Source organism: Sphaerodactylus townsendi, linkage group LG07 (assembly GCF_021028975.2).
Source record: "Sphaerodactylus townsendi isolate TG3544 linkage group LG07, MPM_Stown_v2.3, whole genome shotgun sequence".
Lineage (NCBI taxonomy): Eukaryota > Metazoa > Chordata > Lepidosauria > Squamata > Sphaerodactylidae > Sphaerodactylus > Sphaerodactylus townsendi.
In genome coordinates, this window is record NC_059431.1 from 29,036,307 (window position 1) to 29,150,951 (window position 114,645).

The 114,645-nt window shown below is 42.9% G+C and overlaps 1 protein-coding gene across 1 annotated transcript; it reads left to right on the top strand.

Annotated features, from left to right (window-relative positions):
* Nucleotides 1-50,836: 50,836 nt before the first annotated feature.
* On the top strand, nt 50,837-109,801 carry MAP3K1 (mitogen-activated protein kinase kinase kinase 1). The gene is made up of 20 exons (XM_048503351.1): nt 50,837-51,399; nt 83,291-83,441; nt 85,227-85,430; nt 85,674-85,874; nt 87,146-87,262; nt 88,873-89,021; nt 91,424-91,545; nt 92,381-92,462; nt 92,568-92,745; nt 93,954-94,244; nt 95,372-95,493; nt 96,571-96,662; nt 97,537-97,726; nt 97,940-99,194; nt 100,025-100,177; nt 101,046-101,208; nt 103,756-103,887; nt 105,231-105,373; nt 106,345-106,476; nt 106,978-109,801. Exons 1-20 carry the CDS (start codon nt 50,885-50,887, stop codon nt 107,125-107,127), a joined length of 4,542 nt encoding a protein of 1,513 aa, XP_048359308.1. The 5' UTR covers nt 50,837-50,884; the 3' UTR covers nt 107,128-109,801.
* Nucleotides 109,802-114,645: the final 4,844 nt, after the last annotated feature.

Here is a 114,645-nt window from a genome sequence, read left to right on the forward strand (position 1 = left end):
ACCTCCTGTGGGTGATGATGGGAACCCAAAGTTTCCTCAGCAGCTTGAAAAGGAATATGTATGTTCCAACCACATAGTTCTGAATGACATCTAAGTGCAAACTTAACCAGATTTACATCCTCCGAAGCATATTGACTTAAATGGATTTAGAAGAATGTAACTGTTTAGCAGTGGCATACTGGGCCTAAATGGTGCCTAGAGGCATGACTGCCTCCCCATGCCCCACTGCGCCCAGCTCCCCACGCCCCTTCCACTTACGGGAGCCAGCAGAGAGGCCAGGGAAGGGCGGCTCAGACGGACACTGAGGTAGCAGGCTGGCTCCTGAGCTCCTAGGATGGCCTGCGCTGTGGTGCCTGCCTGGGCAGCCTACCACTGAGTCCCACCCCCAGCCTCCCTGCAGGTGTGCTCCTGCCCTCCCCATGCCCTGGCCTGCAGGGAGCTGGCCTGCAGGGAGGCAGGGGGTCGGTGGCGTGTGGCTTGGGTGCATGCCATTTTGTCACATGGGGGGTGCTTGGTATCCCCCCCACGTGACAAAACGGCGTGCACCTGAGAGCATGGGATATTAGCAGTACGCCACTGCTGTTTAGGGTTACATTTTAAGTATTCATGTGGTAATTTCAATTTCTCTTTCCTATTGCAGACCCTCAATGCTCTCCTGCACTGTTCCTGATAGTCCACCTCTATAATTACCATCTCAAGGTTACCCACATTTTTTTACTGGAGCAGAATAGTATGTCCTAATTGCTTTGTGTCAAGTTCCACAGTCAGTGGGTCAGATCTCAGGGCTGGTTCACCTTCCAGCCTCCTTTATGGCATGGGCCTAGAGCAGGGGAATTGTAGTTCCTGAACATCTGGAGAGCCGCAGGTTCCCTACCCCTGGCCTAGAGTGAACCTTGGAAGCAAGAGTTCAGCATCACCCTTGGCCCTCACTCTTTAGCCACCCTTTTCCTCTCCTTGCAAGCTGCAACAGAGATCTGGCTTTTCCTTCCTGAACCACCCAGGAACAGCTTTTTAAAGAGTATCCTGGATGTAGGCCAGCACTGAGATTTGGCAATTCCAAAAGCCCTGGGACACAGCTTGCAGGAAGGACAGGACTCCATGGCAGTGGCTCCTTCCTCAGGGCTTCTGCCCCAGCCTCCCTTCTGTTTGCCTAAAAGGACCATGTGCTTGGCCTACACAGGCGCTCACCCCTCCCTCCCACCATGACTGACTTTTCCTGTCATGCCTTCCTCAGAAGTGGCTGTTGCTGTGGCCTCTGCTTCCTTCTGAGAGAATTCCTGGAGAATTCCCCTTGTTTATAGGCTGCCGGGTAGCTTCCTGCAGGCTCAGGTGGGCCTGTTTTGCTGTTGCCATGGGTTGCCAAGACAATTGTGGAGCTGGTGAGTGACGGGTCAAGGCTGCCAGCTCTGGACACTTTGGATACTCGACATTTCTAGATGCTGTTTTGGGTTGATCCTCTCTCAAAATACCAATTATCACAAAACAAACTGTAGAGGTGATGAACCAATCCAGAATTGTTAATTACTGTTCCTGTTTTCCAACTCATCTTTTAATGATGGCAATTTGGTTTTTAGTCGCTTGTTTTGATGTCATCTTGTTTTTATTGGTTTTAATGGTTGTGTTTTAAAGGTTTTGTTTTACTGTTTTAGTTTTAATCTGCCATTTATCTGGAGAAACAGCTTATATATCTTCTAAATAAATAAATAAATATATTGGAAGAATACTGAGCAAGTAAAGAAGTTGTGATTTTCCCAAATAAATTTCATGCACATCTCACATTATTTGAGCAGTTTCCAAGAGCAGAAAAATAGTACAGCAATGGCGTATCAAAAGCATTGCAATATCAGATAGTAAATGGTATCAGAGTTATAATAATAGCTGTCAAATACAAAACACCATTGAATATCTATTGTCAAAATCTGACAGGAGCTATTGCACCATACCTAGTCCTAAATCTATCCTTAACAAATCTATTATCTAGACCTAAATAAACTAGCATTTTCCTGCAAATATAACCTGAAAAGATAATGATTGTTTGCAAGGATTGGTTTAAATCTTCTTTTCTCCTAGAAGCAGCTGAGAAGAGGCCAAGGAGTTGCAAAAGCTGATTATCTTCAAATAATTATTACCAGATTGGCACTGTTTTCCTGCCAAAGATAATAGGTTTGGCAGTGATATTATCTACTGCATTTTCCCACTTTTGGATAGAGATAAAACATATAGGAAATGTGAGGGGAGGGTCATGTTTATCCTTCTCTGAGATAAATGTTTGCTTTTCTATCCAAAAGTTAGACCTGTTGCAAATAATAGACTTTCAGGGCCAATTCACATGAACCTTTGGCATTAAACTGGATGTTTCTTTTCTAGCTGGACTGGCACTTTTTGCGAGTGAAGATTCTGTAGTGGAGATTTGCTGAGGTGGAGTACGCTTTGTTCATCCAAACACACAACACCACTTGTTTCTAAAACACATACTGATATCATGAACACAGGCAGCTGCCTTATACCACATCAGAACTTTGGTCCATAAAGGTTAATATGATCCACTCAGGGCGATTCCGCACACAAGTAAAATAGGTTCGACCCAGTTCCTTGAGAAGGGTACTAACCTAGGTCGAAGCCACTGTTGTTCCCCACTGCAACCAGCTTGATCCCAGCTCGGAGGGCGGGATCATCCTGTGCCTCTTCGCCGCTCCGTTCCGATTGGCTACTGTTCTACAGCCATGTTTCGTCTATCCCCACAGACGTTATAAAAAAACTGCCACAGGAATGGAGGGACGAAGGTGGCGTTTTTTGATTGGCCGCTTTGGTATGTGGAAATTGTGTGCTGTTTGTGCGACCAGCCATAGCTTCGAACGCAAGAAAGAAGAGGGGGGGAAATTAGGCGCGATTTTCGCCGTGGCGGTTCTCCAGCTGTACGCATGCCCAAAACACTCAGCTGTGATTGGCTGAATGGGGGACTCCTGGCACCAGAGATTCCTCACTTTACTAGAATCGAGCTGAATTCGAGCGTGATTCCCTGAAAAAGTAGTAGTTCCCAACTGGAGTCGGAAATTTGATCGTTACACAGGGCGAAACTGGTACAAAACCATGTTGATCCCAGTGGTTGTGCGGAGCACTTAGGTCGAACGCAGCTCGAACTTAGGTCGATAACGCAAGTGCGGAATTGACCTCAGTCAGGCAGTCTCTCTCCACAGTCTCAGCCCAACATCTTTCGCTCTTCGGTGTTTGTCCTCATGACATTCAGGGACAAATGAGCAAAACTACTATATTTAGCACATTTGCAGGTTCTGTGAATTAATCTAAAAGCTACATCCATCTCATTGTAATCGCAATAAGTCCCTTAAAATGGCACCTAACTGTGTGCTGCTGGACAGAAGTGGAATAAATATGAGACAGTCAGGGGAAAATATATGCATATATATTGCCATGCTGTAATCAGCAGTGGCAATTAAAATATATGATAATGCTACTAATTTGTGTGCCTTTAATTTTAGTTTTAATAAACGCCTTGCTTCCTTTTGGGAGACCTGTATGGGTCTGATATAATCTGCCAGCTTTGCAGAAGCAATACCAGTTCTTTGCCTGCAATGTTTTATGAATTCATTTGATGAAAATGCAAAGGAAAAGGAGGAGTTTCTAGCAGTTTCTCTACCAGATGCTTCATAATGAACACCATTGTACAGACTGCCTGGCTAGACTTTAATGTGGCTTAATAGCATCCCTTGAAAGAAGAACGTCTCTCTGGTCTAGATAGATACTTCCTTGTGAACCTGCACAGAAATATCCTAATTCTGTCTTCTGTGAATTGAGTCATCTGTAAAAATTTGTTTCAGCTGTGTATTTTGAGGCACTAAATATTCAGTTCCTGCTCAGTGTAATAGACAGTGAACATCTATTTTCTGAACAGTGTCCTGAAAATTAATTCCTCGAGGTCAAACTTCATAAGTACAAAAAAAAAAGTTCTTTGGCTCTGAAGTCTCAAGAGACATAATATCAAAACAGAAAGTATCTATAAGAGCCACAGTGCCTCTTCTTGGCTAATGCATATTTTATATTGCTAAGACAACAAAGAACAGTTTGTAACTAACTAGACAGATCTCCAGTTGCGAAAACTGTCCCCTTCAACTTGATGTATAAACAACAAATCCTATCATCTGAAGGCTGCTGCCTGACCCACCACAGTGGCCTGCTCACACAATGATCATGTGCCAGCTTTGTCACATGATAGGACTAATATGCTATTGTCCTGTTCTGATAAGAGTTAAATGGGCAAACAGTGGGACAGATGCTTGACCAAGGTCATATCAGCAGAGTTTAAAGCGGAGCTACTCTGGTAAGATGAGAAGCTTTAGTTGTCTTCTTGCACTCACTGCAACTTTCTACCACTCTGGAAAAGAATACTCTTCACGCAAGATGTTCTTTCCAAAGGAAGGTTTTACTTTTGCAGTTGCAAGGTTACACAAGTCTGCTATACAAGACTATAACACTATACAGAACTCTTCAGCAATAACAAAGCTCAACACACACAGAACTCAACTCAGACTCTATCTCTCAGAACTTAGCATAGCATATACAATACATGCATCCAACAGGATACTTTTCCCTGCCCCAGCATCAGCCTCTCATTGCTCTAGAGTCACAGTTGAACTAACCAATCATATTAAAGGTCAATTATTGCTACTTCCTGCCCCTAGACTGATTGTCTCCAGCCTTGGGGTTGCAAACTTCTGCTAACCTTTTTGTGAACCTTTACTCTTTTTTAATATATCATGACAGGTCATCATCTCAACATTTGATTATTGGACTAAACCAGGGGTAGGGAACCTGCGGCTCTCCAGATGTTCAGGAACTACACTTCCCATCAGCCTCTGTCAGCATGGCCAATTGGCCATGCTGGTAGGGGCTGATGGGAATTGTAGTTCCTGAACATCTGGAGAGCCGCAGGTTCCCTACCCCTGGACTAAACAGATCAGCCATTGTCACTTTGGGGGCTGAACCATATGTCAAGGTGCTCAGTCTCATTGGGCCTTGTCAGCACTTCTGGAATTTTTAGTAGTAGACACCAGCACAAAATGGTGGCCATGTGCTTTTTTTGGCCCAGGACAAATCTGTTAGGCAGCTACAAGTCAAGTGCCCTAGAATGATGGCTGCAGTTGTTTCTGAATGGGTGCCCCTTAATGATGTCTCCTAGCATATCTTTTGAAGAACTCTGGCTCAGGTGAGATGGAGAAAAACCAGTGTTACAAGATTGACCCATAGTGAGTGGGGGGAACTTGTTTTCTACCAACCTCACCAATCTTTTGAGTGCCTGGCAAGCAGTACTTAGATGGGAAGTCCATTCTTGCATGGCCTGAGTTACCCACTAGCAAAAAATTCCTTGCCTCGTTTTCCCTTCCCCAGCATCTGTCATGCAAATAACCTGCCTCTCCCTCCATGAATAGATTAACAGGTAAACAATACTTGCAGCCAGGAAAGAACTGCTCCCATCTTCAGCCCTGGATAGGATGCTCCAGAGAAACAACAGCCACACTAAGGAGAGTGTGTCAAGGTGTCCCCCACGGTACAAAAATTAACCTGATTACTTCCTCTGACTAATTTATCTGTACAGACCACCTTATTTACATTGTCATTGTCTTACAGCTGTAATTTAATCACCTACCTTCCCCTTCCACTGCAATAGCATAGTGGTTAAGAGCAAGTGTACTCTAATCTGGAGGAACTGGGTTTGATTCCCCGCTTTGCCGCTCAAGCTGTGGAGGCTTATCTGGGGAATTCAGATTAGCCTGTACAAGCCAGCTAGTCACAGTTCTTCTGAGCTTTCTCAGCTCCACCTACCTCACAGGGTGTTTGTTGTGGAAGGGGGGAAGGGAAAGGAGATTGTCAGCCCCTTTGAGTCTCCTTATAGGAGAGAAAGGGGGGATATAGATCCAACTCTTTTTCTTCTTTTTGGACAAATCAAGCTGAGCCCATCAGGCTAAACCCTCAAACCATTAGCTTAACAACTCAACATTTCAGGTTGATATCTGTCTCTTGTCTTTCCCCAGAAAGGCAAGACTCCCATTTGTCCTGGGAGATTAAGCTCTCTTAGCATGGCTGTGGGGTGGGGGGGGCATCTCGGCAATAAAATAGGTCCTTCTCCAACACTCAGTGTTCAGTGTGTCTGGACTGCTGGTCTAGCCAGACTGTTCTGCCCAGTACTTCTGAGCCTGCCACTGGGTTCAGTTGTGCTGTGTGCTATCTGCTTTCTACCCAGCTTCCTCAAAGCCTAGCGCTAGTCACTGGACTGTGCTTCACGGACCCAAAGCCACTTCAGGATCTCGTACAGTAGTACCCCTAAGAATTCTCCCAATTCCCGCAATCTATTCCAAACCTATGCTCTCAATGCTGCTTATATCCTAGGTCTGTGTGTGCGTTCTGCTACTTTGATTATTGTGTGCTTGCGCACCCCTATTATCTTTGAATAATTTTGCTAAACTTTATTTGCTCTCCTGCGGATTTCTTGCAAAAGTGGACATTGATATACTTAGGCAACAAAGATCTTGAGCTTGCCCAATCTTTTGCTAAACCATGAGTTGCTAATTCCCCCACTCTGAATGGGATAGACCAGTGGTGGCGAACCTATGGTACTCCAGATGTTCATGGACTACAATCCCCATCATCCCCTGCCAGCATGGCCAATTGTTGAAATCCCAATTGGCCATGCTGGCAGACGATGATGGGAATTGTTGTTCATGAACATCTGGAGTGCCATAGGTTCACCACCACTGGGATAGACTCCCACCATTTCAGATAACACCAGAATTGATTGTCTTGGAGAGAAAGGCTAAACTACAAAACTAATCAGCAGGTGCCATGGTACTGGTGACACCCTGTTGACCTCTGAAATGGGAGTAGATATTGTTCTGAGACATTTGAAAGAGTTTAGCACAAATATATATTTCTCCAAACTACTGAAGGACCAACAAAAAAAATCCTTTATGGGGTAAGGAATAATTGTTTCTAGAGATCAATAAATCTTCAGTAAGAGACTCTAGAGACTAAGGATTTAGATAAAAGACAGTTAAGAGGCTGAGAACTTGGATAAACGCCATCCTATTGTAACAGACCTCTTATGTAACACAGCACTGTAGCTGGAAATGTCTCAGGCAGGGCAGAAGCCAGCTAGATCAGAAAGACAGAGAGAATCCATGCACAATGGCTGCTGCTTACTGGTGTTCCTTGTTTCTTTGGTATACGACTACTTGGGGGGCATTATGGGATCCCTGGTCACCCTGGGGGATCATGAAACTAGGAAAGTTAAATAATTTACTTTTGCATTATATTTGGCTGAGTCTAATAATAAACGAGAGTGGGAGGCAAAAGAAAACTGCTTGGAGTCTGTGGTGGTTCTTAGCAGTCTTGTTCTAGGGGAGGTTTATAAAATGGATGTGTTCACAACCTAATTGCACCCTGATTAGAAATTGTGAGGTCCTGAAAGACAGAGTGACCACAGAAGGTACTGGTCCATCCTATATTCTCCATGCCTCTCTGTGAAAGCTTCTTAAGTCTTGGAGGAGAAGGGTGGTCTTACCTAAAATTTTTGGTATGGGTCTGCTCCATGCAACCTCTGGTCCCATCCTCCTCCTCCTCCTCCTCCTCCTCCTCCTCCTCCTCCTCCTCCTCCTCCTCCTCTTCTTCTTCTTCACAGCAGCAGCAGGAGAAGGAGGAGGAGGGGGAGGGGAGGGGGAGGGGAGGGGAGGGGAGAGGAGGGAGGAGGGAGGAGAAAGAGAAGGAGAAAGAGAAGGAGAAGGAGAAGGAGAAGAGGAGTTTGGATTTATATCCTCCCTTTCTCTCCTGTAGGAGACTCAAAGGGGCTTACAATCTCCTTTCCCTTCCCCCCTCACAACAAACACCCTGTGAGGTGGGTGGGGCTGAGAGAGCTCCGAAAAGCTGTGACTAGCCCAAGGTCACCCAGCTGGTGTGTGTAGGAGTGCACAGGCTAACCTGAATTCCCCAGATAAACCTCCACAGCTCAGGCGGCAAAGCAGGGAATCACACTTGGTTCCTCCAGATTTAGAAGTCACCTGCTCTTAACCACTATGCCACTGCTTCAGGACTCTCTCAACCCATGCAGAGGCAGGCAATGGCAAATAACCTTTGAACATCCCTTGCATTGTAAACCCTTAGGCACTCTGCCTGGAAAAATAAAGGAATCATATCCACATGTGTAGCTGAGTAGGAGTGTGCCCGAGTTTTCTGCCCCACAGCGGCCCTTCCCCCTCCCCCAGCAGTGCCTCCCCCGCAGGCCCCCTTTTACCTTTTCCAGCCGGCAGAAAATAGCTTTCTGCTGGCTAAAAATGGGCCAGGTTGGTGGGGTGGGGGCCAGGTCTGGTGAGGCAGGGTGGGGCAAGGGGGGAAGGGGACGGGGGCGATTTTCGTGCCTTCCCAGATGCGGGCCCAGTGCAATGCGAGTGCCCCACCCCCTTGTAGCTACGTCACTGTGGATCAGGGCACTGATTGATCTAGTCCAGCATCCTGTATCACACAGCAGCCTACTATTTTCCCTTGAGGATCAGGAGATGAGGGACAGAGGCTAAGGAAGCCTGATGTTGAGGTATTCAGAGTATTGCTGCATCTGAATTTGAAGACTCCCTTTAGTTACATGGCTAGTAACCATTGTTGTAAATGGTTGCTGAAATGGTAACTGGTTATTTCCATTACTGTCTGCCTTCCTCCAGAATGGACTGAATGGACTCCAGTATGGACATCACCTGCTATTTAAACCCTCCTTGAATATGACAGGGAAGCACCAACACCTCAGGCCCAAACAGATAGCACCCTACCTCAACTGGGGCCAGAAACTGAGGCCTATTCAAGTGTCTCATCCTGGATGTTTCTCATCCATTAAAATTAGAATAAAAGAAGTTTGGATTTAGACCCCGATTTTCTCAATCATGAGGAGTCTCAAAGCAGCTTACAAATTCCTTCCCTTCTTATCCCCACATCATACACTTTGTGAGGTAAATAGGGCTGAGAGAGTTCAGAGAGAACTGTGACTAGCCCAGGATCACCCACCAACCTTCATACAAAGGAATGGGGAGACAAACCTGGTTCAACAGATTAGAGTCCACCAATCTTAACGCTGCACCCCACTTATTCAGAACAGCCGTCCTCCCACACACACTTCCAAGGACTGAGACTATAATTACAATATCTGCGGTACAGATCCAAGTTCAGATCAGGCAGCAGATTGACCAAAGAGGACAAAAGCAAACACATGCAAACACATGAAGCTGCCTTATACTGAACTAGCAGGGCACCCGTGCTTCGCTACGCATACTTCATCACAGGCTCTCTATGAATTTTGGGGTGACATTCAGCATACTTCTTTACAGCCTTTTTTAATGAACTTTGGGGTGACATGCAGCATATTTCCTCACAGCCTGTCTGTGGACTGATGGGTTTGTTTTCGCATATGTTGCAGAGCTTCCTGTAGTTGTCTTTTTCTAATGCAACGTGTTATTGCTCTCTTTCACCTAATGGGCTCCAAAAGACATCATTTGGAAGCAGCCGTTATATTTTCGGGATGCAGAAAGGAAGTGTTCTGCCATTGGATGCTGATGAGTGAGAAGACTGTGAAGAGGTTCAGGGTAGGGTTGAAGGGCAGGGAGCTGGACTGTACCGCCACTGCAGCACATTCCTGAGGACTCATCCCGCCACTTCAGAGCACAACACAAAGCACAGGGGGGTGATCGGAGGCCGGAGAGCAATAAACTTAATGTCTCCACAGTACCAAGCAATCTGATGTCCACATATGCAAAAACAGAGCCAAATGTTTAGTAGTCCAAGATGATAAGTGTGGTTTTGTAATCTATTTGTTGATAGTATTTGGCACCTGTAGCGATGTTGTTGGCAACAGTGAGGGTGGGTGGAGGAGTACATTTTCACAGCCTGTCTGTTAACTTCAAGATGACATTCAGCATACTTTTTTTGCAGCCTGTTTGTGAACTTTGGGGTGACATGCAGCATATTTCCTCACAGCCTGTCTGTGGACTGATGGGTTTGTTTTCAAATAGGTTCACATGCATTGTGGAGGGTGGTGGTAGAGTGCAGTTAGTGAAGGACATGAAGCTGGTGGTGTTGAACTGTCACCCTTAGAATGTTCGTGCAGCATGTCTGTGGGCTGAGTGGTTGGTTTGCCCTAGGAATGTTCATGCAAATGGCCAGAGATGAGCAGTGAAAACAGTAAATAGGTAATAAATCGAGTGAAAGTGAATATTTTGGGAAATTCTTTCTTAATGAGCACCTGGAGTATGTAAAGAACAGGTGTGCCAAATTTCATGGGTGTGGCTTCGGTGGTTTTTGAGTTCTGTTGATGAGTCAGTCAGTCAGTGAGTGGTATTTCGTGTTTATATATATAGATTAGCCCAGAGGTCTGCCGAGGTCAGTATTGTTTACTCAGACTGGCAGCAGCTCTCCAGGCTTTCAGGCAGAAGTTTCTATTACCACATACTGTAAAAAAAGAAAGGACCATCTAGGCACAGGGACTCAAGATAAAGACTGCTGGAGGATGGTTGCGATGTTGAGGACTCCGTAGATTATTATGTTTTGCCAATTACTGGCTTTTTTAATTCAAAAGGAGAGTGTTGGAAGTAGGTGTTGCCCTGGGCACCTCTGGTGCTCTATCAGCTATACTTGCTCCAAGTTGACTACCAAATCAGGTTCAGTGTTCTGTTATTAATACAGTGGAACCTTGGTTTTCATTGCCTTTGGTTTTCATCGGTTTTGGTTTTCATCAATTTTTTCAGTGAAAAATTTGTCTCGGTTTTCATCTATTTGCCTCGTTTTTCATTTATTTGGAGTAAGGTGCAGGGGTTTGTGGAGAAAAATCACCCAGACAAAGCTGTTGCAGGCCGTGTCTGCAACTTGTTTAATGACAACTTCTTGCCCCATTTCAGACAAATCTTAAAGAGGCATCAGAAACAGACCTCTTTGGACAACTTTCTGGTGTGACATTGGTCCACTGGCTCTGAAGGTGGTCCTAGTGTTATTGTTTGTTACTGTTTTCAGCATTAAACACTATGTTTATTCACCAAAAATGTGTTTTTGGTATGTTTTTTGGAGTGCCTAGAACGGATTAATTGGATTTATATTGATTCCTATGGGAAAGTTTGCCTCGGTTTTCATCGGTTTCGGTTTTCATCGATTCTTTTCGGACGGATTATCAACGAAAACCGAGGTTCCATTGTATCTGAAACCCTAAACAGTCTTGAGTCTGTATCTGCACGACCACCTCTTCCCATATGTCCCCTAAAGAGCATTACATTTTGCAAACAGGCTTCATATGTTCCCATTCATAAGCAGTGCTATGTTTCAAAGGTACATTGTGTAAATTGTTTATAGCATATACAGAAAGCAAGTAAATTAAGAACAGCTGTACGTACTTAATGATACTACAGAATTTAACAACCAGGAAAAACTTAATGTCGATCAGCTGGGTAAATGTCTTGTGTTTCTTTTTCTTTTAGAAAGAGTCATGAGGACTCACGAGGAGACACGGCAGCTATCAAATGTCATCACAAATTAATAAAAATGAACAGCCGTTAATAAAGAATCAATTCTAAAAAACATGTATAATCTATCTCATTATTAAGTCCAGAAGGGGAATGTGATTTCAAAGTAAAAAATAGCCTAGCTTCCATCTGAAGCAATTTGCGTCTTACATCTATCTGTTTAAAGAGGCCATTCTTGTGTACATATAACACACAGAATTTACGGTCATCTTCTGTATGCCCCTTTTCTATAAAATATTGCATAAGTGATGCAGCCAGACATTTATTCCAGATTTCAGAATGGTGCTTGACTGAGGCCCTTTCTGCACAGGCAAAGAATGGTCACTTGGGACAACAACGGTAAAAAACCAATTTTAGGGGGGAACTTCGCATAGATCCCACCCCTAAAGTGAGTCTGCCCTGCCTTATTTCCCCCAAAGCGGGTTATTCAAGAATCGCACTATCTGCGATTCTTTTTTTAAATCCCGGGTTGCAGCCGCATCCAAGTGAACGGCCAAGGCAGGGAGGCGCTTCATTTGGCTGCGTGTTTTTTTTAATTTCCCAGTGCCCATCTGCATAGCCATGCAGGTGCAAAGGGTCATAACGTCAGGCACCATGGCTGTGGGGGTTCACTCATGCATGCCTGCATAGCTACGCATTGGTGAGAGGTAAATAAAAATAATAATACTTGCCTTTGTGCAAAGGTGAGCGCCCTGGCCAATTCGCTCACTGACCACGGGATGGCCAACCATGCAAACGGCCCAGGGCCATGCCGGATTCATTTATCCCAGCTGCAACCCACTTTACATTTGCTGTGTGGAAAGGGCCTAAGCGTGTGCGTAAAACCCTGCATGATATTCTAGCATACTCAAGAGAACATGAACATTGCAAAAGATAGACACATGTCCTAGTGTTGCAGATAGTCAGAGGGCCTTTCCCCACTTGCCACGACTGCCCTATGCCGCGCGCTGCTCTCAGTGCGCGCCATTTCTGGCGCACGCCTGGGCTTCCCCATGACCCCGCGCTCTGCGCGGGGTCATCAAAAGGCGCAGTTTGGAAGAGCACCAGTGTAAGGAATTCCATAGACGCAGAAATAAAAGGCTTTGGGAGTAAAAGTCCATTTATTAAGACATCTTAGAAAGCTCAAGTACACGCAGTGGCAGGAATGACACTTCCCGCCAGAAGCACAGGTTATAATACCAGTCACCCCATCCCCCCTTCCTGCTTCCCATGGGAACAGAGGCTTCATCTCCCGCGCAAAGATAAAGTCTCCGCCGATGCATCTGGCCCATCGCCCGGGCTGTGGAATGCACTCAAGGTTACCTCACCATCAACACCATTGAATCCTTTACACTCTGCCTCCCCTAAAGAAGACCCCTTCCCAGGTTTTGTCTGCGGAAGAAGTGATTGGAAAGCAGCAATAAAGGAGTGGGGGGGCTTCAATGTTTTCGGAATAAACCCATTGATTATACCCAGAGGAATATCCCACCCAAGAAGCTTCACTAAATATTGCAAAGCGTTCTGCGATTAAAGCGAGAGTCCAGGATAGCGTCCGAATTTCGTGAGTGCTTGTGGCGTCAATAATGAGTCGGTGGGGGGCCTCTCCGGCCGAGATTCGTGCCAGGCATCCGGAAGCGGGGAGCCTCCTTGAGCAAGCTTCACAAGGAATGGAAGAACAGAAGGATGGATATTACCTAAGAAAGGGATTAGAGAGCAAAATCTAAAGCGAAGGCAGTGACATCATTAAATCACTTTAAAGTAATCTGAAAAAGGTTCCACAAATCTCTTGCCAAGTTTGGAATATTTATGCTTGACGTCTCTGAGATTTTTTTGTAGATAAAATACACCCAGGAGCCCACACGCAGTGAAATCCGAGCGGTGTTTATCCGCTTACCCAGTTTTACAGGAGTCCTTTGGCGTTGTTGTAAGGCAGTCTGGACCCGACTTCCATCCCTGCGGCTAGGGATGAAATCCATTGTTGAAATTCTGGGGGGAGTCCAAAGCAGCTGCGGTGTAGTTGTGGCAACGGCGGGGAAGGGCTGACCAGACACAACCTGAATTTCAAAGGGGTTTTCTTTTGTATTGCTACTATGAACCGCATTGTTTGTAAAGCGTACTCCGCCCAAGCGGAATAAGCTTCGCACCAATTGTCTTGAGTGGTAGTTAGGTGTAACAAGCGTAAATACTGCTCTAAGGGTTCTGTTACGTTCTCTCCGTCTCGCCCGTCACTTTTGAGCGTGGTAGGGGCGGCGGCGGCGGCGGCCCCAACAACCCCAAAAGCGCTTTCCAGAACTTTAGAGATGAATTGGGGGGCAGCTGATTGAGAACCACCTTAAGGGCTGGAGATAGAGGCGATAAACATGTTGAATAAATAGCCGTGCCAACTTAGGAGGCGAGGAGGGGATGGAAAGCACATGGAATAAAAATGGAGCTTTGCCAGAGAATAAGAATCTACCACCACCCACAAAACCGTGTGCCATGACTTTTCGAGGCAAATCTGTAATGAAAATCCATGGAGATGATGACTTCCCAAGGGCGAGGAGGCTTCACCGGGAGAGGTTTCAATAGTCCATGGGGCTTTCGGGGATGGTTTATGGCTTCTGCACAAAACCGAGCAGCCTTTAATGTATGCCTCCAATGTCTTTGCGCATTCTTGCGGCGCCACCCAGAACTGCCCGGCCGGGCTAAAGTGCAGAGTTTTCACAAAAAAGCCAAAATGTCCAGCCCGAGCGGGCATGGTGGCGAAAGCTTCAAAAGAACTTGCTACTTGCCGGAGGGAGGCACGTGCCAACATTCCCCCCCTCCGTAAGACTCCATTCTCCAAAGCGCCAATTGGGAGTCTCCTTGACGACTGGAGGCTCATGCAGCCCGCCTTATCCTCCAATTCCGCGCAGGAAAGGAGAAGCCTTGAAGAGACTGGGAAGCGGGGGGGGTGGAGGAGAAGTGGGCCGTTTGAGATCGGGTGACAACCAACCCCAACTGGGAGGGGGGTAAGAACAGTCGTGGAATGTCTCGTAGGCAGCCCCACCCCCCACCTCGAGATTGGCGCTGAGGAAGCGCGATCAGCCAGTTTGTTATTAGTTTTCCCAGGAAAAAATGAACTGTAAAAGAGAAACAAAGAAAACAAATCGGCCCAAAGAAGTTGTTTTACTTGGACATCTTGAGGGGGGTGTGGGAAAAGAGCTGCCAGGTTTTGCGTATGATCCGACCAAACTTGAAAGGGTGCTTAGCGCTTCCAGCCAGTGGCGCCAAGTGGAGAGATGCTCTGCTTTGATGGCCGCAGTCTCCTTGTCTCCCACAGTCCAGTTGAGTTCGGAACCAGAGAATTTTTTAGACAAATAAGCACACGGAAACAGTCTACCAGCTTAATTTTTCTGCAACAGGGCTGCCCCAAAGTGCTTTGTCCGGGCGTCCACGTGAACCACAAGCGGGAGATCCGGGTCAGGGTGCTTTAGGATAGGTTCGCGTGGTAAACGCAGATTTTAATAGTTGAAAGGCTGTTTGACATTTCTCAGACCAGAAAAGGGGGGCCGAGACCGGCCTTGGCGGACAGTGGATCTTTACCTTTAGTGCGTAAGAGGTCTGTGAGAGGGAGAGTCAGTTCAGCAAATTGGGGTATAAAATCCGCGATAGAAATTAGCAAAACCAAGAAGCGACTGGAGTTCTTTCATGGTTGGGGGGGCAGGCCATTGGAGGACTGCTTCAATTTTAGCAGGATCCATTGTTAAGCCCGGGTGAGATCCGGTAACCCAAATAGTCAATGGAGGTCTGATGAAAACAGCATTTGGAGAGTTTGGCAAAGAGAGAGTTGTCAAGCAAGCGTTTTAATACCTCTCGAACCAATATTTCATGCTCTTCTATAGTTTGCGAGTAAATTAAAACGTCATCTAAGTATACAACCACTCCCTTGTACAGTAAATCATGGAGAACTTCGTTGATAAGGGCCATGAAAGCTCCGGGGGCCCCACTTAACCCGAATGGCATTATTAAATATTCAAATTGTCCAAACTTTGTGTTAAACGCAGTCAGGTGTTCATATCCTTCAGCAATTCTGACTCTGTAATAAGCTTCTCTCAAGTCCAATAAATATCCTTTGCCGAGTGCATCTAAAAGGTCCTTGATCAAAGGCAAAGGATATTTATTGGACAGGGAGACCGCATTGAGACCTCGATAATCTGTGCAAAGCCGTAAGGACCCATCTTTCTTTTGCCAAACAAAACGGGAGCAGCGTCTGTGTGTTTGGTAGCCGGCCGTATAGACCCGCGAGCAACGTTCTTGTCTACGCAGGCACGAAGTTCCTTCTCCTCATTGGGACTCATGCGGTAGATTCTACCCTTGGGTAATTGTGCCCCTGGTTGTATGACAATTTTACAGTCAGTGTCTCTGTGAGGTGGCAACTGATCGCATTCCTGCTCCTGAAAAACTCTGGCCAGATCCTGATATGCAGGTGGGATGTCAATAGAATCGGGAGCAATCACTGAGGAAGCCAGAGAGGGGTGTGTGTCAGGAGACGTTGGGTTTTCTTCCCAATTCATGTGTTCACCACAGGGAGGGTCAGTGAATTCTAGGATCCTTTCTTTCCAAATGAATTTTGGTTCATGTAACAATAACCAAGGCATGCCCAAAACTATGGAGTGTTTGGCCACTGGCGCCAAAATGAAACTAATTTTTCTCCCCAATGGTCGGGCGCAACGGAGAGGAGAACCGGCTGTGTGTTTTGTACTGGGTCGGTCAGCTTTAAGCCGTTCCGAGAGGGGCTGCCCGATCCATCTGGGTGAAATGGTATGGAGCTTAGCCAGGGGTCGATCTAGACCTAGCTCCTGCTGCCACCTGGGGTCGCATTAAGCAGTGGGAGCAGCCTGAATCCACAAGGGCACCTGAGGACTATAATCTGCGAAAGTGTGTTTAAGCGGGGTTGGCCAGAAATGCTTGAACAGTAATGGGAGCGCTTGCCTTCACTCACCAGCGTCAGGAGTCGAACCCATGTCCATAGGGGCTGAAGAAAGGCAAACAGCTGCTTCCCTCACTCTGGGTCGCCTTCCGGTCACCGCTTTAGACGAGAAGCCAGTGGGAGGCGGCCCTGACACCTGCGTGGTGGTTTTGGCCCGGACGGAGTCGCGGCGGAGCTGGAAGGCGGTTAGTTTTGCTTCTTGGGACAGTTGGCGGCTAGATGACCTTGGCCCTCCGCGAAGTAAAAGGAACACAACCCAAGTCGGCGACGGCGTTCAGAAGGTGGTTTCGGTAGGAGCGGCTGGAAGCTTTGATTTGGTGGACAATAAGTAGTGGTTTTAGAGGCGTGGGCGGCCTCCTTGACTGGCGTATTCCAAAGCGAGGGACGCTTCACTTTGGAGACCCACAACTGGATCCAATCTGCAATGGTACGAGGAACCCGAATTAAACAACACCGCTTTCATCGTGAGTTTGCTGTCCACAGCATCCGAGAAGTATTCGCATTTCATCGCGTTCAGAGCCGCACTCAGGGAAGGAAGTCGAGGCAACGCCCGCCAGCATATCGCAAATTCCGCGGACAAATTCTGCAAAGCGGAAGCGGTTGCCTTGCTGGATGGTTTTGATAGGTGCTTGACATAGCTTCATTCTCGGCGCCTGGATCTTGAAAGTGCGCTCTTAAAGCTTGGAGGAATCTCACGGGCACTGTACGCGAGAGTCCTCATCCTGCAAATCCAAAACGAGTCCACCGAACCAGTCGGGCTGCTGCCCCATCCAAGGACTGAGCCGATGTCCCGTATTACTTTAAGCGTTCCAGACCGGTATAGATAAATCCATCATAGTCTTCCAAGTGGGTTACATTGAGTTGCAAGATGAAGTAGGGAAGTTTGGAAGCTGGATCCCATCAAAAGCAGGCTGGTATCGAGGCCGATAGTAGCCTCGTTCGGACGCTGACCTTGAAGCGCCTGCTGGGAGAGGTGGGTTGGCGCCTGGTTGAGCAGGTTGGGCAGGCAGCTGGTATTGTTAACGGGGGGGGGGCGGAATCGGGCGCTGGCGGTGCGCTGGCGTTTGGGTGGCAGGACTCCAGATGCAATGCGTGGCCTCCTGGCAACGGCATGATCAGTAACAGCATAGACTCCAACTTGGGACCCCCCCTGGTCTGCTGCCTCCTTAGTTCCCCTCTCCAACGCAGCTAGCTCCCTCTCCTTGCTGAGTCAATGATACATCTTGAGTGCGCATGCAAAGCAGCTTTTTCCCGTTCCAACTTAACCAGTTCGTCCCGTTTAAGGGCTTCAGTAGGGAGTTCTCACTTATGCGTCGCGCCAGAGCCTACCAGGAACAGCTTCGGCTGTTGCCGTTGTAAATCCAGTCTGGACTGTTCCCAGGACTTTTATCATGGACTGACCGGATTCTGGAGCATATTGTCGTTGGAGCCTGGCTGTCTTTGGCACGGTCCAACTTCGAGCTGGATCTTCTTTGCGTTGCTGCTTCTCGGTCCCTCTGCAGGTTTTCGCGGCTCTTGCTGCAACTGTGCCCGTTCCTCGCTCCTCCCATAGCTGGCGTTCACGGTTCCCAATGCCGCTTTTGGGCATCTCGCCCGAGTCGTCCCACTTCCTCATCCCAGTCCTCTCGATGGGAGAGGAAAACGGTCCGGGCTGGGGAAGCGCATGGCTTTCTTCGGACTCTTCCGCTGCGTCTGGAAGGCTTTGGAGGGCATCGGAGGCATCCGTAGCCGCCCGTGAAGCCACCGGTGGCTCCTCGAGGCACCTCAGGATCGCCGGTCGCTGGCCGGGATTAGGGGTCCGATTGGGAGGCGAATGCACGGATACCCCTCCCAATTCAGGTTTAGTCCCGGTGTCACTTTGGGGCGGGCCCCAGTGCTGTGCCCGCGGTGGTTCTTTAGGGAACATCACCAAAATCTGAGTCCAGGAATCGGTCAAGGGATTACTGGGTTGCCGCATGAAAGGGGGTCAAGCCCGTCTCCGCCATGAGAGGTTGCATCTGAGGTTGGGAATCCACACGAAAACGGGGAGAGATCCGATCCACAGGCGCTCGAATCCATGGACCCAGCCCTTTAAAGCGACTCATGGAAGTCCCCATCGTCAGCCGTCACGTCCCTCGTTCCAGCGGAGTAAAGGAAGACTTCGATGCTGATCAATGGAGGACGGGAAAGAAGCCACCAAGCTGAGGCCCGATTCTCCCTGCTGGTTCACTCCAGATCCAGAAGGGGAAAGGTCAGAGCCCTCTTTGAAGGGCTACCGCACCTTCCGCGAAGTAAAATTCAACCTCTCCCATCATGCCAAGACAAGAGGTCCACTCGCACAAGAATATAGATGAATTAGGATTCCTGCCACAATGTAAGGAATTCCATAGACGCAGAAATAAAAGGCTTTGGGAGTAAAAGTCCATTTATTAAGACATCTTAGAAAGCTCAAAGTACCACGCCAGTGGCAGGAATGACACTTCCCCGCCAGAAGCACAGGTTATAAATACCAGTCTTACCCCATCCCTTCCTGCTTCCCATGGGAACAGAGGCTTCATCTCCCGCGCAAAGATAAAGTCTCCGCCGATGCATCTGGCCCATCGCCCGGGCTGTGGAATGCACTCAAGGTTACCTCACCATCAACACCATTGAATCCTTTACAACCAGGAATGGCGCACGCTGAGGGGGCGCGGCAGTGTCAGCGTCGGGGCAGCTGCCTTGTCGCCGCCCCTGTAGTGGGGAGTGCCAGGGGACCCCGCGCTACTTGGCTACAGTAGCGCAGGGCAGAAGGTAAGTGGGGAAAGGCCCAGTGTTTGCCATTCTAATTTTTTTTAGTAAGATTAGCATGGTTAAACTCTGACTTGCGATCATAGAAAGATCACAAATGCCCACATTTGTAATGCCCTTTGATAGAATAAGAGGGAAGTGGGGCCCTTAAAACATCTGACTTAACAAGAGAATCTCTTACGTTATTTTTTCTGCAAAGCCCAAGTCAAGAGTAAGCTGAACAACCTGGTGCATCAGAAATAATACGCCAGTGCTTAAACACTACCCTTTTCGATCTTATGAGTGTGAGTGCAGTCAAGCACACTCATAAGTCTGGCTGAAGTCAGTGAGAGTTCACTTTTAAAGAGATTGCACCTTTCTTTCTCTCTTGCCCTAATCCAAGAACTGTTCAAAACACATGATGGATAGCCTGTATTAGCAAAATTATTTAATAAGTTCTCTCCTTCCTTTCTATTATTGGCAGAACATGTAGAATTACTTTTCAGTCTTAATAACTGAGAGTAAGGGAGACTATTTTTAAGATGTCCTGAGTGTTCCGATTTGTAATGTAATGAGAGAGTTTTATCCACCGGTTTCTTGTATGGTTTGAAAGCAAGCCTGCCCACATCTGTTAGGAACACTGTAGAAGAAGAAGAAAAGAGTTTGGATTTATATCCCCCCTTTCTCTCCTATAGGAGACTCAAAAGGGGCTTACAATCTCCTTTCCCTTCCCCCCTCACAACAAACACCGTGTGAGGTGGGTGGGGCTGAGAGAGCTCCAAAAAGCTGTGACTAGCCCAAGGTCACCCAGCTGGCATGAGCTGGAGTGCACAAGCTAGTCTGGCTCACCAGATAAGCCTCCACAGCTCAAGCAGCAGAGCGGGGAATCAAACCCAATTCCTCCAGATTAGAATGCACCTGCTCTTAACCACTATGCCACTGCTGCTCCTAGTATCCAAGAAATTAATAGACTCCTTGTTGCCATTATAAGAAAACTTAATGGTGGGATGTTGTTCATTAACCCAATTAACAAATATTTCTACCAGGGTCTCATCAGATTTTTTTTTAAAAAAAATCATCAATATACCTCTTATAAAAGAAAATATTAGAGAAAAAAGGATTATTAACCTGATTACAGATGTATTTTTTCCTCAAAGTATTTGATATATAAGTTGGGAACTGAGGATTTCAGGCATCTCCAGCCTTCCATGTCTTTGTGAATTTGCTTGACTACTTTCTCTGCAACTTTAGCATATGCACCAAAGCAGTTTACAGGCTAGGTAGGAGGATTCTTGCCTCTGACAATCTATATCAAGGATTTCATATCAGCTTCTTATCAGGACCTTTCATGAAGGAAATTGGTTGTACATGGAGTAATTATTGCCTAGAAATCACCAGACTGATACAATGCATGCCAAATGTGTGCATATCTGTATGCCCAGCTCTATTGTGCAAACCTGCGACCCCCAACCGGATCTGGGTTATAAAATCAAATCTGAAGTGCATGGAATATACACACCTGAAACTTATATGTTGCTTTTCCTTTGCCATTTTACATTTCATCCACTATGAAGAGATACAACACTTTCTTTTATCATTTTAATTATTTATGTTCAGCTCTCCTAATTTTATGCTGCCTCTTCTAGTACTCGGGAATGTCAGAGTCACTTAAAATTATTGTCAGACTAGCTTGTTTCTCTCCCAAGTGGGTTCCTTTGCACAATTCCATCAAGAACTGCTGCCTATATAATTTAAACTTTTAGAAGCAAAGAGAGAGAGGGGAGAGAGAAAGGTTTAAAATAGCAATAACAATAAAAGGGAATATTCCAAGAATCAGATAATGCAAAAGGCTAGAAAGCGCTATTGGTGGTTGGCAGCACAACATTTCTAGGAAAAAAATTATCAAAGCCTGGGTAATCGGCACAGTTTCTTAGGACGTTGAAGGGAAGAATGTGCAGGCCACAGGAGCTGAAAGGTAGATTGACAAAGGACTAAATGAGAAACTGTTTTCTTGAAATGTGGCAGAAGCAGCACAAGAGGAACAAAGGTAACAATCTACCCAACTCTGGTGTCCTGTAACCCCCATGCATTTCAACAGAAGGAAAGAAAATGACACTTCAGAGCAGAGCCTGAGGAAAGGAAGAAAATGTCGCAGCAGGAATGCAACAGATTCAAAGGCCTGATACTGTTAAGGTTGGAAGAATTGAATGGTTTATGAATGGGTATTCTTTTACTGGAAAAGAAAGTAAAAACTCATGGACACAGCCTAAACTTTATGATTTCCTGACTTTCAAACACTCTCTGTTCAGATTATGTGAACAGAAGCCAGATTTTAGGCTTGGAGCAAAGTATTTTGATAGAAATTGTCAAAGGCTTTCACAGCCAGAATCAACAGATTGTTGTGGGTTTTCTGGACTGTGGTCTGATAGTTTTTGTTCCTAACATTTCGTCCCCGTCTATGGCTGACATCCTCAAGAGGCATGTCATGGTACAATATGTTTTTCAGAAGAGTCTCAGAAAAGATAAACCCATCTTACCATATTTTGGTAGGACTGCTAACAGTCCTGTCCCTTTGACACAGTCTTTGGCCCTTTCCCCACTTACCTTAAGCCCTGTGCTACTCTCCTAAAGTAGCCCGGGGTCCAGCTGCACTCCCCACTTCAGGGGCGGCAAGAACGCAGCCGCCCCGACACTGCCTCTCTCGCGCCCCCTCAGCGCGCGTAATTCCTGGTGCCTTTTCAAATGGCGCCTTTTGATGACCCCGAACAGAGCGCGGGGTTGTGGGGAAGCCGGGGCGCGCGCTGGGAATTGTGCGCAGCAACCTTCCGACAAAGGTAAGTGGGGAAAGGGCCTTTGTGAGAGGAGAAGGGCCACTTTGGAAGATGGAGTCTATGGCATTATACCCAGTGGTGGGATTCAAATAATTTAACAACTGGTTCCGGTGGTGGGATTCAAATAATTTAACAACCGGTTCCGGTGGTGGGATTAAAATAATTTAACAACTGGTTATTTACAAGCACCATTTTAACAACCAGTTCTGCCAAAGTGGTGCAAACCTGCTGAATCCCACCACTAATTATACCCCACTGAGGTCCCTCCCCTAAGTCTCCAGGAATTTCCTAACCCAGGTTTGGTAACCCTTTCTGTGGTGGAAGATGGTAGGATTCAGGAAATCACACATAATACTTCTCTGCTCAGCACTATATGATCTCAGTAACTTGGATCAACTGTGTATGGGAGAGAGAGAGAGAAGTGTAGTTCAGTTACAAAACAGCAACAACAACACAATTTTCAATTTCCGGCCTTGTTTTTGGGCCTGTTTTCTGACCAGTAAGTCCTGATGAAACCACTCCTGTTTGAGGAACTTTGTGTACTTCTCTTTTTATTCTATTAAAACAGAATATTATTCTGTTTTATTCTGTTAAAACAAAGCAAAAGTTGACATAAACTCAAATACCTGGGTGGTATGATGTATGCTGATACGGTGACTCACAAAGATCTCTGCTAAAAGAGACACAGGCTCTTCTCTGAACACTTTAAATAGTTAAGGCACTATAAAATTCCTTGTGACGTAAAAGAATTTCTATCCCCAGTAACTGAGGAAGGCGCATGGACATAACTAGTCATCTAGATGAAACATGACATTTAAATATATATATACTTTTATGAAGTTACACCTTCTGAGATTTAATAGAATAAAGGAATTAAACAAAAGAAAGTATTCAAAATGTATGCTAAATATATATTACCTAAAGAAGGTAGTAATTCAACCCTGTGCTGACTTACTTCAGTCTCAACCTATTGAAATCTTTGATTGGCGTAACTCTGGGATTGCACAGTGAATATCACTGTTGCCCTGTTGAAAATATCTAACTTTAGATGCACCAACTCCAGATCTCCTGATGTAGAATGCATTTATACGTCAGCCAACTGTCTCCCTTTCAGAACAGGAGCTATCAATAATTCCATGCTGTGGACCCCTGATAGAAAATCAGCCACTGGCATCCGGAATGCCAGCATTCCCCACTGTTCTGTTTTCCCAGTTGTCAGCTCTGTTTATAAATTCTCCATTTATAGCAAATCCAACACCTGCCATCAACACCTCATCCTGCCAAATGGATGAGCATAACTCAGAGTGAGCCAATACAACATGTTCTAGTTATTGTTATAATTCAATATCTATGCTTGAATTGAAATGCTTGCTCTGGATTTCTGGGGATACTACCAGGAAATACTCAAAAGACAGTAGGCAGGAATATGTTTTTGAACAGCAGATCTATTAAAAGTCCCTCTTTCTGAAACATTTCGGCTAGTGTGAACAAGGTAGTGCATTATCATAGTTTACCTATAAGAAAGTGCTCTACAGTCATGCATCGAGTAAACTCTGCATAGTATTAGAACAGGGGTCGGCAACCTTTACCACCCAAAGAGCCATTTGGACCTGTATTCCACGGCCCCAAAGATCTACCGAGCCAGTTCAGCCCCTCCACTCACATTTCCTTCCAGGGCTTCTCTGGAGGGTTGGAGGGACACACCCACGCTACCCTCCGACCTCCAGGCCACGTGGAGCCGCAGTATAAGGCTGAAAGAGCCGCATGTGGTTCCAGAGCCCCAGGTTGCAGACCCCTGTATTAGAAGAAGAAGAGTTTGGATTTATATCCCCCTTTTCTCTCCTGTAAGGAGACTCAAAGGGGCTCTCATTTCCCTTCTCCCCCTCCCACAACAAACACCCTGTGAGGTGGGTGGAGCTGAGAGAGCTCCAAAGAACTGTGACTAGCCCAAAGTCACCCAGCTGGCAAGTGTTGGAGTGCACAACCTAATCTGGTTCCCCAGACAAACCTGCACAGCTTAAGTGGTAGAGCAGGGAATCAAACCCAGTTCTCCAGATTAGAGCGCACCTGCTTAGTATAGTTGTTATATAGTAGAATGCCAAGGTTTGCTGCTCAGAGCACACTTGATAGGAAGTCATCACAGATCACAGTTCTCTGAGAAGTATACGTGTCTGACACATTACTAGTTTACAATTTTAGAAGTTCTCTTAAAAGTGGTTAGATGTGTGCATTAAAAAATGTCAAGATAAAAATAGATTAGGAAACAAAAGCTGCATCTTGGTAATGGAATGTAGAAGATGAGCCTGGATCAGCTCCTTTCTTACAGCTGGATAGAGTGGAAAGGACCATGAAGGATGAAATACAGCCTGTTCGAAAACTACAATTTGTTCATTATTTAACACGTCTATGAAGCACTAGCAAAGTGAAGTTTCTGAAATGGTGGTAGGTATGTTTGATGAACATTTTAGAGAAGGCAAAACCTACACTAGTTCTAAGTAGAAAACCTCTAGACAATCATCGATACCAGCCCCTATCTGAAGTGAAGCAACCTTATACACCTACAGACTAGGATTGCCAGCTCCAGGTTGGAAAATGCCTGGAGATTTTCAAGGCAGAGCCTGAGGGGGGAGAAGTTTGGAGAGGGGAATATTTCAATGGAGTATAAAGCCAAAGATGAGGTATAATGCTTTCCAAAGTGGCCCTTTACTGCAGGTGAACTGATTTCTGTCACCTGGAGATCAGTTGTAATAGTGGGAGATGTCCAGCTACCACCCAGAGCAGCCATTCTCAACCAGGGTTCCGTGGTACCCTGGGGTACCGTGAGCATGTCCCAGGGGTACCGCGGCAACACTACCGCCCCCCTCACATTTTTGTGGTGTCTCCCACTGGTGCCAACAAGGACATGGAGCTGGCCTATGGGGCAGGGCCTGCTGCAAGGTCAGCATCCATCCCCCAGTGCTTCCCTTCACCCTGGGAGGGGAAGGTGGGGGGTGTGGCAAGCAGGAGCAATGGGAGGGGAAGGTGGGGGTGGCGGCAGGGGTACCGTGAGATATAAAGAGTGAGGTCAAGGGTACCCTGACCTCAAAAAGGTTGGGAAACACTGACCCAGAGGCTGGCAAACCTACTGCAGACACTTCTGGAAACACAATATTTAAACTAGTTCTTAAAGTAAAAGTAGGTGGATCCTAATAGGAATGGATCACCGTGAAGCAGTGGCGTAGCACCAAGGGGATGGGGACATGTGATGCACCAGGGGTGCATTGGTGCAGGGGTGTGGTGGGCGCACACGTGCCCCAGGCGCAGTTCCCCCTCGCTCTGGCCCTGCCATGAAGAGAGGGGGTATAAATAATAATTTAAAAATTCCTTTGAAAATTGTTACTCCTCGAGGACCACTGATAAACTGCAGAGTTCCTGGCTACAGTCACCCAGTTATTTTAAAAATACAGAAAGAGAAGAAAATGTAGATAGAACCATTTTACCACACAGACGACCATTTGGTTTACAACACGTTTGCAGCTGATGAGCAGCAAAATCATCCTTAATGCTTGGTAGGATAAGACATCAGCCAAGTATGGCTGCCAACTTGATTACATACATTTAAGCCAACGTGTCTTCAACCACTGTGTTTGTCATGAGTTGTGTTATTTTTATGCAGAAGTAGGAGAAGCTATTTATAATACTGCCATCATGAATAACCTTCCTTCTCTTGATAGCGGTTATGCCTTTTGAAGGCATAATTACATCTAATGTACCATTGGGCCTGATGAGGATTTCTGTGAAACTCCAAAGCACAAATGCTGTTCTACTAATATGAACTGTTCCATTAAAAGGGGGAGGGGGACTTTCCCTGCTCTGCCTCTTTAGATCCATGCATGGATTTCAGAAGAACAGAGGCAATTAAGGCAAAAGACTGTGAAGCAAAATTGCTGTAACAACTCACTCAAAGCCTTTGGAAATATGGTTAAACATAAGTGTCTTCCCCTTGCATTTATTATGCAATGCAAATTGGAAAATAAATACATTCAGAAAGTAATAAGGCAACATGTCATCGTTGCCGTTCTAATAAACCCTTTATCGAATTGCTTTCAAGCTAAAGCTGATGGCACATGAATTAATCACTCTGCTCCAGCCTCAGATCTGCCTTGTTCATGCTGCTACCGTAAGTAACATAACAAGCTGATTGTTAAATGAGTCTGTCATGTGTTGCCATCTATTTTTAAAAAGAAAGAAAAGAAAATCACATTCAGAAGCATGGGAAGTCAGTTTAGCCTTCTGAGAAAGGAATAATTTATTTCAGAGTCTGGATTAATGGTGAAATGGATTATACAGATCCAAATTCATATGCTGCTGCCAAATATAGAAAAGAAGGAAATCTTTAAAGTCAAAGTGTAGCTAAGCATAATTGCCAGGGGTTTTTTTTTAAATCACATTAGAGGAAGCAGTAATTAATCTGAATATGTCTGTTTGCTTGCTTGCTTTTTTCCCACAATACCAATTTAATGTTTTTGCTTCTGTGAACCTGCTTAAAATACATTGGAGATTACACCAACGGAAGAAGTCTCCAAGAGCCCTAGTTTCCAGATTTTTGACTACTGAGACACACTTCTTTTTCTGAATTGAAACTGAAGGCACTCCACTGTGTTACACTCCTTTTGTTCCCGCATAAGTTGCTGATCTCAGTATGACACCTGGTTGGAAAGAAGCACTGGTTGGAAAGAAGCACTGCTGAAGCAGTGATTCATGCAGACAGGCAACGGGCAACCTCCTCTGTCAGGTGGCATCTCTGCCCCAGACCAAATAACATTGATAGTTACTGAATGATCCAATTGCAAGTAATTCAGACACAATACTACAAAATCATATTTTCTGAACAGAGGTTTATTGGAAGGAGGTATGTAAAACCATAGGCCATTAATACACTTGTGTTCTTTTTTGCATTGATCATACATTTCTGTCAGGTTTGATTCTCAGTTACACACATATTCCCCTCTCTTTGGCATCACCCTGCCTTCACACCCGAGAATCCCTATGGGTTCCAAAAGCTCTGTAGCTGCAACTTTTCCTCTCCCTTCACAGGGAAAATGAAGGACACTATCATGTGTTTAGCCTTTCTTCGGTTTTCTCACTCCTCCTTGTTCATTCCACAGCAGTTCCTCACACTCTATAGGTCACCATTTCAGAAGTGTCAAAAGGTTTTTTTAAAAAAAATTATCCTGAAGATCTATTGCTGGAGCAACAGACCTTGTGAAATTGAGAAGAAATTGACTCAGTCTAGCAAACTCTCACTAGACCAAAGATGACAGGGAGAAAAACATTGAGGAGGAATCAGGCAACCTCCTCAAATGTAAATTGCATGGAAGGAACAAGGAAGTGATAGGTGGGCAAAATGGTCGCTTGGCTCAGAGAAACTGCAGAAGGACAATTCCTGTGCAAACAAAAAACAGCAGGAAAATCCCACTGCGATGCTAACTGCCACGTGCGGAGCCTGAGGAGGGTGGAATTTGAGGAGGGGAGAGTTTAATGTCATAGAACCCATCCTTCAAAGCAGCCATTTCTGCCAGGGGAACTCGTTTCTGTAGTCTGGAGTTCCGCTATAATTCCAGGATACGAGTGGACTCCACCTGGAAGTTGGCAGCCTGCGTATTAAGCATTTTTCCTCAGGACTGTGCTTTTAGGGGTGTGCTGGAAGTTACTGACTTGCATCCTATCACTCTAACTCAGCAAAATTTGAAGGCTTCTGCCAGCTTAAAGAAATCTTCCTAAATGTATTCAGCTCTTCCATTCGACCAACAGCCCTTGAAATTCATAGGCAAGTTTGGTAGTTGATTTATACAGTACATTTAGGACACCCTTTGCTTGCAGCACTGTCCTGAGCTAACATGGCCTGTTATCTTGACTGCCATTCAGCTTGCACAGACATGCATTTTTAGGGTTTCAGTGGAGAACATGTATCTTCTGAGGCAAACCTATTGCCTGTGGCTTTGGCTTTGAGTCAGCTTCTTGGATCATGAAGGTCATATCACCCAACAAAGCTCCTTTAAATAAACAGTTAAATGGCTTGTCTCATCCGTACACAAGTTATTTGTAGCCCAATCTATTACTCACTCAGTTACAGCCTGAAGGCCATTTTGCTGCAGGCTCCACCACAAGCACTTTCTCAACACTGCAAGCAGAAGCTTTATTTCTGATTTGACTGGATGAGAGATAATGCGGTTTCAGTGCACATGTGGACAAAAGATTCCCAGCAATGTTTAAATGGTCTAGCTTTTGGATGTTTTCCAGATTTTCTAGTCCATGCCATTTATGTATGTGGTCTGCCTTGCACTGAGTGTTCATTCCCTTTGGATCAGATTCTCAAATATACACATGTATCCCACTCTCCCAAACTCACACAAATCAGAGAATCCTTGTGGTTTTGGACAGTGGGTAAAATGTGACTTTTCCCCTGCTTTTGCAGGAAAAGCAAAGGAGCTGGCCATGCATTACTCTCTCTTGGAGTTTTCTCACTCTTCCCCGTCTTCCTCCGTCCTACTTCCACCATTTGAGATCAATCAGAAGTGCTTTTTTTAACACTAAAGATCTAGCGTTGGAGCAATGGATCCTGCCAGCGAAATAATGCAGAAGTTTGCCCACAAAAAAGGTGGCAGGCAATGGAAACTAGGAAGCAAGATTGGCAGCAGTTCCACCATTACACTACACAGTGATCAGAGACCTTTTAAAAAATTACATTAAAGATATGATCTCCAGGCAACAGAGATCTTCAGTTCACCTGAAGAATGTGGCTGCTCTGGAAGGTGGACTCTGTGAAATTATACCCCCTTGAAATCCCCCCCCCAACCCCGCTCTCCTCAGGCTCTACTCTGTAAATCTCCAAGTATTTCATAACCCATAGCTGGCAATTCTAGCCATGGAGAAGAGGCACTTCAGCCAAGTCCCCAAATGGTGGTATTATTGTTTTTTATGGTGACCCATGTTTGCTTTTTGGTTTCGTCACAGCAGACACCTGTAGAATCTGTCTCTACTACTGTTGACCTTGACAGGTATTTACTCAGTTTGTACCAAGGTTTCACTAGAGCGTAACCCTGGAGTTTGTTTTTGGCACAGGCTGAGCTGTGGGAGAAAAATACTTCTTGGCATACCTTCCTCTCAAAACTGGAAAAATGCAGTCTCCTTTCTTGGCGCACATTTTAATAATTCAGTGGTGTACTTAAAGATGCAGAGGAAGCAGTGGAACCACTGAACTAGATTTTAAAATCCCTCTGTAAAAATGTGAATAAGGCATGCAATAGCTTTCTTAAGAATAGGTCTATCTAGTCCATAAGGACCACACTACTATTCACCATACTGGCCAGCCCAATGTTTCTGGGAATTATACAATTCGGAAATAAAGGATACACCCTCACAGTTACCCCCAACAACTGGCATTTAGACATTTAGAGGCTTCCCAAATTCCTACTGGGGTGGGTGGCTCCCATTTCCTGCCACTGCTCCAGGGACTGGGGAGAGGGAAAAATAATAAAAATTGCCCTCAGACTTTACCATAGAATTTCCAGCAATTCCTAGAGAGGTATGATATAACTTCACATTTTATCTAGACATGACATCATGTCACTGCTTAATAATATCCCCCTCCATGTTCCTTTCTGGACTCCCACAGGCTGGCAACCGTAGCTATTCTATCTCTGAATATGAAGATTATATTTAGGCATCATAGTTTATGGCCTCTGACAGGCCTGCCACCTGCATGAATCTGTCTAATCCCACCTGCATGAATCTGTCTAATCCCCCGCTATTCCCTATATATCACCATGGCTGGTTACCACTGTGTTGCGTTCAGTCCCCTCCTGGGAGTGGGGGTAGAAAGTCTCCTTTCTAAGTCGTCTGGTCTTTTTGTTGTAATGCTATGTAAATTATTTTGGGTTTTAATAATGAGATTGTATTTATATAGTTTTATTGATATTTTATCTTCTGTACACCGCCTGGAGCCCTTCGGGGGTGGGTGGGTTGTATATCAAATTTAATAATAAACACACTGTTGTTCTAGCACAATGCCTTCCATGATGTGCTTCCCTTCCTCTGTCGAGAGCTGTAGTCACCTAGAGGCAAAGTTCCACAGGGATGTTACCAGGGCCTTTGGACAATCACTCTGCTTGTGGATCATGGCTCAGAACTTCTGCCAGTTAGATTCCAACGTAGTCTCGTAGAGGTCTAAAATAGCTACTTTTAGCTTACCATAATCAATGCCCTCAGCCTTTGGGAATGCCCTTAACATTGCCTGTGCTTCTCCCCCATCAGGAAGGGTCCTATAATGAAAATCCATTGTTTCCTGGACCATTAAGCGGCCTCACCCATGCATTTGAAAGCCTCAGAATAGGCATCCACCTCATAATTGGGTCCCAGTTTGATTAGGTGGGTGTGGGTTACCGGTTCAATCTGCCCAGGACCTATCCCAGCATGAGAGTGGCCGGCCAGGAACCTGCAGCTTTTGCTCAGAGTTCTGATGTACTAGAATCACTTGGACTTCTTGTTGCCGGGCTGTGATGTTCCTCAGCAATTGGGTTTGTTGTTCCCCCATCCATTGGCCAAATTGTGTGAAATCCATTTCTTCACATGTGGATTTGTTTTAGCGGTTTTCTCCACTCATTCACCCATGCTGTGCTCCTCCACTCTACTTCATACAGATTAAGTGGTTACTTGCTCTTGACAAAGTAGTCCATAATCAGTAATCTTTGTTTGGCCCTCAGAGACAGCCGAAATTGTTAAAAAGTTTAACCAACATAGAATGTAACTGAATTTTTGCTCTTCGTATATAGAGAAAAATCTCCAGGAGCTTAATTTTTTCCCCCGCATTGTTTCTGAGCAGCAAGTTTTAAAGTGCATTGAAGACTTCTAATGCTTTTCAAGAACAAGAGGAAAATGGGAAATGACAGTTCTGCCCATTGAAACAGGCCTCTGTATTATTCATGTACATACACCGAGGGATGTAATGCTGGTTTCTGAAGCCTTTGAGGGGAGTAGCATATGGTGGTATATTTAAGAAAAGGGTTGCTTCAAATTCTAGTCACGCAATGCTTTTATCATGAGCGGTATGGACAGAATGCATATGGGTGAGGGAATGCAAAGACTTCACAAGCCGTCCTATGAAATCTGAGGCAGTTGATGAAAGGCAAATGAAATTAAGTACGTTGTCCCCAAATCAGTTTACAGTATTTATGGTCAAACAGTGGTCGTTAGAATAAAAGACTTCAAAAAAGATTGGGTCAACTAATTTAGGATACCTCTACTATTAGCAACTAGTTATCATTGGCAGAAACTCCCACCAGCTTTGGACTATCAGACGTTCGCCTGGTTCAGTGGGTCGCCATGATTTAGTTAAGGGTACCCAATCTTTCTGAATCGAGGGCACATTTGGAATTTTGTCGTAGCATGGTGGGTGCAGCAAAAAATGGCTGCCGCAGGTGGTCCAATTTCAGCCATGAAACAATTGCCACAGCTTAACTTCAGTAACCCAGATTCTTGTGCTGTGGTGGTGGCTGCTGCCAAAACAACATTATAAAAAATCTGTTCAGCAATTCAGATCTCCACTAGTCACTCAGAGGTTTTACTGGACAAAAGCTGTACCCACTTCCTACTTTGCAGGCACCCGAAAAGGTGTTTACAGGTGCCATGGTGTGGATCCCTGGTTTAATTTAGCTATGGCTAGTTTGTGATCCAGCTCACAGAGGATTGCTCAAATCTTGGGCTGCATCTGCACAGGGCTGCGAAAATGCAGCAGCAGCAGCAGCAGCAGCAAGTAGGGCAAGAAGAGCTGAGAATGGCACACTGATGTTCCAGATTTGCTTGCTGCTGCAGACACCTCACCCTCACTCCTCCGCATTTTCTCCATTGTGCCTGAGTATTGGCACAGACACAATGGCAATTTCAACAGGCCCTGAAGAAGAGGAGGAGTTTGGATTTATACCCCAACTTTCTCCCTGTAAGGAGACTCAAAGACAAACTGCTTTCTCGTCCTCTCCCCATCACAGACACCTTATGGTTTAATTATGGAGGCTGGGGGCAGATCCTAGAACATCATCTCTGATGTAATGACATCACTTCCAGTTTTGCCAGAAGTGACGTTACATACCGCTGTGTCTGCTGCTTCACCTGTCTCTGCCCTCTGTGTTCTTCCTGGGAGATTACTGGCTGCGGATGGCAACTGTAACCCTGCAGGATAAGATAGTCTCCATCCTGGATGTCTGTGTGCACACATGTTATAAACCCCTCATTCACTTAACTTGTAACAAACCTACTTATTTTCCTTTTTGAACTGTTGATAAGCATAAACTGTTGATAAACAACTGAGGATCTGGAAGACATTTTTTCAGTCACATTGTTAATTTTTTAACTAATAATTATGCAAACCTCCAATAGGCTTAAACATGTCTCTACTGGCATTGACAAACACTAAACTTGAGATGCCGCTGATGATATAAACACTCAGCAATGAAGTTTTTGTTATCAAAGATCAGGATTGGGCCTGCCTACCACCTAACTTCTTTCTGTTGCAAAACCTTTCTTTTCTTAGTATTTTATCTCCTTGGATCTCTCTCTCTCTCTCTATCTCTCTATCTCTTTCCATGCTGCCTCCCTTTCTTTCCCAAAGTAATGGGGTTGTTGTGTTTTTAAGTATCTCCGGTCTGCTGAAGGCCCCGGGGCAAGCAGTTGTCTGAAGATCTGATTGGATCTGATGGAGAGCTGTCTCTTAACGAAGAAGAAGATCACGTGGCTCTTTTGCTTCATGCAGGCTGCATTCTCATAGAACTGCCCTTCCCTGTCCTTTGCTATCTCGCAGCCTATTGAGTTTATAGCGTGCAGCATTAACAGACCTTGCTGAGTATGAGACAGGAAGAAGTTATTTGCCTGGAACACATCAACAGCACACAAGCCTTAAGCATGACAGACTATGCAAGCTACAAATTCACTTTATGAAATCTTAATCTAGTGTTTATTTGTACTTTATAAGATAATACGTTTCTGTTCATAATAATTATTGTATTGCCAGCGACTATGGCTGGTTATACACTGGTGCTCTGCCCAGCTGCAAGAGTTTCTTTTCTTTGGGGCAGACTTTTCACTGCAGATGTGCCCACACTTATGGTGATACAGATCCCAGAAACCCCACAGTTCCTGAGAGGGGGCAAACCCCAATGTTTGCCCACCAACTTCCTCCTTCTTCACCCTGCAGCCATTTTCTTTCTTCTTCTCCTTTGTACCGAGCACAATGGTAATGGCTACCTGTTCCTGGTGAGGCTTTCCCACAGAAGCAGATCACACGTGTATGTACGTGACAGCGCTTTAGCATGCCTACTTGTTATAGGGAAGTTATCTCTTTAGACTAGGGTTTCTTTCTATCTACCTTTCACCTGGAACAATGCCTGTGATCTGAAGTTACTTGAAATAAATGCAAGTTTTCCTCTCTTTTTTGCATATATTTGTTTGGAGGAGCTTCTTTACCACATTCACACACAGGCCTGGGCTGATCCATATTTAACTGGTAACTCCAACAGGATTAAGGTAAAAATGTGAAATGAAAGGCCGGGATTGTGAGAGTAAAATTTCAAGCGTTGTCTTCTTTCTGTTGTTGCCAGAGCTGTCACCTGATGAAAAGAATTAAACTATTTTCAGTATGTTTCTGCCTTCCTAGTTGGAAAAACACATTTCCTGAGAACTGTGAGATGCAAAGTAGGACCTACAAGGAGGCAAAAACTGTTAAGTGCTCTTGGTGTGGAATATTTTCTTGTGGAAGCATTTTTTTCTCTGCTCACACACTCAGAGAATTTAATATGAATTATGTATTTCAGGGCATAATAAGAAGGAATCCTATCTGGCCTATTCATTGAGTCCACTGTGGGACCCCATGAGAATTCATGGACCCAAATTATATGGCATCTGGTCCTGTGGCAATTGCTAAATGCAAATGGTGAATGGCTTATAAATATGAGGAACTCAAGCTGTAATATGATAGCAATTTGTATACCTCTGGCACGGCTTTTTTTTTCTTTTTGCAGACATGATAGCGTTGACTGCATGTATGACTGCAAGCAAATTGGTCCCCAGCCAGGCCTGGCAGCCAATGAACACAAAATTTGCTTTAAAAAAGCCTTTGAGCTGCGCCCATTTCTTGCAAATCCTCTTGCCTATTTATGGAAAGAAGTTCTTACTAATCCTATCAGACAGGTTCTTAGACATGTTACTTTGATACATATGTATCCTCTGCCAGTTACAGTTAGGTCTTTAATGAGCAGTTTTAATGTTATGAATTTTGAGAAGATAATCCAAAAATGGTTTGTTGTCTCCTCTGGGCACATCCACAAGGCTCTTTCTTTGACAGACTGGAGTTGTATTTCAGTACATTCAGTCCTCCCAATCTGCAAATGCAAAGCAGGATTGCCAGAGATTGGCTGTGCACACCAACTGTGGGAACTTAGTCAACCCATTTCCTCCCGCAGGTTACTGCCTCTCGCCCTAGTATTATAGCAAGCAGTTGGGCTACAGTCCAGATGGGGGATAGGTGCTGATAAAGGACTGGGGAAAGAATGGACATGGGGCAGAGAAAGCTGTAGTTTCCATGGAACAGAGCAAAGCACTATGCTGGCAAACTTACCACAAAATGGTGCATCCCATACTAGGTCCTAGACAGTCCAGGCTACTGATAGATATAAGGCATGCCAAGCCTTGAGCACACTGCACATTCTGTATAGCCAGCATCCCATGATAGCAAAGTCCTGGTACAATGGCGACCATGGCCAACTGGAGTTTGGGTCAGGCTATTTGGTCTGGGGCTCAAGATCAAAGGAATCTCAAATTTAGAGACTTGAAAGGTTGTACTTTATATATTTTGCAGATTATTTTTTTTATGTGCATCATGTATTGCCATTTTGAAATTCTAATTACGGCTGTGGTGGTGGTAGAAAGTGCTGTCAAGTCACAACTGACTTATGGTAGCACACATAGCATAAATATTGTGGCTGTGTGAGTTATAACAATGTTGAATCTCTTTCCTACTATATGTACGTACTGATGTATTGTCAGTCCTAACATGGTATTATTAATACTTCTCCCTGGACCCTCTATATCACCTCTGCTCATTACACAGAATATGAGGAAATTTCAATGGCCAGAGCCTGTACCCTTTACTTTTAACCTTTGATTTCGTTTCTTTGGGACAGATTGTGGATTAACATATTCCATTTTGTCTTGCACATGAGATAATCAGTGTTGGGCCTGAATGCTTTTTCTCCTCCGTTATACATTCCTTAGGATCCAAGTACCATTTTTGCTGTCACTTTCCGATACTCAATCCTTCCTGGATTGACATGTTGGTGTCCAAAATAGATGGTCCTTCTGAAGACCTTTGCCTTCGGTGATCATTACAAAATAGTTCCCTAAAGACATCCACTGCCACTGACCTTGTTTGTGACATCATGGGGCTTAAAATGCTCAGCCCGCATTCAGATGTGCACTCTTATTAAAACTGTGAGTTTTGCACGATATCTGAGCCAAGGGGCTGGGGAGCTCGTTTCTATCTGCACCTCCTCTCTCTTCGCTGTTCTAGTTTTCTACCGGCAGGTACTTTAACACATAAGGGAAGTATTACAAAATATTATTGTCAACCTGCGGTCTGAAGTATTCAATTCATTTAGCCTTTATTTGGCATAAACAATATAAAATCACATCAAAATGCAAACGTGCAACATATAGCAAATGAAGTTAATTGATACATGCTGTTGCTTATGGGATATTTCCAGCAGAAAGTTCGCAGCCATTTTACAGATTGTAGCATCGGAGTTATTTAATAAAAACAATAGTCTGGTCTGAAGTAGTTCAATTTGGTTTCCTGACTCCAGATGATTTCATCTGCTACATGGGAGAACACTGCAGGATATGAAGAAAGGCCACATCAAATGCCCGAGACCCATTCAGACTGCAAAAACAAACAAACAAAACAGCACAAACAAAGCAACAAACCAATGTCCTTGTTTGAAGGTCACGTGCTGACACTCTAGGTTTGACTGCCAGTGTGAAAAAGATTCCAGCAGTTGCCTCCAGCCTTTATTTTAAAAGCCGACTGATTCGGTTCCATAATCTCTGCAGGTAGCTGTTTGAATTACCAGTACGATGGCGCAAGAGAGAGCTGACATGGTCTTGGCAGGAAAGCACCACATAATGGACTAAGGCATTAATATGTTCGCTCATGGGTTTGCTTATTGTCCTTGACAGTTATGCGGACCTTGGTGGTACATATTACATGCCTTTAAGAGAAAAACAGTGCTGCTGTTCTTGTTGGCAGTGAAGGCAGTGAATCTATGCTATCAAGCATGGGCAGAGTTACCAACCTCCAGGTAAGCCAGGAGATCTCCTGCTATTTCAATTGATCTCCAGATGGCCAAAATAAAATGGCTGCTGGAGAAAATGGAGGGTGGACTCTATGGCATTATATCCTTCTGAGTTCATTCCCTCCTCCAAAGTACCTCCTCCTGAATCTCCACTCTCAAAATCTCCAGGCATTTCCCAACCCATAGCTGGCATCGCTAGGCATGGGTCAGAAGCTAGGATCTCAGTTGGGCTGGTCTTCCAGGTTTAATTTTAAGAGGATGAAGCAGTTGCTTATGGACGGGTAGAAGAGGCATTTAGTGGGAAAATGATGCCTGGAGACAACCATTCTCCAGATGCCACCCTGCTACGCTCAGGGGGGCAGGGCTCAGGGGGGTGCCCCCCCTGAGCCCCCTGGCTCCCAGCCGGCAGTCCCTTCTGGGGAGAGCAGAAGTAAATGAGGCTCCATCGTTGTCTCCTTTGCTTTTATAAGCACAGGGGTGGAGCCCTGAGAGGAGGGCAGAAGGGACTTCCAAAGGGGAGAGCAGAAGGGACTGCCAGCTGAGAGCTGAGAGGCGGGGCAAGGCTTGGGGGTGGTGTCCTTGGGTTTCCTTGGCCCCACCCACATCAATGATATGGGCGGGGCCAAGGGTGCTGGAAGACAACAGAGCAGCAGGATTTCCTGCTGCCTTGCCGTCTTCCTGGTCACGTGGGGGCCAATTTTGCGCCCCCACATGACCAAATTAATGGTGCCCAGGGACAGAGGGTACCCCCCCCCCCCCGTCCCTAGAGCTGTATGCCATTGTAGGGTAGCAAAAAGAGATCAGCAGGTGTCAATATTTGCAGGGCTGGAGGACAAGAATTAGAGGCTGGTAAGGGTGGGCCATAGTTGAAGGGAAGGAGTACAGAAACAACCATTCCAAAACATGAGCTGACCTGAAGTTTATATGAGCGCTGTCAAGCTAATCAAAAGGCTCAACTGAAGGCTACTCAGAGACTGAGGACATTCATCTTGATCACAAAATGGCAATGTTTGTGGATTCATTCATTCACATCCTGCCTTGGCTTTAAATTATTTATTTTGTACTATTTAGCCAAAGCTTCCACCAAGGACCTCAGGGTGGATTACAGTCAGGGTAGTTAACAGTGCTCTCAAGTAAGACAGGTGGGGAAGGGGGAGAGATTGCTACAAGATCACCCTGTACACTGCATTGCTGAGTGGGGAGTTGAACCTGCACCTTCCAGATCTTACTCCATACTGCAGTGGCAAAAGCACAGCTTCTGTTAGTAATGTAACCAAGCACTCTGGGTTTGGCCAGTAAACTCACACCATTTAAAAACAAAATAGAGCTTTAATGAGAAAATTAGAAAGATGTTTATTTCATTTCATTTCATCAAATGAAATTACAGCTTGGTGATAACAGATACATAGAAAATAACAAAGCTGATTCCCTAAATGCTCAGTGAAGTTCTACACAGCACAGTTGTTTTTTGAAGCCTTAAGTTGCAAAGGATAGGCAAAGTACATTGCGGCTAAAAAGAATGACTAACTGTTTCATTGAAACCTCTTTTAGTCTCGTGACCTCTTTCAGCCAATCCTGGGGCTGCCCTGACCAAACCTTCCAGGCACAGAGCAAATCTCCCCTCTCATCTGGAATAAGTAGTTCCTCCTCTCAATTAGAAACTTTTAAGCTGCACTGAATGTTCTTAATTAGAATCAGCCTGGGAACATATTCATGATAAGCAATTATCAAAAAAACACCCTGCACCTGGTTGAATTTGCAGCTAGCTGAAACTAAACAATTCTCCTAAGATGCATACTTTCTTGACACGCTCAAATTTTGCAACCCCCCTGGTTCTCACACACTTGCTGGGGAATAAATCCTACTGAACTCACTGACTATAAATATTTAGGACTGTGGCGCATCACAGGGCATAGAGGCCAAGCCCTTTCTTCAGTGTAGTCTCCTAACGCTGGTATTTAGACTATTTGGACATTTACTGCCACTGATTGAGGAGGTTCCCCTCAGTATCCATGGCTAGTAGCCACCGATGGATCTTTCCTCCATAAATCTGTCTAATTTCTTCTAAAAACCATCAGTGCTTGTGACCATTACTACATCCTCTTGCACTGAATTCTGCATTTTAATTGCCAGCAGAAAGAAGTGCTTCCTTTGGTCTACCTGAATCTCATTCAGATGTACATATTTATTTATTTATTCATTTATTTATTTGCTTGCTTACTTACTTACAGTCATAGATCAATAGAAAAACATGGAATAAATCAACCCAAGTTCCAGAGTAATAAAATGGAGGACATTCCAAGGAAACCATAAAAATGTTAACTTACTATAAAAAATATGAAAAAATAAAAGGAAAATATAGTTAACTAATAAAACCTAAACATAAAGCTATTTAAGTCCAAAAACATTTCTTAAATGATAACAATATGTGACCAAACTTGCCATGAGTTTTAACTGCGTAGGCACAGAAATTTGCCACATACCTCAAGACATTTGGATTTTCATCAGCTAAGTTTTTCAATCGAGCCTCGTCCAAACAAGCTGAAAATTTGTGGAGGAGGGGGAGAACAATCTTTGCCCATAACTCCTTATAAAAAGGGCAGCAATGGAAAACATGACCCACAGTCTCAACTCCTCCTGTTGCACAAGGGCATATTCTTTCTGAATAAGGAATCTTCTTATATCTGCCTTCCAGAGCAGCACACAACATGGCCATACAGATAGCTAGAGTAAAGGCTCTCCTAAGGAGAAGGATATCTAAATACATAAGATGTAAAGCTAGAATCATAGAATATCTTTATGTCACATTGAATCTAGAGCCAGTGTGGTGGAGTGGTTAAGGGCCAGTGCACTCTAATCTGGAGAACAGGGTTTGATTCCCTGCTCTGCTACTTGAGCTATGGAGGCTTATCTGGGGAACCAGATTAGCTTGTGCTCTCCAACACATGCCAGCTGGGTGACCTTGGGCTAGTCACAGTTCTTCTGAGTCTCAGCCCCATCTACCTCATTGAGTGTTTGTTGGGGGGGAAGGGAAAAGAGATTGTAAGCCTCTTTGAGTCTCCTTACAGGAGAGAAAGGGGGGATATAAATCCAAACTCTTCTTCTTATCATCATTTTCATTGTGTATCTTCATGTTCTAGCATTTTGGTAGAGGGAGAGAAGTTTTTATCTGCTCTCTTTGCCCTATGTATAATTTTATAAACCTCTAACATGTCCCCCTACCTTTCCACCTGGTCATCTCTTTTGCTGAGTGATGCTCTTGCGTGTGATGATGTGAAATCAGAAGGCATGTTGAAGTCGACACTGCCATAGTGAATTTCCACAGCAATTGAGAGGAACATTACATGCAAGATGTACATTTCTTTTAATGATCCAATGAGAAATGTAACTTGGGGAACAAAGTGTTAGTTGTAACTGATTTTCTAAAACATCTGGGTGAATGTTCTGTCTCTCACCTGGCTGAAAACTCTTTCAGATATTGTTTGTGGAGTGTTTGCTGTATGCATGGAATATATTCCCAGCACTGTGATGCTACACAGCTGGTTTTTAGTTCACAGCTAGAGTGTGGCACACTACTGAGACGTGGTCTAGTTTTTGTGTTTACTGCCGCTTGGATGTCTGTGCTTTCCCTTCCATGTTATCCGGTGGATGCTGCAGCTGCTCTTGGTGACGATTTGCTTGCCTAGGCTGCGTTCTGGCCAGGGTCAGCAGCAAGATGAAAAAGGGACAGCTGAAGGACAGAGAAGAGGAATAGCACTTCTAGAAGGACAAGTTTAGTCCTTCTTAAGAGTAGTGATTGTGGGACAATAGTTTGCTATTCTCTAGTTTTCAAACCATAAGCAAGGGTAGCTTTAGTGTGGCTCGATGAAGCTGATTCCTATATGCATGTACATCATTTGCCATGCTGACTTGCAAGGAAAACTTGAATTTTCTCCAATGAAAAATATCTTACATGGTGTAATGTCAGATGATTTAATAGTTCTGCCTTTGGTGTTTGATTCATGACAGATGTCACAACATTCTTTCTGAAGCCAGCACACAATGCAAGGTGTTTGGGGAAAGCATCCTTAAATCCATAATCTTTGCAGAGATTTTACTTAAATCACCTGCAAGGAACAGCAAAGCTAAAACTAACTTGACGCTTATAATTTAGATAAAATACTGGGAATGCTGGAATGCAGTATTTAATTAGAACCACCAGGGCTGGATACAAACCATAGTTAATGACAGAGTTGAAAGAGGTTTATGAAAGATACTTTGCTTCTCCCCAACCCTTTCAGACCATGTGGTGCTTGATCACGTCTTACTAGCTGTTCTGTTTTGGAATTTCCACCAGAATTTGGATGAATTTTATCATCCTACTTAACAAGCAGGCATAAGGATAATGAACAGAAAAATAACCTAAGGCTGTCCTATTTAGAAAAATTGTTACTTAGTTGTTCTTCTCAAGGATGTTCATGGGTTTGGCTAAGATCCATATGGTTATACCAGTGTTCCTTTTAAATTATAGAACTTGATTTTCTGTTTTGGGATTTTAACCATTCTGTTTTATCCAATTTCTGTTTGGTTTATTTTATTGAAAATACTTAAAGTGTTCCTTATAGAACAGGGCAGCTTTCAAGAACAATTAAAAACTTAGATTATATATACCCACATTCACACATGCACACACAAAGCTGATAGAAATACAAACAACCATAAAATATCTCAGTAAATTTACCATAACGCAACATCAGCATCCATCAAACACTAATATTCATAATTCATCAGTTCATTAATTTCAATACCACCAACAAAACATGAAGTTTACAGGCTTTTTCAAGGGTTAGTACTGCAGGCAAGGAGTCTCACAAGCAGTATGAGGGATTCTTTTCCATAGTAGTAGTAGTAGTAGTAGTAGTAGAAGAAGAAGAAGAAGAAGAAGAAGAAGAAGAAGAAGAAGAGTTGGATTTATATCCCCCCTTTCTCTCCTGTAGAGACTCAAAGGGGCTTACAAACTCCTTTCCCTTCCCCCCTCACAACAAACACCCTGTGAGGTAGGTGGGGCTGAGACAGTGGTGGGATCCAAAAATTTTAGTAACAGGTTCCCATGGTGGTAGGATTCAAACTATGGCGTAGCGCCAATGACACTGGGTGGGGCACGACGGGGGCGTGGCTGGCCATTCCAGGGGCTGGGCATTCCTGGGCGGGGCTGTGGCAAGGGCACTTGGTCGCGCTTCATGATCCTTGCTGCCCGAGGGAAGCGTAGGCACGCCTTGAGGCGCAGGGCCGCCACCGTATGCCGGTGCACCTCCTGCTAGACTGCTTCAAGTTCTGTGCGCTACTGCTGAGAGGAGGGGCATAACTAAGGCAAAAATCACGTGGCAAAATCACCAATTAGTAACCCCCTCTCGGCACACACAAATAATTAGTAACCTACTCTTGGGAACCTTTGAGAACCTGCTGGATCCCACCTCTGGGCTGAGAGTTTGAAGAACTGTGAGTAGCTCAAGGTCACCCAGCTGGCATGTGTGGGAGTGCACAGGCTAATCTGAATTCCCCAGATAAGCCTCCACAGCTCAAGCGGCAGAGTGGGGAATCAAACCCGGTTCCTCCAGATTAGAGTGCACCTGCTCTTAACCACTATGCCACTGCTGCTCTGAAGCAAACTGAGAAATAATTGATTTCTGAATTAGACCAGTTGGGCTGTCCATGAGAAAAGGATTGTTGAGAGATTGGTGGTTAGATATAAAAGTATGTATTTCATAGACCATTCAATGGGACTTCATATGTTCTTCAGTCTTTTCTTTTTTAATCAAAGAAATCCCTTTTACATGGTGCATGCCTTCAGGAAAATATGTTGTGAATTTCCAGGAGATTGTGGGTTTTGAAATGTGTAGCTTTGGCATATTGGGTGCCAGTCTCTAGTTAACTATCAAGCAGAGAAAGTCAAACATAGCTATCTAAATAGGACTGAAGTTCTGCTCCTATTGTTTTTAATAGCAGTGGGTGGCTCCAAACAGCTTTTAAACTTGATCAGCCTCCAAGAATTCTTCTAAGTAATTCTTTTATATAGTAGAAGTGAAATTAAATAGCTTGATAGGCTGTATTGGCTCAGGGCACACTTGAAACCTAGGACAGGAGGGGTGGGAGAGAGAGAGAAAACACGAAAGCAACAGAATCAGGACAAGATTAATTGCAGGGGCCTTTTTGAATATGACTGAATGCACTGTGGCAAAAATGTCCTGTAAGCCATGCTCACTTTTAAATCTGTTTCAGATGGTGCAGTGATTCATAATGGGAAAATCAGAGGAAAAAGCAGGTTGTTGCTCTTTTGGCTTTCTACTGGAAGGCTGATTACACACAAAGGTCTCTGCTGTGCGCCAGGAACAAAATTCTGCCATGGCAAGATTTCTTGTGTGGAAGTATTTCCCCGAGCCCCGCTTTCACTCTCCATTCTCCCCATGGCAAGCGAGACCTCTTGCAGTGCAACTCTAATGTCCTGCACCCGCAGAGCAGGGCAGATTTGCCAGTGAGCACAGATTTGCCCCATATATCTTTCCTCCACCAATCTTCACCCCTCCCACTCCCTCATGCTGTCCTTCCACACTCTCCTCCTCAGCACCCTCCCAATTGCCAGCTTCTTCCTTTTAACAATATTAAATGCTAGGGCTTCTCTGGCACATTGGGGAAGGAATGATCGGGAATCTGTGGAGCTTGGGAAAAGGTGACTTGCATTGTCCCTTTGTGATTGGTATGCTACCATCACTCCCCCCTTCTTTCCCCACATAGAAGAGAGTCAGGGACTCATTGCTGAACAAACAGGGAAAACCCCTTTGCCTGACGGAGCAGGCAACCGCCTGCTCCATGGGGCAGAGGGGGGATGGCAACTGCTCTGGAGGGACATGCCCACGCTACCCTCTGACCTCCAGGGGTCGGAGGGCAGTGTGGGCATGGCCCTCCAGCCCTCTAGAGCAGCGCTGGGAGGAGAGGTAAGTGGAGGGGACGTGAAAAGCAGCATCCTCATGCACAGAGCCATCTCCGGTTCAGCCCCTCCACTCACCTTTCCTTCCAGCGCTGCTCTGGAGGGCTGGAGGGACACGCCCACACTACCCTCCGACCTCCAGGCCATGCGGAGCCGCAGTATAAGGCTGAAAGAGCCGCATGCGGCTCCGGAGCTGCAGGTTGCAGACCTCTGATTTAGTGTCTATAACACCTCTCTTCTCTTTAGCTGATACAGGCCTCTCAGGAAATACCTGTTGCTCTCAAACACACTAGATTTTTGTGTTTGTTTTGACACAGCCAGCTGGCTTTGTGTTGAAGATCTATAAGCATACATTAGACATTATTCCATATACATGTTGAAGAATGGTGCTGTGAGATGTGATTCTAAAAGCCCACTTCTCTGCAAAGCTGGTCTCACAGAAATGGATGGAAGCTACTCTCAAATCCACGCCGATGTTAGGATGCTCCTGAAATAACTTTCTCTCCACAACTGCCGCTACGTTCCAAATGTTGCATGACACCAAGCTGAGGCTGCAGGCCAGAGGCTTATGTTACCCAAACAGCTCCCAGTGTCGCCACTTGTAATTCAGAGGGAACTTACACGTTGGAAGTGGTTTAAAGTTTCATGTTACTCCAAGGTACTATATTTGTAGTTTAAATCAACCATCTGCAGATCAAGACACTGAGAGTCCTTGTGACTGCATTGTTTAGAGATACAGTATTTAAGGGTCCTAGGATAGTACTAATCCTCACTCGTTATAGGATAGTACGTGTACTATGTAATCTTAAGAACACTTTCCTGGCAGTGACCCCAGTCGACAGACTTGAATATATTCTCAGTAGACTCAATTAGGATGGCATTGTATACTGATATGAATAATATCAATATAAACCGAAGAATATCAATGTAAAATTTAAAGGACTTTTTTTTTTTTAAAGCTGGCAATCTTGCAATTGGCGGGGAATGACCTAAAAGTGAGGGTAGTCAAGCTGCGCAACATGCCGAGGAGCACCTCCTCATATCTAAACAAGAAGACATGAGGAGACCCCACTGTTACCCCAATGTGCAGTAAAGAGCGTCGCAGAAAGCATTCCATGCATAATGGGCCAATGTGATCAAACAAACCGTAGAAGGGAATGAGCAAACCTCATAGGGCTAAACTAAATCAACTAAATATTAACTAAATATTTATTAACGACAATCTTTTTATGTTGCCTTTCCCAACCACAACTCACAAAAAATCATCCACAGAAATCATATAATTAACAACTAACCCCTCCTATGGGCTGAGGGCAGATTATAAGCAGCTTCCCACATAATCAAGTCTCAATGAGATTTATTCCTAAAGAGGTGTTCTTAGGATTGCAACCCAAATATGCATGTGTGATATGTAAGATAGCAGCTTGATATGAATTCTGATTCCTGGAATATGTCAAGGTGCCTTATTTCAAGCAGACTACTGATCTATCTCACTTACTTGGTATGCTGACTGGCAGTTGTTCTTCAGAGATTCAGGCAAAAATCTTTCCTACCACCTATTATTTGAAAACCTTTAACTGGAGACAACAGGAACTGAATCTGGGACCTTCTGGATAATAACACACCATTGACTCATGCTCCCTCTCCATAAAAATATAATTCTGCTGGTGCTAATGTATATCACCTATGTACAAACATCCTGCTCTATAAGAAAAGCAAACAAACAAAAAAAGGTCCTAGAGGCACCAGAGAAAATTGTACAAATGTCAAAGCCTGTCTCTGCTGGGATAATTCTGTAATGGCCTGTGCCACTATAGGAGAAGCATAGCCTTCAGATATCCTAACTTCCTCCCAGGCTGGTGGCTTCATCTGCTGGGAAGCAGAGGAGTTGTTTGGAAGCTCAGCTGTGCTGGGAGGTTAATAGTTAATCATTACACATCAGAGAACAGGGAATGGACTTCCAGCAGACATTGTGCTCTGACTTACTCCCAGAATGTGTCCTTAATATGGGCATTTCCTAGCCCCACCTCAGTTGCAGCCTATCAAATATGCAGTGATGCCAACGTTGGTAGATACAGACTAAGGTCTTATGATACCATGTTAGTTTGTATAAATGGGGGGCCTTAGGCTAGTCCAGTCTAACATAGATTTTTTCTGATGCATGGAAATTTAGCAATAAACTAGATTACAGGCTTCTATTGTTATACTACACAGCATCTCTTCGCACAGCACTTATTAGATCTGAAAATCATGTGGAATATTACTCCATGCTAGTTAATATCCAACTCATTTATTTTCATGCTTTTGATGCTTGCTAATAATTACACAAATGTTTTGGAGTGTAATGCTGTGATGCTGGTTTTGATTGAAGTTGATTTCATCTGATAGTTTAATGTTGGTTTTTATGACACTGTAAAGAGGAAAATTAAAGGCTGCTCACTGGGTCATGGCATTGTAATTTTGTGATTGCTGTTTTAATTTGTTGCAACATGTCCTCAGGGGCATTTTGTGGACAGAAGGATATGATATAAATTATTTCAATAAATAAATGAACTCTTAAAAGTAAAGTGATGTTATAAACATAAGGAATTACTATTTTTCTAATTTTGCCTTGCTTTAAGAATGAAAAAGTTTGAGATATGACAGTCTGAGGCGTGGTGGGGGCATTCTGGGGCAGGGCGGGATAGGGTGGGGGCGTTGGGTGGCAGGGGCGCGGCAGGGGCTCAGGGTATGAGCGTACACCAGACACAGTTCCCCCTCGCTCCGCCCCTGCCTGTGTCAAGTTAACCCACTCCACAACATGAAGTACATTTTCTCTCTCTCCTGCCTCTGATAACATTAGCTGCTAACTAGGTGTAAGACAGAAAAAGAAAACTTTGTGTGCAAATACATTTCACCCAGTGGGGGGATCCAAAAATTTTAATAACAGGTTCCGATGGTGGTGGGATTCAAACAGTCGCGGCGCTGCACACATGCACCTCCAGTCCCTATTGGGCAGGGAGGTTGCTTTAGTAACCCCTTCTCAGCACTCAGAAAAAATTAGTAACCACTTCTAGAGAAGTGGTGAGAACTGGTTGGATCCCACCTCTGATTTCACTGTGTTATTTTTCAAGTAGTTCTACATTTTAGGTCATGTCAAAAAACTGCAATGAATATGTCCCTACAAGTTGTAGTTAATATGGTACTTTTTTCTTGATAGGATAGATATTCTATTTATTTTAAGAACTGCCCAAAAATTGTTATGTTCCCAGGCTGATTCCTGATACACAAACATGGTCCTTGTCAGTAGATACTTTTTATGCTGCCGGATTGGATGAAATACTAATCATTGGGGGAGCAAACTTTTTCCTTGTTAGATATGTAGGAAACTGTGCTGAACAAACTAGTTGGAAGATGTTGAAACTTTTAATTTTCCCAAACAGTAAGAGGATGAGGCTAAAGACAACTGAGACCCACCTCATCACTGTTTCTCTCAGCAGATGGGAGGAAAGGGCAGAGGAGACTATCAAATGACATTCCAGAGAAACTAAGAATGGGATTGGCATGCGCAACACTCAAATGTTGCGTTACATGATTGTTGAGTTGCAGTGTCAGGATGCCACTCTGTTTATTCATGGTTTTGCGCAGGACTTGTCAATAACAATAGCTCAAGGATGCAAATAGACTAATTACTAGATATGTGAAGCCCTTGATGTCTGAGTACAGCAGGGGAATCACAAAATTGTCAACAATAGCTCTGATTTTTATCCTTGGTGACATTGTGGTGCCTTCTTTACAGCAATAATAATAATGATTCAGTATTTTGAGATCAAATAATGAATCATTGTCAACTTGATTCGGTTTACTCTAAAGATCTCATTACAGGAGATGTGATATGTGAGTTTGGTTGGGGGTCTTCCAGTCCTGACTCACATTTCTCAACTGACCTAGACTCACCTTCAAAATTGTGTGTGTGTGTGTGTGTGTGGCACACACACATAGGGTAAGGGGAAATCAGCTGTGGAGCAAAGTGCAGTGACAGGAGAGGCTTCAGTATTCCCTCCCTGCTCTTCTGTGCTGCTTTCAACAGCAATGGTGTGCATATGTGGGTTTTGAAGAAACCTACTCATGGTTCAGGATCAGGGTGTAAGGCCAAGTACAAACAGGCAATAAATTTGGAGATAGAGTTCTGAAGTGATAAAATGAGTTGTATCATTTCAGACTGGAGTTGACACCATGTTTACATGCCTTCCGTGCTTGAAGGCATAGCTGGGAAAATTTTTCCTCTTCTTCCATTTTCTTTCTTTCTTTCTTTCTTTCTTTCTTTCTTTCTTTCTTTCTTTCTTTCTTTCTTTCTTTCTTTCTTTCTTTCTCCATGACGAAGTGTTCCAGAATGTGAACTGACTCTACAGTTCTAAGTGTCCTAATGTCGATTCTACCAGTATCCCTTCACTCTGCTGCTACATGGGTCCACTGTGAGAGTCCTATAAAAGTTCTTCAAGGCAAACTGGTATTGTGGCAGAAACTTAATTGATCAGCTGAAGTTCAGATGACCCCATTATTCACCCTCCACTGGGATTAATTCAGTCAAAATGCATGCATCCAACACAGCCTACAGTAGCTGATAACTAATCACATAACAATCGCCAAATGCACCAACCTGCAGTAAACTGTCATGCATATTGCAACTATGCACTGAGTACAGCAGCACAAACTTCTGCCATGCCAGTGGGTATATTCTGTGTTTGCAATGGCATACTAAAAGCTGGTTCAGGGTGAGCTCAGTGCATAGGAATACCATGCACAGTACCTACTTGTCGCAAGCAGTCAGGGCAGGAAATCAACAGAGACTAACGGAACACAGCTGCTCTCATCAAATTAGAGACCTGTGTGATTCTGCCTACCGAAAATCGGCTTGAGCACAGGAAAAGAAAAACAGGATACTGCATTTGTCATGTTGCTAGAATTTATTAATTATTGAGACTTATATCTGGGGTTAAGGAAATGGGCTTCCAGGTCGAAGGATACAGCTTACATGCAGATATGAGCCCTCCTTTAAAAAAAAATAAAATTAAGGATTGGCCATATCCACTGATATTTCATAAGGCAAAAGATCAAGAATGGATGTTGTATTAGACTAGATGTGCCCAGAATAAATGGAAATACCATGAAGAGGCAAATATTATAGGTTCTTAAAAGATTCCTAAAATAGGAGCAGTGTATATTCACAGACAAACTAATAAAAAGAATACCTAATTTCCGGAAATCCTCATCTAACCTAGTGAAGAGTTCTGGGGCACTTGACCACTTGCTTACTATTTGTGATATTTTGTTGGTTCTAATAAAAAGATGTTTGAGGAACAAGATAACCCAAGGGAGCTTCTGAAGCTGCCAATCCTAGGTTTCTAGCTGCATGGAATATATTTTTTATGCATTAGTGTGCTCAAAATCTTCTATCCTGGAGCCAATTTGTTCTGCCCAAGTAGCTGTCTGGTTCATTCATGCACATAGATTACAAGTATCTGAAAAAGAACAGGGTTCACTGAAACCAGTTTAATTCTACATTTGATTCTGCTACAAATATCTCTGTGCTTGATTACTGTATGAACTGATGGCTTAAGGATAACTTGCAAATTGACTTTGCAAATTGACTTTGCACCATTTTAGAAGCATTTGGAATTGTTGTTTTTCAAATTGTCACAAGACCCCAAACTGGATCAGGCACATGGAGGCCCCAGGAGCGCTTGCCACCCGCTCCCCCCTTTTCAGGTGGCAAAACTTTTGTTACCTGAAAAGGAACAGGGAAGGGCGCAAGAGCTCTGAGGGCCACTACTGTGCAGAACAGAGCCTCACAGCAAATTTTAAAGAAGACGAGTTTGGATTTATACCCCTTTCTCAAAAAGGCTTACAAACTCCTTTCCTTTCCTCTCCCCACAACAGGCATCTTAGGAGGTATAGGTGGGGCTGGGAAAGTTTTGAAGAACTTTGACTAGCCCAAGATTACCCAGATACTTATAATTTGTATTTTCTTCATTTATTAAGTATATTTTTATCCTGTCTTTCTCCCCAGTGAGGACCCGAGGTGGCTTACACCATTCTCCTCTCCTCTATAATCCTCACAACTCTATGAGGTAGGTTAAGCTGAAAATGTGTGACGACTCCAAGGTCACCCAGTGAGTTTCCATGGCAGTGTGGGGATTCAAACCTGGACCTCTCAGATCCTACTCTGACATTCTAACCACTACACCTCTGGGTCTCTTCTAAAATGGTGCTGGTGGCTACAGGATGGACCTGTGACCATTGTCATTTGGCTTTGCGGCATCACATCCCTGTGGAGCTCCCTCCCTACTTCAAACACTGCGCCCAAATCTCCAGGAATTTACCAAGCAGGAGTTGGCAACTCTAGCACCGTTAAAGCCAGTGGTGGGATTCAGCAGGTTTAACAAAACCTGTTGTTAAAACAGCACTTGTAAACAACCGGTTGTTAAATTATTTGAATCCCACCACAGGAACCAGTTGATAAATTATTTGAATTCCACCACTGGTTAAAGCCCTTTATGGTTTGTGACCAACATACCTGAAGGACTGCCTACTTTATGAACCTACCCAACTACTGTGGTAATCTATGTTTAGGTGGCTGGCAGCCAGAAGAGGGCCTTCTCAGTAGTGGCACCAAAAACTCTGGGAATCCTCTCCCCAGAGACATTTGGCACCCTGCCCCCTTCCGCTGCCATCTTCCACCCAGTCTTTTTTGTTCTTCTTCGCATTCCCCCAGTGATCACTCCTTCCCAATCTTTCAACCTGCGTTTGTGCGCAAGTTTTAAGCTTGTTTTAAAGAGCTCGAAGGCGCCGGGCATTTGTGTTTTGGTTTTAATGGTTTTTAAAATAAGATATTAAATTATGTTTTAATTTATTATCCACCTCGGTGGTCCCATGAGCAAGAGGGCAGGGTTAAAATCCGGTTATTAAATATATATAAATAGAATCTATGGCAGATTCTGCATGGGCCAAAAACAGCGGTGTGAAAATGATGTGAAAACAGTGTAAAATGGTTTAAAACAGTGTAAAAGGGTTTACACCATTTTCACGCCACTGTTTTTGGCCCATGCAGAATCCACCTATGTGTATTACATTCACACATAAGCCCCTTTTTAATGTAGCCTTGGGCTTAGAGCACTGGGCGTGCATGACTGAAACTATTCATGCGCAAACTCTGGCTCTTTTTGTGTGATTTCAAAACTTCCAGCAAGAAGCGACGAATATTTCCAAAGCAAAGGCTGCTGTCGAAGCACCTGGCCGGCCGGGGAGGCGCTGAGGAAGCCCGTCGGGTCACCTTTCGCCTCCGCCTCTCCTTTCTTCGCGCTTCCCTCCCTCAACCTGGGCCCGCCCAACGGCCCAGCCCCCTTCACGCTACGCATCTTGCGCAATCCGCGCCGCTCGCGCGGGGGCGACTTCTCTGTCTCTCCTCAGAGTCCGGCTGCGCGCGAGCGAGCGAGCGTGGGATGCGATGTGACCCGCCAGAGAAAATGGCGGCGGCAGGCGGACCAGCGGCGGCGGCTGCTGCGGCGAACCGCCTTTCCGCGTCGGTGGGATTATCTACGGGGAACGAAGCCACCGCCGTCGCCGCCGCCGTCTCCTCTTTTCCCCCGACGTCCGCCGCAGCCGCCCGGAGTCCGAAGCTGGTGCGAAACGTCGGGAACGGCGTTGTCGGAGGGCTGCTGGCGAGAGACTCGGGCGGCAGCAGGGAGCCGCGCTCGGACTGGCGGCGGAAGCAGCTGCGCAAAGTGCGCAGCGTGGAGCTGGACGGGCTGCTGGAGCCCGCCGAGTGCGCGGAGCTGCCCCTCAGCGCCTCAGCGGCGGCCGCGACCACCGACAACCCCTCGCCTTCCTCCTTCGCGGCCGTCCAGCCCGCGCCGTCCTCCAGCCGCGGCTTCCTCCTCGTCGCCGAGCAGCCGCTGGCCGACTCCGGGAGCCAAGCTGGAGCAGCTGAGAGGACCATGGAGCCGCCCCTTGCAGGGTGAGTGGGTGGTCGGCTGAGGCCGGGTCGGGGGGCGCGGGATTGCCGTAAGGTGACGGTACACCGGCGGCAGGGTCACCCCGGCTTGCATTTAGGCCTGCCGGAGCAAGAGGGGGGTGCGAGTGGGAAGGGGCTCGGTGCCATCTGCTTCCCTTCGTTTGCTCCGTGGGCAGGTAGCGCGGTCGGGGGGGGGGTTCGGGAGGGGGGGCTGCTGCCTTTGCCATCCTGTGCCCCACTTGCCCGGCTTTGCTGAGCTCGAAGGCGCCGGGCACTGTCAGCAGGAAGGCTGTCCGGGGTCGCTCTTGGGTGCAGGTCAACGCGCTTCTCAGCATTGTTTTGGCACCAGACTTCTGCATTTCTACTTGGTCGTTTTGTTTTAGGGGTGCACACAGAGGGACTCATTTTTTTGTTGTTGCTCTGAGCAGTGAGTGTGTGTTTGTTTAATGAACATTAAAGCTGCTTCTTATGTGCTTAGCGGCTGCAAAAAAAGAAAGAAAAGGGTCTTTGAAGTTTAAATTTATCCTACGGCTGGTGGTGGTGGAGGAAGAGGAGGAGGACCCAAGACCGGATGCACCAGCCATTCAGTTGCAGGGCGGCTTAAAGTCTCTCGTTCTCCCAGCGGCTCTTTTTGCAGGGGGTAGGACTCGGCGCTGGGGTTTGAAATGAACAGTGTAGGAGTCCGACCGCCCCCTGAAATCGTCAGGTTTGGTTTAGGAATGCTTGACAAATTTAGCGTGTGCACGTTTCCCTTCTTTTCTAAGCCTGCTTCTGGCTCGTTGCAACTTGCAAATGCAGAATCGCTTTATGCGGGTCTCCTGAAAGTAAAGCAATGTATAGATATGTCCCAAGTCAAACAAATCGCAGTATGTTGTCCGGTTACTTGAGTTTTAGCGGTTGGTATGCTGACCTTCGATTTGCAGTGTTCTTGGACACCGCATGTTTCAAGTGTGGTTATTAAAATAAAAAGCACATGTTTAACAATCAGGTGATTGAAGTGGCTTTGCTGCCTATATGAAGGAAGTTATTTATTTATTTATTGCAGTTTTGTGTTTATACATTCATTTGATTTGGTCTCAGTTAACATGTGAAGTGGTGATACCACCATCAGGGCGTTCTTGAGAAGAACTTCATAAGAGAGCTGCACACAGAGGGTCTCATAAAGAAAGGCTTGCAGTTTGACCATGAAAACATTTCATCAGAACATGTTTTTTCCCACTGACTTCAATTGGACTTTATTTAGCAGGCTTAGGTTTATGGCCTTAGTGTCTGTACTGATGCTATTTTTCAAATTATTGTACGACAAAATATTGCTTATATTTCCAGTCATAAATTAATAAATCCATACATAGTGGCTAATTTTTTAATCAGTACTCACTAGCTCAAGAAACCAGCAACTAATCAGTGGGAACAAAGGTTTTCTTGGTAACTTTATCCAGCTTGTAGAAAACAGATGAATGCTGACAGATATTCTGTAAATTGTGCTAAAAATAAAATACTCTGATAGGTGGCTTGGCCACACTTGATGAGAGCCAGGTCTGAAGTTGATCAGAGTTGAGTTAAGTTTTTCTTTACAAGTGAAGTGAAATGAACACAGTTCACATTATTGTACTCTATCTTTCAGTATCATTAGATTCATTATAGGTAGACCTCTGCAGTGAAAGAACCACAACAGGATCAAGCATTTTCAGAAACATGTATTTCAAATAGGATTCTCAGATTCTTATTTTGTTGGGATTTATTGATATTTTTATAGGTCAGCAGTTGTTGCGTCTGGCAATATCATTTTTGCTGAAATAGTGACTCTTTTTAGTTACACACATGGAAGGATTTTCCTGTAACCCCTTCTTAACCGAACCACACTTTGTGGCAGATTTCTGTAGAAGCTATTAATGTAAGTTCTTCAGGTTTATATTAGGTGTAATACAAGAATGGCTTTGAGAATATTTGATCCTTTTTCATAGTTCTTCATAGGACTGCCATAAAGCAAATGACACAAATTATGGTAATATTAAATATCAAGTGCATTCTGATTCAGTGGTGCAGGAACAGAGCCATTGATAACTAGATTATATAGCATATTTAACCTCCTTCACAGACCTAGAATCTATGTTCAGCTCAATATCATTTAGGTGTTGCCTTTGTGAGATGACAGACAGCATTCTTAGAGTTCAGGTACATTCCTAAAATGCAAAATGAATTCTTAAGGTAATACAATTTTAAAGACATTTCTGCTCTAAAGTAAACCATATATTTCACTTGTGCAAGCACGTTTGTACACTATAGTATGCCTTGCCTTTCCAACAGTAGAGCCAGTACATCCTGCAATCCTGTAAATGGAGTATAGTTCCACTGATACACAAAGGGAGTGACTGAGTCCAAAGCACAGTTTCTTTATGCTCTCATTAAGCACCTGAATTTTCATGTGCATTATTTTGCTGATATTTTAAAATACTAATCAGCCTGGGTCAGCAGCTCTGCCTGTTTGTTTGAAATAAGCAAAGATAATTTGCGGTGAAGTCCATATAATATTCCATTACTGTGTGTCTTTCCCTAGAGTTGACTTCAGTGTTACACAATTGATTGTAACAATTCTAGTATGTGAATATTTTAGGATAGATGTAACATGGCGGCTATGCATAAATATGAATATAAAAATGTATACAAATCAAGGCAATGTACCTATTTTTGTTTCATATGACTTAATGGTGCACCTTGGTTTATAAATTATTTTAGACATGGACTGCTCCTATGAAACAGGAACAGAATCAACATGGTCTTGTCAGCATTTGGCAATGTTTTGTGTGTAACTCCTTTAATTTTACCTTAAATATGAAAATTGGCAAATTCATTTTGTAGATCCCATAAAACGCTGAGACTGGGAATTTTTAAATCTAGTTTGTTTCCGTATGATAAAGAATTGATTGATCCTTTATACCAGGACATCTTGAATTGATGCTTAAAATGTAGGTAGTTTTTCAATCAAATGTTCTTCTGTGTGTTGTATAAATATATTTTATTATCTGCAGTTTTTTAAAAATAAATCTTCAAAGATTTTCAGCATAAAAATATTTGATTTTTCACAATTACAAAAATGTTTCAGTGTTCATTTTCAGTAAGAAGAGGTGTGAGGTTAACTAGGTGATTAATTAGCTGGTGTTCTCTGAACTAACAGAAATCGTGGCACTGCCTTTCTTTTAAGAAAAGCAAAGTAAGAAGTGCTGCAGTTCTTAAAGCATACATTTTCTTTTCACCAACAATTCAGCTTCAGTTGAACAGCTGGTTGAGGATTAAAAGACATCCATCCAGTTCAGTAAGCATCTCAGGGGTAGATATTCTTGCACATGTTCATGTGAATTGCTACATGTTGTCATATAGATTCCTTTATTAGATTAGTATGTATAAAAGTTACTTAGCTGAACATTTTAGTATCTCAAAGGTGACATCTTGAGGATGATTAAGGGAGATTGATTTTTCTTATCCTGAATAAGGTCTGAATCAAATTAGGTCCATTTTGCTATTTTCAGTAACATCTTAAACACAAATAATCATTTTCAGTGGTTGCTCTGTATTGAATCCATAGTTTTAAAACTATGAACAATACTGAATAATTTAAGCCTGAGTCTGTCTAGTCATTCATGCTGTCTGGAAAGTTAGACTGAAGAGAATTCAAGGAGAGTATACCTTTCAGTTTGCTATTGGTGATTTTTATAATTTCATATATACTAGTAGCATATCTCATAAAACTGAATATGTTGTCAAGTGTGGTTATAGGGATTATATCCTGTTGCACATCCCACCATGTTATAGAAGTGGAGGAGTTTTTTTAAAAAAATTCTCTCCATGGGGAAAAGATAAGCATGTCAGCCCTGTGCATCAAATGCTGGCACAATGCAGGTATGGCACTGATATAGCTAGCTGATGTTCTGTTCTCTTTCAGCTGAGAAAGAAATAGTAAAAAAAAAAAAACCCAAACAAACAACTTTAAGGAGGTAAGAGCATAGTAATTGTAACTAGAGACCATAACAATACCATCCAGTCCAGGAACAACATCCCAGTTGCATCCTGTCTCAGAAATGGGATCCTTTGTCAACCAATACATGGCAGTTTGGGCATGCTGCCCTGGAATCATCCCGTTGCCACCCACGAATCACAACATGGAAGGTGCCATAGGGAACACAACACTCTCCTCTGTTTGGGGGACCATGATACCCTTAGTTGGAATACTGAAACTACCACTTTCTTGGAAGCTTAACAAAATAGGGTATGAATTCTCATCTGCAAATGTTTCTATCGATTGGTAGACCCAAAGCGGAGGAACCGTTGCCTGTGTTGGACTCTAGGGCGGTGATGCATAACTTCACAGAAGGTATTCCTTGTGTGCAAAAAATGGAAGTGGGTTCTAAAGATGAGAGGGAAGCCTTTGGATCCATAACAAGTTGATTAGAACAGAAAGATTAGGCAGGATCTGAAAACATACCAGAGCCTTACTAGATCTACAACTAGGCAAACAGGGAAAAGGCACATCAAGGGGAATTTCAAAACTTTCATAGACTTTGTGATCAGAACTCTCTGTGTGTATCTGAGTATATGCGTGTGTGTGTGTGTGTGTGTGTGTGTGTGTGTGTGTGTGTGTGTGTGTGTGTGTGTGTGTGTGTGTGTTTTAATCAGGGCTTTGAAGACTCCAGGGAAAGGCAGAATAGTGTGGAATAGCACAGGCTTTTCAAGGCTAAGGCCCTGGTTCAAGACCTTCATGTCACTGGCTACCACGTAGCCCTGGAAGGAGTTCCAGGCAACAGCTGAGATTTTGTAACATCAGGCCTAGTTGCTGAGGATGGGCTGCTTGTGCTGATTGACTGTATCAGACTCCAATCATTTTGCTTCACCACCTTCTCATTTGGTTATCCCTTCTCTGAATTCCTGTGGTTAATTATTGTTGCCACTGATTCAGTCAACCTTTGCTCTCTATCTCCAGTTCCCATAAGGTAACCTGTGTTGCTTATCAAAAATTAGCAGTGATTAGGGAGACCCTCTCAGTCCCCTCTCATGGTTCACATGGTGAAAATTGCTGAGAACATAAGAAGAACTCTGCTGTACCAGATCAGTGGTTTATTGAGACCAGCATCCTGTTAAACAGCCACAAACCAGTTCCCCTGTATTACTACACGTCGTTGATGCCAAAGTTCTTTTTTGATGTTGCCTTCTGGCACCGGGGTTCAGAGGTTTGCTGCCTCTGAATGTGAAGTTTCCTTTTAATCACCATGGCTAGTAGCCACTGATAGATCTATCCTTGATAAGTCTGTCTAATCCCCTTTTAAAGCCATCAATTTGTGTCGCCATCTCTGGGACAAGAACTATCTCCTTTTGCTGACCTTGAATCTGTTATTCCTATCAACCTCATTGGGTGCCCCCAAGGTCTAGTATTACAGCAGAAAAACTAGAAGTTAAAAATGAATGGGCAGTCTCTGTCTGTCAAACCCAGAGAAAGCTGAGAAACAAACCAAACATTTAGTAAACAGCACCAAGGAATAAAGTTCTGAAGGCAAGTCAAATAAATGGATTAGCCGGCTGTCTAGGTCTAGCAAAAATCCAGTTCCTTTAAAAACTGCATTGGCAGATCGCAAAGCTTTCCCCTTCATTGGCAGATTGCAAAGCTTTCATGCCCTTGACAAGCACCACTGTGCTGGTCAGAAACTTGTCCCTTAAGCAGGTTGGAATAGTGCATAAGCTGAGAAGAAGAGAGTTGGCAGCCACACAATAGACACACATTAGTTCTTGTGGCTGTTGGGCATATTATAGGCTTAGGAGGTAGTTGGCCCTGTATTGAACATGGGATCCATCCTGTCCTCTATCCTACTGGAAAGCTGGCTGGAAAAAAAAAGATCCTTGGACAGTAATAAATAACATTCTGTGAGAGTGGTACTCAGCAAGTCAGGTCGACCTGGTAAAAACACTGTTTGGAGGGAGAACTTCACATGGCTGCTGCCTCCAAATCGAGGCAGTGCCACTCTTTCCCCCTCCAAACCGTGTTTAGTGGACTCGCTAAACTAGTGAGTCATTTGGAAAGCGACGGCGTCCACCCAGTGCCAAGCAAACAGCTGTTTTCCAGCGCACTGCTTTAAAAAAACCCTTACCTCCTCATCCTTGTGTAGCTCCGTCAGGACGAGGGGGCACGTCCCCTGCCCTCCAACCCCTGGGCCGTTGCCAGGGCCATGGGGGCGTGTCCCCTCATTCTGACGGAGCTATGCAGGGACGAGGAGATAAGCTTTTTAAAAAAGCAGCGCGCCTTGTGCAGAGGCGCTGCCGTGGGCCACAGCAGCTCCAGGGCCGCCTGCACACACGTGTGAACAGCCCCAGGCCATCGCCAATATCATGTACACTGGTGCCCCACCGCTCCCACGGCCCGTACAAAATCTGCCATAGTTTGAACCATGGATTCAAGAGAGTAGCACGTCAATTGTGCTCTTTCAGCTCCTAGACGTCTTTCCTATCCTTGGGGGTTCTCATATAGTGGGATTCACCTATTAGGATAGAGTGGCCATTAGACACCATTGCACATCCCTTGTAGGCAGTTGTGTTAGAAGCTGTTTCTGTTTTGACTGTTCCTTATGACTTTCACGTTGTAAGGCAAAAGGAGTCATAAGTGTTTACCTCTCAGTAGCAGTGGTTAGAGTGCCTGGTGTCCACCCAGAAATGTGCTATGCGCTATTCTCTTTGCCCTGTCTTGTATATGGGGAGATGGCAGCATGACATCATGTTGACATTTTTAACATTTAAGAGTTTTATCCTGCCTTTCCACCCAATTACATATTTATTCCTCACCTTTCTGCCCAATGGGGACACAAAGCAGATTACAACCTTTCCTGATTTTATCTTTCTGAAAACCCTGCGAGGTAGGTCAGGTTGAGTGTGTGATTGACCAGCAAGCTTTCATGGCAAAGTGAGGATATGAACCCAAGTCTCAGTATCTGGTCTGATCCCTGCCCACTTAACTGTTCTTACAGCCCTCAAGGTGGTGAACAATTAAAAAGGCATTCAAAAACACAGCAAGCAGGATTAGTAAGGGAACTCCAGATGAACCAAAAATATCTTCACCCATTGGCAGAACATAATGATAGAGGGGAATAGTTTTGGTGCCATGACCAAGACATCCTTTCTTGGGGGCTAGCCATCTAAACAGCACCCCACCCCCCACCCCCAGTTGGGCCTCCAAAGATGACTATGATGGTTGGGTAGGTACATGTGGAAGTACAAAGTCCTTAAGGTGCTCTGGTCCCAAACTGTACCAGGCTTTACATGTCAATACCACACTTTCTGATTGGCCTATTGAAAGCCAGTGGAGTTGGAGCAAGACTAGAATCATATGATCTATTTTACTTACTCCAGTCTGCTGCAGCATTCTGTGCCATTTATAGCTTCTGGACACTCCTTTAGGGCATAATACAATGCAGTGGTCTAATCTAGATGTAACCAGTGCCCACAACACAGTGGCAAGATATTTTACTCAGTAATGGCTGCAGCTGCTGAAAGGCTCTCGTAGCCATGGCCACAACCTGCTTCTCCAACAGGAGACCTGAGCCCAAAGCTGAACCCTGCTTCTTCTTGGGGGAGTGAAACCCTGTGTAGGGCAATGAGGTAGCTCAATACTTGAGTCATTGCTGTGTCAGTGTTTGAGCCAGAGGGATCCCATTGAGAGAGCTTGCTTTTTCTTGGATTCCCTGTCGAAGGAGGGGAAAGTCCATGTCAGTGTTCATGTCCTGGAATAGTGTCTTTGCAAGCTTTCTGAAAAAAGCAGTATTAGTAATATGTTGTACAGTGTTTTTTATGTGCCGTTTCTGTGAGTTGCCATCTTCAGAGTCTCTCTGTTTGGTCAGGAAGGAACTGGTACCATATGATCTGAACTATGGGTATATTGACTAGAGTTTTTATATAATGCTTAGACAAGCATGATTTCCTAAGTTGCACCATGGCTCGTAGTTGTGGCAGGATACTTGAGTAATAGGAGATATTGCCATGTGTCATACCAAGATTATCACCTAAGTAAATATGCGTGATTTATTTTATGCTTTCCATCTACCTGAACTCTGTAATGTGCTCTCCTTTGACCTCTTATAATCTGGCAAACTAGACAGGTTAAGTGTGTTCTGCTTTATGGAGAAACACTGTTGGGAGCAAGGATTGTCTCCAAATTGAAAGGAGGAATTTGACCCAAGCTGTTTAATTTTTTGGATTATAGTGTATGGTAGAACTCAAGCACAAAACTATAGATTGTGCAATATAGATTGAGTGTGCAACATTACTGTGGAAAATATAAATTGCCATGTAGACGAGCTAGTTCTTCCCACTGGACAACTGATACATTCTGGATGAAGCTGCATCAGATGCAGAAAATAGATGGTTGACACTACATAGTGTCAAGGAAGGTACACAAATATTTCATTACTTTTTGAAGGATATTAAGTGTCTGCATCTATGTGGTTTTTAGGCAGTCGTATCTAGACTTTTACACTGCCTTACTTTACATACAGTATTATTTATGGTAAGTTTCAGCTGTTCTTGCTTATTTTTATAATGTTTTTGTTCAAGGATACACCTTTGAAAACAAAATGTTTAAATTTCGCATCTAAAATAAGCATGAAAATTGAGAAATTTGGCAAATTTACTATTTCTGATGTGATATGTGCAAAATTGTATGATTTACATTATGTATGGAATTTGACTTGAGTCACATATAATCTTAGTATGTGTTATATATTCAATTGCCTTTTTACAGTATATATTCAGTAATTGTTAGTGATGTGGTAGGTTTGGAGGTGTGTGTGTTATGTTCTATCAGGTTGCTTCTGACATATAGCAACCCTATGAATTAATGACCTCCAAAATGTCTTCTTATTAACAGCCTTGCTTAAGTCTTTCAAACTGAAGGTGGTGGCTTCCTTTATTGAGTCAATCCATCTCTTATTGGGTCTTCTGATTTTCTTACTGTCTTGAATTTTTCTCAGCACTTACTGTCTTATCCAGTGAGTCTTGTCTTCTCAGGTCTGAAGATAGAATATCCTTAAGATAGTTCTTTTTTTAAAAAAAGTCTTTAAAATAATGGATTAAAATATTGATACTTGTTTTGAAGTTGCTAAACACATCCTGAACTATTAAGAAGGTCCATACTGAACATTATAACACCTTGCAGTCGAGGGGGACAAAAGTGAAAGAATATTTGCATTTTTCAGACAGTTCCAAACATCATATATAAATGAAAATATCAAAATGACATTTGTTGGGTGAACTGATATCTGATAACTGAATCCACATTACAGAACCCATTGCAGGATCTACTTGCACGCAAGAAAATCATGAAAGACATTTCCTGTAAACCTCTGGGCATCAGTGCTCAGTTCTGCTGATTTTGACATAACACACTCTACATTTTTGAAAGAGTCTTAGAGTTCAAAATTAAGACTGTAATGCACAAGCACATCACAATATAAAATTATCCTTTTGTTTTGTTTTATTATTACTAAAATTCTACTAGAAACCTAGCCTTCCTACTGCCTGTAGCTGCTATGAACCCTGTATTGAAGTGAGATGCTTTTAAACTATTTAGTTTACAGTAGAAGAGAGAGTCTCACTTCATAGAAGTTGGGAAATCTAAGGTTAATGGTGGTGGTAATGTTTCAGGAATCTTTAGAGATCAGATTTGCTGCTGCAAAAATAGAGTTAAAAGGGGTAGAAAATGCTGTTTCGATAGAAGATTCCCATATGATCATAAAATACTGTTTAAAATATGATGCTTTGTGATGTGGTGTGACCCAGTATTGTATATAAGTTGATAAATAGGATTTTTTCATTGAATAGTTTCACCTTTGATAGGAGAAACATGAAGAGAAAAGAAAACAGTGAGTGACATGACAGAAAATGTATTCCTCCTTTAAGAGTGATATCTCAAAAGACCAGTCTCTTTCTGCTGCCATTTGCCTGTGGTCTTTTTTTTTAATCTCCTTGCCCTCTAAATTCATCACAGTCCTGACTCGCCCTTACCTCTTTTGTGGATAGGCAGAGTAGTTCCTTCAAGAAGCTTATCCATCTTGCCTTTCTCTTCTCTTCTTCTTGAACAGTATCTCCCTTCTTAACAGAAATATTATGTGTAGTTATAACGGATGTATGCATGAATTATGAAAAGCAAAAGCCACTCATAATAGCTTGGTGAGAATCAAGCTAACCTAGTAAGTAGTTCAGCGTAATCATATCTCATCTTATATAAGAATTCAGTGCTGGGTATATTCCCCCCCCCCCCCCCATATTCATAGAGGATTGTGTTAACATTCCCCCTCTAAAAACATCTACACGTATTCTAAATTCTTTCTTTTTTGAGAGGGAAATCTCTTCATTTCTGTGGATGCTTAGTAGTAGAAAGTCGGAAAGAGACTTCAAGCATAGAAATTACCTGGAGAAATCATGAGTCAATTATGTTTGAAAGAAAAAAAAAGATTTTATGTTTTCTTTTACACCTCATTTCCCCCATCCCCAGTAGCTTTACCTTGTGCAGCGCTATTCCTTTGTAAACTTGAAGACTGCTGGAAGAGAGCAGCTACTCACTCATAGTAAGCCTGCTTATTTTTCGGTATAGGTTTTGAGCCATTAATGACTCTGTTTCTGCCTGCCCCATACTTCAAATGGTTGAGTCTTCTAGAGTGGCTGGAAAAAGCAGTCTTCTTTTGGATAAGAAACAATTACGGTATATGAACAGCTATGATTGAATGTTTCCTGTTAGTGTGTGGTGTAGTGATTAGAGCAGGGGTCGGCAACCTTTACCAACCAAAGAGCCATTTGGACCTGTTTTCCATGGCCCCAAAGATCACCCGAGCCAAAGAGGCGGCTCTGCATGGAGCCACCTCCAGTTCGGCCCCTCCACTCACCTTTCCTTCTAGTGCTGCTCTGGAGGGACACGCCCACGCTACTCTCCGACCTCCAGGCCATGCGGAGCCGCAGTATAAGGCTGAAAAAGCCGCATGCAGCTCCGGAGCCGTGGGTTGCAGACCTCTGGATTAGAGTATAGGTGTACGATCTAGGAGACTGAGGTGTGAATCCGCTGCTCTGTCAAGGAAGCTTGGTGGGTGACCTTGGGCCAGTAATACAGTCAGCCTAACCATCTCACAAAGTTGTGAATGTAACATGGAGAGGAAAACAATGTGAGGTGCTGTCTGTCCCCATTGGAAAAACGGTCCATTGGTTACTTGGACGCCGCCCTCATGCGCTCTGCTAACGAGCATACAAAGGCTTCTTTGTTGGGGGAAAAGGAGTTGGCGGCCATTGAACTCAGCCTCGTGGCGGGAGATTTTCCTGCCGTCTAGGCTTGTCCCCTCGGAGGTAAGAAAGGCACGGGGGCGAGGAGGTGGGTTGGAATGGAGGACCATGGTAGCAAATAGGAGGAATTAGCAGTTAAAAAGGAGAAAAAAACAAAAGAGTACTTGCAGAGCCTGAGTAAGGAGCTGCTCTCCCTGATGAGGCAGGAATTAAATTGGAGTCCCATTAAAGATGGGTGCCCAAGCAGTTCCCAGTAAGTGACAAGTTTCAAGTTCCTGCCTCCCTGAGAACGGATTGGGAAACACCCATCAAGATGTCCTCCACCTCCAGTAGAAGAGCAGAATATGTTTGGAGTAAGTAATGTGATAGCAAATGTTTTATGGGCAAGGATAGACTATAGTTAAAAGCATTCACACCCTTCACCCTAATTCTTCGTACAACAGCTTAAAGGAATATACAGGCAATGAAAGGATTGGGGTATGTTTTTGTAACTAATGAATTTCCCCCGGATTCTTGCCAGAAATTCCATGCATTTGAAATAATCTGGGCACATATTTCACAAATCCTTAAAATAGCTCTATGTATTTCTGCATCAGAAACTCTCACTATTGGGAGTATGTTTATTAATGTGTGGATTTGTACTCTATGTTGCTTTCAAGGAGTTTAGGATGATTTACATAATTCATCCCTAGTGATGAGAAGGCCTGGGGGAAAAAAACCTTCCCCTTGTTATTCTAAGGCTTTTTTCCAGTGGGAAAATTGGAAATTTTGCAAAGTACTGAAAAAAAACTCCTATGAAATATTGTTTCTGTTGGCCTTTTCACCTCTCCTTCCAACCACTGTGTCACATTTACCCACAGACTGGGTAAAAAGTAGCTTTTTGCCCTACCTTGCAGGACAGAGAAAAAAGATGGGGATGGGAGGTGGAATAAACTGAACCCAAACTGCAAAGGATAACTCGAAGTTTTATTGAGAACTAAATTCTCTTTGACCAGATAGCATAAAATGAAGGTATACGAGATAGCACAAGCTGCATCATCTTGCAATATTCTCTCAAGTAGTGGGTATATTTACAATTTTGCTTTTACACAACTAAGGTATCATTAACTTTTAGATTCCATGAATATTTCAAATATTGTAATTTTATATGCTAAGTAAGTTATAAATGATACAATTTATGTTGTTAGACCAGTATAGGTTTGACGTGACAGTAAATGTTGCATATATTTCAGCAGGGCTCATCTTTCAGTCTTATATTCACTGATGATAATAAAAATGGCAATGAGTGGCTTGGGCAAGAAACTCTTTTTCAGCAATTTTAGCAAAAATATTGCTGAACCAACTGTTAGATATTGCTTATTATTTTTTACTTACAGTTTTCACAACTGCAACATACTGTGCAGTGTAAATTAAGCAACAGAAATGTAAATTCAACTAGCTTCCGGCAGTTAGAAGAGTGACTGTTTTATGTGTTAAATTTGGGGTCACATCATCTAGCTGTTGGTTAATTATGTTCTATTAAGATGCTTAAGCTTTGTGAAGTTGAATCTTGAAATACTGTTTTAGTGCCTAGTTTTGCAGAAGAAGAAGAGTTTGGATTTATACACCTATAAGGAGGCTGAGGGGGGCTTACAAACTCCTTTCTCCTTCCTCTCCCTACAACAGACATCTTGTGAGGTAGGTGAGGCTGAGAGTTTTGAAGAATTATGACCAGCACAGGGTCACCGAGCTGAAATGTAGGAGTAGGGAAACAAATCTGATTCACCAGACAAGCCTCTGTCGTTCAAGTGGAGGAGTGGAAAATCAAACCCGGTTCTCCAGAATAGAGTTCACCTGCTCTTAACTACTGCACCATACTGGCTCTGTAGAACAATTCACTAAATTCTCTTCTGTTATATGTTCATTGGGGCCCCTGCCCACAACATACTAATTTATGTATTTGACTCCCAGTGCGTTGCCTTATCTAAAATTTCACTCATTTTCAGTATGACCCATTTTTAAAAGTCCTGTTATCTATATTACTATATTGACCCTTAGGTCTAAACTACACATGATGACATCCTTTGGTTGTATTCTGTTTGTATGTTTGTATTCTGAGTAGTGCAAGGCATCTCACAAGAATATGTCAGCCCCATCCAACGTGCTGGCCCACCGCTCCCAGGTAGATTTCCCAGGCTTATAATGGAAAAAAACCTCCCTGCTGCCAGGAAGCCCCATGGGGCAAACAGAACTTATGCTACCAAAAGGGGGCATGAATCTGAGAGCTGGGATGCCATGCTTCCAGCCCTCGATCCTTGGAGGGAGCCAACTAAAGTCTGCTCCGCCCCAGGGAAACCTACCCCCCCCTTTATATGTTCATTAATTACTTCTGTCAAACTGTGAACTGAGCAGCCTGTCTGTTTAAAATATTTACCCTCTTTTCCTCTGAAACTTTATTTTACTCTAGTACACGTGTGACCAAAATTGTACAAGGACTATTTTTCCATGAAGCTAGAAAGCCCCTAGCCTTTGGTAGAGGAGTAAACCCTCTATATAAATTCATTTGCTTTAATTTGTGCTAAGCAAGTGTGTTTAATGAACCCCCTTATCCATTTCTACAGGGGGATAAACCATTCGTATGTGATGTTGGAACCCTAAAATATCAGCGGGGGGGAGGGGGGGATAGATCTGAGAGCACTTGTCACTGTGTTTTATTTATTTGTTTACATTATTTATAGTTGTCTTTCTCACTGGGACTCAAGACTGATTGCACAGAGTGGGTTAATGCATAGGACATTCAGTAAACAGTGCAATAGGATTTGGGTTGTAGAATCAACCAGAAATCTAAAAAACAGAGCTGAAGTTAAGCATAAATGTTAACATTGCACATTAAATGATGCAAAATTACCTGTAAGGATCTAATCCACAACAAACTGTACACAACTGTATAGACCATGTTCTCCAATAGTTTATCTAAATAGCTTGGTGGAGACTTTTGTATAGTGATACCCTACTGCCTCTGTTTTAAAAAAAAGCTGTCTTGCATAATTCCATTCTCTGATGTGATAGGAGGACATCTTGTTTGTGTGATTCCCACCCCTTTTTTGGGGTGGGGGTGTCAAATTTCTTCGCTTCCTGTCTCCTTGCTGTGGGGATTGCCCAACTTCCACTTTCTTTCCTGCCTCAGACAAGGAGAGCATGTTAGACATAGGCTCCTACTGCCTTTTGCTTCATTTTCACCGGAAAACCTCTAGTTTACTTTTTATCTTTTTTTTCTTATATTCCCCACTGTTCCATTTTCCTTCTTGCTCTTTCTTTTCCCTTCCTGTTCTTCAGTCTTTGCATTAGGGGAAGGCACATCGTGCACCTTTCATTCTCAGCCAGAGAAATCATGGCCTTAATGAAGAGACCATGAGGGAGGAAGTAGAGGTTTATCACCACAGCAGTGGGTGGGGCTCTAGACTAAATTCCCCCTACCCAACCCACCCTTTCCCTGAAGCTACCTCACAGGATGCTAACCTGACCCCTTGGCCACCCAAAGCTGCTCAGAAAATTGGGGTGGATGTTCAAAAAGTGGGGATAATTTCACAGAAAAGACCCAATCCTCCCATATTGAGGAAGAGGAAAGGGAGGAGGGAGAATTCCTTTTAGAACAGTGGTTCTCAATCTGGGACCCCTTTGGGGGTCAAACGACCCTTTCACAGGGGTCGCCTAAGACTCTCTGCATCAGTGTTCTCCATCTGTAAAATTGATAAATGTTAGGGTTGGGGGTCATCACAGCATGAGGAACTGTATTAAAGGGTTGTGGCATTAGGAAGGTTGAGAACCACTGTTTTATAAGATGAGGAAATGACCTTAGAACTCCCAGAGCTGGCTGCTGGGTTTTTTAAGACTTGAAGACTCCAGAGTTATAGCTGTCTTAGATATGCAAGACTCTGCCACTGCATTGAACCCTACTGAACCAAAAATGACCATCAAGGGCAGATCTAAAGGCAATGAAGAATTCTTCCTTCACTCTGAAGCAGAGCCCAAAAACCTTCCCCCTGTCTGAATTTTTTGAAAGGCAGATAAGAAAGGAGTGTGTGAAACCTACTTCAAGCAAACAACTACCAGCCTTCACAAAGAAATTGTATGCCCTACCAGAGTTTGCAAACAAAATGCTGCAGATTCCGCTTGGTTGATGGTGCTGTGGCAGTTATTCAGTCCAATGACCTGCTCTCTCGGGACAGAGCGGGATCCCTTAAGGACCCTCTTGACAAACATTCTGAATTCTTCTTAATGACAGCTCATGAGGCCACCTCCATGGCAATGAGGGCCACGGCAATAGCATCTGTAGTAGCTAGAGCCACCATTGTTTGGACATGCAAAATGGTACAGCTAATTCCAGAGTCAGAAAAGAGATTGATGGAAGGCGCCTGCAGGATAGTTAAGGTCTCCTCCTTGGTAGCGGACACCACTGATATTTTATTCCAGGTATATGGCCTGCTCCAAAGCAGCCAGGCGCAAACTTTGGCTCAGGGCTTGGCAGGCAGATTTACATTCTGAGCCTATTGTGGCAGGCTCCTCATTCCAGGGTGACAGGCTCTTTGGGGAGCAGTTAGACCAGGCCCTTGTAGACACTAGAGACAAAAAGATAGCGCTGCCTGAATTCATTAAATCCAAGAGAAGGGGACCTAGTTTGTCTACCTTTAGGACCCACAGATGTCTCCGTAGAACTCCCAGGGATGGGAGAAAGTCTAGCTGGATCCAGCCTAATTCCTTTGAGAAGTGAACTTCTTTCAAGCCCTTTCATGCCAGAAATGACAAACCTGACCAAGACAACAGACAGACAAAAGCCTGACTATCTAAGCATCCCTGTGTCTGTGTGTTTGTGTGTGTTGGGGGGGAGGGGGCTTCTGCTGTTGAAGGAAACATAGTCTCAAAATAAAGCAGACAGTGGACCTTGAGGTTGCTTCCCAGTACTACAAACTCTTTTTTCCAGGTTTTCTCCACACAGAGTTTTCATCTCCCCACTGAGCAAGCGTCCAGAAAAGGCTCAAAATACATTATCAGCAATCCAACACCTGCTCTCCATTGGAGCGATTGAGGAAGTCCCATTTCCGGAGATACTGCAAGGGATTTACTCCCATTTCTTTACAGTCATATTCATATTACATATAGTGATGTAGGATAGCATGTTTGATTTTTTTTAGATTGCTAAATGTTACTATTGTATAGATTTTGTAGAAATTACAATATAGAATAATGAAACCTGAACAAAGATGGGGAAATTTCATTTCTACTCTTTCGTCTTGTTATACTACATCACCCTGTTAGCTGCCCTTCCTCCTGCCATTTATGGGACAGGACACATGTATTTAAAGACAGTCATTTCATAAATTAGGAGAACTTTATCGTGGCATTAATGCAGGTAACTAAAATGGTGAAAGTATGCTTGAAACTTGCTACTTAAATACATGTTGAGTCGATGTAGTGAGATTTCCAGATGACTGCCTAATTCACTCTTTGATTGTAATCTCACTTGGCAGTTCTGCCATGCATTATGTAGGTTGCACGCTGTGTTTGCATCTTAATTGCTTTTAGATTTGTTTGAAATTCAGTCCAAGAACTTAAGGTATTTATGCATATATTACATAATTTATCCTGAAGCAGTACTTACTTTGCTTTATATGCAAACAGTACCCATAAATAACAGGTTGTGAAATTTCAAAATGCAGATCCATCCTTTTCTGATCCAGATCCCACTTTTAATCCCAAATTACAATATGGGACCCATTTCAATCTTTTACAGCTTATGAGTTATATTGTACAAAGTCCACCTTCTCTTTTCCCAAGCAGCCTTTGTGACCTCTCAAAGCCGATGCAAAAGTTGAGGAAACCTTTTGGATAAAATTTCTTGACACCAGTCAGCTAGGAGGGGGAACTGCACAAAAACAGTTCTACTGTTCTCTTTTGCTGTGGGTGGGAGAGAAATAATGTCTTGCCTCAGACAAATACTACCTACCAGTCAAATCCAGGTAGCACCAGATATAACTGTTCCTGAACTTTCCTTCACTCTGACAGGTGGCTCCTAGTTCTTCTTAGCCATAGCACTAGGGAATAATGATGGTCTTGGGAAGTTTATAATACCCAGTGTTATCTTTCTAATACATGTTTTCTCCTATCCAATGGGTTAAGAGTACATATTGATTCTTTCCTCATTTTATCCTCACAACAACCCCATAAAGTAACTTAGACGAAGAGAATATGGATTGCCCCAGGTCACTCAGCAAGATTCATGACAGAGTAGGGATATTAACCTGGGCCTTCTGTATTGTAAATCACGGGTCCCCAATATTTTTGAGCCTATGGGTACTTTTGGAATTCTGACAAGTTTGGTGGGCACAATCACAAAATGGCTGCTGTAGGAGGAGGAGCCAATGACAAAATGACTGCTGTGGGAGGCGGAGCAAACCACAAATGTTGGGGGTTAGTTTGAGTATAACTGTAATAGTAGTAACTCATCAGCATTTCATGTTGTAGCTGTATTTAACATGATGGCTCTTAAAATGCATATATTATTCTAAAGTATTTATTTTATAGACAACAGCTTACATTCAACCGTGTAGTGAAGATCATGCTGCTGTGGTAACTAGGAATGTGAGCTCAGGTGTAACTGAGCTGAATATATGTCTGAAAAATAACTTTGGGGATATAATCAGGTCTTCCAAACAAAGCTGAGATTTTCTGTGATACCGAACCATCCTCCCCCAATTCCAGAAATATTTGTCATTAACTAGAAGTATCAGGAGCTGGTGTTCACAGACACCGAGGGCTGTTTTTTCTCTCTCCCCCTTCCCCCGTGTGTTTATGTATCTCCCTGGTCTCGGTATCAGCTTGCCAGGCCACTTTAGTTAAGTTCTGTTGGGTCCAGATATTCTTGTTGTTTGCAAAAAATTCTTTTTCGCAAAAGTTGATTTGTGTCTGCTTTGCAGGGTTTTTTTTGTTGATTCTCCCCTTTTACATAAGTCACTATTCTTGAGATTTCTCTCCCCCCCCCCCCCCCCAAATCCTTTCAGCCCCAGGGCCCAGCCCAAGGCCTAGCTTAGAGTGGCTGGTATAAAATCAGTACTAATAGACTAAAATGCCATAATTTACTACAGCACCAGCATACATTCAATTTAAAATTTTCTTTGCCAAACTTAGTTTTTAAAAAATAATTTAATTATCTGAAAGTTAATAGTTCCAGATTCTTGGGATATACATAAGTTCAGGTGCTCAAGTTTTACATTAGTTGGGTTTAGAAACTGCTTGTAGTAACATTCCTAAGGGGGGGGGGAGATTCTTGGAGTTTATATTTTTGTTTTCCCCTCCTTAGGAAAAAAGGAGGATGGCTGGGGCACCATCTTCATGGGCCCATAGAATTTGACCCCTTCCTCCAATTGACTCTGGTGGTTATTTAAAAGGCAGGCAGCAGTAGCTTTTGGTGCCGGTAACTTTAAAAACTCTCCCAGCCCTTTGAAAATTTTCCCCATAATGGAGTGGACAAATATCAGAAACTGGGGCGTGGGGGGAAGACCAGGTCTGAACATTGTACCAGTATTTGGAACCCAGAAAACCATGAATACTAGTATTTTGTTGCTTCACTATATCCAGATCTGAAAGATGGTGAACTTCTTTGCTGCATATTTCTAGTGGTGGCAGCTGCTGCCAAATATATATATATATTTAAAAATCTGCACAGCCAATCAGAAATCCCGCTGGGCAAAACCCCCACTAGCCCTGCCAATTTTCCAAAAACATTTGGCGGGCAACAGAAAAGATGCCCCCTCATTCACTGTCAGTAATCCATTGCTTGTCTTGGCACTTCACTACCTTTTGCTGCAATAGAATTTTTAGATCAAATTATTTTGTATCATGATAAAAACTAGATATAGGCTGTTGAACTGTTTATTTTGGCTGTCTTCAGGTAAATACCTTGGTCAACAGCTGTCTTGTGTATAGTAGAAACTTGTATAGTTTGTCAACTATACAACTGCCACGTGCAAACAAAATTAACATGCAGTTATGGCATCCAAATATGAGACTTCTGTGTGTCCTGTTAGTGTATGTGCAAGTAATGGTGCTGTAACAATTCAGATGAGTTTGAACATTTCGAAATGTTGGGCTACATGTGAGGTAGAATTGAACTTTACTATATATAATTTCCATAAAATCTGTGGATTATGGGATGGTGGTTTCCATAAACACAACCACACCTACAGCAGCTTTAACTAGTTATTCATTCTTAAGAATATATTTTAACTAGTTATTCATTCTTAAGAATATATTTTTTTTAAAAATGGCTCTACCAAAATGTAATTTTGCTAGACTAGGTCACATATAAAATGTGAAGACCTGAAAAAATTGGGGGATTTTTTTTCTTAGAACTTTTTCTATTTTTCAAGGAAAATTTTTTGGTAAATTTCAGGAAGCCCTGAGAAATCTGTTTTTGTTTTCATGAAGTGCTTTTTAAGACAAGGGGTTGGATCCAGCCAGGAACTGAAAACAGCAGGCAAAGTTCCATTTGATCGTTGAAGAGAGCTATTCTGGAGATTTGGGGATCTGCATGAACAAAAGCATGTGGGCTCTAATGTGCAGGTGAATCTTGAGTCAGGCTGAATGGAAAAGCTGAGTTTGGGATCCAAATCCAGGTATTTGTTGACCCACTCAAAATATGCCAAATGAAGATGCTCTATGTAACAGAATCTGCTGCATTTGATAACAATTCCTATGTATTCTGAAGACGTGTACAATAATTGCCCAGGATACATTTATTATTTAATTTTATCCACAATTAATTTGCCATAATGTGTAGGATACAATACATTGCAGAAGAGTTCAATGTGTTCTGTGTTGCAAGGTTTAATTTGATATCCAAATATACTATTCCTGTTGTGACTGCATGAAACTCTTTCTATCTAGTAAGGCTCTTTTATTCATCACAAAACTTCAGTAGAGGAGATCTGATAATTTCTACAACCAAGGTGAAAACAGCAGCAAAATAGCCCTCATTTTACTAGTGAATGCTTGTGACTCTTCAGCCACTTCAGGAATATTTTTATGTACAATAATTTTGAGAGAACCAGAATTATTTTAAAAACAGATCAATAGAACATATTGCGCTTTATCAGTCAAAGGTCATAGCCAGAAGCTGTGCCAAAAAAAGCAAAAGCTACATTGGCAGGAGTCCAGCAAACCAATCACTTCTGAGGTATCTGAAATTGTGGCAGCCATCTGTTCCATGACCTTTCTCAAAAAGTAGAGACTCAAAACAAAAGAATAACTGGCATCCAAATATAGGCCTGTAAAGCCTTCTGCCCTAGTAAAGGAAAGGCATTGGCTGGGGTCCAGTGATCCAGGAGCAGGAAAGACAATGTACTTAGTGTAGCTTCTAATGGTGCAAAAACTTACAATTAGTGCAAAAGCTTTATGCTACAAACAATTGGCTGACAGTACTTTCTTTCTAAGAAATTTTATAAAAGGTAACGTTGCAATTGCGGTTATGATGTTGCATGGAACGTGCAACGTCTTGCACATACAGAAAAGATGGTAGGGGTTTGCTTTAACCAATGTCGTTGGGTTAGATCTAGACCTCGTCAGCGATTTCTCCTAATTATCCCCTTTCTAGTGTAGACCCCCCCCATGGCATTCCTGTCCCCCCCAAGAGCAACATTTTGTGGAGATCAATCGGCTTCAGTGGGAGGGGAGAGGCGGACAACATCTTTTCTGAATCTGATTTAATCTGAATCCAATGCATCAGAGAGTAATTTTAGCCCTTCCACTTGTACATGGATGCTACAATTATAAATCAATTTCAATCAGCAGAGAAACCAGCTTTTTGTAAATTTATTTTAGTCAGGGTGGGAAAAGGTTTAGCATACCAGTGGAAACCTGCTTATCTGCAAGGTCCTCTTTTTATTCTGGTAAGCATTCAGTAAAGAAAATAAGACAAGACTAATAGCCCAATTTGGGGTGAGGATGGGGCGAATCCGCCCATGGGAGTGGCGTGCGGCTGCTCCAGTGGATTTGCTCTCCCTGGGGCACTTACCCTAGCGGAGGGGCAAAATAGCCAGCGTTCAGCTGCCGCTGCCCTCCCCAACAGTGGGATATGGTAGAGGACACTGCCACAGCATACCTGCACCTCTGCTGCCAGGGGCGTTGCTGGAGGAGGAGCCAACTTTAGTCAACTCCTTCCTGGCCATTTGCTGCCTTACGTTAGCAGCGATTGGTGTAGACTTAAGCCGCCAAAAAGGCAGCATAAGTCTGTGCAGTTCCACAGAGGCTTCTTGGTGGTAGGGAGACTTTTTCTCCTTGCAGGCCTTCCCACATTGCCAGGAAACCTCTGGGAGCATCACAGCTGCCGGGTTGTTTGGATGGGGCTACACGTCAGATTCCTGAGACTATAACTTTGCAGATTGCTGGTTCCTCATAGAACAGTGATGGCGAACCTTTTTGAGATCGAGCGCCCAAACTGGAACCCAAACCCCACTTATTTATCGCAAAGTGCCAACCCAGCAATTTAACCTGAATGCTGAGGTTTTAGTTTAGAAAAAAACCAGTTGGCTCCCTCTTCCTCCACCCTACCTTCCGGCTCGAAAGGTACAGTGGGCCTGCCGGCGCGCATAACTCTCCAGCAAGTCCCGCAGACGCACCCCTCTTGTTGCCTCTCTAGCAACTCCTCTGCCTCCTCTATGCCGCACTCGGGCAGCGCAGCCACCCGGAGCACAGGCACCAGGCCTGCCAGCCGCAGATCCTCCCTGCTTTTCCACCGCATAGTGCGCCGCGACAGAGGCTCCAGGCTAAAGCCCTTAGGATGTGATGTGGGGTGATTTTCATTAGCCCCCCACATGATGCAGAACTCTTGTGTGCAGCCAGTCTTCTACAGAGAGGGTCTCTGTAATGCCGTACCTCTGGCACTCTGGTAAACATAGGTTTGCCATCACTGTCGTAGATTTATTTAATGTGAAATGTCATTCAGTGATTAGCCATAAGAGACCTTTTTGGCGCTACAGAATAAAATAATACTCTTTCAGTGGCAGCTGCTATCAGTGCTGGTTTTAGTCTCCCAATGGGAGGAGATTCATATGGTCCTTAAGGTATATTGGTTCCAGGCCATCTAGGGCTCTAAAGGCAAGCATCCTTGAATTGGGCCCAGAAGCTGATTGCGAGCCAGAGTAGATGAAAGAAGACCAGAGTGATGTGGTCCCTAGGACTCACTCTCGTCATCATTCTGGCTGCCTAGTCTAATCTGATGTTCTTGGACACTGTTGAAAAGAAAATAGATGATCCCTATTTTCATAAAATAAATTGAAACTGCCCCAAGCATCATGACATTGAATTGGAAAAGTTTTGTTTTTTCTGCTGAAAATAATGGAAGAGGCTTCTGCTGAAGGTGTTTTGTGTAGAGTTTTGTTTTGTGTTTTAAATTAGCCTACAGGAAGATATGCAAAAGGAGAGGGGTCATTTAGTGTTGTGATATAAATAATCAGCTAAAAGAGAATTGCATTACTAATATGAAGATTAGCAGCTAACCACTGTGGAAACTTGTTGCACTGACACAATGCAACCTTGTGAACTACATGGTTGCTCATTATGTCTGACCTGAAATATTAAAACGCTGATGGAGGTCGATTTAGGCTTTTGTAGGACTTTAGTCTTAATTTCCAGAAAGAATAAACTATAAAACATTTCAGTTTGCCATTTGGTGTTCAGATTCAACTTCATATTACTTTGGTATTTGTAAAATGACCTTCAAGTGGTGGGGCAGGTAATTCTCTTTTTAGTTAGTAGGTATTTCTGTGGAACATATATAATTCTTGGACATTCTCCATTTGATCTTTGAGGACATCTTGATGGGTAATTCCCACCATTGACCAGGAGGGCAGGAACTAAACTCTTTTCCTTCCTGTTATTTATGGGAATTACCCAGGTCTTCAGTTCTGTTCCTGCCTTATGGGAGAGTAATCGCTTGTTGCCTGAGCTCTGCTAGGGATTAGCCAATTCTTTATCTTTCTACCTTCTTCATTTTTCCTAGCTTCAGTACTCATCTAAGAACTTTGTCATCAGCTTCCCAGGTTCTTTGCCAGGTTTTACTGTCACCAAGCAGAGACAGTAAATGCCCTCACATGGAAGTGGCCAGCTGGTCTTCTGCACATGTTTCCCTCGATACCCATGTTTCCAAAGCTTCTCAGGAAAGTCAGGGAGCAGGGAGCAACAGTACTAGTAATGGCTCCTTTCTGACCCAGGAGGCCTTGTTTTTCCTTGCTCCAGCAGATGTCATTTGGTCCTCCTTTCAGACTTCCTTACAGATGGGACCTTCTTCATCAGGGATCCTTTCTTCATCCAGAACTGGACAAGCTACGCTTAGCCATTTGGAAACTGAAAGGCAGCAGCTCTCAGCACTAAGACTCAGTTCCATGGTTACTGACACCATCCTGGCCTCCATGAGCAAGTCCACTGCCAGAAACTATGAATACACCTACAAGGTCTTTGTCCACTGGTGTAGAAGAAAAGACATTGAACCCTTGTCTCCTAGTTTGTGTGCTTCTTTTCCTGCAGGATGAAGTAGACTAAGACCTGAGGTCATCTCTCTTGAGGAGGCAAATTGCAGCCATTGCCTCTGTCATTCCAAACTTGGATAGTCACCCAACGTGAGGTCACCCACATGTTTCACAGTTCCTTAAAGGAGCATCTGTGAAGGAATTCCCTCAACATTTTCCTACGTGGAGACTGAACATAGTAATCAATGCCCTGACTCAACTTCCATTTGAACCCATCAGAGATATTCCTTTGAAGACCTTAAGCATGAAAACAGTATTCCTGATTGTGGTAACCTTAACCAGGAGGGTCTCAGAGCTGAATGCCCTTTCGGTGGACCCAGAATTGTGCATCTTCCATTGGGACAATGTCGTACTTTGCACAGATCCATTATTTCAGCCCAAGGTTGACTCCAGATTTCACAGACAACAATAGCTTTGTCTACCTACCTTTTGCCCTAACCTAGACATCCTAAAGAGATACTGTGGCACAACCTTGATGTTCAGAGATCACTTAAGACCTGTCTCATCAGAATTCAGGATTTCAGGAAGACCAATGCTCTGTTTACCTTGGTATTGACCCCAAATAAGGGACATAGGTTTTGAATTTAAACCATCAGCAAGTGTCTCAGGCTGCATCATTGAGGCCTGTAGAGCTAGTAACATCACACCTCCTTCTGGCATTACTGCCAATTCAGTGAGAAGCACTGCTACTTATGAAGCACTAACAAAGAATGCCTCTACTGATGAAATTTGCAAGACTTTGACATGGTCCTTAGTGTCCACCTTCATTCGTCATTATAAAATAGACAAGTGCAGTTCATCAGATGCAGCCTTCAAGCATTGTGTCCTCCAATATGTCCTGCAAAAGGATGCTGATGACCTGCTCTGTAATCTGTAGGATGGCTCTGGGAGGTCCCAGGAAGATGTCCTCCAAGCTCGGATGGAGACAACCATTGGTTCTTACCTGTGAAGGGTCGTTCTCCTCTGCGTGTCAGAGGACATCTTGTCCTCCTACATCATCACATAACAGCCAGGCAACCTGTTTGTTAATATTTTTTTCTAGTGCTGTTTCCTGCTAATTGTACTGTGATATACCTTTTTAAATGAACTGTTTCTTACTGTAGTGGTCAGTTTACAAATAAATTCAAACAGCTGTTGGGGCTACCTGAACTGGGGCTACCTGGCATCTGGGTAATTCCCACCAGTAACAGGAAGCAAAAGAATTTAGTTCCTGCCTCCCAGCTCAATGGTGGGAATTATCCAGGAAGATATCCTCCGATGCTCAAAGGAGAAGGACATTGTCTACTTCTTCGAATATACTTGCCAATTGCAGGAATTCTGTCAACAAAAGTGTAATTTTGACCGAAGAATCTCAACAAAGTGTTGGGAGCAAAAGTAGATTCGCCATCCTAGCCTGGTCTTGAAATGTTTTATCGTATTATGTGTTTGATTTGATAGTTTTGGTGCTCTTGTGAGCTTCTTTAGATCTTTGTGGTTGGAAAGGCAGCATTCAAATGCCATAAATGCAGAAGCATGGATCCCAAAATAAAGCACAGATTCACTTGCCTATTTCAGGCAGCATTAAATTTGTGTAAGCAATACCTTTTGCCAGATATTATGAGATTATACATTGCAATAGCAATGCAGTCTCTTGTGTGCTTTATTCATATATGAAAACCTTTTGGACATAAAAAAGTACATAGTTATAAGAACAGGTGTATGGCTGTGTAGAGGAATATTTTTTTCCTGTCCTCTGCATGGATGAGTGAAGCTTTTACCGTAGTGGGACTGCAGCTCCCAGATTCAACAATATGTTTTCATGTTGGGCTGTAGTTTTGAGATAGTCTAAAGCTGTTTTTGGATTGACAGAAATAATTCTGTATTTCTTTGGCTCCTCGTCACTCAATTATCGGATTATCATACTAGTTCTTTTTAAACCCAAGATTTCAGATATTCTTAAATTGTTTATGCACAGTTTGTAGTAGTAATTTCTACATGCATTCACTGACCAGGAAGTTCCCACAGCTGTCATAGCGGGGCCTCACTTGTATTGAGCAGTGTTATGTTAGCTTTAATGCCTCTATGGTGCATGCATTATTACAGAATGCAGGTTGACTGAGCTATTGCTATGGGAAGTATAACTTTGGAGTTTCAGGCATGTGTGAAAAATCTGTTAAGATAACATCACTATTATGATTACTTACATTTAGATTAACTATTTTGTAAAGATGGCTCATGGGTTTTGATAGGCCTGGGGACTTTTTTTCTCTGCCTGTATAGATAAAATATTAACATCGAACACAAAAATAAGAGGCCTGGTTTATAGCATAACATTTTAAAGTTTCTAATTGATCATCTATATTATACTCTGTTCAGGTTAAAGTTAATGTGAAATGTTTGCATTTCATCTGCCTACCATCTTTGTTCTCCTGGAGGCGGAATCTAGGTCACAGAATGTCTACTTCAGCTATTTCATCGTCCCTCAAGCCGTGCATTATTGAAGCCTACAAGGCCTGTAGTTTGCCAGTACCAGAGGGTATATCAGCGCATTCGATTAGATGTGCGGCAACGAATGCTGCATTTAGGAATAGAGTGTCAGTGGATGACATCTGTAGGGCTGCAATTTGGTCTACTCAATCTACCTTTGTGCAGCATTATAAATTGAATGCCTGGTCCGCAGCCGAGACAGTGTTTGGTAGACGGGTCTTGGAACACAGAGTGGAGGACCTTGAGTGACCCTCCCTGTGGGGTTACTGCTTTAGGAGACCCCAGCAAGATGGATTCCGCCTCCAGGAGAGCGACCCAGTGGATACTCACCATGAAAGGGTCTTCTCCTGGGGGAACGGAATCCAACTTGGCCCTCCCTTCTGGGCTGTTCTCCACTTGTGTTCCATCACCTATATGTTTAGATACATGTTCAGGTTAAGTAATTCATTACAGTTATATGTTTAGAGAAGTGTTGTTATGATATGTTCTGGTGTGTTGGGCACTTTGTTGTTTTACATTTGCTCGGACAGTCGTATACTGGCTAAAATGGAGTCTCACAGGAAGTAAGATGGAAAGAAAAAACTACATCCTGCCCCCCACAGATGGGGTAAGAAATAACCCAGCAAGATGGATTCCGTTCCCCCAGGAGAAGACCCCTTCACGGTGAGTATCCAATGAGTCGTTCTCGTGCCTAACTAGTTCTGTCCCCAAGGCACTTGGACCCAAGCAGTGCATTCTAGAACAAAGATGGTCCAGGAAATGGCAGATGAATCCACAAATCTCTTGTCAGCTTTATCCTGAACAGGGTATAGCCACTGCTGTTTATAAGTTTGTGCGGGAACATTATTTTAGTAAGAAACATTTCTGTTCACTATTTCTTCTAGACTGCTTTATATCATTAATGGAAAGTATTTGTAGTTGATATTTAATTTGGGTTGTAATTAATGGTACTGCAACTTACAATTGGATTGAGCTCTTAAAAATTATGTACTGTGCTTGAAATATTTTTGTCACTTTATGTGAAGAGGCAATGCATACAAGAGTCTCACTTGTATAAGACTAGACTAATTACTGTTTGGATGAAAAGCAGACCTGTAATTAGTTGGCCATCTGTTCACTAGAGATGTTACCACTGTACCCTCTTATGACTTCTTCCTTGCTTCTGCTACTGGCGGATGGTGCCAATCATGGTGATCGGATGAATAATCCAACAGGAACAACCAGATTGAGAATGGCAAGACCCAGGGAAGTGAATCCTCCCTCCACCATGTTCACTGGAGTTACCCTGCAGAGTAGAGGGGCTAGATGGACTATCCTGGCAAATAAATGGTGGTGTGGGTCATTGAATAATATAGCAATTGCAATACAAATCTCAAATAGTTGAAGGATGTAATAGATTTAGAATTCAAGAGAAACTCTTGAGATCTGTGTGGATCCTGTATAACTGGGGACAGTAAAACATATATTTGATCCACTAGTCCAATGTGGGGTGGGGAAACATCACAGTTCATGATATTCTTACATAGTATTTGCCCAATGATTAAAAATTCTCTTAATTAAAATTAAATTAATGTATTTATCTTCCACCTATTTTTCCCACCCTCTTCTCTCAGTGGTTATGATTAGTTTAAAATGTTAAATGTTACTTTAAATTAATTAGAATGTTGGAAACTCCCCTGAACCTATGGGGGAAAGGGCAGCATATAAGACCAGTGAAATACATGAATATTTACATTATTTATAGTCTTCTTTTCTTTTTGGGTCTCAAAGCGAATTACACCAAAGTGAGTCACCAATCGGCGTCCAATCAGAAATCCAAAAAATAGAATTAAAACAAAGCACAGATGTTAAAATGACACACAACATGTAGTAAGATTGCAAAGTAGGATCCAACTTAAAACAAATTATACACAGTAATTTGTCCAGGTAAATTGGTGAATCACTTTGTTCAGTGCTATCATATTGCCAGTGTAGAAAAGCTGTCTTGAATAATTCAGTGTTGCACAGTTGGTGGAAAGCCATGAGCGGGAGCCCTATTGGCCTCTGTTCCACAAGGTGGGGGGCCGCAGTGGAGATCACAAATGTACAGGCAGTTGTTGATTGTGTCCAATTGCATGTTTGCCCATTTGCATGTTTGTTCAGATGAGTGAAGCTGTTGTGGTAAACCATAGTGGGAGAAACAATCTTGCAGATATGAGAGTCCAAGGCCATGAATGGCTTTGGATGTAATATTCAATAGAGTCCAGTAACTGATGAACTCCCAGTGGAGTGACTGCAGTACGGGAGTAATAGGCATACTCCATCTAAGTCGTGATAAGCTGCAGCATTCTGCCCCAACTGGAGTTCCTGTGTTGATTTTGAGGGGAGTGCATTGCAGTAGTTTAGTCTTCGTGTCAACATGGTATGGATCAGGGTGGCTCGATCAAGGTGAGGTCATTTTTTGAGCTAGGCTGAACATTCATGGGCCCTTCTGAGGGACACCTTTGAACGCTTATCCAGGGGGTCCTTCATGTTCCCCTCACTGTCCCTTGAGACCGGTCCCCCCGGTTGGAGGGCTTCCACAGGACATCTACTAGGGCTGTGGTGGCGAACCTTTGGCACTCCAGATGTTGTGGACTACAATTCCCATCAGCCCCTGCCAGCATGGCCAATTGGCCATGCTGGCAGGGGCTGATGGGAGTTGTAGTCCATAACATCTGGAGTGCCAAAGGTTCGCCACCACTGTACTAGGGGCATTTGTAACATCCTATGTTATTCCATTTGAAGCACCTCAGTGAGGGAGCGATTGATCTGGCCTCTGTGGATCAGTCATATAAGATCTAGCGGATTATTGCCTGACAGCATGCTAGCAGGCATCCCAGGAAATCATTAAGCTTCAGAGTATTAGAACTGAAACAAATAATGCCTTTCAGCTTTTTCACATATAAATACTGAATATGCAGTTCGACTTTGAACCTTGAGAATGGATAATGATAATTTTTTGAAATTTACTCTGAGTTCTACCTAATGGAAACTATTTTACATCTTATTTTTAACTATGAGAGTTTCAGATGGTAATTGCCCACCTGGCTTTAAATAACTGTTCTTTTGTGGTAAGCAAGATCAGATTGGCTTTACTGTCACATGAGTGAGTTGCTTCTCTTCTTTAGAGAACAAGTAAAGATTGTGAAGCTTGCCAAAGTGCATTGTTAATAAATGCTTGTTCAAAGCCCTCAAGGAAACTTTTTAATATCATTCGGTCAGCTAGCCCTGGATACTTGAACACATACAAGTGTGCGCTTGATTTTTCGGCTGCTTACTGTTATTTTTTTCAGTGGAATTTCTTTGCACAAATTGGACGTTGTAAAAGTACAACTATTTTAAGGTTCCATTTTGATTAGTGTAGCCCAACCAGGTTGTTTGTACTAGTTACACTGGCTGCTGATATTAAATTTACAGTAACCTTTCCCTGCAGTAGTAAAAGGAGTATGACGTGTGCATATGGAGTGGGCCAGGGGTAAGGGTGGGTTCCTATACAGCCCAGTCTCATCAGATCTCAGAAGCTAAGCAAGGCTGGCCCTGGTTAGTATTTGGATAATATAAACACAGACGGTGGAAAAACTGTGATGTGGTAAAAAAGGGTTGTGCACCCAGTCACAAAAAGCCCATGTTATATTCCGTAACCAATTATTTTATGAATAAATATGTGTTTATGTGCATAATATTTGTATGAGACACCATCAGGGAATACCAGGGTCACTTCACAGAGGCTGGTGATCGCAAATCATCTATGAATATTTCTTACCTTGGACACCCTAAAGCAGTGGTGGTGAACCTATGGCACTCCAGATGTTCATGGACTACAATTCCCATCAGCCCCTGCCAGCATGGCCAATTGGCTATGCTGGCAAGGGCTGATGGGAATTGCAGTTTATTAACTTCTGGAGTACCATAGGTTCACCACCACGGCCCTAAAGGGTTGGCATTAGCTGGCTGTGACTTGATGGTGCTCTCCACAATTCTGATGCTAGTAAACTCCTGTCTACTGATACAGCTGACTCTGTGGAGATACATAGATAAACTAAAGAAGTGTGCATTCTGTTGAAAATTATTTACTGGCGATGTACTTTGGCAAGTACATCTGTTTTTTCCTGTAGTTTTGAAAGAGGAAAGTAGAGGGGATTGTAACAGAAGAGAGAAGGAGAATGCACAGTTGTTGTGGGCAGAATTGCAACCAAAAAAAATCTATATTAGTCACTCTCATTCCATAGGTTCCAGTTGGGTTGCTATGTTATAACATGTACATAAACTGTCAACTCCGTTAATGACATGTACGTATGTATGAGGCTTATGAGCGGCCCCTTATGGAGCACTTTACATCTTCATTAGTCTCAAGTTTGCAGAAACATCAGTGATGATAATAGATGTTGACAACAGTGATAACAGTGGTGGTTTGTTGTTGGCATTTTTAGTTTACTTCAGTTGGTGTTGCGGACTACAGAAACAAACTCTGTATATCCTATTATGGTAGTTGATAAAAGTATGCTTCTCCCTCTGTTTCAATAAAAAGTTAAAAAGAAATTGGTAAATAAATTGATAGGTTACTAAGGGGTGAAACAGTTGACTCGTTGCAATCAAATATTTTTTTCATACATCTGTTTTGAATACTTTATTCAGATAAGTACCACATCTACTAATGGATTGTTTTTGTCACTAATTCTTGCAATCAGATATGTGTGTGGGCGGGCGGGGGTCTGCTTTTGAGGAGGCGAAGTTTATTTACTAGTTTGTATACTGCTTCTGGTCTTAATGACAGTCATTGTTTCGTTAGTTCTGGATCGTGGCCTACTTACAGTTGTTGTTTCTAAATTGAAATTGTTTAGAAGTTTGTCGTAACTGTCTAGAAAAGATCACATGTAACAGAGAAGATACATCCTCTTCTTTCAAGGCTATCTTTGTTAGCTTGTTTTGAAGGTTTTTCAAACATTTCTTGTACAAATTTACCCTTGTGGTAATGCAGGGCATGTACCATTGTAGTACCTTCCCCACTTATCTATGGAAATGAAATTATCTTTTATCTGAACTGTCGTTCTTGATCAGTGGTTCTCAACCTTCCTAATGCTGCAGCCCTTTAATACAGTTCCTCATGTTGTGGTTACCCCCAACCATAAAATTGGTGTGTATAAAATATAAAAAGATTGTTTTCCAGTGGTCTTAGGCGACCTCTGTGAAAGGGTCATTCGAACCCCAAAGGGGTCGCGACCCCCAGGTTGAGAACCACTGTTCTTGATAAAGCCAGTTCAGAAGGTCTTTATTATATAGTTTCATGTCTTGAGGGATTTGCTTACCACTATGTCCGTGGAAGAAGGAATCTCTTCCTTAATTCAGAGTAATTACACTTCCAGTGGGATAGCATAATACATGCGGGGAAGCTTAACCAGTTTGTCCCCACCAGCATAATGGGTTTTTTTGGTTTTTTTGGTTTTTTGTTTGCAGTTGGGAAGGAAAATATAGGGGTTCAAGGGTTACGTATACTGCTGTGTTAACTGACAGTCACATTTATGGTTTTTCCTTTTTCCTTACTGTAGTCGTGACATGGAGAATAAAGAAACCCTTAGGGGGTTGCAGAAAATGGATGACCGCCCAGAAGAGCGCATGATCAGGGAGAAACTCAAGGCAACTTGTATGCCTGCCTGGAAGCACGAATGGCTGGAAAGGAAGAGCAGGAGAGGTCCTGTGGTACGTAGCACTGGGAAAATTGTTGTTTTAGAAGTGGAATTGCTGAGGAGCAGGATCAATTTTGCTTTATTGCATTGCACGACCTTACAGTTTATATCTGACTGTACTTTTTAAATTCTTCCCATTGAAGTCGCTGCTGATTAAGAAGCTTTGTATTCCAAATAATGTTCAGGTCTGCAGTGGCTTGTGAAAGTCAAAATGCCATATGTGTTGCTCATTACATTGCAATGCTGCCCCCTGTTGTTAGTATTAAATGCGGCTGAAGAAAAATAGAATTTTTATGAAAAGCTGGACTAGAAGAGAGAAAAGGTCTAATGAAAAAACACCAAGCAAGGTCAGCATTTTAAGTAGGAAGGCCCTGTACAATGATTAAAAAACAAGATAATGTCCTAGGGCAAACGGCAAAAGGGAAGGAAAAAATGGAAGAAGAAAAGAGAGGAGCAAACGGCAAAACAGAAAAACAAAAATCCATTCTGATAAACACCGAAGCAAGAGTTCAAAAAGCTGTTTAATGGCAAGGCTCTGGACTTGTTGGTATTGTACACTAGCACCATTCATGTAAGACACATGACTTTTTAGGTTGAATGGATTTTCAGAAACATTGGTGATATGTCAAGGGAAATGGCCAGATCCATGGGGTATTTAAAAGCTTTAGAAGAAGAGGTGTTTGGATTTATACCTCGCTTTTCTCTCCTGTAAGAAGTCTCAAAGCAGCTTACAAACTCCTTCCCTTCCTCTCCTTGCAACACACACATTGTGAGGAAATTAGGGCTGAGAGAGTTCTGAGAGAATTGTAACTAGCCCAGGGTCACTCAGCAGGCTTCATGTGGAGGAGCAGGGAAACAAATCCAGTCCACGAAATTAAACTCTGCTGCAGGGAATCAAACCTGGTTCTTCAGATTAGAGTCCACTGCTCTTAACCACTACACCAGGGGTCCCCAAACTACGGCCCGGGGGCCAAATGTGGCCCCCTGAAGGCATTTATCTGGCCCGCCAGGCATGGCGGCGATGGCTCCATTCATGTGCAGTGGGGGCTCGAGGGAGAGGAGGAACCGGCCCCAACGGCTGTTGATTGCAATTACATGATGGCACCCCCAAATCTCCATGAATTTTCTGACCCAGAGTTGGAAACCTTACACATGGCAACTCCTGCTCTGCCCTTCCCTCTTGGCTACTCCATGTGTTGCTCTCAGGCTTTCTGTTCCGCTTCTACTCCCCATTTTGGCGTCAGCCAGGCTAATTGTGATAAACTACGCTGGCTGCTAGGGAGTTGGAACCAGGAAGATAATTCTAATCCTGGGATAGATGGAATGCTTCATTGGGAAAGTTCTGCTTTTTTTTTTTTTTACAGGGGAAGGTATTCCACAGCCTCCCCAACAATATTTGGAGCCCACCCTGTACTTGACACACTTTGGTCACTGTTCTAAAAATAGACCATGACAGAAAGGCTGAAAGGTGAAATCAAACATTTTACAATCATTTGTGCATAGGAATTTGTTCATAGTTTTTTTTAGTCCGGCCCTCCAACAGTCTGAGGGACAGTGTACTGGCCCCCTGTTTAAAAAGTTTGGGGACCCCTGCACTACACCATGCTGGCTCTTGAGCCACTTGGATCTCAGCTAAAGGATGTCTCTGTGTTAGTTCATACATGGTAACAAGGAGTTTTTAACAGGTTAGTATGGTGGTACCCCCACCACCACCCAGAAGGCATGCACTGTGATTATCTATTTTTCTTAAATAAATGTTCAGATGGCTGTAAAATAATTTCATACCTTTTTTTACAAGGTGGTGAAGCCAATACCAATAAAAGGAGACGGCTGTGAAGCAAATAAGCCAGCAATAGAAGCTCCTACTGAAGGGCAGACAACTGCTACATCTCCTACTCCGAAGGGAAGACGGAGCCCTTCTCCTAGTAGTTCTTCTTCATCTTCTAGGACTGTTAAATCTGAATCACCTGGAGTAAGAAGAAAAAGGGTTTCGCCAGTGCCTGTGAGTTTGAGAACTTATTTGCAGTAGGGTAAAGCAAGAAATTGACCAGTATCTGAGAAAAGCAGCGTACACGTAGTTTTGAAGCTGCTTGGTGGAACAGCTATATGGCTGTATTTTCAGAATACAGCACACAAGGAAATCTGCAGCATTCTGTGATTTAATGGAAACTATTCACGTATTTGGGGGAGGAGGGAACTCCTGACAAAATTGCTGTGAGTTAATGGAAATAAATTGACTTTTAAGTTTCAGAGTGGAAGAATAACACCGCCTCGAAGAGCTCCGTCTCCAGATGGCTTCTCTCCATATAGTCCTGAGGAGACCAGTCGCCGAGTCAATAAAGTCATGAGAGCCAGGCTATACCTCTTACAGCAGATAGGACCCAATTCTTTCTTGATTGGAGGAGACAGCCCTGATAATAAATACAGGGTTTTCATTGGGCCTCAGGTATACATTGCACACAGTAGTTATCAATCATAAAGAATAAGAGAGGAATGAGTTGTTTGATCACATTCTAATAGGCTCTTCTAAATGGTTAAAGTCTTAAGAAACTAGCGAAATAATTAGCATATAACATATTTAATAGCTGCATATGGCCCCTGTGCAAATCAAAGAAATAAAAATGTGACTTAAAAAGTCTGGGTTGGGCTAATTGTGCCTGAATAGGGTATGTACATGAGAGAGAGAGATACAAACACACTCTCATTCTCTGTCTCATACACACATTCAAACTTGAGGCATTTTGGGTTGCCAGGGCGGTCCAAAATGTCCACAGAAAAAGGCTGGTGATGAATTTATGGGGATGCAGATGTGAGGAGAGAAGGGAGAAGAAGCTTAAAGGGAGAGAAAATGAGCAGGCCCAGGCAGCGAGGAGGAAGACCAGAGAGGCTGTTGACCTGTGGAATGGAGAAGAAAGACTGGGCAGGTGTGCTACCTGGTCAAATGGGGAGTTAAGAACATGGTGGGATGAGCCCTTCGGGGGAGGGCAGCCTATAAATTAAATAAATAATAATAATAATAATGATGCAAGTGGGGACAGAGCAGATGACGGAAAGAAGTGTGTGCAAGGTGAGCCAGAGCAAGGAGCTATGGGGTGTGGGGCAGGTCAGGGCAGGGGAACAGAGGACTGCAGAAGAAGGAATGGAGTCTACTCTCTACATGAGTTATATTCTGTTCAGGGTGGCCTACAAAACAGATCATAATAAAAGCATAAAACATCACAAAACCATTAACAATTAATAAACTATGAAAACCCACACAATGCATAAAAATAGCATAGAATACTGAATAGATTCCGAGGCTGGAAGCAGACTGGAAATATGTAAGATCATCCCTTAAAAAATTGGGTAAAAAGATAGTAAGGTGGGCTGCAGGTGAGCCTCAAGGGGAGGGATATTGCACAGGTGAAGTGCTGCACTTGAAAGGGGATACCGCTACAGGTCTTTCTCTTGGTTTATTGAATTTCCATTTGTTTGGGTATGTGTAGGCATAACAAAGCAGCAGTGAAGTACAAGTAGCACTCCTTAGTGTTACTTTAGTTCTTTGTTTAGCTCGATAGAAAATTTTCATAATTGTGAAAACAAAGGGTTTTTTTTGGGGGGGGGGTCATCGTTAGTAATAGATTTCTTTTATTTTAAACAATAAAATAACTAAAGGCGTAATCAGTGGCATGCGTATTAAGATTTGAAATAATACAATGAATACCTTTGTGTTTACAGACCTGCAGCTGTGGTCGTGGAACATTTTGTATTCATCTTCTGTTTGTTATGCTTCGAGTGTTTCAACTTGAACCTTCAGACCCAATGCTTTGGAGAAAGACGTTGAAGAACTTTGAGGTAGGGCCATTCTGCCTTGGGGACAGGCTATCATATTTTCAATTTCTTGAAAACTGATGCAGTTGTCAGGCTTTTAGACTGATTACACATTGGTGTTCTGCCCTGCAGCGAACATATGGGTCCTGTGGGGCAGAGATTCTTGTACTGACGCCATTAGTACTGCTGAACATCCTGGGTGCCCCGTAGTTCGTGAGAGCGGGGAAACCGTGAGTTTTCCCTCTCAGCAGGGATTTCCCTCCTTCCAGGTGACTGCAGTCAAAAGACAAGATGAAGGTTGCCTGTTTTGTTTCTTTAAAACTATTTAAAGGGGCCAGGAGGCCGTAGGCCTTTATTGATATTGTTCAGGAGCAGCTTCTTGTTGCTTTTTCTCATTCTTTGTGTTTTCCGCCTCATGAATCTCTGAGAGGAGTGGGGGTGAGGGAGGGACTTTACTCTAAAAACACAAAAGCAACTAAAAGCATCCTCAACAATATCGATATAAATAATATCAATATTACCTTTAAAGGGTAATATCTTGCCTTTTGAGTAAAGTGCGTTTCTGCAATCGCTGCTGTGGGCTGAATGGGGAGATTAGTAATTTCTCGTGATTTCAATGGGGAAATGCGAGGTGACGCCACTGTAAAGGTATCACAGGAAAGCGCTCCGCAGAAAGCGCTCCATGCATAATGGGCCTTAAATTAATGAGGGTTCTGCCTTTTGCTTTTAAAATCCTTGTTAATAGCAACAAGCTTCTGCTATGAATAGGCATTTAGTAAATTTATAGAGTTAATTTGACAATATACTACTAATGTGATATATTCCATTTTAATGGGTAGTGTCTAGTGCACAATTGATGACTAATGCTTTAATTGTGATGAAGATACTGGGCTTTTTAATGCATCCCTTTGGTTCTTACTTTAGCCCAAATCCTGTTTCTTAACCTTGTTTGCCTTCATAGTAGTACTGATGTCCCTCTTGGTAAGGTGGGCAGCAGGGAATGCATGCAACCAACGCCCCATCTTCCTCCGTTATTAGCAGATAGATTGTCAATATTGTGCTTACCCTTAAAAGTAGAAGCACAAGAATAATGAGGATCACATCAGGTTGATTGTCCAAGAAAACATGATATTGTCATCATGCCTAGTATTAATGTTAGGAATTCTGTCCTCCTTCATAAAGATGTGTAGAGGGATTCAGAATGCAGCATTGATGCAGGGTCTGATGTTTGTACAATGTGAATCTCATTAAGATTCAAGGTCCACATATATTTTTCTCTGGTTGACTGCTTTGTAAATAGATTTATCCATTGTTTATGGTCTTCTATTGGCTCAAATACTGCTGAATGCTGTATGCTGCTCCTCCTGGATATGACTCATCCCCCTCTTCAGTGCAGCCTCCCAGGTCTTGTGAGGTTTTTAGTCCATGAGGCTCCTGTATCTTCTAGCATCAATGTTACAGAGGTCTCTGGAGGCAGATGTGGGAAGGAGGGAGGAACCACACTGCAAGAGTCTTTGTCCTTCCTTTCTGTAGGATGCAAGCCATTAATATTACACCTATGTTGTTGTAGTAGGCTAAACTGAAATTAAATTTTCTACTTAAAATGAGACATTAATGCTTTCTTCCAATGTTAGGTTGAGAGTTTGTTCCAGAAATATCACAGTAGGCGTAGCTCAAGGATCAAAGCCCCCTCTCGTAACACCATCCAGAAGTTTGTATCACGCATGTCAAATTCTCATACATTGTCATCATCTAGTACGTCTACATCTAGTTCAGAAAACAGGTTAGTACTTTTACTGAAGAAAGGAGTGCAATTATACATAGTGCTGTTGTTAAAGTTCTCAATTATAGACAATAAGAAAGATCTGCTTTTACTTATCGTGCTGAGGGATTGTTTTCATATGTAAGGCGTGCTCTTTTACAAAAGTTCTTATAATTTTGATTTGCCAGATGCTTGAGGCAAAAAATCTTTTTAAAAACTTTCTGGCTAGTTAAGTTGGCAAAATAAGTAGGTTTTTTTTCCATTAGCCATGTCCCTTGAAGATGATCAACTTTCTTAGAATGTGCTGGAAAGTGATAGATGCTTTAGGTGTTCAGCACTACCTGTCATATCAGGATTGTGCTTTCTTGTTCCAGCATATCCTTTTCTCTAAAGACCCTAGTCTATATTTTATATGCTATATGCATGCAATGGGACCTCTTTTGGAGCCTAATGACAGTGTGGAAGAGGTTCTTGCATCTTTTAAAATGAAATTTTATTTTTAAACATTCCTGTATTACGCACTATTCTTCATTATCAGATGAAGAATAAATTCATCAGCTATGGCCAATGAAGAGCCACATGGATGTTTCCCCATCTTCCCTGCCCCTACTTTTTATTTAACTCTAACATCCTTACCAGATTTTAATCCAGGTGATGTCCCCAGTTTCACTTGTTAGGGAAATGCACAATGTTTCTGATTTGTAACAAACAGAGAAATGTGTATCCTCTCTTTAGGATTGTATATGCAATATGTAAATACTGAAATTTATATTCTATGCCTGAGTATCTAAGCTCCATTGCTGTGGCGCTGTTTTAAAGGGCAACACATTTCATTTAGGTGCCTATCTATTTGTAAGGAGTAAGCTTGTTTGTCAGAAGTCAGTTGCGACACGGGCTGATGTCTGATGAACAGAGTGGCACCAAGGATTCCAGACTTGGTTACTGATGGTTTATACAATTTCCTTATTTGTCTAGATACAGCCAGCAGTTTTGAGAACCATCCATTTTCCATGTTACAGGTTTTTGTACATGATCTCATGTCTGTGTGCTGAAGGTATCTATTAGTTTCCCAGCTTCTATATTGGACTGAAATATAATGTAAAATGGCTGTGGCTTCCATTCATGCATGCCTGCATCCCTGATACACAGGGCCTTTTCAAATGTACTAGTTTCAGCTTTTAAGGCAACTACACTAAAACCTGAAATAATATTTCTGTACGTTCTGGTGGTTGACTTGTTGCCTTGGGTTATGTACTCCTAGAGACCATAAATTTCTAGGTCCTGTAAGAATAATTTGCAGAACAAAATCAGGTAGGAATAGTTCAGGTTCTTCTTTTTCAATGGTGGTCTGCCACTTGTGTCAAAACTTGTAGATTTTTATAACAAACAGCTCCTCCATAACAGGAAACCATGAAGAGAGCAACCAAGGTGAGTAAGGTGTTGCAGCCATTCTTCCCAAGGAGGAAAAGCTTGAAAGAGCCTAGGACTCTTCTAGTCTCCAAAGAAAATGAGTAAGATGGGACAGGGCGAGGCTTTTATCATAGGGTAGAAAGATCCTTGAGAAAACTTCTCCCTTTCCCAAAATACTAGAACTTGATGGTATCCAGTGAAATTGGTGGTCAGCAGATTCAGAATTGACAAAAGGAAATACTTTTTTGCTCAGCAAGTAATTAAACTGTGGGATTTGGTGCCAGAAGATGTAGTGCGATAACATAATAGTACGCAGACAGCCTTGTAAAAGACGCTGGTGGACTTCATGGATATGAATTTATCAGTAGCTACTAGGCATGCTGACTAAAGGGAACCTCTGCATTCAGAAGCAGTAAACCTTTGAATATGAATGCCAGGAAGCAACATCAGAGAAGGCCTTGTCCTCTCTGCCATGTAGTTGGTCCTCTGAAACAACTAGCTGGCCACTATGTGTGACAAGATGATGGACTGCGTAGACTGCTGGTCTTACCTAGGAGGGATCTTATGTTCTTTTGGTTGCAGGATTTGACTCAGATGATCACTAAAACCATGGTTTGATAAAACTCTTGTCCATCACGGTCAGCAGACATTCACACTACCCATAATTAATTACATGAAAACATGGTTTCACATTGGTTGTGGTGGGTTTTCCATGCTTTGTGGCCGTGGTCTGGTGGATCTTGTTCGTAACGTTTCGCCTGCATCTGTGGCTGGCATCTTCAGAGGTGTATCACAGAAAAAAGTCTGTTAGTGTAACAGATCACAGCCACAAAGCCCGGAAAACCCACCACCGCCCAGCGCTGAACTGGGCCGCGGAAAGGCTTCGGTTTACATTATTATTTGTGGAACTTTGCCGTGCGACCTGGAGTGGAAATGTATGGTCGAAAGGAAGGGAGGCACAATGAAAACACACGAAAGGATTACAATTCCTTATACTCTCTCTCCTTTAACAGTATCAAAGATGAAGAAGAACAAATGTGCCCCATTTGCTTGCTGGGCATGCTGGACGAAGAGAGCTTGACTGTCTGTGAAGATGGCTGCAGAAATAAGCTTCACCACCATTGCATGTCAATATGTAAGTCAGTGATGCTTGCAGTGAACATGCTTGCATTGAAAAGGGGCCAGTTTCATTCTTGCTAACATTCTTGCAAGATTAATGCATACTACATTTGTTATACCTCCTGGGGAGCATCTGAAGAGTGCTAAAATTACATGTAAACTGGGAACTTTTAAAAATGAGCATATCTGAATGAAAATCTTAAAAAGTAGATGTCTAGTTCATATTTTAAATGTGGAGAATGATAAAGAAGTCATTTCAGTAGCTTTTATTTCTTTTTAATTGTTTTTAAAGTATTTGGCCATTTTTTGTGGCCATTTTTTTGTAGTAGCCACAGCCTCACTGCTGCCGGTACTTGGATTTTGGTTTTAGTGGATTTGTGTCAGTCCTAGAGATATATTAGCAGGAGATACCCATTCTCTTCTATGTAACCGTTTCTGTGTCTACAAAGGGTTATGAATGTTCCCATTTGAAGAAAAGAATGATAATGTTACTATTGCAAGTTAAGACGTTTACCACAGAACAATTTTTCATCAAATACATAGTTCTGTAATTTTCCAGAGAGCCAGCATAGTATAGTGGTTAAGAGCAGCAGATTATAATATGGAGGACTGGATTCAATTCCCCTCTCCTCCACAACAAGCTTTCCGGATGGCCTCGAGCAAGTCACAGTCTTGTCAGAACTCTCTCAGCTCATGAGGAGGCAGAAGATGCAAGCCACCCCTGAAAGTCTCTGGCCTTGCCATCTGTGACTTGACACCGCTTTCCACCACCACCATAATTTGCCATACGTTCTGTCTGATACTGGCTTTTGCTCTGCCTCATACTTACTTTTGTTCTACTGCTATTTTAGGGGCAGAGGAATGTAGAAGAAACAGAGAGCCTCTTATATGCCCTCTTTGTAGGTCTAAGTGGAGATCTCATGACTTCTATAGGTAAGGATTTGTTTTACGAATGTTTGGAGCTTTTCATGTATAGTCATTGAGCCGTGTACAATGTCTGACATAGTTATGAATGTCACATTTTGTGTTTGCTTACAGTCATGAGTTGCCAAGCCCTGTTGATTCTCCTTCTGTCCTTCGTGTGGTCCAGCAGCAGACTCCGCAGCCCACAGCTGGCTCGCCAAGGAGAAATCAAGATAGTAATTTCAGCCTTACTCATTATGGGGCTCAGCAAATCCCTTCAGCCTATAAAGAGTTAGCTGAACCATGGATTCAGGTATATTACATTTATAGTTGAAGTTTTACTTGTTGTGTGCGTTAGGATTTTCACAATTACTTCTGTGTTGTGACAAGAATGCCAGTTTGGTGGCTTTCTCTGGGAAAAACTAATTCATTAAATTATATTTTCATAAAACACATGTAGCAAAAGAATCACTGGTTTGCCCCGTAAACCAGGGTTCTGCTATAGCTTTGGCAGCTTGGTGTGTAATGGGTATTTTGTAACTGAAGTAGCAGTAGATGATTTGCACTGCTGCCATCTTAGTAGTTTTCTGTGCCCGTCGCTAATAAATATGGTTGTGGATTTGTGTTCACTGCTGTGTTCTGTAAGGGCCTAGGGTTTGGACTTTGTGGCTGCTATTGCTCTGAGGCTGGAAAAGCTTTTGGATGTTGTCTGTGTGCTGTCTGCATGTTTATGCCATGGCATCACCAGCATAGCCATTGGGCTAGCATCGCCATAACCCCAGGAATTGGTTGCCTGCACTGGAACCATATGTCCCAGTCTAAACACCACACGTAGGGTTTGACCTGAGCAGTTCTCCAAAGTCATGTTGCATTTGAGCCTGCACATTCCCTTCAAGAACTAAAATGCGCAGGATTCATATTTCTGTGGTTCAGTTCTTAAGGAGATTAAGATCCCTTAAGAATTTGTGTTCTTTATGCTTTACTGCATTCTGTTCCAGTCAATCTTGATTTCCTGTGTCTACCTAATTACATCTGTCATCAAAACCTTTTTTCCTAAATAAATTAGATAGATATACCCTGTCTCACCAAAAGAAAAAAAAATATAACTTCATTCGCCACATGCTGGACTGTTGTTTTACAATGCTCCATTTGGGTCCTGCCACTGGGACCCAAACGGAGCATTCTAAAACAAAGATGGTCTAGCATGTGGCAAATGAAGTTACAATTTTGTTTTTCTTTTTCTTTTGGTGAGGCAGACTACAGGTGATGTCATTCTGTGGGTTATGCCAGCAGTGTATGGAGAAAAAAACTGACACTTGAAATATCCACTGACTTCAAACGTCATGACATCAAATTAAAAAGAAAGAATTTAAAGCTGATTCTAGTATGCGGGAGCTGCAGGACACTGTCCTTTCCATACGAGACCCCTTCAGACCTTAATGAGACACTGTGCTTTTCTTTTCAGATTCTTGACCTATTGTGTATTGCCATCAGCTTGAACTCTGTGACTTTTTTTTAAAGGTATTCGGAACAGAACTAGTTGGCTGCTTGTTTTCTCGAAACTGGAATATACGTGAGATGGCCCTTCGACGCCTTTCCCATGATGTTAGCGGTGCTCTGTTATTGGCCAATGGGGAAAGCACTGGAAATTCTGCAAGCAACAGTGGAAACCCCACAAGCGCTGGAACTGCAGGAGCTACCAGCGGGTCAGCGCAGACCAGTATCTCAGGAGATGTTGTTGTGGAGTCTTGCTGCAGTGTCCTTTCCATGGTCTGTGCTGATCCCGTCTACAAAGTGTATGTTGCTGCTTTAGTAAGTAGCCCATTCTTTTCTAATAATGCATTTCCAAAAGCATTTTTACAGTTTGGGCAGGTGACAGTGGGGAGAGTGCTCTTTTAGGCATGTAATTCGAAAAGGATATCGAAGAGAGAGAAAAAGTGCAGAGAAGGGCAACGAAGATGATTGAGGGATTGGAGCACCTTCCTTATGAGGAGAGGCTGCAGTGTTTGGGACTCTTTAGTTTGGAGAGGAGACGTCTGAGGGGGGATATGATTGAAGTCTATAAAATTATGCATGGGGTAGAAAATGTTGACAGAGAGACATTTTTCTCTCTTTCTCACAATACTAGAACCAGGGGGCATTCATTGAAAGTGCTAGGGGGAAGAATTAGGACTAATAAAAGGAAACACTTCTTCACGCAACATGTGATTGGTGTTTGGAATATGCTGCCACAGGAGGTGGTGATGGCCACTAACCTGGATAGCTTTAAAAAGGGCTTGGACAGATTTATGGAGAAATAGTCAATGTATGGCTACCAATCTTGATCCTCCTTGATCTGAGATTGCAAATGCCTTAGCAGATCAGGTGCTCGGGAGCAACAGCCGCAGAAGGCCATTGCTTTCACATCCTGCGTGTGAGCTCCCAAAGGTATCCTTTGGGCCACTGCGAGTAGCAGAGTGTTGGACTAGATGGACTCTTTCTTATGTTCTTACGTTTTAATTACAGCAAAATGCCCCTCAAACATCTGATGTGCTTTGAAAAACAAACAGGGAAGATTTGTTGTTCTGCAACTCGCTCTGCCCTTTTTTTCTGCACAGACTTAAGGCGAATTACAAAATTCAAGAATGTGATAAACACCCATATGAGACTTGATAGAGCATAAACAGTGCATATTGGATTACAAAAACAGGCCATTTGTCAGCTTTTCAAACAAAAATAGAAAACGATGCAAAAACATTGAATGATGATAATACATAGAATAAACAGTGCTATAAACTACAACCCTGTTTCCTTTTTAGAAAAATACTCCTGACAGTTCTGTAGAGCAACAGAAGAGCCAGTGCCTTCCTGACCTGACTAACCAGTTCTGCTCTTCTAGAATTCATACAGAGTTTTAATTAATGGATCGCAGTTTCAAAAACACTTATTTTCCTTTCTAGAAAACATTAAGAGCCATGCTGGTATATACACCCTGTCATGCCCTAGCTGAAAGAGTGAAGTTGCAGCAGCTTCTGAAACCGGTTATAGAGACTATATTGGTGAAATGTGCAGATGCGAACAGGTATTGTATTTGGTCTAGTGGTTTTGGCTTCTTATAAATGTTTACTAAAATGTGCAGTTTTTTCCTTAAAATATTGGCAGCAGATACCTGTGAGGATTATTTAGTCCACTGACTGAAATCCATGCTGTTCCTGTATGAAAAGTGAGACAAGTCCTACAAACATAATAATGTTAAGACTTTCACTCCTCGGCACTGTACAAATCTGAAAAAGTTCTCAGGACTAAGTAACTGGCTTAGCCATTACCGTCTTTGATGCACATCTGAAATTGGCAGCAAAGCCAAGCCAATCAACTATAGAAAAATTGGGCAGACTGGATGGAGTTCAAAGTGGATATTACCTTAGGTTGAGAACTAAAAACCTTTAATTCCCAGATTTATTGTTATTGTTATCTGACCCATCATCAGAAATAGCTATAGGAAATCTCAGATTGGTATTAGTATAATTTGTTAGAACTCTCTGCCCCAGAGGGTTGGTCAATCCCAAAGGTATGGCCAAGGCAGATTGCCTTGCTGGAGGACTCTTATTCCACCGTCCGTTTCCTCAGTTTGGAGACTTGTGACCCATGGAATAAAGCCTGTTGAAAATGGTCCAGAAAACAGGTCATCTAGTCTCTGTGGTTGTGACAGCAAGGAAAGCAAGTACAACACAAAGATGGTCGCTGCCAGTTAAAACAAAGAAAACGAATGCTATATGCTCATATTGAAACTTGGTTGTTCTTTCTGTATATGCACAGTTCCATATGTACAGCTGCACTGAACAAAGAACCACTTCAGGAACAATAATCACAAATAAGTGTAACCTTGTTTTTCTTTCAGTTTAGTCCTAAGCTGAGTTACGTACCATTGATCTCAATAGACTTAGAAGGGTGTCACGTTCTTGTGCTGTTAAGTACATTCAGAGATATATGAGTAGATGAGCCTGAGTTAAATAGTATTAATGAAGAATGGAGATTCCTAATATGTTACTATACTGTTCCTATAACAGTTATTAATGAAAATGCCTCTCAAAATATAGTAGCATCCTTATTATACAGTTCGGGTAATGCAGAATTTACTTTTGTCTTTGACTTTTTATAGCCGCACAAGCCAGCTTTCAGTTTCTACACTCCTGGAGATGTGCAAGGGCCAGGCAGGAATGCTGGCAGTTGGTAGTGAAATATTTAAATCTGGTAAAACTTTTTGTTTTTATATATACTTGCATGACAATATTGACATTCTCAATTGGGGTGGGGTGGAAGGATTGGATGCTGTGATGGTGTCACAGTGGCCCTCGTGGCTCCACCCCAGCTCCATGAGTGCTCCTCCCTCAATTGCACTGGGTTGAAGCCTAAGCATGCAACTTTTAAAATTCTGATTCATTGACTTGCACTTAATGCCTTTCAAAGATCATTTGAAAGTTGCACTGAATGAAGAGTCATCTAGTGTTGCCTTTGCTTTAATAAGTGCATATTAATACCAGCAATGAAGTCTTTATAATGATTTAGGTAACGTTTGTTTGATGTGTGTTGCACTAAACTTGTTTAAGATTGATTAGTAATGCAGATGAAGATAAAAATCTTTCAAAGGGCATTCATTTTAATACTTCAACATTCATTTAAACGGCTTGTAAGTAGTTAGCATGGCTAAAACCAGGGCTTCTTGGGCATTCTGAAAAATATCTACGTGTAGCCATCGGAAACCATGGTTTCATTTGTTAAATGCAGCAGTGGTGCCAGTATGGTGTAGTGGTTAAGACTGGTAGATTCTGATCTGGAGAACCAGGTTTGATTCCCCACTCCTCCACATGAAGCCTGCTGATTGACCATGGGCTAGTCTCAGAACTCTCTCAGCCCCACCTCCCTCATAAGGTGTCTGTTGTGGAGAAAGGCAATTGTATGCTGCTTTGAGACTCTTTAATGATAGAGAGAAGCATGGTATAAAAACTGACTCTTCTAAAAACCAGCTCTTCTTCAGTCCTGCTTAAAATGTATACAAGACAATCTGTTGGGGACTTTGAACAATCCTCACTGCTAATATATATATATATATATATATATTTTACAGGGCCCATTGGTATAGGTGGCATTGATTTCATTTTGAATTGCATCCTTGGAACACAACCTGAATCGAACAACTGGCAAGCACTTCTTGGGCGTCTTTGTCTTATTGACAGGCTGCTGTTGGAGTTTCCTGGTGAATTTTATCCCCACATTGTCAGTGGGGATGTTTTACAGGCAGACACTGTAGTTGACAGGTACTGCTTCAGAAACATTGTGTGTTTTGTTGAAATGTTGTTTTATCTAATGTCAAAACTTTGGCGAGTTCAGAAACTGAATGCTTCATGTCAGATACTATTGATGGGGGGGAAGCATTTCACCAATGCTGACTTCTTGCCTTATATGCTAAGCCATAGACGCCTTTTGTAGACAGAACAGTGGTAATGAGTTATGTTTATGTCTCCTGCTAGGTACAAAAAGCTGCTGTCGCTGTTGAACTTTGCTCTGCAGTCAATTGACAATTCCCACTCCATGGTTGGCAAACTGTCAAGAAGAGTATTTTTGAATTCCGCCAGAATGGTTGCAAGAGTACCCCACGTGTTCGTAAAACTGTTAGACATGTTGAGTATGACAAGCTCAACACATCACACAAGGATGCGTCGGCGGTTGATGGCAATAGCAGAGGAAATGGAAATAGCAGAAGCCATTCAGCTAGGTATGGAGAATGTGCAGTCCGGTGAATGCCGGCGTGACTTTGCCCAGCCTCCAGTTCCTGATAACTCCCCAGAGATTACAGAGAGCAATACTCCCAACAGTACGATTCAGTTATCAGGGAAAGGTGGGAAAAGCTTAGGTGATAAAAAACCAAGTGCCAGCCCAGAGGACATTTCTGATGCAGTGGGTAGTATTTCATTAGGACTTCCTGTTTCTTCAGGAACTCTGGAGCAGCCAAAACCAGCCATTCAAACAAAAAGTAAAGCCCACGGTCAGTGCTTGAACTCTTCTCTCTTGCCCTGTAATTCCCAGTCAGTATTCCCAGCTCTGCCTTCCCATAGTACTCCGCCTGTACCAACAGGAGCCGATGTTTCTAAACTCAGACCTCAGGGATTTGTTCCCTGCAAACCACCCTCTGCTTCTCCCCAAATGCAACGCAAGCTTTCTCTCCAAATTCAAAGGAACTGTGCTGAAAATAAAGAATCAGAAAAACTTTCCCCGGTCTTCACGCAGGCCAGACCTATGCCTTTCAGTCACATACATCGGCCAAAGCCATCTCGACCTGCTGCGTGTGACTTGAACAAACAGGGAGAAACCTCCAAAAGTAACATGACGCTCAATTTAAATGATGTAGCACAGTGTGATAGTGGTGCAGTCATCCCAAGCGAAGAGACTGTTTTCACCCCGGTAGAAGAAAAACGTAGCCACCTGGATCTCAATACAGAGCTCAGTTCCAGTATGGAGGACTTACTTGAGGCCTCCATGCCGACAAGCGATGGAACAGTCACCTTCAAGTCCGAAGTGGCCGTTCTGTCCCCGGAACGAGCGGAAAATGACGACACATACAAAGACGACGTGAATCACAATCAGAAGTGCAAGGAAAAGATGGAAGCTGAAGAGGAGGAAGCCTTAGCTATTGCCATGGCGATGTCAGCATCTCAAGATGCTCTTCCCACAGTTCCTCAGCTGCAGGTTGAAAATGGTGAAGATATCATCATCATTCAGCAGGATGTGAGTAAATTGGTTTTTGTTGTGTACGTCTTATGTAAGTCTTGTTTGTGTGTACTTGTACATAGTGCATGTGGAAAGCGAAATGTCTGACAGTTTTGCCTTTAGAAATGGGACACATCAAACAGCACAAAGCAGCACCCTGTGTGCATTTGAAGATACTAAAAAAAAAATCTTGAGGAAGTCACTGATAGATAAGAACATAAGAAAGAGCCTGCTGGATCAGATGAGAGTCCATCTAGTCCAGCACTCTGCTACTCGCAGTGGCCCACCAGATTCCTTATGGGAGCTCACATGCAGGATGTGAAAGCAATGGGCTGCTGCTGCTGCTCCCGAGCACCTGGTCTGCTAAGGCATTTGCAATCTCAGATCAAGGAGGATCAAGATTGGTAGCCATAGATCAACTTCTCCTCCATAAATCTGTCCAAGCCCCTTTTAAAGCTATGATAAAGATAATGTGGAATCTGCATTGAGTGAATAGGGATACACTTGATTCTTTTGACACAAAGTTACATCTAAAGCCTGCGCTCAGGTGAAGAAGCTGTGGTGAGGGAGCAATCAGTTTAGAAACATTTTCAAATTCCTGTCAATGGGTTCCAACTGTGCTTGAGTTTTTCCCTTCTGAAACTATGAAAACAGTGCATGTGTCCTAGGGCACCCTGTGATTCCTTGAGAATGTATAAGTTGTGTGGTGTGAACCCTGAGAATTGAAGCTCCTATTTTTTAAGAACTTGTTAACCCTTTCCTGTATGTCATTACTAATGCTAAATAAATGAATAAATAAGTCACATGAATGCTGTGATCCCACTTACCGCTAATGGTTTATCTTGTAGACACCAGAGACGCTGCCTGGGCATACCAAAGCAAAGCATCATTACAGGGAAGACATAGAGTGGCTTAAAGGTCAACAGATTGGCCTAGGTGCCTTTTCTTCATGTTACCAAGCTCAGGATGTTGGAACTGGGACACTGATGGCAGTGAAGCAGGTACACGTTACTGTTTGAATCCTTCTGAAGTGTTGAATACATAGAAAATACAAAAAAAGTGTATAAATGTAAGCGTTTGACGGTATAAAGAACTTGTGAAATCCATTTTAAATGGTGATCCTGTGCTTGTGCCATTCAGCTTCTCCTCTGCCTTCAGAGGAACTTTAATATAATTTTGCTGTCAGCTCTAAGCAGTGCATTCAGATGTCGTTGCTGTGCCTGCATGTGGTCACCAGAAAGATCCCTCTTGCTCAGCATGTGCTACACTGCATTGCTCAATATGTAAGGAACGGAAAGGGTTTGAACTATGATGAAATATGCTGCTTATCTGGACGAGTTCACAAATGAAAGGGGGTTGTTTCCCTTAGAAATTTAATCCATTAATTGCAAAACACAGTGACACTTGTGAAGTTTGATAGACGGTTTTTTGGTACAGTTGATGGTGGGCCCTTTTTTCCCTGCATGGATGAGGGCGGGGGGAGTGTAAAGAGAACATTTTACCTGTAAATAACATGTCAGAAAAACACACGTGAGCTGCCTTTAAGTAGCTGTCTAAAAGAAGGAAGAAAAGAGGGCCTGTTTCTACTGGGCCCAGAAAACTGTTTTGGAAGAGATGTGAAGAAGCAAGTAGAAATAGTGAGCAGCCGGGTATAGAGGAGGGCAGAAAGCAGTAGATACTGGCTAGAAAGAGGTCCGTGTGTCTGGTCTCTTTCATGCGCAGCTCAACAAAGTGTCGCCTGGCTTCAGCAACAGTGGGACCAATCATTATTTGTGCAGCTGGGGTGAAATTTATTTCATAATACTCAGCTGCTTGTCTACGGTCAAGGATTTGTTGAAGTGAAATCTAACCCAGTTTTGTGCAAAACAGGTGACCTATGTCAGGAATACATCGTCAGAGCAGGAAGAGGTGGTGGAAGCCTTGAGGGAGGAAATAAGAATGATGAATCATCTGAATCACCCCAATATCATTCGAATGTTGGGCGCTACATGTGAAAAGAGCAACTACAATCTGTTTATAGAATGGATGGCAGGTATGCATATCCTGAGAGAAGGAGCAACTCTTTCTCTGTGTGTACTTTTTTACGTCTTGTCATCATCAGCCTTTTCTGAACCACTTTACCTGTTCTGATGGTACGTAGACTAAAGAGACAAAATTGGGAAACTGATTAGAAACACCTACCTCTAACAGAAAAGGGTTTTTTAAGGTGGGGTTTGGAATTACGGAGTAAACTAAGTCTATCATACTTGGGTCACATAATGAGAAGGCAGGAGCTACTGGAAAAGACAATACTGGTAGGTAAAGTTGAAGGCAACAAGAAAAGAAGACAACTCAACATGAGATTGTTGTATAGTAGAGTGACTGTAAAGGAAGCCACCATCCTCAGTCTGCAGGATCTGAGCCAGGTTGTTAATGATAGGATGTTTTGGAGGACATTAATTCATATCGTCGTCATAGTTCGGAAAGCTCTGAAACAGCTTGACAGCATTTAACACCCAAAGAATGGCCACAGCATCTTGGCATAAGCAGTCTGGCACTATTAAAGCCAATTCCTCAGCCAGTTGGGAACCTGCTGCCCTTTCATTTGTAGGGAGACCTATACCTTGTTAGGTGTACATGATTTTTACCAGGTAAAGCACATGTCAAGCACGTGGGAATGAAGAAAAGAAATGAGAAGCTTATGGTGAATGCTTGTAAGACATGTAAGATGAGGTGCAAAACTGAGGTGTGAGCAGTACAGGTAGTGCTCTGAGAATCAGTGGTGGGGCGTGTTTCCAGGCCCACTTCCATGACTCTCATAAAAAGAGGTGTATCCTAATAGAATAAAGTCATATGTTAATTTTCCCTTTCTTTTCAATATAAATGTAGACATGGGCAGGCAATCAGTGCTGGGCACGCACAGCCTTTTAAAATAATTATTCATTGCATTGATCAGCTGTAATGTGGGGAAGGTCTAGATATTCTTTGCACCCTTTGACAGACAAATAGCAGTGCTGTCTCAGATTTTCTAAGTTGGCTTTGTTTATGCTATTTTGCTTTATTTAATATCCCAGTGTCTCCGGCCAGAGGCTGGGCTCAGGCCAGTCGACACACATGTTTAAAAACAATCACAACATTACAATTTAATAAGTTAATACATTAAAATCCTCCAGTATACCATAAATACAAAGATGGCTATATAACCAAGCCATACTCACAGCGGTCCCACTCTTACCGTAGATCTGAAATTCCAGAGCAGTCTCAAGGGTAGGCTAGCATAGAGTGAGTTACAGTAATCTAGCCTGGAGGTAACTGTCACGTGGATCATTTTGGCCAAGTCTGTATGGGACAGACAGGAGGCCAACTGCCTGGCCTGACGAAGATGGAAAAAGGCTGTCCTGGCCCCGTGTGTTACCTGGGCTTTCATGGACAAGAAGAACTCCAGGATCACACCCAGGGTCTTTACAGAAGAGGTAAAGAAGCCTCACTGCCCAATATCAGCAATTGTAATCCCCGGTCTGAACCCCCTCGTCCTAGCCACAGGACCTCCATCTTCAATTGATTTAATTTCAGCCTGCTCTGACATAACGAACCCGCCCTGGCCTCCAAGCACTGGACCAACTACTTGGGGCAGCAGCCAGCTGGCCCTCCATCACAGAAAAAGTTGGGTGTCATCTGCATATTGATGGCAATCCAGCCCAAAGCTCTGGACCAGCTGTGCCAGGGGTCGTATATGGAATAATATATGGGGGAAGGATTGCCCCCTGTGGCACCCCACATACAAGGGGATGCTGCTGGGATGCTCCATCCCCTGATTCTGCCCACTGTCCCCACTCCCAAAGAAACAAGGTCAACCATTAGGGCTGTTCCCTGTATTCCAGTAACGGTGAAGTGGTGGATTAAAAGATCGTAGTGTGTAGGACCCACTGTCCTATGCAATTCCTTATCTAAAAGAGATTTCTTCTATTCAGGAGATAAGGCAAGGGTTGTCTGCTCCTGTATACTTCATTGTTCAAAGCAACATTAGTTACAAAATTATAACCTTTTAATGCATTTATAATTTCCAGAAAGGGTGAAGCTTTAATTAAGCTAAGTATGAGGAGCTTTTGTCTGTCTTGATTGATATGTCATGTTGAAGGGAAAAATAATAGGCATTAGTATGGAAAGCTCACTGACTACTTTCATAGAAGGCAAAACTCATAATTAAATATTTGAGTTTAATTTACGTGGAGGACTGTATCATGTGGCGTTGTGCTGCAAAATAGAACACTAAGTGCTTAAAAGAAATTGTCAAAGGACAGGAACTTTCATAAGATCGTCATTTAAAAAAAACAGTCAGCTTCAGTATAGCTGTCTGTAAAATAAAAATGTGTTAATAAAATACAAAAGGTTGCTATCCTCTCTGAAGGGCATCATATTAAGTATGAGATCTTCAAAAAGTGAATGTACAGCGTTGACTTTAAAGCTGTTTCCTTTCCTGCATTGTATAATAAATTCTATAAGTCTTTTAAGGTATCGCTATGTAGCTACAGTCAAAGATAGATTTGATTCTCTTCATGAGGAATGATAAGTTTTACAAACATATATTCCTGTCTTCTAGGGGGATCTGTTGCTCATTTGTTAAGTAAATATGGAGCCTTCAAGGAGTCTGTGGTTACAAATTACACAGAACAGCTGCTTCGTGGCCTTGCTTACCTTCATGAGAATCAAATCATTCACCGAGATGTCAAAGGTAGGAACAATATTAACTACAGTTGGCCAGACAGATTTTGGTCTCTGTTCTATTCTTTATAGCTCTCTAGTGGTAAGAAAAAAAAACTATTTTCAGCTGTAATAATCCCTGTTTCTTGTGCACTCACATTTGTGGCCTTTAAGCATATTTGCATTCCCTTTCCTTGAAATAGCCTGAATTGCAGATTGTATTAAAAAGTAATGGAACTATTTCGCTCCAGGAAATTTATGTTTAAATTCTGGGTTGTTAAGGATACATGCTCTTGCTGGAAACTGCCTTAGAATTTTTTTACTTGGACTATGGCAGGGGTAGGGAACCTGCGGCTCTCCAGATGTTCAGGAACTACAATTCCCATCAGTCTCTGTCAGCATGGCCAATTGGCCATGCTGGTAGGGGCTGATGGGAATTGTAGTTCCTGAACATCTGGAGAGCCGCAGGTTCCCTACCCCTGGACTATGGGATGTCAGTGTCGTTCTTTAAAAAAATGCATACAGTGCGAAAGGCCACCCATCTGTTCTCAGAGGCTATATTGTGATTATGTTCAAAAAGTTCCTATGGTGGCCCTTATTCACAGCTCTGGATATGTGAGATGAGAGATGTGGGAAGCTGCCAGGTGCCCTACAAATTGCTCTGTGGTCTTCTGCAAGTCAGCTGTGGTATGTGACTGGACTGACCCATGAAATAAATTGCTGACCTGCACAGGCAGCATGCAGATGTCCCCTCACTGCTTTAGTAGTGCTTTGGGGTGAGATGGTCCCTCATTATCCCCAAAGAGTATTTTTTTTCAACTTATTAAACCTAAACATGCCTCCCCAGCAGTCAGGGAGCCACCTGACCTTCAGCCTTCTCATTTTCGATGAGAACCATACCCAGTAGCTCTGGCATCCTGTCCAAAACAAGCATGTCCTATTCAGGTGTCTTGTTAAATCCTCATCTGTGTTCTTAAGGAATCGAGCAAACCGGCTTCTTCTGTGAGAAGAAATTTGTTTCCTCGCCTAAAGCTTTTAAGTTGCAAAGAACCTTCAGACTCTTCTGAATCTATTAGATTACATACAAAAGCTGTATGACCCCATTGTTTCTACCCTGACTTAAAGGAAAAATATGCTCACTCTACAGAAAACAGTCCAGCTTTCATATATGAGAAACATTCATTTTTTTTCCAGTAAAAGTTCTATTTCTAGTATTTCCTAAATGCTTAGGAAACTACTACTGCGAAAAGAAGAGTACCCTGATCTTTGAGGTTCTGTTTGTCATGATCTAATTGTTGCAGATGTGTATCTGGTAATATGCGAGAGAAATGTGCACACAGTACTAAATTATTTCGTTTTCCGTGCTATTGACAGGTGCCAACTTGCTAATTGATAGTACAGGTCATAGATTAAGAATTGCTGATTTTGGAGCTGCAGCTAGGTTGGCATCTAAAGGAACAGGTGCTGGAGAGTTTCAAGGACAGTTACTGGGGACCATTGCATTTATGGCACCTGAGGTAAGAATTCACTTCTTCGGCTTGGGAAAAGGCTTTATTTGTGGCCCCATGTTTTAGCTTTATTCAGCAGTGCAAGTAGTTAAAAGTGGCATCATAGTTTTAAAAGAAGATTCCACAACCCTTTGCTACATTAACTCCAGAGGCAAGCTCCTGACCTAGCACTGGGACAAAGAGCACATTTTCTGGAAAATGTAGAGCTTTTAACTTGTCCTCTCATCTTTTGGCACCACCTGTTGACCTTTTAGGGTGGCCACTTGGGCATAGCTGCCATTCCATTAACACTTAGGTGCTGGTATAAGTATACTATACTGGTATACTAACCCTCTCTGGCAAAGGAATTTCCTAGCCATTTACAGGTATGACATCATTCAAAAGGAAAAAAAACTGTTTATCTGTAATTACTGGCCAAAGCAGACATATTCCTTCTAACTGGACATTAATGGATAAGGTAGAGCTACTGAAATGAGTAAGAATGATCATTTGTCTCAGGGGTGGATCACAAAAGACCCAATCTCCCTTTAAGATACATCATTGTGAACAGAGACCCTTGTTGAAATTCTTGAGATGGCCAACTTTAATATTAAAAATGGGTTTTAATTTCAGTGGATGCAGACATAAATTTAAGTATGTAAAATAAAATGATTTAATGATGTCAAAGGAATATGAAAGTAAAGAGCAGGATATCAGCCTGTTTTTGGAGCATATGGAATTTTTAATCCTAAGCAAAATGGTGATTTGATGCATGCACGTTATGGAGCACGTCTACAGATTCATTTGGCGATATATGTGCAAACCTAAATGTGCTCCGCACTGCTCGGAACTTTTACTGGGAGCCAAACAAGTCTTCGTCCTAACATTTTAAGTAGTTCTCAGTAATAGGTGTTAAACCATTACTGTTGCACCCTGCTTCTAACAATATGCGCTGAGTGGTTGGCAGAGAATTAAAATAAAATCTGTGTTCTTTCCTTTAGGTGTTGAGAGGCCAGCAGTATGGTAGGAGCTGTGATGTGTGGAGCGTTGGTTGTGCTGTTATAGAAATGGCTTGTGCTAAGCCCCCTTGGAACGCTGAGAAACATTCCAATCATCTTGCTTTGATATTCAAGGTATGGTTGTACCCTTAGTGGGAGAAATTTGCTTGTTACAATAGTGCATATTTATAGAAAAATATTGATCTTACCATTCTCTAAAATTGTTCTATCATAAGCATGTGGTGGTCATCTAAATAACTGATTGGTTCATAACTTGATATGAAATAATCAGCATAAGTGCAAACAAACCAATAAGCATGTACATATGAGTTACATTGGATATAGCAAGATAAGGCCAATCTCAGTTCTAAACCTCTACTTAAGAGCAGTTAATTTAACTTTTGTGTAACTGTCCAAGATGAAAGCAACCTGAAGCAAAGTTTATTGGCAGTTGAAATGTGTTTTGAACTCTCACACTTGCAGACTTAGCAAGAAAAGACTAGTGATATAGCTAACGCTGCATGCTCTTATAAATGGAGACGTTGAAAGGATTTTTCCTCTGGTATGTATCTGGTGGGAGCCATCTTTGAGAGGAAAACCTGAAAGTAACCTTTGTATTTTACATTCTGTGTGCAGATTGCTAGTGCAACAACGGCTCCATCGATCCCATCACATCTGTCTCCAGGTTTAAGAGATGTGGCGCTTCGGTGTTTGGAGCTTCAGCCTCAGGACAGACCACCGGCAAGGGAACTGCTGAAACACCCTGTCTTCCGCACTACGTGGTAGTTCTGTAAAAGTGGTGATACACTGAACATCCTACTACTGAACAGAAAACAGTGCTTGTCTTCCTGTGCAGCTTGCACAGCAGTATATGCGCTGACTACTCAGCCGGCCTTAGTTATCCCTTTTGAGGACTTGAGGTCAGCGGAGGACCTAGACTTAAGTATGTGACTGACAAATCGAGATCTCTACCTAAGCTCAGTATGCAGCTTTTCACAAATTGTGCAAAAATATGTAAACTGTGCCTTTCTCAAAGATCCTGGCTCTTGGTGACTGGAAAGCAATTCCTCTTTTAAATCTGCATGGTTATTTAGTGGAGAGGCAATTTTTAATTTTTCAGGAGCACTTTTTCAGCAATATTAGCAGCTGAGGGGCTCAGGAGCCATTGGAAAAATCGGCAGTTGCTGTTCCATTTCACACCATGTAGACATCAGCAGTTTTGGCTCAGTGACCCAATTTCATTTGTTCCATCAATGGTCGTGAAAAAAAGTTCAATTTACATGTATATGGAGAGAAAAAATTGGACTGTTTTGAGACCACATTTTGCCTTCCTAAGAGTCACTGATCACACTGACTGGCAGTTGTGATTCACTGTGCGTTCATTTATTCACTGACTTCTCCACTGAAGTTGCGGTTCTGTGCTTTCGTGTTTTTTTTTTCCTTTGTTTCATATTCAGGGAAAACTGACCTTTTAAAACATATCCAGAACAGCTAGAACGAGGTTCAAGCTAAAATGTTGCTGGATAGCTTGTTGTTCTAAGAGACTGTGATCCAGATTGATTTGAAAATCTGACATAAAATGCTGTCTTTTGAGTCAGTGTTTTTAATCAAACTTGGGAGTGGGAGGGGACTGCTCAGTTGCTTTGAATAACAGGACATGGAACCAAGAGTGAATTTTAACTGTTAGGTTTTGGAGCCTTTTTCATGTAAAGATTTTTCTCGGTGAAACTGTGTAAAAAAATGTTTTCATGTGTCAAGCCTGCTGCCATCCAGCTCCTGCTGTAATGAGTCTTTGGGAGACAAAGCTTTAATCCAGTCTTATGCTGTTTAGCACTGCATACATGTCCACTCCGGATACATCTGGCCTGCTGTTTTCCTTCTGCCATACATCGTTTGTTTACAGTCATAATTACATGTAAACTTTCCAGAAATTTTAAAGCCATGAAAAAAATTGTTTTTAAGGTTTTTGGGGGGAAAGATTGAAATTTTGGGGAAAATTGAAATATATGCAGTACTTTCCTATTTATTGTATTGCTTTAATATAAATGTCTCATTTCTAATTTAGTTAGCACATAAAATTGTACTAATTGGAATATTTATGGAATTTACAAGTATAAATGCCTTAGTTCTCTACAGGCAAAACTGCAAGTAAACCAAACACTTGAAAAAGCGCTGCAGACTGCTGTACCCTGTGCCGTCATAGAGCACCTGTTTAAATTTGTGTCATTTGAGAGGTAGGGTGTCATTTGTCTACAGCATAGATAGGAATTATCAGGTGCTGTAGATACTCCTGTACAGATACCTTTATGCTATAACTTCGGAGTTAAACCTTGTCTTGAAGAGGATTTTCAGTGCTCCCCAAAATTTCCCAATTTTACATTTTTTAAACAATTGGGAAAAAAGTCCTTGGGAACCATGGCGTTCTTGGAATTTTTCCATACCTTCCCAATTAAGTAGTACATAATTGGCCAATCTTTCTTTTAAAGAATCAAAACCCTAGTTCTTTAAAAGAGGAAATTTACAGAAAAATTAGGTTGGCCTTGAGGGAGCAGGGGACTTTTAATAAAATGTGATGATATGCTTCACTTGGAGTGCAGACTACTTTTTTCAGCAAATGAGTGTGTTATGACGATTTTAATAATGGGCTTTTAGATTCTGATGCATGGAATATTGAAGGAAAATGGCAGCTGTTCTTTTGCTTTTTAATGAGTCCTTTAAAAATAAAAGTACTGAATTGTGTTTCAATCAACTTTGTTAAATAACTGTTCATGTTTTAACTCTTCAGAAGCCAGTTTGAATTATTGACCAGGAATTGGTTGTGCTCAAAGACTCAGGACAAAACTAAATAAGCTATATAGCACTGTACGTTATTGACAACGTACAGCCTTGCAAATTGGAATCAAAATGAGAGGTTTACAAGCGATGGTCGTACTAGCATGAACTAAAAGTGGTGTCATGAAATGTGGATGTGTATTTCTTCTTGAAATGTTACATTCCTTTTGCTTTTTGAAGATTGGCAAACTTTGAAGAGTTAAAAACAAAATTGAAATGTGAAGTTTGGTAGGTCTGTTTTTTGTTTGATTTCTGTTTCTTGACTGTTTTAGAGTTTTTCATCACTCTAATCAGATTGCTTCTAAGGCTGTTTCTGCACAGCCAAGGGAGAGAGCCTGCGGCATTAATCATGGCGATGCAGGCTCTGGGGCCGTTCGCACAAACGGCCCCATGGGGTGCCCAGCTGTTGGAGCAAGCTCCGCACAGCCGCGTATTCCCCTCCCTAGCCCCAAACGCCTCCTTACCTTCTGCTGGCAGCCATCACTCTGTCGTTGCTCTGAGGAGGGATGGGGACATGCCCCCGTGGCTAGAGTGATGGCTGAAGCACCAGAGGCCAGGGGGCGTGTCCCCTTCCCTCCTCAGAGCGATGGCTGCCAGCAGAAGGTAAGGAGGCATTTGGGGCTGGGGAGGGGAAAACGCCGGCTTCCACCCACTGCAGTTCGCATGGCAGTGGATGGAAGCTGGCGTTTGCAGGAAAACTTGCTCCCCAAGCGAGTTTTGAAAACACCGTTTTGGCAGGCACAGAGCGCTGCTGCATCGATTTGGCATCAGCGCCTGTGCGAAGGGTCCCCGCCAAAACGGTGTTTTACCAGGCTGAAGCCGTTGCTTTCAGTCCGTGCAGAAACCGCCATAGTCTCTTGTGTGCAAGCTTTAAAGGATACACTCTTGCCAATTCATGTACTGGAAGATCAGTTGTCAGATCTCTGCTGTTTCTGACAAAAATTTCAATTGTACAAACTGATGAACCTCAGCTAATCAGTATTACCTTTTTAGATCGCCATTCTACCACATATCAAACTCAGACTGCCTCTCAGTGTCTACATGCATTGTTTGAGTTTGTCTGCCTTTCCCTCGGCTTGCTGGTAATTGTGGTGTGTTTTACAATGCAGATGTGATGTAATCTTTATTTTCTTTGGATCAAAGCTGGACTGAAAATTGTATTGTGTAATTATTTTTGTGTTCTTAATGTTATTTGGTACCTAAGTTGTAAATAACGTCTACTGCTATTTTATTCCAGTTTCTACTACCTCAGGTGTCCTATAGATTTTCTTCTACCAAAGTTCACTTTCACAATGAAATTATATTTGCTATGTGACTGATTCCTAAGACTTCCAGGGGCTTAAGGGCTAACTTCTATTAGCACCTTACTGTGCAAGTAAATTTTAAAAATCTCTGTGTTAAGAAAATTTGGCTTCATTATATCCTTTGTTATTTTAAATATATCAAGATATTTTAATTAAAAGTTTTTACCCTGTTGAACCAATTTTATAGTATAATTTGTACCTATTTTGGTGGTTTTGTCTTTATAGTAAATAAAAGATTTTCAACAAAAGTCCTCATGTGTGGCAGTGAGCACTTCTTGGCATTCATGCACATGTGAATTTTGTGGTAGCTGCCACAGTAAGCTTGGGCTGTTTTGTATTTGAAAAATGCTTGTAAATAATCCCTTTAACTCTTCTGTAGTTACTTGACTGTATTTAGCTCATATTTGGAATTGAGCTAAACACAGGAAAAGGTACAGGTAGCCTCTTACGCAGGCACCAGGTTGTTACTGACTCCTGGGTTGACATCACATCACAACATTCACTAGGCAGACTATATTTACAGGGTGGTTTGCCATTGCCTTTACACCCAGCAAGCTAGGTACTCATTTTACCGACCTTGGACCAGTATAAGATTGAGTCAACCTTGAATCAGATACCTAAAACCAGCTTCTGTCAGAATCACTCAGGTTGTGAGCACAAATGCAAGAAAGGATGCAGTTTAATCCTCTAACTGTTCTGTACCTCTACGTGGAAGTTTCCTATCTGTGTGAAACTGAACCACCTGTGAGAGCCCACCCTGCCGGGCAGCCGACCAATCTATGCATCACCAATACAATGTTTGCGTTGCTTCACAGCTTACAGGAAACATTGTCTGGGAAGCTTGTACCCTTACGTCCTGTCTGGCAGATCTCCTGGAAGACTGGTTGGCTGCTGTGTGAAACAGGATGCTGAGCCAGGTAGACCACTGGTCTGATCCAGCAGACTCTATTTATGTTCTTATTTAAAGAACATTATCAGGTTACTCTTTTCTGACGATTGAAATATTTGTAAACCAAAACACTGTTTCCAGTGTTGGGACTGAAACATGCACTTTTAATCATTGGGAAAAGTAATAACATGGAAATACCGAAAGATAGCAGTAAAATAACATAAGCAAGTAAAGTGTTATCCAGTCACAACTGATATATGGGGAGCCCTGAGGGTTTTCAAGAGGAGATGAGCAGAGGTGGTTTGCCCATTGCCTTTTACTGCATATCAACCCTTTGTGGTCTACCATCCAAGATCAGCAAGCAACCCTTTGTGGTCTACCATCCATGGCATGCTTAGCTACCAAGCTCTAACAAGGTCAGGGCAGTCTGAGCTAGTTACACTCCAGTCCAGGATGCTCTCTAAAATGACATAGGGAGGCTTTAAAGTGCAGTGCTACTTACCTTTTTATATACGTTCTTTGCCAACTGTGCCCTCCCTTCTGACTCAGCTACTCTGTCCTCAGAATCCATTACTGAAATCGCACTAAGGGAAATGAAAAGGAGATTGTGAGGACACTCTATTTCAAGCAGAGCATATTGACCCTGTAAAAAGACCTTAAAATCCTTGTCCTCAGTGACAATACACATCAATCTTTTATTCTGTATGCCTGCATTCAGATACAATTTTATACCAGTCTGTTGGGGATCCAAGCACAAAGTAATTGCAAATGTTCAGGGAATGAAATCACATGTGGGGACGTTGTTTTTTTTAATAATAATGAAGGAAAAAATGTAGATCTCCTCTAACAAAACAGTAAAGAATCTATTTAAAATGGAGAATCTAGAGGGGTTTTTTTTCATCTTTGCTTTCATGTCTCATTTTTCCTGACCGAGGTAATAGAGCTAAGCAAGGCTCCCCAGAAATACTTGCAACAACATTCAAATGTCTTTGACAACCAGAGAATGGAATGATTAGAGGCATTCCAAATGATGACACTTTGACTTCACAGCTTAACATATGTGGTCATTGTTTTACCTTTATTTTAATCTGTTTTGACAACTGATGATGTGGCTTATTTTCCAGCAGCAGTAGACCTTTAACCTATGACGTCTCCCCATCTCTCATAGTTGAGAGTACAGAGTTTTATTTATTTCAAGAGTTCTATCCCATCAACAGTTTGTTTGGCGGAAGTGGAACTACTTCTGCAAACGCTGCTAGGGAAATTTTTGACTATGATCAATTTTTAAGAAAAGCTAGTTTTACACTTATCACCCAAAACAAAGCAGATACAATTTGCCCACTCTTGATGCTTCAGCTCCCTGCTTATACTATTTGCTCCCTGCTTATACTACTTGCGCACTGTTCAGCTTTAGCTCTCTGCTGTTAAATCTCAAATCCAAGCTCACCATCATCTTTACCAGAGCAGTGATATTTATCTCTGTTGATGAAACTCTACTGCTGAAAACTTTGGAGTGCAGTACTAAGAATTATGACTTCTGCAATCATAAAACCAACAACAAAACAACGTTGTAATGAGAATAGCAGTATGACCCTTGGTGCAGTGGAGAAATCGCTCAAGGAGCTGACAAGGTGCTACACCAGCATATTCTTAGGGGCAAAATACCCCCATAGGGTTGGCCCAAACAAAAGCCTCAGGAGAGCAGGTTGCCAACTATAGCCGCAACCAACCATTTCCTCAGCGCTGGCCAACCCCCCTTCCCTGCACCCAATCACACACCTCCTCTAGGACTAAACACCAAGCTGGGGCACCCCATATTTCAGGAGGTAAGGTCCATGGGTTCAGTGTGACCTCCTATCCGTAAGGTCCAGCTGCTCAGAACTAGATCAGCAAGCAAAGATAGATGTCTGTTTCTTGATCAGCGAGGTTATTTATTCAAGCCAAAAAGCAGAATACATGGGATCACATGTGGTGTCTGAAGATTTTGGTTCAGAGACACTTGATCAGAGCTTGCATACACTTTTTATAATTGATTATTGAAGGCGCACCTTTGCAGTTCCATCCTACCTTCCACTCCTCCTGCCCTTACCTTATTTGGCAAGCAGTTTCCGAGTATACAGAAGCCAAATAGCATCATAATACTTATTTTGCCAATTTTAGCATAGTAAGTTACTGGAAGAAAAACAAACAATATGTGCTCATTAATGGCAAAAGGGAGGATACCTTGATAAGGCCACTTGGAATATGAGGCCAGCTGCTTATAGAATCTTGGAAGAGTGTCAGAGTAATTTAACAGAGATGCTTGGCTTCTCTCCTGAGAAGGCTGGAACGTATGAAGCTGAGATTAAGGCTGCTTCTATATGTACCTGGGGAAGCAGGATTGCCAGGGGATCCAGGAAGACTATTCAGGCTGGTTTTACCAGCAGATCCAGAGGACCCCAAAAGAGACCCTTGGAACGAGTAACGCTAGCAGCCCCAGAAGGACCTTGTGTAGTAGAAGAGCCAAGGCTTCATATCAGAAAACATATTGTCACCAAGACTATTTTCAGGCAGGATAGGAGCAACTATACTCCCCTCTATAAGCCCGCCGAACATAGCAGCTGCAACATGTAATATTCCTTCCTTTAAGCATGTCAGAATGACAGAGCAAATAATCTTTTTAAGCTAAGAATATATGAGCTCCACAACTTTTCAATTTAACTATTTGAGTTCAAGTTATCAACAGAGTCTCTGATAAGTGCATTGTGTTGAAGCAGGAGAGGCATTTTGCCTTACAAGACCCCTCCACTAAATGGAGGGGAACCTCCTGGTGATCCCCGGCCTGAAAGATATCCGGCTGGTTTTGATGACAGCCAGGGCTTTTATGGCCCTGGCTCCAGCCTGGTGGAACAAGTTGCCAAGTAATGTCAGGGCCCTGTGGGACTTGTAGCAATTCCGCAGGACATGGCTGTAAAACATGGCTGTTCCACCAGGCCTTTTCTAACTAGCCAGTTGGATTGAATGTCATTGAATAGCTCTTCGGCCTCCAAGGACAGGGCGGGAGGAGGGGAGGTGGAAAGGTTTATTCTTTACCACTGAACATATCTACTAATGTTGGTGCCCAGTATTGTCATCTACTGGTTTTAATTATTTGTGGTATGTTGTTTTAAAGTTTTAATGTTTATTTGGTTGTTTTAATGTTCAGTGTTGTAACCCTGAGCCCTGCAAGAATAGAGCAGGATATAAATTTGATGGAAATAAATAGTGAGGACACTTAGCACTAACACCCAAGAAGGAAAG

What these genes read in the sequence shown, in the direction of transcription:
- MAP3K1 (XM_048503351.1), top strand. Translation starts at nt 50,885, where the DNA reads ATGCGATGTGACCCGCCAGAGAAAATGGCGGCGGCAGGCGGACCAGCG. An exon ending in AGACGTTGAAGAACTTTGAG is followed by an intron (nt 87,263 to 88,872) that starts GTAGGGCCATTC and finishes TTCCAATGTTAG; the next exon opens with GTTGAGAGTTTGTTCCAGAA. An exon ending in TAGCTGAACCATGGATTCAG is followed by an intron (nt 92,746 to 93,953) that starts GTATATTACATT and finishes TTTTTTTTAAAG; the next exon opens with GTATTCGGAACAGAACTAGT.